Source organism: Pan paniscus, chromosome 22 (genome assembly GCF_029289425.2).
Source record: "Pan paniscus chromosome 22, NHGRI_mPanPan1-v2.0_pri, whole genome shotgun sequence".
Classification (NCBI taxonomy): Eukaryota; Metazoa; Chordata; class Mammalia; order Primates; family Hominidae; genus Pan; species Pan paniscus.
The window spans coordinates 5,356,644-5,500,822 of record NC_073271.2 but is presented as its reverse complement, the minus strand read 5'-3'; positions in this window follow the sequence as shown (position 1 = coordinate 5,500,822).

Sequence of the window (144,179 nt, the reverse complement as noted above, 5' to 3'; positions counted from 1 at the left end):
GTAATTTTTGATATTTTATGTACAGTATATTAAATATAATTTCTGTAGTTTTTGATAGTTTATTTACAGTATATATAACACATATTTGGTGTACTTTTTGATATTTTATGTACAGTATGTAATATATATTAACTGTACATTTTGATAATTTATCTACAGTATATAAAATGTATTTGGTGTACTTTTAGTTAATATTATATGTACAATATATGAAATATATTTACTGTACTTTTTGATATTTTATGTACAGTATATAAGATATAATTGGTGTCCTTTGGATATTTTATGTAAATTATACAATATATATTTGGTGTAGTTTTTGATATTTTACATAGGGTGTGTCATAAATATTTACTGTCTTTTTGATATTTTATTTACAGTATATAATTTACATTTGGTGTAATTTTTGATATTTTATATACAGTATATTAAATATAATTACTGTAGATTTGATAGTTTATTTACAGTATATATAACACAAATTTGGTGTAATATTTTATATTTTATGTACTCTATGTAATATATATTTACTGTACTTTTTGATATTTTATTTACAGTATTGAAAATGTATTTGGTGTACTTATAGTTAATATCATATATACAATATATGAAATATATTTACTGTACATTTTGATATTTTATTTAAAGTATATAATATATATTTCGTGTACTTTTGATATTTTCTGTAAATTATATTATATATATTTGGTGTAGTTTTTGATATTTTACATAGGGTGTGTAATATAGATTTACTGTCCTTTTTCATATTTTATTTAGTGTATATGATATACATTTGGTGTAATGTTTGTTATTTTATATACAGTATATTAAATGTAATTACTGTAGTTTTTGATAGTTTATTTACATTATATATAACACATATTTGGTGTACTTTTTGGTATTTTCTGTACAGTATGTAATATATATTTACTCTAATATTGATATTTTATTTACAGTATATAAAATATATTTGGTGTACTTTTAGTTAATATTATATGTACAATATATGAAATATATTTACTGTACTTTTTGATATTTTATGTACAGTGTATAAGATATATTTTGTGTCCTTTTGATATTTTATGTAAATTATATAATATATATTTGCAGTTTTTGATAATTTACATAGAGGGTAATATATATTCACTGCCCTTTTTGATTTTTTTACAGTATATAATATACATTTGGTGTAATTTTTGATATTTTATGTAAAGTATATTAAATATGATTACTGTAGTTTTTTATAGTTTATTTACAGTATATATAACACATATTTGGTGTACTTTTTGATATTTTATGTACAGTATATAAGGTATATTTGGTGTCCTTTTGATATTTTATGTAAATTATAGAATATATATGGTGTAGATTGTGATAATTTACATATGGTGTGTAATACATATTTACTGTACTTTTTGATATTTTATTTACAGTATATAATATACATTTGGTGTAATTTTTGATATTTTATGTACAGTATATGAAATATAATTACTGTAGATTTTATAGTTTATTTACAGTATATATAACACATATTTGGTGTACTTTTTGATATTTTATGTACAGTATGTAATACATATTTACTGTAATTTTTGATATTTTATTTACACTATATAAAATGTATTTGGTGTACTTTTAGTTAATATTATATGTACAATATATGAAATATATTTACTGTACTTTTTGATATTTCACGTACAGTATATAAGATATATTTGGTGTCCTTTTGATATTTTATGTAAATTATATAAAATATATTTGGTGTAGATTGTGATATTTTACATATGGTGTGTAATATGTATTTACTGTCCTTTTTGATATTTTATTTACAGTAAATAGTATACATTTGGTGTAATTTTTCATATTTTATGTACAGTATACTAAATATACTTACTGTAGTTTTTATAGTTTATTTACAGTATATATAACACATATTTGGTGTACTTTTTGATACTTTATGTACACTATGTAATATATATTTACTGTACTTTCTGATATTTTATTAACAGTATATAAAATATATTTGGTGTACTTTTAGTTAATATTATATGTACAATATATGAAATATATTTACTGTACTTTTTGATATTTTATGTACTGTGTATAAGATTTATTTGGTGTCCTTTTGATATTTTATGTAAATTATATAATACATATTTTTAGTTTTTGATATTTTACATAGAGTGTAATATATATTTACTGTCATTTTTGATATTTTATTTACAGTATATAATATACATTTGGTGTAATTTTTGATATTTTATGTACAGTATATTAAATATAATTACTGTACTTTTTGAAAGTTTTTTTAAACTATATTTAACACATATTTGGTGTACTTTTTGATATTTTATGTACAGTATGTAATATATATTTACTGTAATTTTTGATATTTTATTTACACTATATAAAATGTATTTGGTGTACTTTTCGTTAATATTATGTGTACAATATATGAAATATATTTACTGTACATTTTGATACTTTATGTACAGTATATAAGATATATTTGGTGTCCTTTTGATATTTTATGTAAATTATATAATATATATTTGGTGTAGATTGTGATATTTTACATATGGTGTGCAATATATATTTACTGTAATTTTTGATATTTTATTTACAGTAAATAACATACATTTGGTGTAATTTTTGATATTTTATGTACAGTATATTAAATATAATTACTGTAGTTTTTGATAGTTTATTTACAGTATATATAACACATATTTGGTGTACTTTTTGATAATTTATGTACACTATGTAATATATATTTACTGAAATTTTTGATATTTTATTTACACTATATAAAATGTATTTGGTGTACTTTTAGTTAATATTATATGTACAGTATATGAAATATATTTACTGTACATTTTGATATTTTATGTAGAGTATATAAGATATATTTGGTGTCCTTTTGCTGTTTCATGTAAATTATTTAATATATATTTGGTGTAGTTTGTGATATTTTACATAGGGTGTGTAATATATATTTACTGTACTTTTTGATATTTTATTTACAGTATATTATACCTTTGGTGTAATTTTTTATATTTCATTTAGAGTATATTAAATATAATTATTTTAGTTTTTGATATTTTATATACTGTATATAACATACATTTGGTGTAATTTTCGATATTTGATATACAGTATATTAAATATAATTACTGTAGTTTTTGAAAGTATATTTATATTATATATAACACATATTTGGTGTACTTTTTATATTTTATGTACTGTATGTAATATATATTTACTGTACTTTTTGATAATTTATTTATTGTACATAAAATGTATTTGGTGTACTTTTAGTTAATATTATATGTACAATAGATGAAATGTATTAACTTTACTTTCTGATAGGTTATGTACAGTATATAATATATATTTGTTTTACTTTTGATATTTTATGTAAATTATATAATATATATTTGGTGTAGTTTTTGATATTTTACATAGGGTGCGTAATATATATTTACTGTCCTTTTTCATATTTTATTTACAGTATATAATACACATTTGGTGTAAATTTTGATATTTTATGTTCAGTACACTAAATGTAATTACTGTAGTTTTTGATGGTTTATTTACAGTATATATAACACATCTTTTGTGTACTTTTTGATATTTTATGTACAGTATACAGTATATATTTACTGTACTTTTTGATATTTTATTTACAGTATATAAAATGTATTTGGTGTACTTTTAGTTAATATTATATGTACAATATATGAAATATATTTACTGTACTTTTTGATATCTTATGTACAGTATATAAGATATAATTTTTGTCCTTTTGATATTTTATGTAAATTATATAATATATATTTGTAGTTTTTGATATTTTACATAGAGTGTAATATATATTTACTGTCCTTTTTGATATTTTATTTACAGTATATAATATACATTTGGTGTAATTTTTGATATTTTATGTACAGTATATTAAATACAATTACTGTAGTTTTTTATAGTTTTTTTACACTATATATAACACATATTTGGTGTACTTTTTCATATTTTATACACCGTATGTAATACATATTTACTGTACTTTTTGATATTTGATTTACACTATATAAAATGTATCTGGTGTACTTTTAGTTAATATTATATGTAAAATATATGAAATATATTTACTGTACTTTTTGATATTTCATGTACAGTATATAAGATATATTTGGTGTCCTTTTGATATTTTATGTAAATTATATAATATATATTTGGTGTAGATTGTGATATTTTTCATATGGTGTGTAATATATATGTACTGTATTTTTGATATTTTATTTACAGTAAATAATATACATTTGGTGTACTTTTTGATAATTTATGTACAGTATGTAATATATATTTACTGTACTATTGGATATTTTATTTACAGTATATAAAATGTATTTGGTGTACTTTTAGTTAATATTATATGTACAATATATGAAATATATTTACTGTACTTTTTGATATTTTATGTACTGTATATAAGATATATTTGGTGTCCTTTTGATATTTTATGTAAATTATATAATATATATTTGGTGTAGATTGTGATATTTTACATATGGTGTGTAATATATATTTACTGTACTTTTTGATATTTTATTTACAGTAAATAACATGCATTTGGTGTAATTTTTGATATTTTATGTACAGTATATTAAATATAATTACTGTAGTTTTTGATAGTTTATTTAGAGTATATATAACACATATTTGGTGTACTTTTTGCTGATTTATGTACAGTATGTAAAATATATTTACTGTAATTTTTGATATGTTATTTACAGTATATAAAATGTAATCGGTGTACTTTTAGTTAATATTATATATACAATATATGAAATATATTTACTGTACATTTTGATATTTTATGTACAGTATATAAGGTACATTTGGGGTCCTTTTGATATTTTATGCAAATTATATAATATATATTTGGTGTACTTTGTGATATTTTACACAGGGTGTGTAATATATATTTACTGTACTTTTTGATATTTTATTTACAGTAAATAATATACATTTGGTGTAATTTTTGATATTTTATGTACAGTATATTAAATATAATTACTGTAGTTTTTGATAGTTTATTTACAGTATATATAACACATATTTGGTGTACTTTTTGATATTTTATGTACAGTATGTAATATGTATTTACTGTAATTTTTGATATATTATTTACAGTATATAAAATGTATTTGGTGTACTTTTAGTTAATATTATATGTACAATATATGAAATATATTTACTGTACATTTTGATATTTTATGTACAGTATATAAGGTATATTTGGTGTCCTTTTATTATTTTATGTAAATTATATAATATATATTTGGTGTAGTTTGTGATATTTTACATAGGGTGTGTAATATATATTTACTGTTCTTTTTGGAATTTTATTTACAGTAAACAATATACATTTGGTGTAATTTTTGATATTTTATGCACAGTATACTAAATATAATTACTGTAGTTTTTGATAGTTTATTTACAGTATATATAACACATATTTTGTGTACTTTTTGATATTTTATGTACAGTATGTAATATATATTTACTGTAATTTTTGATATTTTATTTACACTATATAAAATGTATTTGGTGTACTTTTAGTTAATATTATATGTACAATATATGAAATATATTTACTGTATATTTTGATATTTTATGTACAGTATATAAGATATATTTGGTGTCCTTTTGATAATTTATGTAAATTACATAATATATATTTTGTGTAGATTGTGATATTATACATATGGTGTGTAATATATATTTAGTGTAATTTTTGATATTTGATTTACACTATATAAAATGTATTCGGTGTACTTTTAGTTAATATTATATGTACAATATATGAAATATATTTACTGTAATTTTTGATATTTTATGTACTGTATATAAGATATATTTGGTGTACTTTTGATATTTTATGTATATTATATAATATATATATGCAGTTTTCGATATTTTACATAGAGTGTAACACATATTCACTGGCCTTTTTGTTACTTTTTTACAGTATATAATATACATTTGGTGTAATTTTTGATATTTTATGTACACTATATTAAATATAATTACTGTAGTTTTTGATAGTTTATTTACAGTATATATAACACATATTTGGTGTACTTTTTGATATTTTATGTACAGTATGTAATATATATTCACTGTAATTTTTGATATTTTATTTACACTATATAAAATGTATTTGGTGTACTCTTAGTTAATATTATATGTACAATATATGAAATATATTTACTGTACTTTTTGATATTTTATGTACAGTATATAAGATATATTTGGTGTCCTTTTGATATTTTATGTAAATTATAAAATATATATTTGGCGTAGATTGTGATATTTTACATATGGTGTGTAATATATATTTACTGTACTTTTTGAAATTTCATTTACACTATATAAAATGTATTTGGTGTACTTTTAGTTAATATTATATGTACAATATATGAAATATATTTACTGTACTTTTTGATATTTTATGTACTGTATATAAGATATATTTGGTGTCCTTTTGATATTTTATGTAAATTATATAATATATATTTGGTGTAGATTGTGATATTTTACATATGGTGTGTAATATATATTTACTGTACTTTTTGATATTTTATTTACAGTAAATAACATGCATTTGGTGTAATTTTTGATATTTTATGTACAGTATATTAAATATAATTACTGTAGTTTTTGATAGTTTATTTAGAGTATATATAACACATATTTGGTGTACTTTTTGCTGATTTATGTACAGTATGTAAAATATATTTACTGTAATTTTTGATATGTTATTTACAGTATATAAAATGTAATCGGTGTACTTTTAGTTAATATTATATATACAATATATGAAATATATTTACTGTACATTTTGATATTTTATGTACAGTATATAAGGTACATTTGGGGTCCTTTTGATATTTTATGCAAATTATATAATATATATTTGGTGTACTTTGTGATATTTTACACAGGGTGTGTAATATATATTTGCTGTACTTTTTGATATTTTATTTACAGTAAATAATATACATTTGGTGTAATTTTTGATATTTTATGTACAGTATATTAAATATAATTACTGTAGTTTTTGATAGTTTATTTACAGTATATATAACACATATTTGGTGTACTTTTTGATATTTTATGTACAGTATGTAATATGTATTTACTGTAATTTTTGATATATTATTTACAGTATATAAAATGTATTTGGTGTACTTTTAGTTAATATTATATGTACAATATATGAAATATATTTACTGTACATTTTGATATTTTATGTACAGTATATAAGGTATATTTGGTGTCCTTTTATTATTTTATGTAAATTATATAATATATATTTGGTGTAGTTTGTGATATTTTACATAGGGTGTGTAATATATATTTACTGTTCTTTTTGGAATTTTATTTACAGTAAACAATATACATTTGGTGTAATTTTTGATATTTTATGCACAGTATACTAAATATAATTACTGTAGTTTTTGATAGTTTATTTACAGTATATATAACACATATTTTGTGTACTTTTTGATATTTTATGTACAGTATGTAATATATATTTACTGTAATTTTTGATATTTTATTTACACTATATAAAATGTATTTGGTGTACTTTTAGTTAATATTATATGTACAATATATGAAATATATTTACTGTACATTTTGATATTTTATGTACAGTGTATAAGATATATTTGGTGTCCTTTTGATAATTTATGTAAATTACATAATATATATTTTGTGTAGATTGTGATATTATACATATGGTGTGTAATATATATTTAGTGTAATTTTTGATATTTGATTTACACTATATAAAATGTATTCGGTGTACTTTTAGTTAATATTATATGTACAATATATGAAATATATTTACTGTAATTTTTGATATTTTATGTACTGTATATAAGATATATTTGGTGTACTTTTGATATTTTATGTATATTATATAATATATATATGCAGTTTTCGATATTTTACATAGAGTGTAACACATATTCACTGGCCTTTTTGTTACTTTTTTACAGTATATAATATACATTTGGTGTAATTTTTGATATTTTATGTACACTATATTAAATATAATTACTGTAGTTTTTGATAGTTTATTTACAGTATATATAACACATATTTGGTGTACTTTTTGATATTTTATGTACAGTATGTAATATATATTCACTGTAATTTTTGATATTTTATTTACACTATATAAAATGTATTTGGTGTACTCTTAGTTAATATTATATGTACAATATATGAAATATATTTACTGTACTTTTTGATATTTTATGTACAGTATATAAGATATATTTGGTGTCCTTTTGATATTTTATGTAAATTATAAAATATATATTTGGCGTAGATTGTGATATTTTACATATGGTGTGTAATATATATTTACTGTACTTTTTGAAATTTCATTTACACTATATAAAATGTATTTGGTGTACTTTTAGTTAATATTATATGTACAATATATGAAATATATTTACTGTACTTTTTGATATTTTATGTACAGTATATAAGATATATTTGGTGTCCTTTTGATATTTTATGTAAATTATATAATATATATTTGGTGTAGATTGTGATATTTTACATATGGTGTGTAATATATATTTACTGTACTTTTTGATATTTTATTTACAGTAAATAACATGCATTTGGTGTAATTTTTGATATTTTATGTACAGTATATTAAATATAATTACTGTAGTTTTTGATAGTTTATTTAGAGTATATATAACACATATTTGGTGTACTTTTTGCTGATTTATGTACAGTATGTAAAATATATTTACTGTAATTTTTGATATGTTATTTACAGTATATAAAATGTAATCGGTGTACTTTTAGTTAATATTATATATACAATATATGAAATATATTTACTGTACATTTTGATATTTTATGTACAGTATATAAGGTACATTTGGGGTCCTTTTGATATTTTATGCAAATTATATAATATATATTTGGTGTACTTTGTGATATTTTACACAGGGTGTGTAATATATATTTACTGTACTTTTTGATATTTTATTTACAGTAAATAATATACATTTGGTGTAATTTTTGATATTTTATGTACAGTATATTAAATATAATTACTGTAGTTTTTGAGAGTTTATTTACAGTATATATAACACATATTTGGTGTACTCTTTGATATTTTATGTACAGTATGTAATACATATTTACTGTAATTTTTGATATTTTATTTACACTATATAAAATGTATTTGGTGTACTTTTAGTTAATATTATATGTACAATATATGAAATATATTTACTGTACTTTTTGATATTTTACGTACAGTATATAAGATATATTTGGTGTCCTTTTGATATTTTATGTAAATTATATAAAATATATTTGGTGTAGATTGTGATATTTTACATATGGTGTGTAATATGTATTCACGGTCCTTTTTGATATTTTATTTACCGTAAATAGTATACATTTGGTGTAATTTTTCATATTTTATGTACAGTATACTAAATATACTTACTGTAGTTTTCATAGTTTATTTACAGTATATATAACACATATTTGGTGTACTTTTTGATATTTTATGTACAGTATGTAACATGTATTTACTGTACTTTTTGATATTTTATTTATAGTATATAAAATGTATTTGGTGTACTTTCAGTTAATATTATATGTACAATATATGAAACATATTTACTGTGCTTTTTGATATTGTATGTACAGTATATAAGATATATTTTGTGGCCTTTTGATATTTTATGTAAATTGTATAATATATATTTGGTGTAGTTTTTGATATTTTACATAGGGTGTGTAATATATATTTAATGTACTATTTGATATTTTATTTACAGTATATAATATACATTTGGTGTAATTTTTGATATTTTATGAACAGTATATTAAATATAATTACTGCAGATTTGATAGTTTATTTACAGTATATATAACACATATGTGGTGTACTTTTTGATATTTTATTTACAGTATATAATATACATTTACTGTACTTTTTGATATTTTATTTACAGTTTATAAAATGTATTTGGTGTACTTTTAGTTAATATTATATGTACAATATATGAAATATATTTGCTGTACTTTTGATATTTTATGTACAGTATAGAAGATATACTTGGTGTCCTTTTGAGATTTTATGTAAATTATATAATATATATTTGGTGTAGTTTTTGATATTTTACATAGGGTATGTCAGATATATTTACTGTCTTTTTGATATTTTATTTACACTATATATTATACATTTGGTGTAATATTTGATATTTTATGTACAGAATAATAAATATAATTACAGTAGTTTTTGATATTTCATTTACAGTATATATAACATATATTTGGTGTACTTTTTGATATCTTATGTACAGTATATAAGATATAATTTTTGTCCTTTTGATATTTTATGTAAATTATATAATATATATTTGTAGTTTTTGATATTTTACATAGAGTGTAATATATATTTACTGTCCTTTTTGATATTTTATTTACAGTATATAATATACGTTTGGTGTAATTTTTGATATTTTATGTACAGTATATTAAATACAATTACTGTAGTTTTTTATAGTTTTTTTACAGTATATATAACACATATTTGGTGTACTTTTTGATATTTTATACACAGTATGTAATACATATTTACTGTACTTTTTGATGTTTGATTTACACTATATAAAATGTATCTGGTGTACTTTTAGTTAATATTATATGTAAAATATATGAAATATATTTACTGTACCTTTTGATATTTCATGTACAGTATATAAGATATATTTGGTGTCCTTTTGATATTTTATGTAAATTATATAATATATATTTGGTGTAGATTGTGATATTTTTCATATGGTGTGTAATATATATGTACTGTACTTTTTGATATTTTATTTACAGTAAATAATATACATTTGGTGTAATTTTTGAAACTTTATGTACAGTATATTAAATATAATTACTGTAGTTTTTGATAGTTTATTTACAGTTTATATAACACGTATTTGGTGTACTTTTTGATATTTTATGTACAGTATGTAATATAAATTTACTGTAATTTTTGATATTTTATTTACAGTATATAAAATGTATTTGGTGTACTTTTAGTTAAAATTATATGTACAACATATGAAATATATTTACTGTACATTTTGATATTTTATGTACAGTATATAATGTATATTTTGTGTCCTTTTGATATTTTATGTAAATTATATAACATATATATGGTGTAGCTTGTGATAATTTACATAGGGTGTTTAATATGTATTTACTGCACTTTTTGGTATTTTATTTACAGTAAATAATGTACATTTGGTGTAATTTTTGATATTTAATGTACAGTATATTAAATATAATCACTGTAGTTTTTGATAGTTTATTTACAGTATATATAACACATATTTGGTACACTTTTTGATATTTTATGTACAGTACGTAATATATATTTACTGTAATTTTTGATATTTTATTTACACTATATAAAATGTAGTTGGTGTACTTTTAGTTAATATTATATGTACAATATATGAAATATATTTACTGTACTTTTTGATATTTTATGTACAGTATATAAGATATATTTGGTGTCATTTCGACATTTTATGTAAATTATATAATATATATTTGGTATAGATGGTGATATTTTACATATGGTGTGTAATATATATTTACTGTACTTTTTGATATTTTATTTACACTATATAAAATGTATTTGGTGTACTTTTAGTTAATATTATATGTACAATATATGAAATATATTTACTGTATTTTTTGATATTTTATGTACAGCATATAAGATATATTTGGTGTCCCTTTGATATTTTATGTAAATTACATAATATATATTTGTTGTAGATTATGATAGTTTACATATGGTGTGTATTATATATGTACTGTACGTTTTGATATTTTATTTACAGTAAATAATATACATTTGGTGTAATTTTTGATACTTTATGTACAGTATATTAAATATAATCACTGTAGTTTTTGATAGTTTATATACAGTATATATAACACATATTTGGTGTACTTTTTGATATTTTATGTACAGTACGTAATATATATTTACTGTAATTTTTGATATTTTATTTACACTATATAAATTGTATTTGGTGTACTTTTAGTTAGTGTTACATGTACAATATATGAAATATATTTACTGTACATTTTGATATTTTATGTACAGTATATAAGATATATTTGGTGTCATTTAGACATTTTATATAAATTATATAATATATATTTGGTATAGATGGTGATATTTTACATATGGTGTGTAATATATATTTACTGTACTTTTTGATATTTTATTTGCAGGAAATAACATATATTTGGTGTAATTTTTGACATTTTATGTACAGTATATTAAATATAATTACTGTAGTTTTTGATAGTTTATTTAGAGTATATATAACACATATTTGGTGTACTTTTTGATAATTTATGTACAGTATGTAATATATATTTACTGTAATTTTTCATATTTTATTTACATTATATAAAATGTATTCGGTGTACTTTTAGTTAATATTATATTCACAATATATGAAATATATTTACTGTACTTTTTGATATTTGATTTACACTATATAAAATGTATCTGGTGTACTTTATTTAATATTATATGTAAAATATATGAAATATATTTACTGTACTTTTTGATATTTCATGTACAGTATATAAGATATATTTGGTGTCCTTTTGATATTTTATGTAAATTATATAATATATATTTGGTGTAGATTGTGATATTTTTCATATGGTGTGTAATATATATATTTTTGATATTTTATTTACAGTAAATAATATACATTTGGTGTAATTTTTGAAACTTTATGTACAGTATATTAAATATAATTACTGTAGTTTTTGATAGTTTATTTACAGTATATATAACACGTATTTGGTGTACTTTTTGATATTTTCTGTACAGTATGTAATATATATTTACTGTAATTTTTGATATTTTATTTACAGTATATAAAATGTATTTGGTGTACTTTTAGTTAAAATTATATGTACAACATATGAAATATATTTACTGTACATTTTGATATTTTATGTACAGTATATAATGTATATTTTGTGTCCTTTTGATATTTTATGTAAATTATATAACATATATATGGTGTAGCTTGTGATAATTTACATAGGGTGTTTAATATATATTTACTGCACTTTTTGGTATTTTATTTACAGTAAATAATGTACATTTATTTACAGTAAATAATGTACATTTGGTGTAATTTTTGATATTTAATGTACAGTATATTAAATATAATCACTGTAGTTTTTGATAGTTTATTTACAGTATATATAACACATATTTGGTACACTTTTTGATATTTTATGTACAGTACGTAATATATATTTACTGTAATTTTTGATATTTTATTTACACTATATAAAATGTAGTTGGTGTACTTTTAGTTAATATTATATGTACAATATATGAAATATATTTACTGTACTTTTTGATATTTTATGTACAGTATATAAGATATATTTGGTGTCATTTCGACATTTTATGTAAATTATATAATATATATTTGGTATAGATGGTGATATTTTACATATGGTGTGTAATATATATTTACTGTACTTTTTGATATTTTATTTACACTATATAAAATGTATTTGGTGTACTTTTAGTTAATATTATATGTACAATATATGAAATATATTTACTGTACATTTTTATATGTTATGAACAGTATATAAGATATATTTGGTGTCCTTTTGATATTTTATGTAAATTATATAATATATATTTTGTGTAGATTGTGATATTTTACATATGGTGTGTAATATATATTTACTGTACTTTTTGATATTTTATTTACAGTAAATAATATACATTTGGTGTAATTTTTGATATTTTATGTACAGTATATTAAGTATAATTACTGTAGTTTTTGATAGTTTATTTACAGTATATATAACACATATTTGGTGTACTTTTTGATATTTTATGTACAGTATTTGATACATATTTAATGTCCTTTTTGAAATTTTATTTACAATATATAGTATACATTTGGTGTAATTTTTGATATTTTATGTACAGTATATTCAATATAATTACTGTAGTTTTTGATAGTTTATTTACAGTATGTATAACACATATTTGGTGTATTTTTTGATATTTTATGTAGACTATGTAATATATATTTACTGTAGATTTTGATATTTTATTTACAGTATATAAAATGTATTTGGTGTAATTTTAGTTAATATTATATGTACAATATATGAAATATATTTACTGTATATATTGATATTTTATGTACAGTATATAAGATATATTTGGTGTCCGTTTGATATTTTATGTAAATTATATAATATATATTTTTATTTTTTTCATATTTTACATAGAGAGTAATATATATTTACTGTCCTTTTTGACATTTTATTTACAGTATATAATATACATTTGGTGTAATTTTTGATATTTTATGTACAGTATATTAAATATAATTACTGTAGTTTTTGATAGTTTATTTACAGTATATATAACACATATTTGGTGTACTTTTTGATATTTTATGTACACTATGTTATATATATTTACTGTAATTTTTGTTATTTTATTTACACTATATAAAATGTATTTGCTGTACTTTTAGTTAATATTATATGTACAATATATGAAATATATTTACTGTACTTCTTTATATTTTATGAACAGTATATAAGATTTATTTGGTGTCCTTTTGATATTTTATGTAAATTATATAATATATATTTTGTGTAGATTGTGATATTTTACATATGGTGTGTAATATATATTTACTGTACTTTTTGATATTTTATTTACAGTATATAATATACATTTGGTGTAATTTTTGATATTTTATGTGCAGTATATTAAATATAATTACTGTAGATTTTGATAGTTTATTTACAGTATATATAACACATATTTGGTGCACTTTTTGATAATTTATGTACAGTATGTAATATATATTTACTGTAATTTTTGATATTTTATTTACAGTATATAAAATGTATTCGGTGTACTTTTAGTTAATATTATATTCACAATATATGAAATATATTTACTGTACATTTTGATATTTTATGTACATTATATAAGGTATATTTGTTGTCCTTTTGATATTTTATGTAAATTATATAATATATATATGGTGTAGTTTGTGGTATTTTACATAGGGTGTGTAATATATATTTACTGCACTTTTTGGTATTTTATTTACAGTTAATAATGTACATTTGGTGTAATTTTTGATATTTTATGTACAGTATATTAAATATATTCACTGAAGTTTTGATAGTTTATTTACAGTATATATAACACATATTTGGTGTACTTTTTGATATTTTATGTACATTATGTAATATATATTTACTGTAATTTTTGATATTTTATTTACACTATATAAAATGTATTTGGTGTACTTTTAGTTAATATTTTATGTACAATATATGAAATATATTTACTGTATTTTTGATATTTTATGTACATTATATAAGATATATTTTGTGTCCCTTTGATATTTTATGTAAATTATATAATATATATTTGGTGTAGATTGTGGTATTTTACATAGGGTGTGTAATATATATTTACTGCACTTTTTGATATTTTATTTACAGTAAATAATATACATTTGGTGTAATTTTTGATACTTTATGTACAGTATATTACATATAATTACTGTAGTTTTTGATAGTTTATTTACAGTATATATAACACATATTTGGTGTACTTTTTGATATTTTATGTACAGTATGTAATATATATTTACGGTAATTTTTAATATTTTATTTACAGTATATAAAATGTATTTGGTGTACTTTTAGTTAATATTATATGTACAATATATGAAATATATTTACTGTACATTTTAATATTTTATGTACAGCATATAAGGTATATTTGTTGTCCTTTTGATATTTTATGTAAATTATATAATATATATATGGTGTAGTATGTGGTATTTTACATAGGGTGTGTAATATATATTTACTGCACTTTTTGGTATTTTTTTTACAGTAAATAATGTACATTCGGTGTAATTTTTGATATTTTATGTACAGTATATTAAATATAATCACTGTAGTTTTTGATGGTTTATTTACAGTATATATAACACATATTTGGTGTACTTTTTGATATTTTATGTACACTATGTAATATATATTTACTCTAATTTTTGTTATTTTATTTACACTATATAAAATGTATTTGGTGTACTTTTAGTTAATATTATATGTACAATATATGAAATATATTTACTGTACTTTTTTATAAGTTATGAACAGTATATAAGATATATTTGGTGTCCTTTTGATATTTTTTGTAAATTATATAATATATATTTTGTGTAGATTGTGATATTTTACATATGGTGTGTAATATATATTTACTGTACTTTTTGATATTTTATTTACAGTAAATAATATACATTTGGTGTAATTTTTGATATTTTATGTACAGTATATTAAGTATAATTACTGTAGTTTTTGATAGTTTATTTACAGTATATATAACACATATTTGGTGTACTTTTTGATATTTTATGTACAGTATTTGATACATATTTAATGTCCTTTTTGAAATTTTATTTACAATATATAGTATACATTTGGTGTAATTTTTGATATTTTATGTACAGTATATTCAATATAATTACTGTAGTTTTTGATAGTTTATTTACAGTATGTATAACACATATTTGGTGTATTTTTTGATATTTTATGTAGACTATGTAATATATATTTACTGTAGATTTTGATATTTTATTTACAGTATATAAAATGTATTTGGTGTAATTTTAGTTAATATTATATGTACAATATATGAAATATATTTACTGTATATATTGATATTTTATGTACAGTATATAAGATATATTTGGTGTCCTTTTGATATTTTATGTAAATTATATAATATATATTTTTATTTTTTTCATATTTTACATAGAGAGTAATATATATTTACTGTCCTTTTTGACATTTTATTTACAGTATATAATATACATTTGGTGTAATTTTTGATATTTTATGTACAGTATATTAAATATAATTACTGTAGTTTTTGATAGTTTATTTACAGTATATATAACACATATTTGGTGTACTTTTTGATATTTTATGTACACTATGTTATATATATTTACTGTAATTTTTGTTATTTTATTTACACTATATAAAATGTATTTGCTGTACTTTTAGTTAATATTATATGTACAATATATGAAATATATTTACTGTACTTCTTTATATTTTATGAACAGTATATAAGATTTATTTGGTGTCCTTTTGATATTTTATGTAAATTATATAATATATATTTTGTGTAGATTGTGATATTTTACATATGGTGTGTAATATATATTTACTGTACTTTTTGATATTTTATTTACAGTATATAATATACATTTGGTGTAATTTTTGATATTTTATGTGCAGTATATTAAATATAATTACTGTAGATTTTGATAGTTTATTTACAGTATATATAACACATATTTGGTGTACTTTTTGATAATTTATGTACAGTATGTAATATATATTTACTGTAATTTTTGATATTTTATTTACAGTATATAAAATGTATTCGGTGTACTTTTAGTTAATATTATATTCACAATATATGAAATATATTTACTGTACATTTTGATATTTTATGTACAGTATATAAGGTATATTTGTCCTTTTGATATTTTATGTAAATTATATAATATATATATGGTGTAGTTTGTGGTATTTTACATAGGGTGTGTAATATATATTTACTGCACTTTTTGGTATTTTATTTACAGTAAATAATGTACATTTGGTGTAATTTTTGATATTTTATGTTCAGTATATTAAATATATTCACTGAAGTTTTGATAGTTTATTTACAGTATATATAACACATATTTGGTGTACTTTTTGATATTTTATGTACAGTATGTAATGTATATTTACTGTAATTTTTGATATTTTATTTACACTATATAAAATGTATTTGGTGTACTTTTAGTTAATATTTTATGTACAATATATGAAATATATTTACTGTATTTTTGATATTTTATGTACATTATATAAGATATATTTTGTGTCCCTTTGATATTTTATGTAAATTATATAATATATATTTGGTGTAGATTGTGGTATTTTACATAGGGTGTGTAATATATATGTACTGCACTTTTTGATATTTTATTTACAGTAAATAATATACATTTGGTGTAATTTTTGATACTTTATGTACAGTATATTACATATAATTACTTTAGTTTTTGATAGTTTATTTACAGTATATATAACACATATTTGGTGTACTTTTTGATATTTTATGTACAGTATGTAATATATATTTACGGTAATTTTTAATATTTTATTTACAGTATATAAAATGTATTTGGTGTACTTTTAGTTAATATTATATGTACAATATATGAAATATATTTACTGTACATTTTAATATTTTATGTACAGCATATAAGGTATATATGTTGTCCTTTTGATATTTTATGTAAATTATATAATATACATATGGTGTAGTATGTGGTATTTTACATAGGGTGTGTAATATATATTTCCTGCACTTTTTGGTATTTTTTTTACAGTAAATAATGTACATTCGGTGTAATTTTTGATATTTTATGTACAGTATATTAAATATAATCACTGTAGTTTTTGATGGTTTATTTACAGTATATATAACACATATTTGGTGTACTTTTTGATATTTTATGTACAGTACGTAATATATATTTACTGTAATTTTTGATATTTTATTTACAGTATGTAAAATGTATTTGGTGTACTTTTAGTTAATATTATATGTACAATATATGAAATATATTCACTGTACTTTTTGATATTTTATGTACAGTATATAAGATATATTTGGTGTCATTTTGACATTTTATGTAAATTATATAATATATATTTGGTATAGACGGTGATATTTTATATATGGATTTATAATATATATTTACTGTAGTTTTTGATATTTTATTTGCAGTAAATAAGATATATTTGGTGTAATTTTTGATATTTTATATACAGTATATTAAATATAATTACTGTAGTTTTTGATAGATTATTTAGAGTATATATAACACATATTTGGTGTACTTTTTGATAATTTATGTACAGTATGTAATATATATTTACTGTAATTTTTGATATTTTATTTACAGTATATAAAATGTATTCGGTGTACTTTTTGTTAATATTATATGTACAATATATGAAATATAATTACTTTAATTTTTGATATTTTATGTACAGTATATAAGGTATATTTGGTGTCCTTTTGATATTTTATGTAAATTATATAATATATATTTGGTGAAGTTTGTGATATTTTACACAGGGTGTGTAATGTATATTTACTGTAATATTTGATAATTTATTTACAGTAAATAATATACATTTGGTGTAATTTTTGATATTATATTTACTGTATATTAAATATAATTACTGTAGTTTTTGATAGTTTATTTACAGTATATATAACACATATTTGGTGTACTTTTTGATATTTTATGTAAACTATGTAATATATATTTACTGTACTTTTTGATATTTTATTTACAGTATATAAAATGTATTTGGTGTACTTTTAGTTAATATTATATGTACAATACATGAAATATATTTACTGTAGTTTTTGATATTTAATGTACAGTATATAAGGTATATTTGGTGTCCTTTTGATATTTTATGTAAATTATATAATATATATTTTTAGTTTTTGATATTTTACATAGAGTGTAATATATATTTACTGTCCTTTTTGACATTTTATTTACAGTATATAATATACATTTGGTGTAATTTTTATATTATATGTACAGTATATTAAATATAATTACTGTAGATTTGATAGTTTATTTACAGTATATATAACACATATTTGGTGTACTTTTTGATATTTTATGTACACTATGTAATACATATTTACTGTACTTTTTGATATTTTATTTACACTATATAAAATGTATTTGGTGTACTTTTAGTTAATATTATATGTACAATATATGAAATATACTTACTGTAATTTTTGATATTTTATGTACAGTATATAAGATATATTTGGTGTCCTTTTGATATTTTATGTAAATTATATAATATATATTTGGCGTAGATTGTGATATATTATATATGGTGTGTAATATATATTTACTGTATTTTTGATATTTTATTTACACTCCATAAAATGTATTTGGTGTACTTTTAGTTAATATTATATGTACAATATATGAAATATATTTACTGTAATTTTTGATATTTTATGTACAGTATATAAGATATATTTGTTGTCGCTTTGATATTTTATGTAAATTATATAATATATATTTGGTGTAGATTGTGATATTTTACATACGGTGTGTAATATATATGTACTGTAATTTTTGATATATTATTTACAGTAAATAATATACATTTGGTGTAATTTTTGATACTTTATGTACAGTATATTAAATATAATTACTGTAGATTTTGATAGTTTATTCACAGTATATATAACACATATTTGGCGTACATTTTGATATTTTATGTGCTGTATGTAATATATATTTACTGTACTTTTTGATATTTTATTTACAGTACATAAAATGTATTTGTTGTACTTTTAGTTAATATTATATGCACAATATATGAAATATATTTACTGTAATTTTTGATATTTTATGTACAGTATAAAAGATATATTTGGTGTCCTTTAGATATTTTATGTAAATTATATAATATATATTTGGTGTAGTTTTTGATATTATACATAGGGTGTGTAATATATATTTACTGTCGTTTTTGATATTTTATATACTGTATATAACATACATTTGGTGTAATTTTCGATATTTTATATACAGTATATTAAATATAATTACTGTAGTTTTTGATAGTATATTTATATTATATATAACACATATTTGGTGTACTTTTTATATTTTATGTACTGTATGTAATATATATTTACTGTACTTTTTAATAATTTATTTATAGTATATAAAATGTATTTGGTGTACTTTTAGTTAATATTATATGTACAATATATGAAATGTATTAACTTTACTTTCTGATAGGTTATGTACAGTATATAATATATATTTGTTTTACTTTTGTTATTTTATGTAAATTATATAATATATATTTGGTGTAGTTTTTGATATTTTACATAGGGGGCGTAATATATATTTACTGTCCTTTTTCATATTTTATTTACAGTATATAATACACATTTGGTGTAAATTTTGATATTTTATGTTCAGTACACTAAATGTAATTACTGTAGTTTTTGATGGTTTATTTACAGTATATATAACACATCTTTTGTGTACTTTTTGATATTTTATGTACAGTATACAGTATATATTTACTGTACTTTTTGATATTTTATTTACAGTATATAAAATGTATTTGGTGTACTTTTAGTTAATATTATATGTACAATATATGAAATATATTTACTGTACTTTTTGATATCTTATGTACAGTATATAAGATATAATTTTTGTCCTTTTGATATTTTATGTAAATTATATAATATATATTTGTAGTTTTTGATATTTTACATAGAGTGTAATATATATTTACTGTCCTTTTTGATATTTTATTTACAGTATATAATATACATTTGGTGTAATTTTTGATATTTTATGTACAGTATATTAAATACAATTACTGTAGTTTTTTATAGTTTTTTTACAGTATATATAACACATATTTGGTGTACTTTTTCATATTTTATACACAGTATGTAATACATATTTACTGTACTTTTTGATATTTGATTTACACTATATAAAATGTATCTGGTGTACTTTTAGTTAATATTATATGTAAAATATATGAAATATATTTACTGTACTTTTTGATATTTCATGTACAGTATATAAGATATATTTGGTGTCCTTTTGATATTTTATGTAAATTATATAATATATATTTGGTGTAGATTGTGATATTTTTCATATGGTGTGTAATATATATGTACTGTATTTTTGATATTTTATTTACAGTAAATAATATACATTTTGTGTAATTTTTGAAACTTTATGTACAGTATATTAAATATAATTACTGTAGTTTTTGATAGTTTATTTACAGTATATATAACACGTATTTGGTGTACTTTTTGATATTTTATGTACAGTATGTAATATATATTTACTGTAATTTTTGATATTTTATTTACAGTATATAAAATGTATTTGGTTTACTTTTAGTTAAAATTATATGTACAACATATGAAATATATTTACTGTACATTTTGATATTTTATGTACAGTATATAATGTACATTTTGTGTCCTTTTGATATTTTATGTAAATTATATAACATATATATGGTGTAGCTTGTGATAATTTACATAGGGTGTTTAATATATATTTACTGCACTTTTTGGTATTTTATTTACAGTAAATATTGTACATTTGGTGTAATTTTTGATATTTAATGTACAGTATATTAAATATAATCACTGTAGTTTTTGATAGTTTATTTACAGTATATATAACACATATTTGGTACACATTTTGATATTTTATGTACAGTACGTAATATATATTTACTGTAATTTTTGATATTTTATTTACACTATATAAAATGTAGTTGGTGTACTTTTAGTTAATATTATATGTACAATATATGAAACATATTTACTGTAGTTTTTGATATTTAATGTACAGTATATAAGATATATTTGGTGTCCTTTTGATATTTCATGTAAATTATATAATATATATTTGGTGTAGATTGTGATATTTTACATATGGTGTGTAATATATATTTACTGTACTTTTTGATATTTTATTTACAGTAAATAACGTACATTTGGTGTAATTTTTGATATTTTATGTACAGTATATTAAAAATAATTACTGTAGTTTTTGATAGTTTATTTAGAGTATATATAACACATATTTGGTGTACTTTTTGATGTTTTATATACATTATGTAATATATATTTACTGTAATTTTTGATATTTTATTTACAGTATATAAAATGTATTCGGTGTACTTTTAGTTAATATTATATGTACAATATATGAAATATATTTACTGTACATTTTGATATTTTATGTAGAGTATATAAGGTATATTTGGTGTCCTTTTGATATTTTATGTAAATTATATAATATATATGGTGTAGTTTGTGATATTTTACATAGGGTGTGTAATATATATTTACTGTACTTTTTGGTATTTTATTTATGGTAAATAATATACATTTAGTGTAATTTTTGATATTTTATGTACAGTATATTAAATATAATTACTGTAGTTTGTGATAGTTTATTTACAGTATATATAACACATATTTGGTGTACTTTTTGATATTTTATGTACACTATGTAATATATATTTACTCTAATTTTTGTTATTTTATTTACACTATATAAAATGTATTTGGTGTACTTTTAGTTAATATTATATGTACAATATATGAAATATATTTACTGTACTTTTTTATATGTTATGAACAGTATATAAGATATATTTGGTGTCCTTTTGATATTTTATGTAAATTATATAATATATATTTTGTGTAGATTGTGATATTTTACATATGGTGTGTAATATATATTTACTGTACTTTTTGATATTTTATTTACAGTAAATAATATACATTTGGTGTAATTTTTGATATTTTATGTACAGTATATTAAGTATAATTACTGTAGTTTTTGATAGTTTATTTACAGTATATATAACACATATTTGGTGTACTTTTTGATATTTTATGTACAGTATTTGATACATATTTAATGTCCTTTTTGAAATTTTATTTACAATATATAGTATACATTTGGTGTAATTTTTGATATTTTATGTACAGTATATTCAATATAATTACTGTAGTTTTTGATAGTTTATTTACAGTATGTATAACACATATTTGGTGTATTTTTTGATATTTTATGTAGACTATGTAATATATATTTACTGTAGATTTTGATATTTTATTTACAGTATATAAAATGTATTTGGTGTAATTTTAGTTAATATTATATGTACAATATATGAAATATATTTACTGTATATATTGATATTTTATGTACAGTATATAAGATATATTTGGTGTCCTTTTGATATTTTATGTAAATTATATAATATATATTTTTATTTTTTTCATATTTTACATAGAGAGTAATATATATTTACTGTCCTTTTTGACATTTTATTTACAGTATATAATATACATTTGGTGTAATTTTTGATATTTTATGTACAGTATATTAAATATAATTACTGTAGTTTTTGATAGTTTATTTACAGTATATATAACACATATTTGGTGTACTTTTTGATATTTTATGTACACTATGTTATATATATTTACTGTAATTTTTGTTATTTTATTTACACTATATAAAATGTATTTGCTGTACTTTTAGTTAATATTATATGTACAATATATGAAATATATTTACTGTACTTCTTTATATTTTATGAACAGTATATAAGATTTATTTGGTGTCCTTTTGATATTTTATGTAAATTATATAATATATATTTTGTGTAGATTGTGATATTTTACATATGGTGTGTAATATATATTTACTGTACTTTTTGATATTTTATTTACAGTATATAATATACATTTGGTGTAATTTTTGATATTTTATGTGCAGTATATTAAATATAATTACTGTAGATTTTGATAGTTTATTTACAGTATATATAACACATATTTGGTGTACTTTTTGATAATTTATGTACAGTATGTAATATATATTTACTGTAATTTTTGATATTTTATTTACAGTATATAAAATGTATTCGGTGTACTTTTAGTTAATATTATATTCACAATATATGAAATATATTTACTGTACATTTTGATATTTTATGTACAGTATATAAGGTATATTTGTTGTCCTTTTGATATTTTATGTAAATAATATAATATATATATGGTGTAGTTTGTGGTATTTTACATAGGGTGTGTAATATATATTTACTGCACTTTTTGGTATTTTATTTACAGTAAATAATGTACATTTGGTGTAATTTTTGATATTTTATGTACAGTATATTAAATATATTCACTGAAGTTTTGATAGTTTATTTACAGTATATATAACACATATTTGGTGTACTTTTTGATATTTTATGTACAGTATGTAATATATATTTACTGTAATTTTTGATATTTTATTTACACTATATAAAATGTATTTGGTGTACTTTTAGTTAATATTTTATGTACAATATATGAAATATATTTACTGTATTTTTGATATTTTATGTACATTATATAAGATATATTTTGTGTCCCTTTGATATTTTATGTAAATTATATAATATATATTTGGTGTAGATTGTGGTATTTTACATAGGGTGTGTAATATATATTTACTGCACTTTTTGATATTTTATTTACAGTAAATAATATACATTTGGTGTAATTTTTGATACTTTATGTACAGTATATTACATATAATTACTGTAGTTTTTGATAGTTTATTTACAGTATATATAACACATATTTGGTGTACTTTTTGATATTTTATGTACAGTATGTAATATATATTTACGGTAATTTTTAATATTTTATTTACAGTATATAAAATGTATTTGGTGTACTTTTAGTTAATATTATATGTACAATATATGAAATATATTTACTGTACATTTTAATATTTTATGTACAGCATATAAGGTATATTTGTTGTCCTTTTGATATTTTATGTAAATTATATAATATATATATGGTGTAGTATGTGGTATTTTACATAGGGTGTGTAATATATATTTACTGCACTTTTTGGTATTTTTTTTACAGTAAATAATGTACATTCGGTGTAATTTTTGATATTTTATGTACAGTATATTAAATATAATCACTGTAGTTTTTGATGGTTTATTTACAGTATATATAACACATATTTGGTGTACTTTTTGATATTTTATGTACAGTACGTAATATATATTTACTGTAATTTTTGATATTTTATTTACAGTATGTAAAATGTATTTGGTGTACTTTTAGTTAATATTATATGTACAATATATGAAATATATTCACTGTACTTTTTGATATTTTATGTACAGTATATAAGATATATTTGGTGTCATTTTGACATTTTATGTAAATTATATAATATATATTTGGTATAGACGCTGATATTTTACATATGGATTTATAATATATATTTACTGTAGTTTTTGATATTTTATTTGCAGTAAATAAGATATATTTGGTGTAATTTTTGATATTTTATATACAGTATATTAAATATAATTACTGTAGTTTTTGATAGATTATTTAGAGTATATATAACACATATTTGGTGTACTTTTTGATAATTTATGTACAGTATGTAATATATATTTACTGTAATTTTTGATATTTTATTTACAGTATATAAAATGTATTCGGTGTACTTTTTGTTAATATTATATGTACAATATATGAAATATAATTACTTTAATTTTTGATATTTTATGTACAGTATATAAGGTATATTTGGTGTCCTTTTGATATTTTATGTAAATTATATAATATATATTTGGTGAAGTTTGTGATATTTTACACAGGGTGTGTAATGTATATTTACTGTAATATTTGATAATTATTTACAGTAAATAATATACATTTGGTGTAATTTTTGATATTATATTTACTGTATATTAAATATAATTACTGTAGTTTTTGATAGTTTATTTACAGTATATATAACACATATTTGGTGTACTTTTTGATATTTTATGTAAACTATGTAATATATATTTACTGTACTTTTTGATATTTTATTTACAGTATATAAAATGTATTTGGTGTACTTTTAGTTAATATTATATGTACAATACATGAAATATATTTACTGTAGTTTTTGATATTTAATGTACAGTATATAAGGTATATTTGGTGTCCTTTTGATATTTTATGTAAATTATATAATATATATTTTTAGTTTTTGATATTTTACATAGAGTGTAATATATATTTACTGTCCTTTTTGACATTTTATTTACAGTATATAATATACATTTGGTGTAATTTTTATATTATATGTACAGTATATTAAATATAATTACTGTAGTTTTTGATAGTTTATTTACAGTATATATAACACATATTTGGTGTACTTTTTGATATTTTATGTACACTATGTAATACATATTTACTGTACTTTTTGATATTTTATTTACACTATATAAAATGTATTTGGTGTACTTTTAGTTAATATTATATGTACAATATATGAAATATACTTACTGTAATTTTTGATATTTTATGTACAGTATATAAGATATATTTGGTGTCCTTTTGATATTTTATGTAAATTATATAATATATATTTGGCGTAGATTGTGATATATTATATATGGTGTGTAATATATATTTACTGTATTTTTGATATTTTATTTACACTCCATAAAATGTATTTGGTGTACTTTTAGTTAATATTATATGTACAATATATGAAATATATTTACTGTAATTTTTGATATTTTATGTACAGTATATAAGATATATTTGTTGTCGCTTTGATATTTTATGTAAATTATATAATATATATTTGGTGTAGATTGTGATATTTTACATATGGTGTGTAATATATATGTACTGTACTTTTTGATATATTATTTACAGTAAATAATATACATTTGGTGTAATTTTTGATACTTTATGTACAGTATATTAAATATAATTACTGTAGATTTTGATAGTTTATTCACAGTATATATAACACATATTTGGTGTACATTTTGATATTTTATGTGCTGTATGTAATATATATTTACTGTACTTTTTGATATTTTATTTACAGTACATAAAATGTATTTGTTGTACTTTTAGTTAATATTATATGCACAATATATGAAATATATTTACTGTAATTTTTGATATTTTATGTACAGTATAAAAGATATATTTGGTGTCCTTTAGATATTTTATGTAAATTATATAATATATATTTGGTGTAGTTTTTGATATTATACATAGGGTGTGTAATATATATTTACTGTCGTTTTTGATATTTTATATACTGTATATAACATACATTTGGTGTAATTTTCGATATTTTATATACAGTATATTAAATATAATTACTGTAGTTTTTGATAGTATATTTATATTATATATAACACATATTTGGTGTACTTTTTATATTTTATGTACTGTATGTAATATATATTTACTGTACTTTTTAATAATTTATTTATAGTATATAAAATGTATTTGGTGTACTTTTAGTTAATATTATATGTACAATATATGAAATGTATTAACTTTACTTTCTGGTAGGTTATGTACAGTATATAATATATATTTGTTTTACTTTTGATATTTTATGTAAATTATATAATATATATTTGGTGTAGTTTTTGATATTTTACATAGGGGGCGTAATATATATTTACTGTCCTTTTTCATATTTTATTTACAGTATATAATACACATTTGGTGTAAATTTTGATATTTTATGTTCAGTACACTAAATGTAATTACTGTAGTTTTTGATGGTTTATTTACAGTATATATAACACATCTTTTGTGTACTTTTTGATATTTTATGTACAGTATACAGTATATATTTACTGTACTTTTTGATATTTTATTTACAGTATATAAAATTTATTTGGTGTACTTTTAGTTAATATTATATGTACAATATATGAAATATATTTACTGTACTTTTTGATATCTTATGTACAGTATATAAGATATAATTTTTGTCCTTTTGATATTTTATGTAAATTATATAATATATATTTGTAGTTTTTGATATTTTACATAGAGTGTAATATATATTTACTGTCCTTTTTGATATTTTATTTACAGTATATAATATACATTTGGTGTAATTTTTGATATTTTATGTACAGTATATTAAATACAATTACTGTAGTTTTTTATAGTTTTTTACAGTATATATAACACATATTTGGTGTACTTTTTCATATTTTATACACAGTATGTAATACATATTTACTGTACTTTTTGATATTTGATTTACACTATATAAAATGTATCTGGTGTACTTTTAGTTAATATTATATGTAAAATATATGAAATATATTTACTGTAATTTTGATATTTCATGTACAGTATATAAGATATATTTGGTGTCCTTTTGATATTTTATGTAAATTATATAATATATATTTGGTGTAGATTGTGATATTTTTCATATGGTGTGTAATATATATGTACTGTATTTTTGATATTTTATTTACAGTAAATAATATACATTTGGTGTAATTTTTGAAACTTTATGTACAGTATATTAAATATAATTACTGTAGTTTTTGATAGTTTATTTACAGTATATATAACACGTATTTGGTGTACTTTTTGATATTTTATGTACAGTATGTAATATATATTTACTGTAATTTTTGACATTTTATTTACAGTATATAAAATGTATTTGGTTTACTTTTAGTTAAAATTATATGTACAACATATGAAATATATTTACTGTACATTTTGATATTTTATGTACAGTATATAATGTACATTTTGTGTCCTTTTGATATTTTATGTAAATTATATAACATATATATGGTGTAGCTTGTGATAATTTACATAGGGTGTTTAATATATATTTACTGCACTTTTTGGTATTTTATTTACAGTAAATATTGTACATTTGGTGTAATTTTTGATATTTAATGTACAGTATATTAAATATAATCACTGTAGTTTTTGATAGTTTATTTACAGTATATATAACACATATTTGGTACACTTTTTGATATTTTATGTACAGTACGTAATATATATTTACTGTACTTTTTGATATTTTATTTACACTATATAAAATGTAGTTGGTGTACTTTTAGTTAATATTATATGTACAATATATGAAATATATTTACTGTAGTTTTTGATATTTAATGTACAGTATATAAGATATATTTGGTGTCCTTTTGATATTTCATGTAAATTATATAATATATATTTGGTGTAGATTGTGATATTTTACATATGGTGTGTAATATATATTTACTGTACTTTTTGATATTTTATTTACAGTAAATAACGTACATTTGGTGTAATTTTTGATATTTTATGTACAGTATATTAAATATAATTACTGTAGTTTTTGATAGTTTATTTAGAGTATATATAACACATATTTGGTGTACTTTTTGATGTTTTATATACATTATGTAATATATATTTACTGTAATTTTTGATATTTTATTTACAGTATATAAAATGTATTCGGTGTACTTTTAGTTAATATTATATGTACAATATATGAAATATATTTACTGTACATTTTGATATTTTATGTACAGTATATAAGGTATATTTGGTGTCCTTTTGATATTTTATGTAAATTATATAATATATATGGTGTAGTTTGTGATATTTTACATAGGGTGTGTAATATATATTTACTGTACTTTTTGGTATTTTATTTATGGTAAATAATATACATTTAGTGTAATTTTTGATATTTTATGTACAGTATATTAAATATAATTACTGTAGTTTGTGATAGTTTATTTACAGTATATATAACACATATTTGGTGTACTTTTTGATATTTTATGTACACTATGTAATATATATTTACTCTAATTTTTGTTATTTTATTTACACTATATAAAATGTATTTGGTGTACTTTTAGTTAATATTATATGTACAATATATGAAATATATTTACTGTACTTTTTTATATGTTATGAACAGTATATAAGATATATTTGGTGTCCTTTTGATATTTTATGTAAATTATATAATATATATTTTGTGTAGATTGTGATATTTTACATATGGTGTGTAATATATATTTACTGTACTTTTTGATATTTTATTTACAGTAAATAATATACATTTGGTGTAATTTTTGATATTTTATGTACAGTATATTAAGTATAATTACTGTAGTTTTTGATAGTTTATTTACAGTATATATAACACATATTTGGTGTACTTTTTGATATTTTATGTACAGTATTTGATACATATTTAATGTCCTTTTTGAAATTTTATTTACAATATATAGTATACATTTGGTGTAATTTTTGATATTTTATGTACAGTATATTCAATATAATTACTGTAGTTTTTGATAGTTTATTTACAGTATGTATAACACATATTTGGTGTATTTTTTGATATTTTATGTAGACTATGTAATATATATTTACTGTAGATTTTGATATTTTATTTACAGTATATAAAATGTATTTGGTGTAATTTTAGTTAATATTATATGTACAATATATGAAATATATTTACTGTATATATTGATATTTTATGTACAGTATATAAGATATATTTGGTGTCCTTTTGATATTTTATGTAAATTATATAATATATATTTTTATTTTTTTCATATTTTACATAGAGAGTAATATATATTTACTGTCCTTTTTGACATTTTATTTACAGTATATAATATACATTTGGTGTAATTTTTGATATTTTATGTACAGTATATTAAATATAATTACTGTAGTTTTTGATAGTTTATTTACAGTATATATAACACATATTTGGTGTACTTTTTGATATTTTATGTACACTATGTTATATATATTTACTGTAATTTTTGTTATTTTATTTACACTATATAAAATGTATTTGCTGTACTTTTAGTTAATATTATATGTACAATATATGAAATATATTTACTGTACTTCTTTATATTTTATGAACAGTATATAAGATTTATTTGGTGTCCTTTTGATATTTTATGTAAATTATATAATATATATTTTGTGTAGATTGTGATATTTTACATATGGTGTGTAATATATATTTACTGTACTTTTTGATATTTTATTTACAGTATATAATATACATTTGGTGTAATTTTTGATATTTTATGTGCAGTATATTAAATATAATTACTGTAGATTTTGATAGTTTATTTACAGTATATATAACACATATTTGGTGTACTTTTTGATAATTTATGTACAGTATGTAATATATATTTACTGTAATTTTTGATATTTTATTTACAGTATATAAAATGTATTCGGTGTACTTTTAGTTAATATTATATTCACAATATATGAAATATATTTACTGTACATTTTGATATTTTATGTACAGTATATAAGGTATATTTGTTGTCCTTTTGATATTTTATGTAAATTATATAATATATATATGGTGTAGTTTGTGGTATTTTACATAGGGTGTGTAATATATATTTACTGCACTTTTTGGTATTTTATTTACAGTAAATAATGTACATTTGGTGTAATTTTTGATATTTTATGTACAGTATATTAAATATATTCACTGAAGTTTTGATAGTTTATTTACAGTATATATAACACATATTTGGTGTACTTTTTGATATTTTATGTACAGTATGTAATATATATTTACTGTAATTTTTGATATTTTATTTACACTATATAAAATGTATTTGGTGTACTTTTAGTTAATATTTTATGTACAATATATGAAATATATTTACTGTATTTTTGATATTTTATGTACATTATATAAGATATATTTTGTGTCCCTTTGATATTTTATGTAAATTATATAATATATATTTGGTGTAGATTGTGGTATTTTACATAGGGTGTGTAATATATATGTACTGCACTTTTTGATATTTTATTTACAGTAAATAATATACATTTGGTGTAATTTTTGATACTTTATGTACAGTATATTACATATAATTACTGTAGTTTTTGATAGTTTATTTACAGTATATATAACACATATTTGGTGTACTTTTTGATATTTTATGTACAGTATGTAATATATATTTACGGTAATTTTTAATATTTTATTTACAGTATATAAAATGTATTTGGTGTACTTTTAGTTAATATTATATGTACAATATATGAAATATATTTACTGTACATTTTAATATTTTATGTACAGCATATAAGGTATATTTGTTGTCCTTTTGATATTTTATGTAAATTATATAATATATATATGGTGTAGTATGTGGTATTTTACATAGGGTGTGTAATATATATTTACTGCACTTTTTGGTATTTTTTTTACAGTAAATAATGTACATTCGGTGTAATTTTTGATATTTTATGTACAGTATATTAAATATAATCACTGTAGTTTTTGATGGTTTATTTACAGTATATATAACACATATTTGGTGTACTTTTTGATATTTTATGTACAGTACGTAATATATATTTACTGTAATTTTTGATATTTTATTTACAGTATGTAAAATGTATTTGGTGTACTTTTAGTTAATATTATATGTACAATATATGAAATATATTCACTGTACATTTTGATATTTTATGTACAGTATATAAGATATATTTGGTGTCATTTTGACATTTTATGTAAATTATATAATATATATTTGGTATAGACGGTGATATTTTACATATGGATTTATAATATATATTTACTGTAGTTTTTGATATTTTATTTGCAGTAAATAAGATATATTTGGTGTAATTTTTGATATTTTATATACAGTATATTAAATATAATTACTGTAGTTTTTGATAGATTATTTAGAGTATATATAACACATATTTGGTGTACTTTTTGATAATTTATGTACAGTATGTAATATATATTTACTGTAATTTTTGATATTTTATTTACAGTATATAAAATGTATTCGGTGTACTTTTTGTTAATATTATATGTACAATATATGAAATATAATTACTTTAATTTTTGATATTTTATGTACAGTATATAAGGTATATTTGGTGTCCTTTTGATATTTTATGTAAATTATATAATATATATTTGGTGAAGTTTGTGATATTTTACACAGGGTGTGTAATGTATATTTACTGTAATATTTGATAATTTATTTACAGTAAATAATATACATTTGGTGTAATTTTTGATATTATATTTACTGTATATTAAATATAATTACTGTAGTTTTTGATAGTTTATTTACAGTATATATAACACATATTTGGTGTACTTTTTGATATTTTATGTAAACTATGTAATATATATTTACTGTAATTTTGATATTTTATTTACAGTATATAAAATGTATTTGGTGTACTTTTAGTTAATATTATATGTACAATACATGAAATATATTTACTGTAGTTTTTGATATTTAATGTACAGTATATAAGGTATATTTGGTGTCCTTTTGATATTTTATGTAAATTATATAATATATATTTTTAGTTTTTGATATTTTACATAGAGTGTAATATATATTTACTGTCCTTTTTGACATTTCATTTACAGTATATAATATACATTTGGTGTAATTTTTATATTATATGTACAGTATATTAAATATAATTACTGTAGTTTTTGATAGTTTATTTACAGTATATATAACACATATTTGGTGTACTTTTTGATATTTTATGTACACTATGTAATACATATTTACTGTACTTTTTGATATTTTATTTACACTATATAAAATGTATTTGGTGTACTTTTAGTTAATATTATATGTACAATATATGAAATATACTTACTGTAATTTTTGATATTTTATGTACAGTATATAAGATATATTTGTTGTCGCTTTGATATTTTATGTAAATTATATAATATATATTTGGTGTAGATTGTGATATTTTACATATGGTGTGTAATATATATGTACTGTACTTTTTGATATATTATTTACAGTAAATAATATACATTTGGTGTAATTTTTGATACTTTATGTACAGTATATTAAATATAATTACTGTAGATTTTGATAGTTTATTCACAGTATATATAACACATATTTGGTGTACATTTTGATATTTTATGTGCTGTATGTAATATATATTTACTGTACTTTTTGATATTTTATTTACAGTACATAAAATGTATTTGTTGTACTTTTAGTTAATATTATATGCACAATATATGAAATATATTTACTGTAATTTTTGATATTTTATGTACAGTATAAAAGATATATTTGGTGTCCTTTAGATATTTTATGTAAATTATATAATATATATTTGGTGTAGTTTTTGATATTATACATAGGTTGTGTAATATATATTTACTGTCCTTTTTGATATTTTATATACTGTATATAACATACATTTGGTGTAATTTTCGATATTTTATATACAGTATATTAAATATAATTACTGTAGTTTTTGATAGTATATTTATATTATATATAACACATATTTGGTGTACTTTTTATATTTTATGTACTGTATGTAATATATATTTACTGTACTTTTTGATAATTTATTTATAGTATATAAAATGTATTTGGTGTACTTTTAGTTAATATTATATGTACAATATATGAAATGTATTAACTTTACTTTCTGATAGGTTATGTACAGTATATAATATATATTTGTTCTACTTTTGATATTTTATGTAAATTATATAATATATATTTGGTGTAGTTTTTGATATTTTACATAGGGTGCGTAATATATATTTACTGTCCTTTTTCATATTTTATTTACAGTATATAATACACATTTGGTGTAAATTTTGATATTTTATGTTCAGTACACTAAATGTAATTACTGTAGTTTTTGATGGTTTATTTACAGTATATATAACACATCTTTTGTGTACTTTTTGATATTTTATGTACAGTATACAGTATATATTTACTGTACTTTTTGATATTTTATTTACAGTATATAAAATGTATTTGGTGTACTTTTAGTTAATATTATATGTACAATATATGAAATATATTTACTGTACTTTTTGATATCTTATGTACAGTATATAAGATATAATTTTTGTCCTTTTGATATTTTATGTAAATTATATAATATATATTTGTAGTTTTTGATATTTTTCATAGAGTGTAATATATATTTACTGTCCTTTTTGATATTTTATTTACAGTATATAATATACATTTGGTGTAATTTTTGATATTTTATGTACAGTATATTAAATACAATTACTGTAGTTTTTTATAGTTTTTTTACAGTATATATAACACATATTTGGTGTACTTTTTCATATTTTATACACAGTATGTAATACATATTTACTGTACTTTTTGATATTTGATTTACACTATATAAAATGTATCTGGTGTACTTTTAGTTAATATTATATGTAAAATATATGAAATATATTTACTGTACTTTTTGATATTTCATGTACAGTATATAAGATATATTTGGTGTCCTTTTGATATTTTATGTAAATTATATAATATATATTTGGTGTAGACTGTGATATTTTTCATATGGTGTGTAATATATATTTACTGTACTTTTTGATATTTTATTTACAGTAAATAATATACATTTGGTGTAATTTTTGATATTTTATGTACAGTATATTAAGTATAATTACTGTAGTTTTTGATAGTTTATTTACAGTATATATAACACATATTTGGTGTACTTTTTGATATTTTATGTACAGTATTTGATACATATTTAATGTCCTTTTTGAAATTTTATTTACAATATATAGTATACATTTGGTGTAATTTTTGATATTTTATGTACAGTATATTCAATATAATTACTGTAGTTTTTGATAGTTTATTTACAGTATGTATAACACATATTTGGTGTATTTTTTGATATTTTATGTAGACTATGTAATATATATTTACTGTAGATTTTGATATTTTATTTACAGTATATAAAATGTATTTGGTGTAATTTTAGTTAATATTATATGTACAATATATGAAATATATTTACTGTATATATTGATATTTTATGTACAGTATATAAGATATATTTGGTGTCCTTTTGATATTTTATGTAAATTATATAATATATATTTTTATTTTTTTCATATTTTACATAGAGAGTAATATATATTTACTGTCCTTTTTGACATTTTATTTACAGTATATAATATACATTTGGTGTAATTTTTGATATTTTATGTACAGTATATTAAATATAATTACTGTAGTTTTTGATAGTTTATTTACAGTATATATAACACATATTTGGTGTACTTTTTGATATTTTATGTACACTATGTTATATATATTTACTGTAATTTTTGTTATTTTATTTACACTATATAAAATGTATTTGCTGTACTTTTAGTTAATATTATATGTACAATATATGAAATATATTTACTGTACTTCTTTATATTTTATGAACAGTATATAAGATTTATTTGGTGTCCTTTTGATATTTTATGTAAATTATATAATATATATTTTGTGTAGATTGTGATATTTTACATATGGTGTGTAATATATATTTACTGTACTTTTTGATATTTTATTTACAGTATATAATATACATTTGGTGTAATTTTTGATATTTTATGTGCAGTATATTAAATATAATTACTGTAGATTTTGATAGTTTATTTACAGTATATATAACACATATTTGGTGTACTTTTTGATAATTTATGTACAGTATGTAATATATATTTACTGTAATTTTTGATATTTTATTTACAGTATATAAAATGTATTCGGTGTACTTTTAGTTAATATTATATTCACAATATATGAAATATATTTACTGTACATTTTGATATTTTATGTACAGTATATAAGGTATATTTGTTGTCCTTTTGATATTTTATGTAAATTATATAATATATATATGGTGTAGTTTGTGGTATTTTACATAGGGTGTGTAATATATATTTACTGCACTTTTTGGTATTTTATTTACAGTAAATAATGTACATTTGGTGTAATTTTTGATATTTTATGTACAGTATATTAAATATATTCACTGAAGTTTTGATAGTTTATTTACAGTATATATAACACATATTTGGTGTACTTTTTGATATTTTATGTACAGTATGTAATATATATTTACTGTAATTTTTGATATTTTATTTACACTATATAAAATGTATTTGGTGTACTTTTAGTTAATATTTTATGTACAATATATGAAATATATTTACTGTATTTTTGATATTTTATGTACATTATATAAGATATATTTTGTGTCCCTTTGATATTTTATGTAAATTATATAATATATATTTGGTGTAGATTGTGGTATTTTACATAGGGTGTGTAATATATATGTACTGCACTTTTTGATATTTTATTTACAGTAAATAATATACATTTGGTGTAATTTTTGATACTTTATGTACAGTATATTACATATAATTACTGTAGTTTTTGATAGTTTATTTACAGTATATATAACACATATTTGGTGTACTTTTTGATATTTTATGTACAGTATGTAATATATATTTACGGTAATTTTTAATATTTTATTTACAGTATATAAAATGTATTTGGTGTACTTTTAGTTAATATTATATGTACAATATATGAAATATATTTACTGTACATTTTAATATTTTATGTACAGCATATAAGGTATATTTGTTGTCCTTTTGATATTTTATGTAAATTATATAATATATATATGGTGTAGTATGTGGTATTTTACATAGGGTGTGTAATATATATTTACTGCACTTTTTGGTATTTTTTTTACAGTAAATAATGTACATTCGGTGTAATTTTTGATATTTTATGTACAGTATATTAAATATAATCACTGTAGTTTTTGATGGTTTATTTACAGTATATATAACACATATTTGGTGTACTTTTTGATATTTTATGTACAGTACGTAATATATATTTACTGTAATTTTTGATATTTTATTTACAGTATGTAAAATGTATTTGGTGTACTTTTAGTTAATATTATATGTACAATATATGAAATATATTCACTGTACATTTTGATATTTTATGTACAGTATATAAGATATATTTGGTGTCATTTTGACATTTTATGTAAATTATATAATATATATTTGGTATAGACGGTGATATTTTACATATGGATTTATAATATATATTTACTGTAGTTTTTGATATTTTATTTGCAGTAAATAAGATATATTTGGTGTAATTTTTGATATTTTATATACAGTATATTAAATATAATTACTGTAGTTTTTGATAGATTATTTAGAGTATATATAACACATATTTGGTGTACTTTTTGATAATTTATGTACAGTATGTAATATATATTTACTGTAATATTTGATATTTTATTTACAGTATATAAAATGTATTCGGTGTACTTTTTGTTAATATTATATGTACAATATATGAAATATAATTACTTTAATTTTTGATATTTTATGTACAGTATATAAGGTATATTTGGTGTCCTTTTGATATTTTATGTAAATTATATAATATATATTTGGTGAAGTTTGTGATATTTTACACAGGGTGTGTAATGTATATTTACTGTAATATTTGATAATTTATTTACAGTAAATAATATACATTTGGTGTAATTTTTGATATTATATTTACTGTATATTAAATATAATTACTGTAGTTTTTGATAGTTTATTTACAGTATATATAACACATATTTGGTGTACTTTTTGATATTTTATGTAAACTATGTAATATATATTTACTGTAATTTTGATATTTTATTTACAGTATATAAAATGTATTTGGTGTACTTTTAGTTAATATTATATGTACAATACATGAAATATATTTACTGTAGTTTTTGATATTTAATGTACAGTATATAAGGTATATTTGGTGTCCTTTTGATATTTTATGTAAATTATATAATATATATTTTTAGTTTTTGATATTTTACATAGAGTGTAATATATATTTACTGTCCTTTTTGACATTTCATTTACAGTATATAATATACATTTGGTGTAATTTTTATATTATATGTACAGTATATTAAATATAATTACTGTAGTTTTTGATAGTTTATTTACAGTATATATAACACATATTTGGTGTACTTTTTGATATTTTATGTACACTATGTAATACATATTTACTGTACTTTTTGATATTTTATTTACACTATATAAAATGTATTTGGTGTACTTTTAGTTAATATTATATGTACAATATATGAAATATACTTACTGTAATTTTTGATATTTTATGTACAGTATATAAGATATATTTGTTGTCGCTTTGATATTTTATGTAAATTATATAATATATATTTGGTGTAGATTGTGATATTTTACATATGGTGTGTAATATATATGTACTGTACTTTTTGATATATTATTTACAGTAAATAATATACATTTGGTGTAATTTTTGATACTTTATGTACAGTATATTAAATATAATTACTGTAGATTTTGATAGTTTATTCACAGTATATATAACACATATTTGGTGTACATTTTGATATTTTATGTGCTGTATGTAATATATATTTACTGTACTTTTTGATATTTTATTTACAGTACATAAAATGTATTTGTTGTACTTTTAGTTAATATTATATGCACAATATATGAAATATATTTACTGTAATTTTTGATATTTTATGTACAGTATAAAAGATATATTTGGTGTCCTTTAGATATTTTATGTAAATTATATAATATATATTTGGTGTAGTTTTTGATATTATACATAGGTTGTGTAATATATATTTACTGTCCTTTTTGATATTTTATATACTGTATATAACATACATTTGGTGTAATTTTCGATATTTTATATACAGTATATTAAATATAATTACTGTAGTTTTTGATAGTATATTTATATTATATATAACACATATTTGGTGTACTTTTTATATTTTATGTACTGTATGTAATATATATTTACTGTACTTTTTGATAATTTATTTATAGTATATAAAATGTATTTGGTGTACTTTTAGTTAATATTATATGTACAATATATGAAATGTATTAACTTTACTTTCTGATAGGTTATGTACAGTATATAATATATATTTGTTCTACTTTTGATATTTTATGTAAATTATATAATATATATTTGGTGTAGTTTTTGATATTTTACATAGGGTGCGTAATATATATTTACTGTCCTTTTTCATATTTTATTTACAGTATATAATACACATTTGGTGTAAATTTTGATATTTTATGTTCAGTACACTAAATGTAATTACTGTAGTTTTTGATGGTTTATTTACAGTATATATAACACATCTTTTGTGTACTTTTTGATATTTTATGTACAGTATACAGTATATATTTACTGTACTTTTTGATATTTTATTTACAGTATATAAAATGTATTTGGTGTACTTTTAGTTAATATTATATGTACAATATATGAAATATATTTACTGTACTTTTTGATATCTTATGTACAGTATATAAGATATAATTTTTGTCCTTTTGATATTTTATGTAAATTATATAATATATATTTGTAGTTTTTGATATTTTTCATAGAGTGTAATATATATTTACTGTCCTTTTTGATATTTTATTTACAGTATATAATATACATTTGGTGTAATTTTTGATATTTTATGTACAGTATATTAAATACAATTACTGTAGTTTTTTATAGTTTTTTTACAGTATATATAACACATATTTGGTGTACTTTTTCATATTTTATACACAGTATGTAATACATATTTACTGTACTTTTTGATATTTGATTTACACTATATAAAATGTATCTGGTGTACTTTTAGTTAATATTATATGTAAAATATATGAAATATATTTACTGTACTTTTTGATATTTCATGTACAGTATATAAGATATATTTGGTGTCCTTTTGATATTTTATGTAAATTATATAATATATATTTGGTGTAGACTGTGATATTTTTCATATGGTGTGTAATATATATGTACTGTATTTTTGATATTTTATTTACAGTAAATAATATACATTTGGTGTAATTTTTGAAACTTTATGTACAGTATATTAAATATAATTACTGTAGTTTTTGATAGTTTATTTACAGTATATATAACACGTATTTGGTGTACTTTTTGATATTTTATGTACAGTATGTAATATATATTTACTGTAATTTTTGATATTTTATTTACAGTATATAAAATGTATTTGGTGTACTTTTAGTTAAAATTATATGTACAACATATGAAATATATTTACTGTACATTTTGATATTTTATGTACAGTATATAATGTATATTTTGTGTCCTATTGATATTTTATGTAAATTATATAACATATATATGGTGTAGCTTGTGATAATTTACATAGGGTGTTTAATATATATTTACTGCACTTTTTGGTATTTTATTTACAGTAAATATTGTACATTTGGTGTAATTTTTGATATTTAATGTACAGTATATTAAATATAATCACTGTAGTTTTTGATAGTTTATATACAGTATATATAACACATATTTGGTACACTTTTTGATATTTTATGTACAGTACGTAATATATATTTACTGTAATTTTTGATATTTTATTTACACTATATAAAATGTAGTTGGTGTACTTTTAGTTAATATTATATGTACAATATATGAAATATATTTACTGTACTTTTTGATATTTTATGTACAGTATATAAGATATATTTGGTGTCATTTCGACATTTTATGTAAATTATATAATATATATTTGGTATAGATGGTGATATTTTACATATGGTGTGTAATATATATTTACTGTACTTTTTGATATTTTATTTACACTATATAAAATGTATTTGGTGTACTTTTAGTTAATATTATATGTACAATATATGAAATATATTTACTGTATTTTTTGATATTTTATGTACAGCATATAAGATATATTTGGTGTCCCTTTGATATTTTATGTAAATTACATAATATATATTTGTTGTAGATTATGATAGTTTACATATGGTGTGTATTATATATGTACTGTACTTTTTGATATTTTATTTACAGTAAATAATATACATTTGGTGTAATTTTTGATACATTATGTACAGTATATTAAATATAATCACTGTAGTTTTTGATAGTTTATATACAGTATATATAACACATATTTGGTGTACTTTTTGATATTTTATGTACAGTACGTAATATATATTTACTGTAATTTTTGATATTTTATTTACACTATATAAATTGTATTTGGTGTACTTTTAGTTAATGTTACATGTACAATATATGAAATATATTTACTGTACATTTTGATATTTTATGTACAGTATATAAGATATATTTGGTGTCATTTTGACATTTTATATAAATTATATAATATATATTTGGTATAGATGGTGATATTTTACATATGGTGTGTAATATATATTTACTGTACTTTTTGATATTTTATTTGCAGGAAATATATATTTGGTGTAATTTTTGACATTTTATGTACAGTATATTAAATATAATTACTGTAGTTCTTGATAGTTTATTTAGAGTATATATAACACATATTTGGTGTACTTTTTGATAATTTATGTACAGTATGTAATATATATTTGCTGTAATTTTTGATATTTTATTTACAGTATATAAAATGTATTCGGTGTACTTTTAGTTAATATTATATTCACAATATATGAAATATATTTACTGTACATTTTGATATTTTATGTACAGTATATAAGGTATATTTGTTGTCCTTTTGATATTTTATGTAAATTATATAATATATATATGGTGTAGTTTGTGGTATTTTACATAGGGTGTGTAATATATATTTACTGCACTTTTTGGTATTTTATTTACAGTAAATAATGTACATTTGGTGTAATTTTTGATATTTTATGTACAGTATATTAAATATATTCACTGAAGTTTTGATAGTTTATTTACAGTATATATAACACATATTTGGTGTACTTTTTGATATTTTATGTGCAGTATGTAATATATATTTACTGTAATTTTTGATATTTTATTTACACTATATAAAATGTATTTGGTGTACTTTTAGTTAATATTTTATGTACAATATATGAAAGATATTTACTGTATTTTTGATATTTTACGTACATTATATAAGATATATTTTGTGTCCCTTTGATATTTTATGTAAATTATATAATATACATTTGGTGTAGATTGTGGTATTTTACATAGGGTGTGTAATATATATTTACTGCACTTTTTGATATTTTATTTACAGTAAATAATATACATTTGGTGTAATTTTTGATACTTTATGTACAGTATATTACATATAATTACTGTAGTTTTTGATAGTTTATTTACAGTATATATAACACATATTTGGTGTACTTTTTGATATTTTATGTACAGTATGTAATATATATTTACGGTAATTTTTAATATTTTATTTACAGTATATAAAATGTATTTGGTGTACTTTTAGTTAATATTATATGTACAATATATGAAATATATTTACTGTACATTTTAATATTTTATGTACAGCATATAAGGTATATTTGTTGTCCTTTTGATATTTTATGTAAATTATATAATATATATATGGTGTAGTTTGTGGTATTTTACATAGGGTGTGTAATATATATTTACTGCACTTTTTGGTATTTTTTTTACAGTAAATAATGTACATTCGGTGTAATTTTTGATATTTTATGTACAGTATATTAAATATAATCACTGTAGTTTTTGATGGTTTATTTACAGTATATATAACACATATTTGGTGTACTTTTTGATATTTTATGTACAGTACGTAATATATATTTACTGTAATTTTTGATATTTTATTTACACTATGTAAAATGTATTTGGTGTACTTTTAGTTAATATTATATGTACAATATATGAAATATATTCACTGTACTTTTTGATATTTTATGTACAGTATATAAGATATATTTGGTGTCATTTTGACATTTTATGTAAATTATATAATATATATTTGGTATAGACGGTGATATTTTACATATGGATTTATAATATATATTTACTGTAGTTTTTGATATTTTATTTGCAGTAAATAAGATATATTTGGTGTAATTTTTGATATTTTATGTACAGTATATTAAATATAATTACTGTAGTTTTTGATAGATTATTTAGAATATATATAACACATATTTGGTGTACTTTTTGATAATTTATGTACAGTATGTAATATATATTTACTGTAATTTTTGATATTTTATTTACAGTATATAAAATGTATTCGGTGTACTTTTTGTTAATATTATATGTACAATATATGAAATATAATTACTGTAATTTTTGATATTTTATGTACAGTATATAAGGTATATTTGGTGTCCTTTTGATATTTTATGTAAATTATATAATATATATTTGGTGAAGTTTGTGATATTTTACACAGGGGGTGTAATGTATATTTACTGTAATATTTGATAATTTATTTACAGTAAATAATATACATTTGGTGTAATTTTTGATATTATATTTACTGTATATTAAATATAATTACTGTAGTTTTTGATAGTTTATTTACAGTATATATAACACATATTTGGTGTACTTTTTGATATTTTATGTAAACTATGTAATATATATTTACTGTACTTTTTGATATTTTATTTACAGTATATAAAATGTATTTGGTGTACTTTTAGTTAATATTATATGTACAATACATGAAATATATTTACTGTAGTTTTTGATATTTAATGTACAGTATATAAGATATATTTGGTGTCCTTTTGATATTTTATGTAAATTATATAATATATATTTTTAGATTTTGATATTTTACATAGAGTGTAATATATATTTACTGTCCTTTTTGACATTTTATTTACAGTATATAATATACATTTGGTTTAATTTTTATATTATATGTACAGTATATTAAATATAATTACTGTAGTTTTTGATAGTTTATTTACAGTATATATAACACATATTTGGTGTACTTTTTGATATTTTATGTACACTATGTAATACATATTTACTGTACTTTTTGATATTTTATTTACACTATATAAAATGTATTTGGTGTACTTTTAGTTAATATTATATGTACAATATATGAAATATACTTACTGTAATTTTTGATATTTTATGTACAGTATATAAGATATATTTGGTGTCCTTTAGATATTTGATGTAAATTATATAATATATATTTGGCGTAGATTGTGATATATTATATATGGTGTGTAATATATATTTACTGTATTTTTGATATTTTATTTACACTCCATAAAATGTATTTGGTGTACTTTTAGTTAATATTATATGTACAATATATGAAATATATTTACTGTAATTTTTGATATTTTATGTACAGTATATAAGATATATTTGTTGTCGCTTTGATATTTTATGTAAATTATATAATATATATTTGGTGTAGATTGTGATATTTTACATATGGTGTGTAATATATATGTACTGTACTTTTTGATATATTATTTACAGTAAATAATATACATTTGGTGTAATTTTTGATACTTTATGTACAGTATATTAAATATAATTACTGTAGTTTTTGATAGTTTATTCACAGTATATATAACACATATTTGGTGTACTTTTTGATATTTTATGTACAGTATGTAATATATATTTACTGTAATTTTTAATATTTTATTTACAGTATATAAAATGTATTTGGTGTACTTTTTGTTAATATTATATGTACAATATATGAAATATATTTACTGTACATTTTGATATTTTATGTACAGTATATAAGGTATATTTGTTGTCCTTTTTATATTTTATGTAAATTATATAATATATATATGGTGTAGTTTGTGGTATTTTACATAGGGTGTGTAATATATATTTACTGCACTTTTTGGTATTTTTTTTACAGTAAATAATGTACATTCGGTGTAATTTTTGATATTTTATGTACAGTATATTTAATATAATCACTGTAGTTTTTGATGGTTTATTTACAGTATATATAACACATATTTGGTGTACTTTTTGATATTTTATGTACAGTACGTAATATATATTTACTGTAATTTTTGATATTTTATTTACACTATGTAAAATGTATTTGGTGTACTTTTAGTTAATATTATGTGTACAATATATGAAATATATTCACTGTACTTTTTGATATTTTATGTACAGTATATAAGATATATTTGGTGTCATTTTGACATTTTATGTAAATTATATAATATATATTTGGTATAGACGGTGATATTTTACATATGGATTTATAATATATATTTACTGTAGTTTTTGATATTTTATTTGCAGTAAATAAGATATATTTGGTTTAATTTTTGATATTTTATGTACAGTATATTAAACATAATTACTGTAGTTTTTGATAGATTATTTAGAGTATATATAACACATATTTGGTGTACTTTTTGATAATTTATGTACAGTATGTAATATATATTTACTGTAATTTTTGATATTTTATTTACAGTATATAAAATGTATTCGGTGTACTTTTTGTTAATATTATATGTACAATATATGAAATATAATTACTGTAAGTTTTGATATTTTATGTACAGTATATCAGGTATATTTGGTGTCCTTTTGATATTTTATGTAAATTATATAATATATATTTGGTGAAGTTTGTGATATTTTACACAGGGTGTGTAATGTACATTTACTGTAATATTTGATAATTTATTTACAGTAAATAATATACATTCGGTGTAATTTTTGATATTATATTTACTGTATATTAAATATAATTACTGTAGTTTTTGATAGTTTATTTACAGTATATATAACACATATTTGGTGTACTTTTTGATATTTTATGTAAACTATGTAATATATATTTACTGTACTTTTTGATATTTTATTTACAGTATATAAAATGTATTTGGTGTACTTTTAGTTAATATTATATGTACAATACATGAAATATATTTACTGTAGTTTTTGATATTTAATGTACAGTATATAAGATATATTTGGTGTCCTTTTCATATTTTATGTAAATTATATAATATATATTTTTAGTTTTTGATATTTTACATAGAGTGTAATATATATTTACTGTCCTTTTTGACATTTTATTTACAGTATATAATATACATTTGGTGTAATTTTTATATTATATGTACAGTATATTAAATATAATTACTGTAGTTTTTGATAGTTTATTTACAGTATATATAACACATATTTGGTGTACTTTTTGATATTTTATGTACACTATGTAATACATATTTACTGTACTTTTTGATATTTTATTTACACTATATAAAATGTATTTGGTGTACTTTTAGTTAATATTATATGTACAATATATGAAATATACTTAGTGTAATTTTTGATATTTTATGTACAGTATATAAGATATATTTGGTGTCCTTTTGATATTTTATGTAAATTATATAATATATATTTGGCGTAGATTGTGATATATTATATATGGTGTGTAATATATATTTACTGTATTTTTGATATTTTATTTACACTCCATAAAATGTATTTGGTGTACTTTTAGTTAATATTATATGTACAATATATGAAATATATTTACTGTAATTTTTGATATTTTATGTACAGTATATAAGATATATTTGTTGTCGCTTTGATATTTTATGTAAATTATATAATATATATTTGATGTAGATTGTGATATTTTACATATGGTGTGTAATATATATGTACTGTACTTTTTGATATATTATTTACAGTAAATAATATACATTTGGTGTAATTTTTGATACTTTATGTACAGTATATTAAATATAATTACTGTAGTTTTTGATAGTTTATTCACAGTATATATAACACATATTTGGTGTACTTTTTGATATTTTATGTACAGTATGTAATATATATTTACTGTAATTTTTAATATTTTATTTACAGTATATAAAATGTATTTGGTGTACTTTTTGTTAATATTATATGTGCAATATATGAAATATATTTACTGTACATTTTGATATTTTATGTACAGTATATAAGGTATATTTGTTGTCCTTTTTATATTTTATGTAAATTATATAATATATATATGGTGTAGTTTGTGGTATTTTACATAGGGTGTGTAATATATATTTACTGCACTTTTTGGTATTTTATTTACAATAAATAATGTACATTTGGTGTAATTTTTGATATTTTATGTACAGTATATTAAATATAATCACTGTAGTTTTTGATAGTTTATTTACAGTATATATAACACATATTTGTTGTACTTTTTGATATTTTATGTACAGTACGTAATATATATTTACTGTAATTTTTGATATTTTATTTACACTATATAAAATGTATTTGGTGTGCTTTTAGTTAATATTATATGTACAATATATGAAATATATTTACTGTAATTTGATATTTTATGTACAGTATATAAGATATATTTGGTGTCATTTTGACATTTTATGAAAATTATATAATATATATTTGGTATAGATGGTGATATTTTACATATGCTGTGTAATATATATTTACTGTACTTTTTGATATTTTATTTGCAGTAAATAACATATATTTGGTGTAATTTTTGATATTTTATGTACAGCATATTAAATATAATTACTGTAGTTTTTGATAGTTTATTTAGAGTATATATAACACATATTTGGTGTACTTTTTGATAATTTATGTACAGTATGTAATATATATTTACTGTAATTTTTGATATTTTATTTACAGTATATAAAATGTATTCGGTGTACTTTGAGTTAATATTATATGTACAATATATGAAATATATTTACTGTAATTTTTGATATTTTATGAACAGTATATAAGATATATTTGGTGTCCTTTTGATATTTTATGTAAATTATATAATATATATGGTGTAGTTTGTGATATTTTACATAGGGTGTGTAATATATATTTACTGTACTTTTTGGTATTTTATTTACGGTAAATAATATACATTTGGTGTAATTTTTGATATTTTATGTACAGTATATTAAATATAATTACTGTAGTTTTTGATAGTTTATTTACAGTATATATAACACATATTTGGTGTACATTTTGATATTTTATGTACACTATGTTATATATATTTACTGTAATTTTTGTTATTTTATTTACACTATATAAAATGTATTTAGTGTACTTTTAGTTAATATTATATGTACAATATATGAAATATATTTACTGTACTTCTTTATATTTTATGAACAGTATATAAGATTTATTTGGTGTCCTTTTGATATTTTATGTAAATTATATAATATATATTTTGTGTAGATTGTGATATTTTACATATGGTGTGTAATATATATTTACTGTACTTTTTGATATTTTATTTACAGTAAATAATATACATTTGGTGTAATTTTTGATATTTTATGTACAGTATATTAAGTATAATTACTGTAGTTTTTGATAGTTTATTTACAGTATATATAACACATATTTGGTGTACTTTTTGATATTTTATGTACAGTATGTAATATATATTCACTGTAATTTTTGATATTTTATTTACACTATATAAAATTTATTTGGTGTACTTTTAGTTAATATTATATGTACAATATATGAAATATATTTACTGTACTTTTTGATGTTTTATGTACAGTATATAAGATATATTTGGTGTCCTTTTGATATTTCATGTAAATTATATAATATATATTTGGTGTAGATTGTGATATTTTACATATGGTGTGTAATATATATTTACTGTACTTTTTGATATTTTATTTACAGTAAATAATATTCATTTGGTGTAATTTTTGATATTTTATTTACATTATATTAAATATAATTACTGTAGCTTTTGATAGTTTATTTACAGTAGATATAACACATATTTGGTGTACTTTTTGATATTTTAGGTACATTATGTAATATATATTTACTGTACCTTTTGATATTTAATTTACACTATATACAATGTATTTGGTGTACTTTTAGTTAATATTATATATACAATATATGAAATATACTTACTGTACTTTTGACATTTTATGTATAGTATATAAGATATATTTCGTGTCCTTTTGATATTTTATGTAAATTATATAATATATATATGGTGTACATTGTGATATTTTACATATGGTGCGTAATATATATTTACAGTACTTTTTGATATTTTATTTAGAGTATATAATATACATTTGGTGTAATTTTTGGTATTTTATGTACACTATATTAGATATAATTACTGTAGATTTTATTGTTTATTTACAGTATATATAACACGTGTTTGGTGTACTTTTTGATATTTTATATACAGTATATAATACATATTTACTGTTCTTTTTGATATTTTATTTACAGTATATAATATACATTTGGTGTAATTTTTGATATTTTATGTACAGTATATTCGATATAATTACTGTAGTTTTTGATAGTTTATTTACAGTATATATAACACATATTTGGTGTATTTTTTGATATTTTGTGTAGACTATGTAATATATATTTACTGTACTTCTTCATATTTTATTTACAGTATATAAAATGCATTTGGTGTAATTTTAGTTAATATTATATGTACAATATATGCAATATATTTACTGTACATATTGATATTTTATGTACAGTATATAAGATATATTTGGTGTCCTTTTGATATTTTATGTAAATTATATAATATATATTATTAGTTTTTGATATTTTACATAGAGTGTAATATATATTTACTGTCTTTTTGACATTTTATTTACAGTATATAATATACATTTGTTGTAATTTTTGATATTTTATGTACAGTATATTAAATATAATTACTGTAGTTTTTGGTAGTTTATTTACAGTATATATAACACATATTTGGCGTACTTATTGATATTTTATGTACAGTATGTAATATATATTTACTGTACTTTTTGATATTTTATTTACAGTATATAAAATGTATTTGGTGTACGTTTAGTTAATATTATATGTACAATATATGAAATATATTTACTGTTATTTTTGATATTTTATGTACTGTACATAATATATATTTGGTGTACTTTTGATATATTATGTAAATTATATAATATATATTTTCTTTAGTTTTTGATATTTTACATAGGGGGCGTAATATATATTTACTGTCCTTTTTCATATTTTATTTAGAGTATATAATATACATTTGGTGTAATTTTTGATATTTTATGTACAGAATATTAAATGTAATTACTGTAGTTTTGATAGTTTATTTACAGTATATATAACACATATTTGGTGTACTTTTTGATATTTTATGTACAGTATGTAATATATATTTACTGTAATTTTTGATATTTTATTTACCCTATATAAAATGTATTTGGTGTACTTTTTGTTAATATTATATGTACAATATATGAAATATATTTACTGTACTTTTTGGTATTTTATGAACAGTATATAAGATATATTTGGTGTCCTTTTGATATTTTATGTAAATTATATAATATATATTTTGTGTAGATTGTGATATTTTACCTATGGTGTGTAATTTATATTTACTGTACTGTTTGATATTTTATTTACAGTAAATAACATACATTTGGTGTAATTTTTGACATTTTATGTACAGTATATTAAATATATTTACTGTAGTTTTGATAGTTTATTTAGAGTATATATAACACATATTTGGTGTACATTTTGGTAATTTATGTACAGTATGTAATACATATTTACTGAAATTTTTGATCTTTTATTTACACTATATAAAATGTATTTGGTGTACATTTAGTTAATATTATATGTACAATATATGAAATATATTTACTGTACATTTTGATATTTTATGTACAGTATATAAGGTATATTTGGTGTCCTTTTGATATTTTATGTAAATTATATAATATATATATGGTGTAGTTTGTGATATTTTACATAGGGTGAGTAATATATATTTACTGTACTTTTTGATATTTTATTTACAGTAAATAATATACATTTGGTGTAATCTTTGATATTTTATTTACATTATATTAAATATAATTACTGTAGCTTTTGATAGTTTATTTACAGTATATATAACACATATTTGGTGTACTTTTTGATATTTTATGTACAGTATGTAATATATATTTACTGTACTTTTTGATATTTAATTTACAGTATATACAATGTGTTTGGTGTACTTTTAGTTAATATTATATGTACAATATATGAAATATATTTACTGTACTTTTTGATATTTTATGTACAGTATATAAGATATATTTGGTGTCCTTTTGATATTTCATGTAAATTATATAATATATATTTGGTGTAGATTGTGATATTTTACATATGGTGTGTAATATATATTTACTGTACTTTTTGATATTTTATTTACAGTAAATAACGTACATTTGGTGTAATTTTTGATATTTTATGTACAGTATATTAAATATAATTACTGTAGTTTTTGATAGTTTATTTAGAGTATATATAACACATATTTGGTGTACTTTTTGATGTTTTATATACATTATGTAATATATATTTACTGTAATTTTTGATATTTTATTTACAGTATATAAAATGTATTCGGTGTACTTTTAGTTAATATTATATGTACAATATATGAAATATATTTACTGTACATTTTGATATTTTATGTACAGTATATAAGGTATATTTGGTGTCCTTTTGATATTTTATGTAAATTATATAATATATATGGTGTAGTTTGTGATATTTTACATAGGGTGTGTAATATATATTTACTGTACTTTTTGGTATTTTATTTATGGTAAATAATATACATTTAGTGTTATTTTTGATATTTTATGTACAGTATATTAAATATAATTACTGTAGTTTGTGATAGTTTATTTACAGTATATATAACACATATTTGGTGTACTTTTTGAGATTTTATGTACACTATGTAATATATATTTACTCTAATTTTTGTTATTTTATTTACACTATATAAAATGTATTTGGTGTACTTTTAGTTAATATTATATGTACAATATATGAAATATATTTACTGTACTTTTTTATATGTTATGAACAGTATATAAGATATATTTGGTGTCCTTTTGATATTTTATGTAAATTATATAATATATATTTTGTGTAGATTGTGATATTTTACATATGGTGTGTAATATATATTTACTGTACTTTTTGATATTTTATTTACAGTAAATAATATACATTTGGTGTAATTTTTGATATTTTATGTACAGTATATTAAGTATAATTACTGTAGTTTTTGATAGTTTATTTACAGTATATATAACACATATTTGGTGTACTTTTTGATATTTTATGTACAGTATTTGATACATATTTAATGTCCGTTTTGAAATTTTATTTACAATATATAGTATACATTTGGTGTAATTTTTGATATTTTATGTACAGTATATTCAATATAATTACTGTAGTTTTTGATAGTTTATTTACAGTATGTATAACACATATTTGGTGTATTTTTTGATATTTTATGTAGACTATGTAATATATATTTACTGTAGATTTTGATATTTTATTTACAGTATATAAAATGTATTTGGTGTAATGTTAGTTAATATTATATGTACAATATATGAAATATATTTACTGTATATATTGATATTTTATGTACAGTATATAAGATATATTTGGTGTCCTTTTGATATTTTATGTAAATTATATAATATATATTTTTATTTTTTTCATATTTTACATAGAGAGTAATATATATTTAGTGTCCTTTTTGACATTTTATTTACAGTATATAATATACATTTGGTGTAATTTTTGATATTTTATGTACAGTATATTAAATATAATTACTGTAGTTTTTGATAGTTTATTTACAGTATATATAACACATATTTGGTGTACTTTTTGATATTTTATGTACACTATGTTATATATATTTACTGTAATTTTTGTTATTTTATTTACACTATATAAAATGTATTTGCTGTACTTTTAGTTAATATTATATGTACAATATATGAAATATATTTACTGTACTTCTTTATATTTTATGAACAGTATATAAGATTTATTTGGTGTCCTTTTGATATTTTATGTAAATTATATAATGTATATTTTGTGTAGATTGTGGTATTTTACATATGGTGTGTAATATATATTTACTGTACTTTTTGATATTTTATTTACAGTAAATAACATACATTTGGTGTAATTTTTGATATTTTATGTACAGTATATTAAGTATAATTACTGTAGTTTTTGATAGTTTATTTACAGTATATATAACACATATTTGGTGTACTTTTTGATATTTTATGTACAGTATGTAATATATATTCACTGTAATTTTTGATATTTTATTTACACTATATAAAATTTATTTGGTGTACTTTTAGTTAATATTATATGTACAATATATGAAATATATTTACTGTACTTTTTGATGTTTTATGTACAGTATATAAGATATATTTGTGTCCTTTTGATATTTCATGTAAATTATATAATATATATTTGGCGTAGATTGTGATATTTTACATATGGTGTGTAATATATATTTACTGTACTTTTTGATATTTTATTTACACTATATAAAATGTATTTGGTGTACTTTTAGTTAATATTATATGTACAATATATGAAATATATTTACTGTACTTTTTGATATTTTATCTACAGTATATAAGATATATTTGCTGTCCTTTTGATATTTTATGTAAATTATATAATATATATTTGGTGTAGATTGTGATATTTTACATATGGTGTGTAATATATATGTACTGTATTTTTGATATTTTATTTACAGTAAATAATATACATTTGGTGTAATTTTTGATATTTTATGTACACTATATTAAATATAATTACTGAAGTTTTTGATAGTTAATTTACAGTATATATAACACATATTTGGTGCACTTTTTGATATTTTAGGTACAGTATGTAATATATACTTACTGTAATTTTTGATGTTTTATTTACGGTATATAAAATCTATTTGGTGTACTTTTAGTTAATATTATATGTAAAATATATGAAATATATTTAGTGTACAATTTGATATTTTATGTACAGTATATAAGGTATATTTGGTGTCCTTTTGATATTTTATGTAAATCATATAATATATATGGTGTAGTTTGTGATATTTTACACAGGGTGTGTAATATATATTTACTGTAGTTTTTGGTATTTTATTTACGGTAAATAATATACATTTGGTGTAATTTTTGATATTTTATGTACAGTATATTAAATATAATTACTGTAGTTTTTGATAGTTTATTTACAGTATATATAACACATATTTGGTGTACTTTTTGATATTTTATGTACAGTATGTAATATATATTTACTGTAATTTTTGATATTTTATTTACACTATATAAAATGTATTTGGTGTACTTTTAGTTAATATTATATGTACAATATATGAAATATATTTACTGTATATTTTGATATTTTATGAACAGTATATAAGATATATTTGGTGTCCTTTTGATATTTTATGTAAATTATATAATATATATTTTGTGTAGATTGTGATATTTTACATATGGTGTGTAATATATATTTACTGTCCTTTTTGACATTTTATTTACAGTATATAATATACATTTGGTGTAATTTTTGATATTTTATGTACAGTATATTAAATATAATTACTGTAGTTTTTGATAGTTTATTTAGACTATATATAACACATATTTGGTGTACTTTTTGATATTTTATGTACAGTAATATATTTACTGTACTTTTTGATATATTGTTTACAGTATATAAAATGTATTTGGTGTACTTTTAGTTAATATTATATGTACAATATATGAAATATATATACTGTACTTGTTGATATTTTATGTAAAGTATATAAGATATATTTTGTGTAATTTTGATATTTTATGTAAATTATATAATATATATTTGTCGTTTTTGATATTTTACATAGAGTGTAATATATATTTAGTGTCCTATTTGATATTTTATTTACAGTGTATAATATACATTTTGTGTAATTTTTGATATTTTATATACAGTATATTAAATATAATTACTGTAGATTTTATAGTTTATTTACAGTATATATAACACATATTTGGTGTACGTTTTGATATATTATTTACAGTATATAATACATATTAACTGTAATTTTTGATATTTTATTTACACTATATAAAATGTATTTGGTGTAGTTTTAGTTAATATTATATGTACAATATATGAAATATATTTACTGAACTTTTTGATATTTTATGTGCAGTATATAAGATACATTTGGTGTCCTTTTGATATTTTATGTAAATTATATAATATATATTTGGTGTAGATTGTGATATTTTACATATGGTGTGTAATATATATGTACTGTACATTTTGATATTTTATTTACAGTAAATAATATACATTTGGTGTAATTTTTTATATTTTATGTACAGTATATTAAATATAATTACTGTAGTTTTTAATAGTTTATTTACAGTATATATAACACATATTTGGTGTACTTTTTGATATTTTATGTCCAGTATGTAATATATATTTACTGTAATTTTTGATATTTTATTTACACTATATAAAATGTATTTGGTGTACATTTAGTTAATATTATATGTACAATATATGAAATATATTTACTGTACATTTTGATATTTTATGTACAGTATATAAGGTATATTTGGTGTCCTTTTGATATTTTATGTAAATTATATAATATATATATGGTGTAGTTTGTGATATTTTACATAGGGTGAGTAATATATATTTACTGTACTTTTTGATATTTTATTTACAGTAAATAATATACATTTGGTGTAATCTTTGATATTTTATTTACATTATATTAAATATAATTACTGTAGCTTTTGATAGTTTATTTACAGTATATATAACACATATTTGGTGTACTTTTTGATATTTTATGTACAGTATGTAATATATATTTACTGTACTTTTTGATATTTAATTTACAGTATATACAATGTGTTTGGTGTACTTTTAGTTAATATTATATGTACAATATATGAAATATATTTACTGTACTTTTTGATATTTTATGTACAGTATATAAGATATATTTGGTGTCCTTTTGATATTTCATGTAAATTATATAATATATATTTGGTGTAGATTGTGATATTTTACATATGGTGTGTAATATATATTTACTGTACTTTTTGATATTTTATTTACAGTAAATAACGTACATTTGGTGTAATTTTTGATATTTTATGTACAGTATATTAAATATAATTACTGTAGTTTTTGATAGTTTATTTAGAGTATATATAACACATATTTGGTGTACTTTTTGATGTTTTATATACATTATGTAATATATATTTACTGTAATTTTTGATATTTTATTTACAGTATATAAAATGTATTCGGTGTACTTTTAGTTAATATTATATGTACAATATATGAAATATATTTACTGTACATTTTGATATTTTATGTACAGTATATAAGGTATATTTGGTGTCCTTTTGATATTTTATGTAAATTATATAATATATATGGTGTAGTTTGTGATATTTTACATAGGGTGTGTAATATATATTTACTGTACTTTTTGGTATTTTATTTATGGTAAATAATATACATTTAGTGTTATTTTTGATATTTTATGTACAGTATATTAAATATAATTACTGTAGTTTGTGATAGTTTATTTACAGTATATATAACACATATTTGGTGTACTTTTTGAGATTTTATGTACACTATGTAATATATATTTACTCTAATTTTTGTTATTTTATTTACACTATATAAAATGTATTTGGTGTACTTTTAGTTAATATTATATGTACAATATATGAAATATATTTACTGTACTTTTTTATATGTTATGAACAGTATATAAGATATATTTGGTGTCCTTTTGATATTTTATGTAAATTATATAATATATATTTTGTGTAGATTGTGATATTTTACATATGGTGTGTAATATATATTTACTGTACTTTTTGATATTTTATTTACAGTAAATAATATACATTTGGTGTAATTTTTGATATTTTATGTACAGTATATTAAGTATAATTACTGTAGTTTTTGATAGTTTATTTACAGTATATATAACACATATTTGGTGTACTTTTTGATATTTTATGTACAGTATTTGATACATATTTAATGTCCGTTTTGAAATTTTATTTACAATATATAGTATACATTTGGTGTAATTTTTGATATTTTATGTACAGTATATTCAATATAATTACTGTAGTTTTTGATAGTTTATTTACAGTATGTATAACACATATTTGGTGTATTTTTTGATATTTTATGTAGACTATGTAATATATATTTACTGTAGATTTTGATATTTTATTTACAGTATATAAAATGTATTTGGTGTAATGTTAGTTAATATTATATGTACAATATATGAAATATATTTACTGTATATATTGATATTTTATGTACAGTATATAAGATATATTTGGTGTCCTTTTGATATTTTATGTAAATTATATAATATATATTTTTATTTTTTTCATATTTTACATAGAGAGTAATATATATTTAGTGTCCTTTTTGACATTTTATTTACAGTATATAATATACATTTGGTGTAATTTTTGATATTTTATGTACAGTATATTAAATATAATTACTGTAGTTTTTGATAGTTTATTTACAGTATATATAACACATATTTGGTGTACTTTTTGATATTTTATGTACACTATGTTATATATATTTACTGTAATTTTTGTTATTTTATTTACACTATATAAAATGTATTTGCTGTACTTTTAGTTAATATTATATGTACAATATATGAAATATATTTACTGTACTTCTTTATATTTTATGAACAGTATATAAGATTTATTTGGTGTCCTTTTGATATTTTATGTAAATTATATAATGTATATTTTGTGTAGATTGTGGTATTTTACATATGGTGTGTAATATATATTTACTGTACTTTTTGATATTTTATTTACAGTAAATAACATACATTTGGTGTAATTTTTGATATTTTATGTACAGTATATTAAGTATAATTACTGTAGTTTTTGATAGTTTATTTACAGTATATATAACACATATTTGGTGTACTTTTTGATATTTTATGTACAGTATGTAATATATATTCACTGTAATTTTTGATATTTTATTTACACTATATAAAATTTATTTGGTGTACTTTTAGTTAATATTATATGTACAATATATGAAATATATTTACTGTACTTTTTGATGTTTTATGTACAGTATATAAGATATATTTGTGTCCTTTTGATATTTCATGTAAATTATATAATATATATTTGGCGTAGATTGTGATATTTTACATATGGTGTGTAATATATATTTACTGTACTTTTTGATATTTTATTTACACTATATAAAATGTATTTGGTGTACTTTTAGTTAATATTATATGTACAATATATGAAATATATTTACTGTACTTTTTGATATTTTATCTACAGTATATAAGATATATTTGCTGTCCTTTTGATATTTTATGTAAATTATATAATATATATTTGGTGTAGATTGTGATATTTTACATATGGTGTGTAATATATATGTACTGTATTTTTGATATTTTATTTACAGTAAATAATATACATTTGGTGTAATTTTTGATATTTTATGTACACTATATTAAATATAATTACTGAAGTTTTTGATAGTTAATTTACAGTATATATAACACATATTTGGTGCACTTTTTGATATTTTAGGTACAGTATGTAATATATACTTACTGTAATTTTTGATGTTTTATTTACGGTATATAAAATCTATTTGGTGTACTTTTAGTTAATATTATATGTAAAATATATGAAATATATTTAGTGTACAATTTGATATTTTATGTACAGTATATAAGGTATATTTGGTGTCCTTTTGATATTTTATGTAAATCATATAATATATATGGTGTAGTTTGTGATATTTTACACAGGGTGTGTAATATATATTTACTGTAGTTTTTGGTATTTTATTTACGGTAAATAATATACATTTGGTGTAATTTTTGATATTTTATGTACAGTATATTAAATATAATTACTGTAGTTTTTGATAGTTTATTTACAGTATATATAACACATATTTGGTGTACTTTTTGATATTTTATGTACAGTATGTAATATATATTTACTGTAATTTTTGATATTTTATTTACACTATATAAAATGTATTTGGTGTACTTTTAGTTAATATTATATGTACAATATATGAAATATATTTACTGTATATTTTGATATTTTATGAACAGTATATAAGATATATTTGGTGTCCTTTTGATATTTTATGTAAATTATATAATATATATTTTGTGTAGATTGTGATATTTTACATATGGTGTGTAATATATATTTACTGTCCTTTTTGACATTTTATTTACAGTATATAATATACATTTGGTGTAATTTTTGATATTTTATGTACAGTATATTAAATATAATTACTGTAGTTTTTGATAGTTTATTTAGACTATATATAACACATATTTGGTGTACTTTTTGATATTTTATGTACAGTAATATATTTACTGTACTTTTTGATATATTGTTTACAGTATATAAAATGTATTTGGTGTACTTTTAGTTAATATTATATGTACAATATATGAAATATATATACTGTACTTGTTGATATTTTATGTAAAGTATATAAGATATATTTTGTGTAATTTTGATATTTTATGTAAATTATATAATATATATTTGTCGTTTTTGATATTTTACATAGAGTGTAATATATATTTAGTGTCCTATTTGATATTTTATTTACAGTGTATAATATACATTTTGTGTAATTTTTGATATTTTATATACAGTATATTAAATATAATTACTGTAGATTTTATAGTTTATTTACAGTATATATAACACATATTTGGTGTACGTTTTGATATATTATTTACAGTATATAATACATATTAACTGTAATTTTTGATATTTTATTTACACTATATAAAATGTATTTGGTGTAGTTTTAGTTAATATTATATGTACAATATATGAAATATATTTACTGAACTTTTTGATATTTTATGTGCAGTATATAAGATACATTTGGTGTCCTTTTGATATTTTATGTAAATTATATAATATATATTTGGTGTAGATTGTGATATTTTACATATGGTGTGTAATATATATGTACTGTACATTTTGATATTTTATTTACAGTAAATAATATACATTTGGTGTAATTTTTTATATTTTATGTACAGTATATTAAATATAATTACTGTAGTTTTTAATAGTTTATTTACAGTATATATAACACATATTTGGTGTACTTTTTGATATTTTATGTCCAGTATGTAATATATATTTACTGTAATTTTTGATATTTTATTTACACTATATAAAATGTATTTGGTGTACATTTAGTTAATATTATATGTACAATATATGAAATATATTTACTGTACATTTTGATATTTTATGTACAGTATATAAGGTATATTTGGTGTCCTTTTGATATTTTATGTAAATTATATAATATATATATGGTGTAGTTTGTGATATTTTACATAGGGTGAGTAATATATATTTACTGTACTTTTTGATATTTTATTTACAGTAAATAATATACATTTGGTGTAATCTTTGATATTTTATTTACATTATATTAAATATAATTACTGTAGCTTTTGATAGTTTATTTACAGTATATATAACACATATTTGGTGTACTTTTTGATATTTTATGTACAGTATGTAATATATATTTACTGTACTTTTTGATATTTAATTTACAGTATATACAATGTGTTTGGTGTACTTTTAGTTAATATTATATGTACAATATATGAAATATATTTACTGTACTTTTTGATATTTTATGTACAGTATATAAGATATATTTGGTGTCCTTTTGATATTTCATGTAAATTATATAATATATATTTGGTGTAGATTGTGATATTTTACATATGGTGTGTAATATATATTTACTGTACTTTTTGATATTTTATTTACAGTAAATAACATGCATTTGGTGTAATTTTTGATATTTTATGTACAGTATATTAAATATAATTACTGTAGTTTTTGATAGTTTATTTAGAGTATATATAACACATATTTGGTGTACTTTTTGCTGATTTATGTACAGTATGTAAAATATATTTACTGTAATTTTTGATATGTTATTTACAGTATATAAAATGTAATCGGTGTACTTTTAGTTAATATTATATATACAATATATGAAATATATTTACTGTACATTTTGATATTTTATGTACAGTATATAAGGTACATTTGGGGTCCTTTTGATATTTTATGCAAATTATATAATATATATTTGGTGTACTTTGTGATATTTTACACAGGGTGTGTAATATATATTTACTGTACTTTTTGATATTTTATTTACAGTAAATAATATACATTTGGTGTAATTTTTGATATTTTATGTACAGTATATTAAATATAATTACTGTAGTTTTTGATAGTTTATTTACAGTATATATAACACATATTTGGTGTACTTTTTGATATTTTATGTACAGTATGTAATATGTATTTACTGTAATTTTTGATATATTATTTACAGTATATAAAATGTATTTGGTGTACTTTTAGTTAATATTATATGTACAATATATGAAATATATTTACTGTACATTTTGATATTTTATGTACAGTATATAAGGTATATTTGGTGTCCTTTTATTATTTTATGTAAATTATATAATATATATTTGGTGTAGTTTGTGATATTTTACATAGGGTGTGTAATATATATTTACTGTTCTTTTTGGAATTTTATTTACAGTAAACAATATACATTTGGTGTAATTTTTGATATTTTATGCACAGTATACTAAATATAATTACTGTAGTTTTTGATAGTTTATTTACAGTATATATAACACATATTTTGTGTACTTTTTGATATTTTATGTACAGTATGTAATATATATTTACTGTAATTTTTGATATTTTATTTACACTATATAAAATGTATTTGGTGTACTTTTAGTTAATATTATATGTACAATATATGAAATATATTTACTGTACATTTTGATATTTTATGTACAGTATATAAGATATATTTGGTGTCCTTTTGATAATTTATGTAAATTACATAATATATATTTTGTGTAGATTGTGATATTATACATATGGTGTGTAATATATATTTAGTGTAATTTTTGATATTTGATTTACACTATATAAAATGTATTCGGTGTACTTTTAGTTAATATTATATGTACAATATATGAAATATATTTACTGTAATTTTTGATATTTTATGTACCGTATATAAGATATATTTGGTGTACTTTTGATATTTTATGTATATTATATAATATATATATGCAGTTTTCGATATTTTACATAGAGTGTAACACATATTCACTGGCCTTTTTGTTACTTTTTTACAGTATATAATATACATTTGGTGTAATTTTTGATATTTTATGTACACTATATTAAATATAATTACTGTAGTTTTTGATAGTTTATTTACAGTATATATAACACATATTTGGTGTACTTTTTGATATTTTATGTACAGTATGTAATATATATTCACTGTAATTTTTGATATTTTATTTACACTATATAAAATGTATTTGGTGTACTCTTAGTTAATATTATATGTACAATATATGAAATATATTTACTGTACTTTTTGATATTTTATGTACAGTATATAAGATATATTTGGTGTCCTTTTGATATTTTATGTAAATTATAAAATATATATTTGGCGTAGATTGTGATATTTTACATATGGTGTGTAATATATATTTACTGTACTTTTTGAAATTTCATTTACACTATATAAAATGTATTTGGTGTACTTTTAGTTAATATTATATGTACAATATATGAAATATATTTACTGTACTTTTTGATATTTTATGTACAGTATATAAGATATATTTGGTGTCCTTTTGATATTTTATGTAAATTATATAATATATATTTGGTGTAGATTGTGATATTTTACATATGGTGTGTAATATATATTTACTGTACTTTTTGATAGTTTATTTACAGTAAATAACATGCATTTGGTGTAATTTTTGATATTTTATGTACAGTATATTAAATATAATTACTGTAGTTTTTGATAGTTTATTTAGAGTATATATAACACATATTTGGTGTACTTTTTGCTGATTTATGTACAGTATGTAAAATATATTTACTGTAATTTTTGATATGTTATTTACAGTATATAAAATGTAATCGGTGTACTTTTAGTTAATATTATATATACAATATATGAAATATATTTACTGTACATTTTGATATTTTATGTACAGTATATAAGGTACATTTGGGGTCCTTTTGATATTTTATGCAAATTATATAATATATATTTGGTGTACTTTGTGATATTTTACACAGGGTGTGTAATATATATTTACTGTACTTTTTGATATTTTATTTACAGTAAATAATATACATTTGGTGTAATTTTTGATATTTTATGTACAGTATATTAAATATAATTACTGTAGTTTTTGAGAGTTTATTTACAGTATATATAACACATATTTGGTGTACTCTTTGATATTTTATGTACAGTATGTAATATATATTTACTGTAATTTTTGATAATTTATTTACACTATATAAAATGTATTTGGTGTACTTTTAGTTAATATTAGATGTACAATATATGAAATATATTTACTGTACTTTTTGATATTTTATGTACAGTATATAAGATATATTTGGTGTCCTTTTGATATTTTATGTAAATTATATAATATATATGGTGTAGATTGTGATATTTTACATATGGTGTGTAATATATATGTACTGTACTTTTTGATATTTTATTTACAGTATATAATATACATTTGGTGTAATTTTTGATATTTTATGTACAGTATATTAAATATAATTACTGTAGGTTTTATAGTTTATTTACAGTATATATAACACATATTTGGTGTAATTTTTGATATTTTATGTACAGTATTTGATACATATTTACTGTCCTTTTTGAAATTTTATTTACAATATATAGTATACATTTGGTGTAATTTTTGATATTTTATGTACAGTATATTCAATATAATTACTGTAGTTTTTGATAGTTTATTTACAGTATGTATAACACATATTTGGTGTATTTTTTGATATTTTATGTAGACTATGTAATACATATTTACTGTAGTTTTTGATATTTTATTTACAGTATATAAAATGTATTTGGTGTAATTTTAGTTAATATTATATGTACAATATATGAAATATATTTACTGTATATATTGATATTTTATGTACAGTATATAAGATATATTTGGTGTCCTTTTGATATTTTATGTAAATTATATAATATATATTTTTATTTTTTGATATTTTACATAGAGTGTAATATATATTTACTGTCCTTTTTGACATTTTATTTACAGTATATAATATACATTTGGTGTAATTTTTGATATTTTATGTACACTATATTAAATATAATTACTGTAGTTTTTGATAGTTTATTTACAGTATATATAACACATATTTGGTGTACTTTTTGATATTTTATGTACAGTATGTAATATATTTACTGTATTTTTTGATATATTGTTTACAGTATATAAAATGTATTTGGTGTACTTTTAGTTAATATTATATGTACAATATATGAAATATATATACTGTACTTGTTGATATTTTATGTAAAGTATATAAGATATATTTTGTGTAATTTTGATATTTTATGTAAATTATATAATATATATTTGTAGTTTTTGATATTTTACATAGAGTGTAATATATATTTAGTGTCCTATTTGATATTTTATTTACAGTGTATAATATACATTTTGTGTAATTTTTGATATTTTATGTACAGTATATTAAATATAATTACTGTAGATTTTATAGTTTATTTACAGTATATATAACACATATTTGGTGTACGTTTTGATATTTTATTTACAGTATATAATACATATTAACTGTAATTTTTGATATTTTATTTACACTATATAAAATGTATTTGGTATAGTTTTAGTTAATATTATATGTACAATATATGAAATATATTTACTGAACTTTTTGATATTTTATGTGCAGTATATAAGATATATTTGGTGTCCTTTTGATATTTTATGTAAATTATATAATATATATTTGGTGTAGATTGTGATGTTTTACATATGGTGTGTAATATATATGTACTGTACATTTTGATATTTTATTTACAGTAAATAATATACATTTGGTGTAATTTTTGATATTTTATGTACAGTATATTAAATATAATTACTGTAGTTTTTGATAGTTTATTTACAGTATATATAACACATATTTGGTGTACTTTTTGATATTTTGTGTACAGTATGTAATATAAATTTACTGTACTTTTTGATATTTTATTTACAATATATAAAATGCATTTGGTGTACTTTTAGTTAATATTATATGTACAATATATGAAATATATTTACTGTACATTTTGATATTTTATACACAGTATATAGGGTATATTTGGTGTCCTTTTGATATTTTATGTAAATTATATAATATATATTTGGTGTAGATTGTGATATTTTACATATGGAGTGTAATATATACTTACTGTACTTTTTGATATTTTATTTACAGTATATAATATACATTTGGTGTAATTTTTGATATTTTATGTACAGTATATTAAGTATAATTACTGTAGTTTTTATAGTTTATTTACAGTATATATAACACATATTTGGTGTACTTTTTGATATTTTATGTACAGTATTTAATACATATTTACTGTCCTTTTTGAAATTTTATTTACAATATATAATATACATTTGGTGTAATTTTTGATATTTTATGAACAGTATATTCAATATAATTACTGTAGTTTTTGATAGTTTATTTACAGTATATATAACACATATTTGGTGTACTTTTAGTTAATATTATAAGTACAATATATGAAATATATTTACTGTATTTTTGATATTTTATGTACAGTATATAAGATATATTTGGGGTCCTTTTGATATTTTATGTAAATTATATAATATATATTTGGTGTAGATTGTGATATTTTACATATGGTGCGTAATATATATTTACTATATATTTGATATTTTCTTTACACTATAAAAATGTATTTGGTGTACTTTTAGTTAATATTATATGTACAATATATGAAATATATTTACTGTACATTTTGATATTTTATGTACAGTATAAAAGATATATTTGGTGTCCTTTTGATATTTTATGTAAATTATATAATATATATTTGGTGTAGATTGTGATATTTTACATACGGTGTGTAATATATATTTACTGTACTTTCTGATATTTTATTTACAGTAAATAATATACATTTGGTGTAATTCTTGATATTTTATGTACAGTATTTTAAATATAATTACTGTAGTTTTTGATAGTTTATTTACAGTATATATAACACATATTTGGTGTACTTTTTGATACTTTATGTACAGTATGTAATATATATTTACTGTAATTTTTGATATTTTATTTACTGTATATAAAATGTATTTGGTGTACTTTTAGTTAATATTATATGTACAATATATGAAATATATTTACTGTACATTTTGATATTTTATGCAGAGTATATAAGGTATATTTTGTGTCCTTTTGATATTTTATGTGAATTATATAATATATATTTGGTGTAGTTTGTGATATTTTACATAGGGTGTGTAATATATATTTACTGTACTTTTTGGTATTTTATTTACAGTAAATAATATACATTTGGTGTAATTTTTGATATTTTATGTACAGTATATTAATATAATTACTGTATTTTTTGATAGTTTATTTACAGTATATATAACACATATTTGGTGTACATTTTGATATTTTATGTACAGTATGTGATATATATTCACTGTAATTTTTGATATTTTATTTACACTATATAAAATGTATTTGGTGTACTTTTAGTTAATATTATATTTACAATATATGAAATATATTTACTGTACTTTTTGATATTTTATTTACAGTAAATAACATACATTTGGTGTAATTTTTGATATTTTATGTACAGTATATTAAATATAATTACTGTAGTTTTTGATAGTTTATTTAGACTATATATAACACAAATTTGGTGTACTTTTTGATGATTTATGTACTGTATGTAATACATATTTACTGTTCTTTTTGATATTTTATTTACAGTATATAATATACATTTGGTGTAATTTTTTATATTTTATGTACAGCATATTCAATATAATTACTGTAGTTTTTGATAGTTTATTTACAGTATATATAACACATATTTGGTGTATTATTTGATATTTTGTGTAGACTATGTAATATATATTTACTGTACTTCTTCATATTTTATTTACAGTATATAAAATGCATTTTGTGTAATTTTAGTTAATATTATATATACAATATATGAAATATATTTACTGTACATATTGATATTTTATGTAGAGTATATAAGATATATTTGGTGTCCTTTTGATATTTTATGTAATTTATATAACATATATTTTTAGTTTTTGATATTTTACATAGAGTGTAATATATATTTGCTGTCCTTTTTGACATTTTATTTACAGTATATAATATACATTTGGTGTAATTTTTATATTTTATGTACAGTATATTAAATATAATTACTGTAGTTTTTGATAGTTTATTTACAGTATATATAACACATATTTGGTGTACTTTTTGATATTTTATGTACAGTATGTAATATATATTTACTGTACTTTTTGATATTTTATTCACACTATATAAAATGTATTTGGTGTACTTTTAGTTAATATTATATGTACAATATATGAAATATATTTACTGTACTTTTTGATATTTTATGTACAGTATATAAGATATATTTGGTGTCCTTTTGATATTTTATGTAAATTATATAATGTATATTTGGCGTAGATTGTGATATTTTACATATGGTGTGTAATATATATTTACTGTATCTTTGATATTTTATTTACACTATATAAAATGTATTTGGTGTACTTTTAGTTAATATCATATGTACAATACATGAAATATATTTACTGTACTTTTTGACATTATATGTACATTATATAAGATATATTTGGTGTCCCTTTGATATTTTATGTAAATTATATAATATATATTTGGTGTAGATTGTGATATTTTACATATGGTGTGTAATATATATGTACTGTCTTTTTTAATATTTTATTTACAGTAAATAATATACATTTGGTGTAATTTTTGATACTTTATGTACATTATATTAAATATAATTACTGTAGTTTTTGATAGTTTATTTACAGTATATATAACACATATTTGGTGTACTTTTTGATATTTTATGTACAGTATGTAATATATATTTACTGTAATTTTTAATATTTTATTTACAGTATATAAAATGTATTTGGTGTACTTTTAGTTAATATTATATGTACAATATATGAAATATATTTACTGTACTTTTTGATATTTTATGTACAGTATATAAGGTATATTTGTTGTCCTTTTGATATTTTATGTAAATTATATAATATATATTTTTAGTTTTTGATATTTTACATAGAGTGTAATATATATTTACTGTCTTTTTGACATTTTATTTACAGTATATAATATACATTTGGTGTAATTTTTGATATTTTATGTACAGTATGTTAAATATAATTACTGTAGGTTTTGATAGTTTATTTACAGTATGTATAACACATATTTGGTGTACTTTTTGATATGTTATGTAAAGTATCTAATATATATTTACTGTACTTTTTGATATTCTATTTACAGTACATAAAATGTATTTGGTGTACTTTTAGTTAATATTATATGTACAATATATGAAATGTATTTACTGTACTTTTTGATATTTTATGTACTGTATATATTATATATTTGGTGTACTTTTGATATTTTATGTAAATTATATAATATATTTGGTGTAGTTTTTGATATTTTACATAGGGTGTGTCATATAAATTAACTGTACTTCTTGATAATTTATTTACAGTATAATTTACATTTGGTGTAATTTTTGATATTTTATATACAGTATAATAAATATAATTACTGTACTTTTTGATAGTATATTTACAGTATATATAACACATATTTGGTGTAATTATTTATATTTTATGTACTGTATGTAATATATATTTACTGTACTTTTTGATATTTTATTTACAGTATAGAAAATGTATTTGGTGTACTTTTAGTTAATATTATATATACAATATATGAAATATACTTACTGTACATTTTGATATTTTATTTACAGTATATAATATATATTTGGTGTACTTTTGATATGTTATGTAAATTATATAATATATATTTGGTGTAGTTCTTGATATTTTACATAGGGTGCGTAATATAGATTTACTGTCCTTTTTCATATTTTATTTAGAGTATATGATAAACATTTGGTGTAATTTTTATATTTTATATACAGTATATTAAATGTAATTACTGTAGTTTTTGATAGTTTATTTACAGTACATATAACACATATTTGGTGTACTTTTTGATATTTTCTGTACAGTATGTAATATATATTTACTGTAATTTTTGATATTTTATTTACCGTATATAAAATATATTTGGTGTACTTTTAGTTAATATTATATGTACAATATATGATATATATTTACTGAACTTTTTGATATTTTATGTACAGTATATAAGATATATTTGGTGTACTTTTGATATTTTATGTATATTATATAATATATATTTTCAGTTTTTGATATTTTACATAGAGTGTAACATATACTCACTGTACTTTTTGATATTTTTTTACAGTATATAATATACATTTGGTGTAATTTTTGATATTTTATGTACAGTAAATTAAATATAATTACTGTAGTTTTTTATAGTATATTTACAGTATATATAACACATATTTGGTGTACTTTTTGATATTATATGTACGGTATGTAATATATATTTACTGTACTTTTTGATATTTTATTTACAGTACATAAAATATATTTGGTGTACTTTTAGTTAATATTATATATACAATATATAAAATATATTTACTGTACATTTTGATATTTTATGTACAGTATATAAGGTATATTTGGTGTCCTTTTGATATTTTATGTAAATTATATAATATACATTTGGTGTAGATTGTGATATTTTACATAGGGTGTGTAATATATGTTTACTGTACTTTTTGATATTTTATTTACAGTAAATAATATATATTTGGTGTAAATTTTGATATTTTATTTACAGTGTATAATATTCATTTGGTGTAATTTTTGATATTTTATGTACAATATATTAAATATAATTACTGTAGATTTTATCATTTATTTATAGTATATATAACACATATTTGGTGTACGGTTTGCTATTTTATGTACAGTATATAATACATATTTACTGTAATTTTTGATATTTTATTTACACTATATAAAATGTATTTGGTGTACTTTTAGTTAATATTATATGTACAATATATGAAATATATTTACTGTACTTTTTGATATTTTATGTACAGTATATAAGATATATTTGGTGTCATTTTGACATTTTATGTAAATTATATAATATATATTTGGTATAGATGGTGATATTTTACATATGGTGTGTAATATATATTTACTGTACTTTTTGATATTTTATTTGCAGTAAACAACATATATTTGGTGTAATTGTTGATATTTTATGTACTGTATATTAAATATAATTACTGTAGTTTTTGATAGTTTATTTAGAGTATATATAACACATATTTGGTGTACTTCTTGATAATTTATATACAGTATGTAATATATATTTACTGTAATTTTTGATATTTTATTTACAGTATATAAAATGTATTCGGTGTACTTTTAGTTAATATTATATGTACAATATATGAAATATATTTACTGTACTTTTTGATATTTTATGTAGAGTATATAAGGTATAATTGGTGTCCTTTTGATATTTTATGTAAATTAAATAATATATATTCGGTGTAGTTGGTGATATTTTACACAGGGTGTGTAATATATATTTACTGTACTTTTTGATATTTTATTTACAGTAAATTATATACATTTGGTGTAATTTTTGATATTTTATTTACTGTATATTAAATATAATTACTGTAGTTTTTGATAGTATATTTACAGTATATATAACACATATTTGGTGTACTTTTTGATATTTTATGTACACTATGTAATATATATTTACTGTACTTTTTGATATTTTATTTAGAGTGTATAAAATGTATTTGGTGTACTTTTAGTTAATATTATATATACAATATATAAAATATATTTACTGTACTTTTTGATATTTCATTTACAGTATATAAGATATATTTGGTGTCCTTTTGATATTTTATGTAAATTATATAATATATATTTTTAGTTTTTCATATTTTACATAGAGTGTAATATATATTTACTATCTTTTTGACATTTTATTTACAGTATATAATATACATTTGGTGTAATTTTTGATATTTTATGTACAGTATGTTAAATATAATTACTGTAGTTTTTGATAGTTTATTTACAGTATATATAACACATATTTGGTGTACTTTTTGATATTTTATATACAGTATGTAATATACATTTACTGTACTTTTTGATATTTTATTCACAGTATATAAAATGTATTTGGTGTAATTTTATTTAATATTATATGTACAATATATGAAATGTATTTACTGTATTTTGATATTTTATGTACTGTATATATTATATATTTGGTGTACTTTTGATATTTTATGTAAATTATATAATGTATATTTGGTGTAGTTTTTGATATTTTACATAGGGTGTGTCATATAAATTAACTGTACTTTTTGATATTTTATTTACAGTATATAATTTACATTTGGTGTAATTTTTGATATTTTATATACAGTATATTAAATATAATTACTGTACTTTTTGATAGTATATTTACACAATATATAACACATATTTGGTGTAATTATTTATATTTTATGTACTGTATGTAATATATATTTACTGTACTTTTTGATATTTTATTTACAGTATAGAAAATGTATTTGGTGTACTTTTAGTTAATATTATATATACAATATATGAAATATACTTACTGTACATTTTGATATTTTATTTACAGTATATAATATATATTTGGTGTTCTTTTGATGTGTTATGTAAATTATATAATATATATTTGGTGTAGTTTTTGATATTTTACATAGGGTGCGTAATATAGATTTACTGTCCTTTTTCATATTTTATTTAGAGTATATGATAAACATTTGGTGTAATTTTTGATATTTTATATACAGTATATTAAATGTAATTACTGTAGTTTTTGATAGTTTATTTACAGTACATATAACACATATTTGGTGTACTTTTTGATATTTTCTATAAACTATGTAATATATATTTACTGTACTTTTTGATATTTTATTTACTGTATATAAAATATATTTTGTGTACTTTTAGTTAATATTATATGTACAATATATGAAATATATTTACTGAAATTTTTGATATTTTATGTACAGTATATAAGATATATTTGGTGTGCTTTTGATATTTTATGTATATTATATAATATATATTTGCAGTTTTTGATATTTTACATAGAGTGTAACATATACTCACTGTACTTTTTGATATTTTTTTACAGTATATAATATACATTTTGTGTAATTTTTTATTTTTATGTACAGTATATTAAATATAATTACTGTAGTTTTTTATAGTTTATTTACAGTATATATAACACATATTTGGTGTACTTTTTGATATTTTATGTACAGTATGTAATATATATTTACTGTACTTTTTGATATTTTATTTACAGTACATAAAATATATTTGGTGTACTTTTAGTTAATATTATATATACAATATATGAAATATATTTACTGTACATTTTGATATTTTATGTACAGTATATAAGGTATATTTGGTGTGCTTTCGATATTTTATGTAAATTATATAATATACATTTGTTGTAGATTGTGATATTTTACATAGGGTGTGTAATATATGTTTACTGTACTTTTTGATATTTTATTTACAGTAAATAATATATATTGGGTGTACATTTTGATATTTTATTTACAGTGTATAATATTCATTTGGTGTAATTTTTGATATTTTATATACAGTATATTAAATATAGTTACTGTAGATTTTATCGTTTATTTATAGTATATATAACACATATTTGGTGTACGGTTTGATATTTTATGTACAGTATATAATACATATTTACTGTACTTTTTGATATTTTATTTACACTATATAAAATTTATTTGGTGTACTTTTAGTTAATATTATATGTACAATATATGAAATATATTTACTGTACTTTTTGATATTTTATGTACAGTATATAAGATATATTTGTGTCCTTTTGATATTTTATGTACTTTATATAATATATATTTGGCGTAGATTGTGATATTTTACATATGGTGTGTAATATATATTTACTGCACTTTTTGATATTTTATTTACACTATATAAAATGTATTTGGTGTACTTTTAGTTAATATTATATGTACAATATATGAAATATATTTACTGTACTTTTTGATATTTTATGTACAGCATATAAGATATATTTGGTGTCCTTGTGATATTTTATGTAAATTATATAATATATATATGGTGTAGATTGTGATATTTACATATGGTGTGTAATATATATTTACTGTATTTTTTGATATTTTATTTACAGTACATAATGTACATTTGGTGTCATTTTTGATATTTTATGTACAGTATACTAAATATAATTATTGTAGTTTTTGATAGATTATTTACAGTATATATAACACATATTTGCTGTACTTTTTGATAATTTATATACAGTCTGTAATATATATTTACTGTAATATTTGATATTTTATTTACAGCATATAAAATGTAGTTGCTGTACTTTTAGTTAATATTATATGTACAATATATGAAGTATATTTACTGTACTTTTTGATATTTTATGTACAATATATAAGGTATATTTGGTGTCCTTTTGATATTTTATGTAAATTATATAATATATATTTGGTGTAGTTTGTGATATTTTACATAAGGTGTGTAATATATATTTACTGTAATTTTTGATACTTTATTCAGAGTAAATAATATACATGTGGTGTAATTTTTGATATTTTATGTACAGTATATTAAATATAATTACTGTTGTTTTTGATACTTTATTTACAGTATATATAACACATATTTGGTTTACTTTTTGATATTTTATGTACAGTATGTAATATATATTTACTGTCCTTTTTGATATTTTATTTACAGTATATAATATACATTTGGTGTAATTTTTGATATTTTATGTACAGTATATTAAATATAATTTCTGTAGTTTTTGATAGTTTATTTACAGTATATATAACACATATTTGGTGTACTTTTTGATATTTTATGTACAGTATGTAATATATATTAACTGTACATTTTGATAATTTATCTACAGTATATAAAATGTATTTGGTGTACTTTTAGTTAATATTATATGTACAATATATGAAATATATTTACTGTACTTTTTGATATTTTATGTACAGTATATAAGATATAATTGGTGTCCTTTGGATATTTTATGTAAATTATACAATATATATTTGGTGTAGTTTTTGATATTTTACATAGGGTGTGTCATAAATATTTACTGTCTTTTTGATATTTTATTTACAGTATATAATTTACATTTGGTGTAATTTTTGATATTTTATATACAGTATATTAAATATAATTACTGTAGATTTGATAGTTTATTTACAGTATATATAACACAAATTTGGTGTAATATTTTATATTTTATGTACTCTATGTAATATATATTTACTGTACTTTTTGATATTTTATTTACAGTATTGAAAATGTATTTGGTGTACTTATAGTTAATATCATATATACAATATATGAAATATATTTACTGTACATTTTGATATTTTATTTACAGTATATAATATATATTTGGTGTTCTTTTGATGTGTTATGTAAATTATATAATATATATTTGGTGTAGTTTTTGATATTTTACATAGGGTGCGTAATATAGATTTACTGTCCTTTTTCATATTTTATTTAGAGTATATGATAAACATTTGGTGTAATTTTTGATATTTTATATACAGTATATTAAATGTAATTACTGTAGTTTTTGATAGTTTATTTACAGTACATATAACACATATTTGGTGTACTTTTTGATATTTTCTATAAACTATGTAATATATATTTACTGTACTTTTTGATATTTTATTTACTGTATATAAAATATATTTTGTGTACTTTTAGTTAATATTATATGTACAATATATGAAATATATTTACTGAAATTTTTGATATTTTATGTACAGTATATAAGATATATTTGGTGTGCTTTTGATATTTTATGTATATTATATAATATATATTTGCAGTTTTTGATATTTTACATAGAGTGTAACATATACTCACTGTACTTTTTGATATTTTTTTACAGTATATAATATACATTTTGTGTAATTTTTTATTTTTATGTACAGTATATTAAATATAATTACTGTAGTTTTTTATAGTTTATTTACAGTATATATAACACATATTTGGTGTACTTTTTGATATTTTATGTACAGTATGTAATATATATTTACTGTACTTTTTGATATTTTATTTACAGTACATAAAATATATTTGGTGTACTTTTAGTTAATATTATATATACAATATATGAAATATATTTACTGTACATTTTGATATTTTATGTACAGTATATAAGGTATATTTGGTGTGCTTTCGATATTTTATGTAAATTATATAATATACATTTGTTGTAGATTGTGATATTTTACATAGGGTGTGTAATATATGTTTACTGTACTTTTTGATATTTTATTTACAGTAAATAATATATATTGGGTGTACATTTTGATATTTTATTTACAGTGTATAATATTCATTTGGTGTAATTTTTGATATTTTATATACAGTATATTAAATATAGTTACTGTAGATTTTATCGTTTATTTATAGTATATATAACACATATTTGGTGTACGGTTTGATATTTTATGTACAGTATATAATACATATTTACTGTACTTTTTGATATTTTATTTACACTATATAAAATTTATTTGGTGTACTTTTAGTTAATATTATATGTACAATATATGAAATATATTTACTGTACTTTTTGATATTTTATGTACAGTATATAAGATATATTTGTGTCCTTTTGATATTTTATGTACTTTATATAATATATATTTGGCGTAGATTGTGATATTTTACATATGGTGTGTAATATATATTTACTGCACTTTTTGATATTTTATTTACACTATATAAAATGTATTTGGTGTACTTTTAGTTAATATTATATGTACAATATATGAAATATATTTACTGTACTTTTTGATATTTTATGTACAGCATATAAGATATATTTGGTGTCCTTGTGATATTTTATGTAAATTATATAATATATATATGGTGTAGATTGTGATATTTACATATGGTGTGTAATATATATTTACTGTATTTTTTGATATTTTATTTACAGTACATAATATACATTTGGTGTCATTTTTGATATTTTATGTACAGTATACTAAATATAATTATTGTAGTTTTTGATAGATTATTTACAGTATATATAACACATATTTGCTGTACTATTTGATAATTTATATACAGTCTGTAATATATATTTACTGTAATATTTGATATTTTATTTACAGCATATAAAATGTAGTTGCTGTACTTTTAGTTAATATTATATGTACAATATATGAAGTATATTTACTGTACTTTTTGATATTTTATGTACAATATATAAGGTATATTTGGTGTCCTTTTGATATTTTATGTAAATTATATAATATATATTTGGTGTAGTTTGTGATATTTTACATAAGGTGTGTAATATATATTTACTGTAATTTTTGATACTTTATTCAGAGTAAATAATATACATGTGGTGTAATTTTTGATATTTTATGTACAGTATATTAAATATAATTACTGTTGTTTTTGATACTTTATTTACAGTATATATAACACATATTTGGTTTACTTTTTGATATTTTATGTACAGTATGTAATATATATTTACTGTCCTTTTTGATATTTTATTTACAGTATATAATATACATTTGGTGTAATTTTTGATATTTTATGTACAGTATATTAAATATAATTTCTGTAGTTTTTGATAGTTTATTTACAGTATATATAACACATATTTGGTGTACTTTTTGATATTTTATGTACAGTATGTAATATATATTAACTGTACATTTTGATAATTTATCTACAGTATATAAAATGTATTTGGTGTACTTTTAGTTAATATTATATGTACAATATATGAAATATATTTACTGTACTTTTTGATATTTTATGTACAGTATATAAGATATAATTGGTGTCCTTTGGATATTTTATGTAAATTATACAATATATATTTGGTGTAGTTTTTGATATTTTACATAGGGTGTGTCATAAATATTTACTGTCTTTTTGATATTTTATTTACAGTATATAATTTACATTTGGTGTAATTTTTGATATTTTATATACAGTATATTAAATATAATTACTGTAGATTTGATAGTTTATTTACAGTATATATAACACAAATTTGGTGTAATATTTTATATTTTATGTACTCTATGTAATATATATTTACTGTACTTTTTGATATTTTATTTACAGTATTGAAAATGTATTTGGTGTACTTATAGTTAATATCATATATACAATATATGAAATATATTTACTGTACATTTTGATATTTTATTTAAAGTATATAATATATATTTCGTGTACTTTTGATATTTTCTGTAAATTATATTATATATATTTGGTGTAGTTTTTGATATTTTACATAGGGTGTGTAATATAGATTTACTGTCCTTTTTCATATTTTATTTAGTGTATATGATATACATTTGGTGTAATGTTTGTTATTTTATATACAGTATATTAAATGTAATTACTGTAGTTTTTGATAGTTTATTTACATTATATATAACACATATTTGGTGTACTTTTTGGTATTTTCTGTACAGTATGTAATATATATTTACTCTAATATTGATATTTTATTTACAGTATATAAAATATATTTGGTGTACTTTTAGTTAATATTATATGTACAATATATGAAATATATTTACTGTACTTTTTGATATTTTATGTACAGTGTATAAGATATATTTTGTGTCCTTTTGATATTTTATGTAAATTATATAATATATATTTGCAGTTTTTGATAATTTACATAGAGGGTAATATATATTCACTGCCCTTTTTGATTTTTTTTACAGTATATAATATACATTTGGTGTAATTTTTGATATTTTATGTAAAGTATATTAAATATGATTACTGTAGTTTTTTATAGTTTATTTACAGTATATATAACACATATTTGGTGTACTTTTTGATATTTTATGTACAGTATATAAGGTATATTTGGTGTCCTTTTGATATTTTATGTAAATTATAGAATATATATGGTGTAGATTGTTATAATTTACATATGGTGTGTAATACATATTTACTGTACTTTTTGATATTTTATTTACAGTATATAATATACATTTGGTGTAATTTTTGATATTTTATGTACAGTATATGAAATATAATTACTGTAGATTTTATAGTTTATTTACAGTATATATAACACATATTTGGTGTACTTTTTGATATTTTATGTACAGTATGTAATACATATTTACTGTAATTTTTGATATTTTATTTACACTATATAAAATGTATTTGGTGTACTTTTAGTTAATATTATATGTACAATATATGAAATATATTTACTGTACTTTTTGATATTTCACGTACAGTATATAAGATATATTTGGTGTCCTTTTGATATTTTATGTAAATTATATAAAATATATTTGGTGTAGATTGTGATATTTTACATATGGTGTGTAATATGTATTTACTGTCCTTTTTGATATTTTATTTACAGTAAATAGTATACATTTGGTGTAATTTTTCATATTTTATGTACAGTATACTAAATATACTTACTGTAGTTTTTATAGTTTATTTACAGTATATATAACACATATTTGGTGTACTTTTTGATACTTTATGTACACTATGTAATATATATTTACTGTACTTTCTGATATTTTATTAACAGTATATAAAATATATTTGGTGTACTTTTAGTTAATATTATATGTACAATATATGAAATATATTTACTGTACTTTTTGATATTTTATGTACTGTGTATAAGATATATTTGGTGTCCTTTTGATATTTTATGTAAATTATATAATATATATTTTTAGTTTTTGATATTTTACATAGAGTGTAATATATATTTACTGTCCTTTTTGATATTTTATTTACAGTATATAATATACATTTGGTGTAATTTTTGATATTTTATGTACAGTATATTAAATATAATTACTGTACTTTTTGAAAGTTTTTTTAAACTATATTTAACACATATTTGGTGTACTTTTTGATATTTTATGTACAGTATGTAATATATATTTACTGTAATTTTTGATATTTTATTTACACTATATAAAATGTATTTGGTGTACTTTTCGTTAATATTATGTGTACAATATATGAAATATATTTTCTGTACATTTTGATATTTTATGTACAGTATATAAGGTATATTTGGTGTCCTTTTGATATTTTATGTAAATTATATAATATATATTTGGTGTAGTTTGTGATATTTTACATAGGGTGAGTAATATATATTTACTGTACTTTTTGATATTTTATTTACTGTAAATAATATACATTTGGTGTAATCTTTCATATTTTATTTACATTATATTAAATATAATTACTGTAGCTTTTGATAGTTTATTTACAGTATTTATAACACATATTTGTTGTACTTTTTTTATTTTATGTACAGTAAGTAATATATATTTACTGTACTTTTTGATATTTAATTTACAGTATATACAATGTGTTTGGTGTACTTTTAGTTAATATTATATGTACAATATATGAAATATATTTACTGTACTTTTTGATATTTTATGTACAGTGTATAAGATATATTTTGTGTCTTTTTGATATTTTATGTAAATTATATAATATATATTTGCAGTTTTTGATAATTTACATAGAGGGTAATATATATTCACTGCCCTTTTTGATATTTTTTTACAGTATATAATATACCTTTGGTGTAATTTTTGATATTTTATGTAAAGTATATTAAATATAATTATTGTAGTTTTTTATAGTTTATTTACAGTATATATAACACATATTTGGTGTACTTTTTGATATTTTATGTACAGTATATAAGGTATATTTGGTGTCCTTTTGATATTTTATGTAAATTATAGAATATATATGGTGCAGATTGTGATAATTTACATATGGTGTGTAATATATATTTACTGTACTTTTTGATATTTTATTTACAGTGTATAATATACATTAGGTGTAATTTTTGATATTTTATGTACAGTATATTAAATATAATTACTGTAGATTTTATAGTTTATTTACAGTATATATAACACATATTTGGTGTACTTTTTGATATTTTATGTACAGTATGTAATACATATTTACTGTAATTTTTGATATTTTATTTACACTATATAAAATGTATTTGGTGTACTTTTAGTTAATATTATATGTACAATATATGAAATATATTTACTGTACTTTTTGATATTTTACGTACAGTATATAAGATATATTTGGTGTCCTTTTGATACTTTATGTAAATTATATAAAATATATTTGGTGTAGATTGTGATATTTTACATATGGTGTGTAATATGTATTCACGGTCCTTTTTGATATTTTATTTACCGTAAATAGTATACATTTGGTGTAATTTTTCATATTTTATGTACAGTATACTAAATATACTTACTGTAGTTTTCATAGTTTATTTACAGTATATATAACACATATTTGGTGTACTTTTTGATATTTTATGTACAGTATGTAACATGTATTTACTGTACTTTTTGATATTTTATTTATAGTATATAAAATGTATTTGGTGTACTTTCAGTTAATATTATATGTACAATATATGAAACATATTTACTGTGCTTTTTGATATTGTATGTACAGTATATAAGATATATTTTGTGGCCTTTTGATATTTTATGTAAATTGTATAATATATATTTGGTGTAGTTTTTGATATTTTACATAGGGTGTGTAATATATATTTAATGTACTATTTGATATTTTATTTACAGTATATAATATACATTTGGTGTAATTTTTGATATTTTATGAACAGTATATTAAATATAATTACTGCAGATTTGATAGTTTATTTACAGTATATATAACACATATGTGGTGTACTTTTTGATATTTTATTTACAGTATATAATATACATTTACTGTACTTTTTGATATTTTATTTACAGTTTATAAAATGTATTTGGTGTACTTTTAGTTAATATTATATGTACAATATATGAAATATATTTGCTGTACTTTTGATATTTTATGTACAGTATATAAGATATACTTGGTGTCCTTTTGAGATTTTATGTAAATTATATAATATATATTTGGTGTAGTTTTTGATATTTTACATAGGGTATGTCAGATATATTTACTGTCCTTTTTGATATTTTATTTACACTATATATTATACATTTGGTGTAATATTTGATATTTTATGTACAGAATAATAAATATAATTACAGTAGTTTTTGATAGTTTATTTACAGTATATATAACATATATTTGGTGTACTTTTTGATATCTTATGTACAGTATATAAGATATAATTTTTGTCCTTTTGATATTTTATGTAAATTATATAATATATATTTGTAGTTTTTGATATTTTACATAGAGTGTAATATATATTTACTGTCCTTTTTGATATTTTATTTACAGTATATAATATACGTTTGGTGTAATTTTTGATATTTTATGTACAGTATATTAAATACAATTACTGTAGTTTTTTATAGTTTTTTTACAGTATATATAACACATATTTGGTGTACTTTTTGATATTTTATACACAGTATGTAATACATATTTACTGTACTTTTTGATATTTGATTTACACTGTATAAAATGTATCTGGTGTACTTTTAGTTAATATTATATGTAAAATATATGAAATATATTTACTGTACCTTTTGATATTTCATGTACAGTATATAAGATATATTTGGTGTCCTTTTGATATTTTATGTAAATTATATAATATATATTTCGTGTAGATTGTGATATTTTTCATATGGTGTGTAATATATATGTACTGTACTTTTTGATATTTTATTTACAGTAAATAATATACATTTGGTGTAATTTTTGAAACTTTATGTACAGTATATTAAATATAATTACTGTAGTTTTTGATAGTTTATTTACAGTTTATATAACACGTATTTGGTGTACTTTTTGATATTTTATGTACAGTATGTAATATAAATTTACTGTAATTTTTGATATTTTATTTACAGTATATAAAATGTATTTGGTGTACTTTTAGTTAAAATTATGTGTACAACATATGAAATATATTTACTGTACATTTTGATATTTTATGTACAGTATATAATGTATATTTTGTGTCCTTTTGATATTTTATGTAAATTATATAACATATATATGGTGTAGCTTGTGATAATTTACATAGGGTGTTTAATATGTATTTACTGCACTTTTTGGTATTTTATTTACAGTAAATAATGTACATTTGGTGTAATTTTTGATATTTAATGTACAGTATATTAAATATAATCACTGTAGTTTTTGATAGTTTATTTACAGTATATATAACACATATTTGGTACACTTTTTGATATTTTATGTACAGTACGTAATATATATTTACTGTAATTTTTGATATTTTATTTACACTATATAAAATGTAGTTGGTGTACTTTTAGTTAATATTATATGTACAATATATGAAATATATTTACTGTACTTTTTGATATTTTATGTACAGTATATAAGATATATTTGGTGTCATTTCGACATTTTATGTAAATTATATAATATATATTTGGTATAGATGGTGATATTTTACATATGGTGTGTAATATATATTTACTGTACTTTTTGATATTTTATTTACACTATATAAAATGTATTTGGTGTACTTTTAGTTAATATTATATGTACAATATATGAAATATATTTACTGTATTTTTTGATATTTTATGTACAGCATATAAGATATATTTGGTGTCCCTTTGATATTTTATGTAAATTACATAATATATATTTGTTGTAGATTATGATAGTTTACATATGGTGTGTATTATATATGTACTGTACGTTTTGATATTTTATTTACAGTAAATAATATACATTTGGTGTAATTTTTGATACTTTATGTACAGTATATTAAATATAATCACTGTAGTTTTTGATAGTTTATATACAGTATATATAACACATATTTGGTGTACTTTTTGATATTTTATGTACAGTACGTAATATATATTTACTGTAATTTTTGATATTTTATTTACACTATATAAATTGTATTTGGTGTACTTTTAGTTAATGTTACATGTACAATATATGAAATATATTTACTGTACATTTTGATATTTTATGTACAGTATATAAGATATATTTGGTGTCATTTAGACATTTTATATAAATTATATAATATATATTTGGTATAGATGGTGATATTTTACATATGGTGTGTAATATATATTTACTGTACTTTTTGATATTTTATTTGCAGGAAATAACATATATTTGGTGTAATTTTTGACATTTTATGTACAGTATATTAAATATAATTACTGTAGTTTTTGATAGTTTATTTAGAGTATATATAACACATATTTGGTGTACTTTTTGATAATTTATGTACAGTATGTAATATATATTTACTGTAATTTTTCATATTTTATTTACATTATATAAAATGTATTCGGTGTACTTTTAGTTAATATTATATTCACAATATATGAAATATATTTACTGTACTTTTTGATATTTGATTTACACTATATAAAATGTATCTGGTGTACTTTATTTAATATTATATGTAAAATATATGAAATATATTTACTGTACTTTTTGATATTTCATGTACAGTATATAAGATATATTTGGTGTCCTTTTGATATTTTATGTAAATTATATAATATATATTTGGTGTAGATTGTGATATTTTTCATATGGTGTGTAATATATATGTACTGTACTTTTTGATATTTTATTTACAGTAAATAATATACATTTGGTGTAATTTTTGAAACTTTATGTACAGTATATTAAATATAATTACTGTAGTTTTTGATAGTTTATTTACAGTATATATAACACGTATTTGGTGTACTTTTTGATATTTTATGTACAGTATGTAATATATATTTACTGTAATTTTTGATATTTTATTTACAGTATATAAAATGTATTTGGTGTACTTTTAGTTAAAATTATATGTACAACATATGAAATATATTTACTGTACATTTTGATATTTTATGTACAGTATATAATGTATATTTTGTGTCCTTTTGATATTTTATGTAAATTATATAACATATATATGGTGTAGCTTGTGATAATTTACATAGGGTGTTTAATATATATTTACTGCACTTTTTGGTATTTTATTTACAGTAAATAATGTACATTTATTTACAGTAAATAATGTACATTTGGTGTAATTTTTGATATTTAATGTACAGTATATTAAATATAATCACTGTAGTTTTTGATAGTTTATTTACAGTATATATAACACATATTTGGTACACTTTTTGATATTTTATGTACAGTACGTAATATATATTTACTGTAATTTTTGATATTTTATTTACACTATATAAAATGTAGTTGGTGTACTTTTAGTTAATATTATATGTACAATATATGAAATATATTTACTGTACTTTTTGATATTTTATGTACAGTATATAAGATATATTTGGTGTCATTTCGACATTTTATGTAAATTATATAATATATATTTGGTATAGATGGTGATATTTTACATATGGTGTGTAATATATATTTACTGTACTTTTTGATATTTTATTTACACTATATAAAATGTATTTGGTGTACTTTTAGTTAATATTATATGTACAATATATGAAATATATTTACTGTACTTTTTTATATGTTATGAACAGTATATAAGATATATTTGGTGTCCTTTTGATATTTTATGTAAATTATATAATATATATTTTGTGTAGATTGTGATATTTTACATATGGTGTGTAATATATATTTACTGTACTTTTTGATATTTTATTTACAGTAAATAATATACATTTGGTGTAATTTTTGATATTTTATGTACAGTATATTAAGTATAATTACTGTAGTTTTTGATAGTTTATTTACAGTATATATAACACATATTTGGTGTACTTTTTGATATTTTATGTACAGTATTTGATACATATTTAATGTCCTTTTTGAAATTTTATTTACAATATATAGTATACATTTGGTGTAATTTTTGATATTTTATGTACAGTATATTCAATATAATTACTGTAGTTTTTGATAGTTTATTTACAGTATGTATAACACATATTTGGTGTATTTTTTGATATTTTATGTAGACTATGTAATATATATTTACTGTAGATTTTGATATTTTATTTACAGTATATAAAATGTATTTGGTGTAATTTTAGTTAATATTATATGTACAATATATGAAATATATTTACTGTATATATTGATATTTTATGTACAGTATATAAGATATATTTGGTGTCCGTTTGATATTTTATGTAAATTATATAATATATATTTTTATTTTTTTCATATTTTACATAGAGAGTAATATATATTTACTGTCCTTTTTGACATTTTATTTACAGTATATAATATACATTTGGTGTAATTTTTGATATTTTATGTACAGTATATTAAATATAATTACTGTAGTTTTTGATAGTTTATTTACAGTATATATAACACATATTTGGTGTACTTTTTGATATTTTATGTACACTATGTTATATATATTTACTGTAATTTTTGTTATTTTATTTACACTATATAAAATGTATTTGCTGTACTTTTAGTTAATATTATATGTACAATATATGAAATATATTTACTGTACTTCTTTATATTTTATGAACAGTATATAAGATTTATTTGGTGTCCTTTTGATATTTTATGTAAATTATATAATATATATTTTGTGTAGATTGTGATATTTTACATATGGTGTGTAATATATATTTACTGTACTTTTTGATATTTTATTTACAGTATATAATATACATTTGGTGTAATTTTTGATATTTTATGTGCAGTATATTAAATATAATTACTGTAGATTTTGATAGTTTATTTACAGTATATATAACACATATTTGGTGCACTTTTTGATAATTTATGTACAGTATGTAATATATATTTACTGTAATTTTTGATATTTTATTTACAGTATATAAAATGTATTCGGTGTACTTTTAGTTAATATTATATTCACAATATATGAAATATATTTACTGTACATTTTGATATTTTATGTACAGTATATAAGGTATATTTGTTGTCCTTTTGATATTTTATGTAAATTATATAATATATATATGGTGTAGTTTGTGGTATTTTACATAGGGTGTGTAATATATATTTACTGCACTTTTTGGTATTTTATTTACAGTTAATAATGTACATTTGGTGTAATTTTTGATATTTTATGTACAGTATATTAAATATATTCACTGAAGTTTTGATAGTTTATTTACAGTATATATAACACATATTTGGTGTACTTTTTGATATTTTATGTACATTATGTAATATATATTTACTGTAATTTTTGATATTTTATTTACACTATATAAAATGTATTTGGTGTACTTTTAGTTAATATTTTATGTACAATATATGAAATATATTTACTGTATTTTTGATATTTTATGTACATTATATAAGATATATTTTGTGTCCCTTTGATATTTTATGTAAATTATATAATATATATTTGGTGTAGATTGTGGTATTTTACATAGGGTGTGTAATATATATTTACTGCACTTTTTGATATTTTATTTACAGTAAATAATATACATTTGGTGTACTTTTTGATACTTTATGTACAGTATATTACATATAATTACTGTAGTTTTTGATAGTTTATTTACAGTATATATAACACATATTTGGTGTACTTTTTGATATTTTATGTACAGTATGTAATATATATTTACGGTAATTTTTAATATTTTATTTACAGTATATAAAATGTATTTGGTGTACTTTTAGTTAATATTATATGTACAATATATGAAATATATTTACTGTACATTTTAATATTTTATGTACAGCATATAAGGTATATTTGTTGTCCTTTTGATATTTTATGTAAATTATATAATATATATATGGTGTAGTATGTGGTATTTTACATAGGGTGTGTAATATATATTTACTGCACTTTTTGGTATTTTTTTTACAGTAAATAATGTACATTCGGTGTAATTTTTGATATTTTATGTACAGTATATTAAATATAATCACTGTAGTTTTTGATGGTTTATTTACAGTATATATAACACATATTTGGTGTACTTTTTGATATTTTATGTACACTATGTAATATATATTTACTCTAATTTTTGTTATTTTATTTACACTATATAAAATGTATTTGGTGTACTTTTAGTTAATATTATATGTACAATATATGAAATATATTTACTGTACTTTTTTATATGTTATGAACAGTATATAAGATATATTTGGTGTCCTTTTGATATTTTTTGTAAATTATATAATATATATTTTGTGTAGATTGTGATATTTTACATATGGTGTGTAATATATATTTACTGTACTTTTTGATATTTTATTTACAGTAAATAATATACATTTGGTGTAATTTTTGATATTTTATGTACAGTATATTAAGTATAATTACTGTAGTTTTTGATAGTTTATTTACAGTATATGTAACACATATTTGGTGTACTTTTTGATATTTTATGTACAGTATTTGATACATATTTAATGTCCTTTTTGAAATTTTATTTACAATATATAGTATACATTTGGTGTAATTTTTGATATTTTATGTACAGTATATTCAATATAATTACTGTAGTTTTTGATAGTTTATTTACAGTATGTATAACACATATTTGGTGTATTTTTTGATATTTTATGTAGACTATGTAATATATATTTACTGTAGATTTTGATATTTTATTTACAGTATATAAAATGTATTTGGTGTAATTTTAGTTAATATTATATGTACAATATATGAAATATATTTACTGTATATATTGATATTTTATGTACAGTATATAAGATATATTTGGTGTCCTTTTGATATTTTATGTAAATTATATAATATATATTTTTATTTTTTTCATATTTTACATAGAGAGTAATATATATTTACTGTCCTTTTTGACATTTTATTTACAGTATATAATATACATTTGGTGTAATTTTTGATATTTTATGTACAGTATATTAAATATAATTACTGTAGTTTTTGATAGTTTATTTACAGTATATATAACACATATTTGGTGTACTTTTTGATATTTTATGTACACTATGTTATATATATTTACTGTAATTTTTGTTATTTTATTTACACTATATAAAATGTATTTGCTGTACTTTTAGTTAATATTATATGTACAATATATGAAATATATTTACTGTACTTCTTTATATTTTATGAACAGTATATAAGATTTATTTGGTGTCCTATTGATATTTTATGTAAATTATATAATATATATTTTGTGTAGATTGTGATATTTTACATATGGTGTGTAATATATATTTACTGTACTTTTTGATATTTTATTTACAGTATATAATATACATTTGGTGTAATTTTTGATATTTTATGTGCAGTATATTAAATATAATTACTGTAGATTTTGATAGTTTATTTACAGTATATATAACACATATTTGGTGTACTTTTTGATAATTTATGTACAGTATGTAATATATATTTACTGTAATTTTTGATATTTTATTTACAGTATATAAAATGTATTCGGTGTACTTTTAGTTAATATTATATTCACAATATATGAAATATATTTACTGTACATTTTGATATTTTATGTACAGTATATAAGGTATATTTGTCCTTTTGATATTTTATGTAAATTATATAATATATATATGGTGTAGTTTGTGGTATTTTACATAGGGTGTGTAATATATATTTACTGCACTTTTTGGTATTTTATTTACAGTAAATAATGTACATTTGGTGTAATTTTTGATATTTTATGTACAGTATATTAAATATATTCACTGAAGTTTTGATAGTTTATTTACAGTATATATAACACATATTTGGTGTACTTTTTGATATTTTATGTACAGTATGTAATATATATTTACTGTAATTTTTGATATTTTATTTACACTATATAAAATGTATTTGGTGTACTTTTAGTTAATATTTTATGTACAATATATGAAATATATTTACTGTATTTTTGATATTTTATGTACATTATATAAGATATATTTTGTGTCCCTTTGATATTTTATGTAAATTATATAATATATATTTGGTGTAGATTGTGGTATTTTACATAGGGTGTGTAATATATATTTACTGCACTTTTTGATATTTTATTTACAGTAAATAATATACATTTGGTGTAATTTTTGATACTTTATGTACAGTATATTACATATAACTACTGTAGTTTTTGATAGTTTATTTACAGTATATATAACACATATTTGGTGTACTTTTTGATATTTTATGTACAGTATGTAATATATATTTACGGTAATTTTTAATATTTTATTTACAGTATATAAAATGTATTTGGTGTACTTTTAGTTAATATTATATGTACAATATATGAAATATATTTACTGTACATTTTAATATTTTATGTACAGCATATAAGGTATATTTGTTGTCCTTTTGATATTTTATGTAAATTATATAATATATATATGGTGTAGTATGTGGTATTTTACATAGGGTGTGTAATATATATTTCCTGCACTTTTTGGTATTTTTTTTACAGTAAATAATGTACATTCGGTGTAATTTTTGATATTTTATGTACAGTATATTAAATATAATCACTGTAGTTTTTGATGGTTTATTTACAGTATATATAACACATATTTGGTGTACTTTTTGATATTTTATGTACAGTACGTAATATATATTTACTGTAATTTTTGATATTTTATTTACAGTATGTAAAATGTATTTGGTGTACTTTTAGTTAATATTATATGTACAATATATGAAATATATTCACTGTACTTTTTGATATTTTATGTACAGTATATAAGATATATTTGGTGTCATTTTGACATTTTATGTAAATTATATAATATATATTTGGTATAGACGGTGATATTTTATATATGGATTTATAATATATATTTACTGTAGTTTTTGATATTTTATTTGCAGTAAATAAGATATATTTGGTGTAATTTTTGATATTTTATATACAGTATATTAAATATAATTACTGTAGTTTTTGATAGATTATTTAGAGTATATATAACACATATTTGGTGTACTTTTTGATAATTTATGTACAGTATGTAATATATATTTACTGTAATTTTTGATATTTTATTTACAGTATATAAAATGTATTCGGTGTACTTTTTGTTAATATTATATGTACAATATATGAAATATAATTACTTTAATTTTTGATATTTTATGTACAGTATATAAGGTATATTTGGTGTCCTTTTGATATTTTATGTAAATTATATAATATATATTTGGTGAAGTTTGTGATATTTTACACAGGGTGTGTAATGTATATTTACTGTAATATTTGATAATTTATTTACAGTAAATAATATACATTTGGTGTAATTTTTGATATTATATTTACTGTATATTAAATATAATTACTGTAGTTTTTGATAGTTTATTTACAGTATATATAACACATATTTGGTGTACTTTTTGATATTTTATGTAAACTATGTAATATATATTTACTGTACTTTTTGATATTTTATTTACAGTATATAAAATGTATTTGGTGTACTTTTAGTTAATATTATATGTACAATACATGAAATATATTTACTGTAGTTTTTGATATTTAATGTACAGTATATAAGGTATATTTGGTGTCCTTTTGATATTTTATGTAAATTATATAATATATATTTGGCGTAGATTGTGATATATTATATATGGTGTGTAATATATATTTACTGTATTTTTGATATTTTATTTACACTCCATAAAATGTATTTGGTGTACTTTTAGTTAATATTATATGTACAATATATGAAATATATTTACTGTAATTTTTGATATTTTATGTACAGTATATAAGATATATTTGTTGTCGCTTTGATATTTTATGTAAATTATATAATATATATTTGGTGTAGATTGTGATATTTTACATACGGTGTGTAATATATATGTACTGTAATTTTTGATATATTATTTACAGTAAATAATATACATTTGGTGTAATTTTTGATACTTTATGTACAGTATATTAAATATAATTACTGTAGATTTTGATAGTTTATTCACAGTATATATAACACATATTTGGTGTACATTTTGATATTTTATGTGCTGTATGTAATATATATTTACTGTACTTTTTGATATTTTATTTACAGTACATAAAATGTATTTGTTGTACTTTTAGTTAATATTATATGCACAATATATGAAATATATTTACTGTAATTTTTGATATTTTATGTACAGTATAAAAGATATATTTGGTGTCCTTTAGATATTTTATGTAAATTATATAATATATATTTGGTGTAGTTTTTGATATTATACATAGGGTGTGTAATATATATTTACTGTCGTTTTTGATATTTTATATACTGTATATAACATACATTTGGTGTAATTTTCGATATTTTATATACAGTATATTAAATATAATTACTGTAGTTTTTGATAGTATATTTATATTATATATAACACATATTTGGTGTACTTTTTATATTTTATGTACTGTATGTAATATATATTTACTGTACTTTTTGATAATTTATTTATAGTATATAAAATGTATTTGGTGTACTTTTAGTTAATATTATATGTACAATATATGAAATGTATTAACTTTACTTTCTGATAGGTTATGTACAGTATATAATATATATTTGTTTTACTTTTGTTATTTTATGTAAATTATATAATATATATTTGGTGTAGTTTTTGATATTTTACATAGGGGGCGTAATATATATTTACTGTCCTTTTTCATATTTTATTTACAGTATATAATACACATTTGGTGTAAATTTTGATATTTTATGTTCAGTACACTAAATGTAATTACTGTAGTTTTTGATGGTTTATTTACAGTATATATAACACATCTTTTGTGTACTTTTTGATATTTTATGTACAGTATACAGTATATATTTACTGTACTTTTTGATATTTTATTTACAGTATATAAAATGTATTTGGTGTACTTTTAGTTAATATTATATGTACAATATATGAAATATATTTACTGTACTTTTTGATATCTTATGTACAGTATATAAGATATAATTTTTGTCCTTTTGATATTTTATGTAAATTATATAATATATATTTGTAGTTTTTGATATTTTACATAGAGTGTAATATATATTTACTGTCCTTTTTGATATTTTATTTACAGTATATAATATACATTTGGTGTAATTTTTGATATTTTATGTACAGTATATTAAATACAATTACTGTAGTTTTTTATAGTTTTTTTACAGTATATATAACACATATTTGGTGTACTTTTTCATATTTTATACACAGTATGTAATACATATTTACTGTACTTTTTGATATTTGATTTACACTATATAAAATGTATCTGGTGTACTTTTAGTTAATATTATATGTAAAATATATGAAATATATTTACTGTACTTTTTGATATTTCATGTACAGTATATAAGATATATTTGGTGTCCTTTTGATATTTTATGTAAATTATATAATATATATTTGGTGTAGATTGTGATATTTTTCATATGGTGTGTAATATATATGTACTGTATTTTTGATATTTTATTTACAGTAAATAATATACATTTGGTGTAATTTTTGAAACTTTATGTACAGTATATTAAATATAATTACTGTAGTTTTTGATAGTTTATTTACAGTATATATAACACGTATTTGGTGTACTTTTTGATATTTTATGTACAGTATGTAATATATATTTACTGTAATTTTTGATATTTTATTTACAGTATATAAAATGTATTTGGTTTACTTTTAGTTAAAATTATATGTACAACATATGAAATATATTTACTGTACATTTTGATATTTTATGTACAGTATATAATGTACATTTTGTGTCCTTTTGATATTTTATGTAAATTATATAACATATATATGGTGTAGCTTGTGATAATTTACATAGGGTGTTTAATATATATTTACTGCACTTTTTGGTATTTTATTTACAGTAAATATTGTACATTTGGTGTAATTTTTGATATTTAATGTACAGTATATTAAATATAATCACTGTAGTTTTTGATAGTTTATTTACAGTATATATAACACATATTTGGTACACTTTTTGATATTTTATGTACAGTACGTAATATATATTTACTGTAATTTTTGATATTTTATTTACACTATATAAAATGTAGTTGGTGTACTTTTAGTTAATATTATATGTACAATATATGAAATATATTTACTGTAGTTTTTGATATTTAATGTACAGTATATAAGATATATTTGGTGTCCTTTTGATATTTCATGTAAATTATATAATATATATTTGGTGTAGATTGTGATATTTTACATATGGTGTGTAATATATATTTACTGTACTTTTTGATATTTTATTTACAGTAAATAACGTACATTTGGTGTAATTTTTGATATTTTATGTACAGTATATTAAATATAATTACTGTAGTTTTTGATAGTTTATTTAGAGTATATATAACACATATTTGGTGTACTTTTTGATGTTTTATATACATTATGTAATATATATTTACTGTAATTTTTGATATTTTATTTACAGTATATAAAATGTATTCGGTGTACTTTTAGTTAATATTATATGTACAATATATGAAATATATTTACTGTACATTTTGATATTTTATGTACAGTATATAAGGTATATTTGGTGTCCTTTTGATATTTTATGTAAATTATATAATATATATGGTGTAGTTTGTGATATTTTACATAGGGTGTGTAATATATATTTACTGTACTTTTTGGTATTTTATTTATGGTAAATAATATACATTTAGTGTAATTTTTGATATTTTATGTACAGTATATTAAATATAATTACTGTACTTTGTGATAGTTTATTTACAGTATATATAACACATATTTGGTGTACTTTTTGATATTTTATGTACACTATGTAATATATATTTACTCTAATTTTTGTTATTTTATTTACACTATATAAAATGTATTTGGTGTACTTTTAGTTAATATTATATGTACAATATATGAAATATATTTACTGTACTTTTTTATATGTTATGAACAGTATATAAGATATATTTGGTGTCCTTTTGATATTTTATGTAAATTATATAATATATATTTTGTGTAGATTGTGATATTTTACATATGGTGTGTAATATATATTTACTGTACTTTTTGATATTTTATTTACAGTAAATAATATACATTTGGTGTAATTTTTGATGTTTTATGTACAGTATATTAAGTATAATTACTGTAGTTTTTGATAGTTTATTTACAGTATATATAACACATATTTGGTGTACTTTTTGATATTTTATGTACAGTATTTGATACATATTTAATGTCCTTTTTGAAATTTTATTTACAATATATAGTATACATTTGGTGTAATTTTTGATATTTTATGTACAGTATATTCAATATAATTACTGTAGTTTTTGATAGTTTATTTACAGTATGTATAACACATATTTGGTGTATTTTTTGATATTTTATGTAGACTATGTAATATATATTTACTGTAGATTTTGATATTTTATTTACAGTATATAAAATGTATTTGGTGTAATTTTAGTTAATATTATATGTACAATATATGAAATATATTTACTGTATATATTGATATTTTATGTACAGTATATAAGATATATTTGGTGTCCTTTTGATATTTTATGTAAATTATATAATATATATTTTTATTTTTTTCATATTTTACATAGAGAGTAATATATATTTACTGTCCTTTTTGACATTTTATTTACAGTATATAATATACATTTGGTGTAATTTTTGATATTTTATGTACAGTATATTAAATATAATTACTGTAGTTTTTGATAGTTTATTTACAGTATATATAACACATATTTGGTGTACTTTTTGATATTTTATGTACACTATGTTATATATATTTACTGTAATTTTTGTTATTTTATTTACACTATATAAAATATATTTGCTGTACTTTTAGTTAATATTATATGTACAATATATGAAATATATTTACTGTACTTCTTTATATTTTATGAACAGTATATAAGATTTATTTGGTGTCCTTTTGATATTTTATGTAAATTATATAATATATATTTTGTGTAGATTGTGATATTTTACATATGGTGTGTAATATATATTTACTGTACTTTTTGATATTTTATTTACAGTATATAATATACATTTGGTGTAATTTTTGATATTTTATGTGCAGTATATTAAATATAATTACTGTAGATTTTGATAGTTTATTTACAGTATATATAACACATATTTGGTGTACTTTTTGATAATTTATGTACAGTATGTAATATATATTTACTGTAATTTTTGATATTTTATTTACAGTATATAAAATGTATTCGGTGTACTTTTAGTTAATATTATATTCACAATATATGAAATATATTTACTGTACATTTTGATATTTTATGTACAGTATATAAGGTATATTTGTTGTCCTTTTGATATTTTATGTAAATTATATAATATATATGGTGTAGTTTGTGGTATTTTACATAGGGTGTGTAATATATATTTACTGCACTTTTTGGTATTTTATTTACAGTAAATAATGTACATTTGGTGTAATTTTTGATATTTTATGTACAGTATATTAAATATATTCACTGAAGTTTTGATAGTTTATTTACAGTATATATAACACATATTTGGTGTACTTTTTGATATTTTATGTACAGTATGTAATATATATTTACTGTAATTTTTGATATTTTATTTACACTATATAAAATGTATTTGGTGTACTTTTAGTTAATATTTTATGTACAATATATGAAATATATTTACTGTATTTTTGATATTTTATGTACATTATATAAGATATATTTTGTGTCCCTTTGATATTTTATGTAAATTATATAATATATATTTGGTGTAGATTGTGGTATTTTACATAGGGTGTGTAATATATATTTACTGCACTTTTTGATATTTTATTTACAGTAAATAATATACATTTGGTGTAATTTTTGATACTTTATGTACAGTATATTACATATAACTACTGTAGTTTTTGATAGTTTATTTACAGTATATATAACACATATTTGGTGTACTTTTTGATATTTTATGTACAGTATGTAATATATATTTACGGTAATTTTTAATATTTTATTTACAGTATATAAAATGTATTTGGTGTACTTTTAGTTAATATTATATGTACAATATATGAAATATATTCACTGTACTTTTTGATATTTTATGTACAGTATATAAGATATATTTGGTGTCATTTTGACATTTTATGTAAATTATATAATATATATTTGGTATAGACGCTGATATTTTACATATGGATTTATAATATATATTTACTGTAGTTTTTGATATTTTATTTGCAGTAAATAAGATATATTTGGTGTAATTTTTGATATTTTATATACAGTATATTAAATATAATTACTGTAGTTTTTGATAGATTATTTAGAGTATATATAACACATATTTGGTGTACTTTTTGATAATTTATGTACAGTATGTAATATATATTTACTGTAATTTTTGATATTTTATTTACAGTATATAAAATGTATTCGGTGTACTTTTTGTTAATATTATATGTACAATATATGAAATATAATTACTTTAATTTTTGATATTTTATGTACAGTATATAAGGTATATTTGGTGTCCTTTTGATATTTTATGTAAATTATATAATATATATTTGGTGAAGTTTGTGATATTTTACACAGGGTGTGTAATGTATATTTACTGTAATATTTGATAATTTATTTACAGTAAATAATATACATTCGGTGTAATTTTTGATATTATATTTACTCTATATTAAATATAATTACTGTAGTTTTTGATAGTTTATTTACAGTATATATAACACATATTTGGTGTACTTTTTGATATTTTATGTAAACTATGTAATATATATTTACTGTACTTTTTGATATTTTATTTACAGTATATAAAATGTATTTGGTGTACTTTTAGTTAATATTATATGTACAATACATGAAATATATTTACTGTAGTTTTTGATATTTAATGTACAGTATATAAGGTATATTTGGTGTCCTTTTGATATTTTATGTAAATTATATAATATATATTTTTAGTTTTTGATATTTTACATAGAGTGTAATATATATTTACTGTCCTTTTTGACATTTCATTTACAGTATATAATATACATTTGGTGTAATTTTTATATTATATGTACAGTATATTAAATATAATTACTGTAGTTTTTGATAGTTTATTTACAGTATATATAACACATATTTGGTGTACTTTTTGATATTTTATGTACACTATGTAATACATATTTACTGTACTTTTTGATATTTTATTTACACTATATAAAATGTATTTGGTGTACTTTTAGTTAATATTATATGTACAATATATGAAATATACTTACTGTAATTTTTGATATTTTATGTACAGTATATAAGATATATTTGTTGTCGCTTTGATATTTTATGTAAATTATATAATATATATTTGGTGTAGATTGTGATATTTTACATATGGTGTGTAATATATATGTACTGTACTTTTTGATATATTATTTACAGTAAATAATATACATTTGGTGTAATTTTTGATACTTTATGTACAGTATATTAAATATAATTACTGTAGTTTTCGATAGTTTATTCACAGTATATATAACACATATTTGGTGTACATTTTGATATTTTATGTGCTGTATGTAATATATATTTACTGTACTTTTTGATATTTTATTTACAGTACATAAAATGTATTTGTTGTACTTTTAGTTAATATTATATGCACAATATATGAAATATATTTACTGTAATTTTTGATATTTTATGTACAGTATAAAAGATATATTTGGTGTCCTTTAGATATTTTATGTAAATTATATAATATATATTTGGTGTAGTTTTTGATATTATACATAGGGTGTGTAATATATATTTACTGTCCTTTTTGATATTTTATATACTGTATATAACATACATTTGGTGTAATTTTCGATATTTTATATACAGTATATTAAATATAATTACTGTAGTTTTTGATAGTATATTTATATTATATATAACACATATTTGGTGTACTTTTTATATTTTATGTACTGTATGTAATATATATTTACTGTACTTTTTGATAATTTATTTATAGTATATAAAATGTATTTGGTGTACTTTTAGTTAATATTATATGTACAATATATGAAATGTATTAACTTTACTTTCTGATAGGTTATGTACAGTATATAATATATATTTGTTCTACTTTTGATATTTTATGTAAATTATATAATATATATTTGGTGTAGTTTTTGATATTTTACATAGGGTGCGTAATATATATTTACTGTCCTTTTTCATATTTTATTTACAGTATATAATACACATTTGGTGTAAATTTTGATATTTTATGTTCAGTACACTAAATGTAATTACTGTAGTTTTTGATGGTTTATTTACAGTATATATAACACATCTTTTGTGTACTTTTTGATATTTTATGTACAGTATACAGTATATATTTACTGTACTTTTTGATATTTTATTTACAGTATATAAAATGTATTTGGTGTACTTTTAGTTAATATTATATGTACAATATATGAAATATATTTACTGTACTTTTTGATATCTTATGTACAGTATATAAGATATAATTTTTGTCCTTTTGATATTTTATGTAAATTATATAATATATATTTGTAGTTTTTGATATTTTTCATAGAGTGTAATATATATTTACTGTCCTTTTTGATATTTTATTTACAGTATATAATATACATTTGGTGTAATTTTTGATATTTTATGTACAGTATATTAAATACAATTACTGTAGTTTTTTATAGTTTTTTTACAGTATATATAACACATATTTGGTGTACTTTTTCATATTTTATACACAGTATGTAATACATATTTACTGTACTTTTTGATATTTGATTTACACTATATAAAATGTATCTGGTGTACTTTTAGTTAATATTATATGTAAAATATATGAAATATATTTACTGTACTTTTTGATATTTCATGTACAGTATATAAGATATATTTGGTGTCCTTTTGATATTTTATGTAAATTATATAATATATATTTGGTGTAGACTGTGATATTTTTCATATGGTGTGTAATATATATGTACTATATTTTTGATATTTTATTTACAGTAAATAATATACATTTGGTGTAATTTTTGAAACTTTATGTACAGTATATTAAATATAATTACTGTAGTTTTTGATAGTTTATTTACAGTATATATAACACGTATTTGGTGTACTTTTTGATATTTTATGTACAGTATGTAATATATATTTACTGTAATTATTGATATTTTATTTACAGTATATAAAATGTATTTGGTGTACTTTTAGTTAAAATTATATGTACAACATATGAAATATATTTACTGTACATTTTGATATTTTATGTACAGTATATAATGTATATTTTGTGTCCTTTTGATATTTTATGTAAATTATATAACATATATATGGTGTAGCTTGTGATAATTTACATAGGGTGTTTAATATATATTTACTGCACTTTTTGGTATTTTATTTACAGTAAATATTGTACATTTGGTGTAATTTTTGATATTTAATGTACAGTATATTAAATATAATCACTGTAGTTTTTGATAGTTTATATACAGTATATATAACACATATTTGGTACACTTTTTGATATTTTATGTACAGTACGTAATATATATTTACTGTAATTTTTGATATTTTATTTACACTATATAAAATGTAGTAGGTGTACTTTTAGTTAATATTATATGTACAATATATGAAATATATTTACTGTACTTTTTGATATTTTATGTACAGTATATAAGATATATTTGGTGTCATTTCGACATTTTATGTAAATTATATAATATATATTTGGTATAGATGGTGATATTTTACATATGGTGTGTAATATATATTTACTGTACTTTTTGATATTTTATTTACACTATATAAAATGTATTTGGTGTACTTTTAGTTAATATTATATGTACAATATATGAAATATATTTACTGTATTTTTTGATATTTTATGTACAGCATATAAGATATATTTGTTGTCCCTTTGATATTTTATGTAAATTACATAATATATATTTGTTGTAGATTATGATAGTTTACATATGGTGTGTATTATATATGTACTGTACTTTTTGATATTTTATTTACAGTAAATAATATACATTTGGTGTAATTTTTGATACTTTATATACAGTATATTAAATATAATCACTGTAGTTTTTGATAGTTTATATACAGTATATATAACACATATTTGGTGTACTTTTTGATATTTTATGTACAGTACGTAATATATATTTACTGTAATTTTTGATATTTTATTTACACTATATAAATTGTATTTGGTGTACTTTTAGTTAATGTTACATGTACAATATATGAAATATATTTACTGTACATTTTGATATTTTATGTACAGTATATAAGATATATTTGGTGTCATTTTGACATTTTATATAAATTATATAATATATATTTGGTATAGATGGTGATATTTTACATATGGTGTGTAATATATATTTACTGTACTTTTTGATATTTTATTTGCAGGAAATATATATTTGGTGTAATTTTTGACATTTTATGTACAGTATATTAAATATAATTACTGTAGTTTTTGATAGTTTATTTAGAGTATATATAACACATATTTGGTGTACTTTTTGATAATTTATGTACAGTATGTAATATATATTTGCTGTAATTTTTGATATTTTATTTACAGTATATAAAATGTATTCGGTGTACTTTTAGTTAATATTATATTCACAATATATGAAATATATTTACTGTACATTTTGATATTTTATGTACAGTATATAAGGTATATTTGTTGTCCTTTTGATATTTTATGTAAATTATATAATATATATATGGTGTAGTTTGTGGTATTTTACATAGGGTGTGTAATATATATTTACTGCACTTTTTGGTATTTTATTTACAGTAAATAATGTACATTTGGTGTAATTTTTGATATTTTATGTACAGTATATTAAATATATTCACTGAAGTTTTGATAGTTTATTTACAGTATATATAACACATATTTGGTGTACTTTTTGATATTTTATGTACAGTATGTAATATATATTTACTGTAATTTTTGATATTTTATTTACACTATATAAAATGTATTTGGTGTACTTTTAGTTAATATTTTATGTACAATATATGAAAGATATTTACTGTATTTTTGATATTTTATGTACATTATATAAGATATATTTTGTGTCCCTTTGATATTTTATGTAAATTATATAATATACATTTGGTGTAGATTGTGGTATTTTACATAGGGTGTGTAATATATATTTACTGCACTTTTTGATATTTTATTTACAGTAAATAATATACATTTGGTGTAATTTTTGATACTTTATGTACAGTATATTACATATAATTACTGTAGTTTTTGATAGTTTATTTACAGTATATATAACACATATTTGGTGTACTTTTTGATATTTTATGTACAGTATGTAATATATATTTACGGTAATTTTTAATATTTTATTTACAGTATATAAAATGTATTTGGTGTACTTTTAGTTAATATTATATGTACAATATATGAAATATATTTACTGTACATTTTAATATTTTATGTACAGCATATAAGGTATATTTGTTGTCCTTTTGATATTTTATGTAAATTATATAATATATATATGGTGTAGTTTGTGGTATTTTACATAGGGTGTGTAATATATATTTACTGCACTTTTTGGTATTTTTTTACAGTAAATAATGTACATTCGGTGTAATTTTTGATATTTTATGTACAGTATATTAAATATAATCACTGTAGTTTTTGATGGTTTATTTACAGTATATATAACACATATTTGGTGTACTTTTTGATATTTTATGTACAGTACGTAATATATATTTACTGTAATTTTTGATATTTTATTTACACTATGTAAAATGTATTTGGTGTACTTTTAGTTAATATTATATGTACAATATATGAAATATATTCACTGTACTTTTTGATATTTTATGTACAGTATATAAGATATATTTGGTGTCATTTTGACATTTTATGTAAATTATATAATATATATTTGGTATAGACGGTGATATTTTACATATGGATTTATAATATATATTTACTGTAGTTTTTGATATTTTATTTGCAGTAAATAAGATATATTTGGTGTAATTTTTGATATTTTATGTACAGTATATTAAATATAATTACTGTAGTTTTTGATAGATTATTTAGAATATATATAACACATATTTGGTGTACTTTTTGATAATTTATGTACAGTATGTAATATATATTTACTGTAATTTTTGATATTTTATTTACAGTATATAAAATGTATTCGGTGTACTTTTTGTTAATATTATATGTACAATATATGAAATATAATTACTGTAATTTTTGATATTTTATGTACAGTATATAAGGTATATTTGGTGTCCTTTTGATATTTTATGTAAATTATATAATATATATTTGGTGAAGTTTGTGATATTTTACACAGGGTGTGTAATGTATATTTACTGTAATATTTGATAATTTATTTACAGTAAATAATATACATTTGGTGTAATTTTTGATATTATATTTACTGTATATTAAATATAATTACTGTAGTTTTTGATAGTTTATTTACAGTATATATAACACATATTTGGTGTACTTTTTGATATTTTATGTAAACTATGTAATATATATTTACTGTACTTTTTGATATTTTATTTACAGTATATAAAATGTATTTGGTGTACTTTTAGTTAATATTATATGTACAATACATGAAATATATTTACTGTAGTTTTTGATATTTAATGTACAGTATATAAGATATATTTGGTGTCCTTTTGATATTTTATGTAAATTATATAATATATATTTTTAGATTTTGATATTTTACATAGAGTGTAATATATATTTACTGTCCTTTTTGACATTTTATTTACAGTATATAATATACATTTGGTTTAATTTTTATATTATATGTACAGTATATTAAATATAATTACTGTAGTTTTTGATAGTTTATTTACAGTATATATAACACATATTTGGTGTACTTTTTGATATTTTATGTACACTATGTAATACATATTTACTGTACTTTTTGATATTTTATTTACACTATATAAAATGTATTTGGTGTACTTTTAGTTAATATTATATGTACAATATATGAAATATACTTACTGTAATTTTTGATATTTTATGTACAGTATATAAGATATATTTGGTGTCCTTTAGATATTTTATGTAAATTATATAATATATATTTGGCGTAGATTGTGATATATTATATATGGTGTGTAATATATATTTACTGTATTTTTGATATTTTATTTACACTCCATAAAATGTATTTGGTGTACTTTTAGTTAATATTATATGTACAATATATGAAATATATTTACTGTAATTTTTGATATTTTATGTACAGTATATAAGATATATTTGTTGTCGCTTTGATATTTTATGTAAATTATATAATATATATTTGGTGTAGATTGTGATATTTTACATATGGTGTGTAATATATATGTACTGTACTTTTTGATATATTATTTACAGTAAATAATATACATTTGGTGTAATTTTTGATACTTTATGTACAGTATATTAAATATAATTACTGTAGTTTTTGATAGTTTATTCACAGTATATATAACACATATTTGGTGTACTTTTTGATATTTTATGTACAGTATGTAATATATATTTACTGTAATTTTTAATATTTTATTTACAGTATATAAAATGTATTTGGTGTACTTTTTGTTAATATTATATGTACAATATATGAAATATATTTACTGTACATTTTGATATTTTATGTACAGTATATAAGGTATATTTGTTGTCCTTTTTATATTTTATGTAAATTATATAATATATATATGGTGTAGTTTGTGGTATTTTACATAGGGTGTGTAATATATATTTACTGCACTTTTTGGTATTTTTTTTACAGTAAATAATGTACATTCGGTGTAATTTTTGATATTTTATGTACAGTATATTTAATATAATCACTGTAGTTTTTGATGGTTTATTTACAGTATATATAACACATATTTGGTGTACTTTTTGATATTTTATGTACAGTACGTAATATATATTTACTGTAATTTTTGATATTTTATTTACACTATGTAAAATGTATTTGGTGTACTTTTAGTTAATATTATGTGTACAATATATGAAATATATTCACTGTACTTTTTGATATTTTATGTACAGTATATAAGATATATTTGGTGTCATTTTGACATTTTATGTAAATTATATAATATATATTTGGTATAGACGGTGATATTTTACATATGGATTTATAATATATATTTACTGTAGTTTTTGATATTTTATTTGCAGTAAATAAGATATATTTGGTTTAATTTTTGATATTTTATGTACAGTATATTAAACATAATTACTGTAGTTTTTGATAGATTATTTAGAGTATATATAACACATATTTGGTGTACTTTTTGATAATTTATGTACAGTATGTAATATATATTTACTGTAATTTTTGATATTTTATTTACAGTATATAAAATGTATTCGGTGTACTTTTTGTTAATATTATATGTACAATATATGAAATATAATTACTGTAAGTTTTGATATTTTATGTACAGTATATCAGGTATATTTGGTGTCCTTTTGATATTTTATGTAAATTATATAATATATATTTGGTGAAGTTTGTGATATTTTACACAGGGTGTGTAATGTACATTTACTGTAATATTTGATAATTTATTTACAGTAAATAATATACATTCGGTGTAATTTTTGATATTATATTTACTCTATATTAAATATAATTACTGTAGTTTTTGATAGTTTATTTACAGTATATATAACACATATTTGGTGTACTTTTTGATATTTTATGTAAACTATGTAATATATATTTACTGTACTTTTTGATATTTTATTTACAGTATATAAAATGTATTTGGTGTACTTTTAGTTAATATTATATGTACAATACATGAAATATATTTACTGTAGTTTTTGATATTTAATGTACAGTATATAAGATATATTTGGTGTCCTTTTGATATTTTATGTAAATTATATAATATATATTTTTAGTTTTTGATATTTTACATAGAGTGTAATATATATTTACTGTCCTTTTTGACATTTTATTTACAGTATATAATATACATTTGGTGTAATTTTTATATTATATGTACAGTATATTAAATATAATTACTGTAGTTTTTGATAGTTTATTTACAGTATATATAACACATATTTGGTGTACTTTTTGATATTTTATGTACACTATGTAATACATATTTACTGTACTTTTTGATATTTTATTTACACTATATAAAATGTATTTGGTGTACTTTTAGTTAATATTATATGTACAATATATGAAATATACTTAGTGTAATTTTTGATATTTTATGTACAGTATATAAGATATATTTGGTGTCCTTTTGATATTTTATGTAAATTATATAATATATATTTGGCGTAGATTGTGATATATTATATATGGTGTGTAATATATATTTACTGTATTTTTGATATTTTATTTACACTCCATAAAATGTATTTGGTGTACTTTTAGTTAATATTATATGTACAATATATGAAATATATTTACTGTAATTTTTGATATTTTATGTACAGTATATAAGATATATTTGTTGTCGCTTTGATATTTTATGTAAATTATATAATATATATTTGATGTAGATTGTGATATTTTACATATGGTGTGTAATATATATGTACTGTACTTTTTGATATATTATTTACAGTAAATAATATACATTTGGTGTAATTTTTGATACTTTATGTACAGTATATTAAATATAATTACTGTAGTTTTTGATAGTTTATTCACAGTATATATAACACATATTTGGTGTACTTTTTGATATTTTATGTACAGTATGTAATATATATTTACTGTAATTTTTAATATTTTATTTACAGTATATAAAATGTATTTGGTGTACTTTTTGTTAATATTATATGTGCAATATATGAAATATATTTACTGTACATTTTGATATTTTATGTACAGTATATAAGGTATATTTGTTGTCCTTTTTATATTTTATGTAAATTATATAATATATATATGGTGTAGTTTGTGGTATTTTACATAGGGTGTGTAATATATATTTACTGCACTTTTTGGTATTTTATTTACAATAAATAATGTACATTTGGTGTAATTTTTGATATTTTATGTACAGTATATTAAATATAATCACTGTAGTTTTTGATAGTTTATTTACAGTATATATAACACATATTTGTTGTACTTTTTGATATTTTATGTACAGTACGTAATATATATTAACTGTAATTTTTGATATTTTATTTACACTATATAAAATGTATTTGGTGTGCTTTTAGTTAATATTATATGTACAATATATGAAATATATTTACTGTAATTTGATATTTTATGTACAGTATATAAGATATATTTGGTGTCATTTTGACATTTTATGAAAATTATATAATATATATTTGGTATAGATGGTGATATTTTACATATGGTGTGTAATATATATTTACTGTACTTTTTGATATTTTATTTGCAGTAAATAACATATATTTGGTGTAATTTTTGATATTTTATGTACAGCATATTAAATATAATTACTGTAGTTTTTGATAGTTTATTTAGAGTATATATAACACATATTTGGTGTACTTTTTGATAATTTATGTACAGTATGTAATATATATTTACTGTAATTTTTGATATTTTATTTACAGTATATAAAATGTATTCGGTGTACTTTGAGTTAATATTATATGTACAATATATGAAATATATTTACTGTAATTTTTGATATTTTATGAACAGTATATAAGATATATTTGGTGTCCTTTTGATATTTTATGTAAATTATATAATATATATGGTGTAGTTTGTGATATTTTACATAGGGTGTGTAATATATATTTACTGTACTTTTTGGTATTTTATTTACGGTAAATAATATACATTTGGTGTAATTTTTGATATTTTATGTACAGTATATTAAATATAATTACTGTAGTTTTTGATAGTTTATTTACAGTATATATAACACATATTTGGTGTACATTTTGATATTTTATGTACACTATGTTATATATATTTACTGTAATTTTTGTTATTTTATTTACACTATATAAAATGTATTTAGTGTACTTTTAGTTAATATTATATGTACAATATATGAAATATATTTACTGTACTTCTTTATATTTTATGAACAGTATATAAGATTTATTTGGTGTCCTTTTGATATTTTATGTAAATTATATAATATATATTTTGTGTAGATTGTGATATTTTACATATAGTGTGTAATATATATTTACTGTACTTTTTGATATTTTATTTACAGTAAATAATATACATTTGGTGTAATTTTTGATATTTTATGTACAGTATATTAAGTATAATTACTGTAGTTTTTGATAGTTTATTTACAGTATATATAACACATATTTGGTGTACTTTTTGATATTTTATGTACAGTATGTAATATATATTCACTGTAATTTTTGATATTTTATTTACACTATATAAAATTTATTTGGTGTACTTTTAGTTAATATTATATGTACAATATATGAAATATATTTACTGTACTTTTTGATGTTTTATGTACAGTATATAAGATATATTTGGTGTCCTTTTGATATTTCATGTAAATTATATAATATATATTTGGTGTAGATTGTGATATTTTACATATGGTGTGTAATATATATTTACTGTACTTTTTGATATTTTATTTACAGTAAATAATATTCATTTGGTGTAATTTTTGATATTTTATTTACATTATATTAAATATAATTACTGTAGCTTTTGATAGTTTATTTACAGTAGATATAACACATATTTGGTGTACTTTTTGATATTTTAGGTACATTATGTAATATATATTTACTGTACCTTTTGATATTTAATTTACACTATATACAATGTATTTGGTGTACTTTTAGTTAATATTATATATACAATATATGAAATATACTTACTGTACTTTTGACATTTTATGTATAGTATATAAGATATATTTCGTGTCCTTTTGATATTTTATGTAAATTATATAATATATATATGGTGTACATTGTGATATTTTACATATGGTGCGTAATATATATTTACAGTACTTTTTGATATTTTATTTAGAGTATATAATATACATTTGGTGTAATTTTTGGTATTTTATGTACACTATATTAGATATAATTACTGTAGATTTTATTGTTTATTTACAGTATATATAACACGTGTTTGGTGTACTTTTTGATATTTTATATACAGTATATAATACATATTTACTGTTCTTTTTGATATTTTATTTACAGTATATAATATACATTTGGTGTAATTTTTGATATTTTATGTACAGTATATTCGATATAATTACTGTAGTTTTTGATAGTTTATTTACAGTATATATAACACATATTTGGTGTATTTTTTGATATTTTGTGTAGACTATGTAATATATATTTACTGTACTTCTTCATATTTTATTTACAGTATATAAAATGCATTTGGTGTAATTTTAGTTAATATTATATGTACAATATATGCAATATATTTACTGTACATATTGATATTTTATGTACAGTACATAAGATATATTTGGTGTACTTTTGATATTTTATGTAAATTATATAATATATATTATTAGTTTTTGATATTTTACATAGAGTGTAATATATATTTACTGTCTTTTTGACATTTTATTTACAGTATATAATATACATTTGTTGTAATTTTTGATATTTTATGTACAGTATATTAAATATAATTACTGTAGTTTTTGATAGTTTATTTACAGTATATAAAACACATATTTGGCGTACTTATTGATATTTTATGTACAGTATGTAATATATATTTACTGTACTTTTTGATATTTTATTTACAGTATATAAAATGTATTTGGTGTACGTTTAGTTAATATTATATGTACAATATATGAAATATATTTACTGTTATTTTTGATATTTTATGTACTGTACATAATATATATTTGGTGTACTTTTGATATATTATGTAAATTATATAATATATATTTTCTTTAGTTTTTGATATTTTACATAGGGGGCGTAATATATATTTACTGTCCTTTTTCATATTTTATTTAGAGTATATAATATACATTTGGTGTAATTTTTGATATTTTATGTACAGAATATTAAATGTAATTACTGTAGTTTTGATAGTTTATTTACAGTATATATAACACATATTTGGTGTACTTTTTGATATTTTATGTACAGTATGTAATATATATTTACTGTAATTTTTGATATTTTATTTACCCTATATAAAATGTATTTGGTGTACTTTTTGTTAATATTATATGTACAATATATGAAATATATTTACTGTACTTTTTGGTATTTTATGAACAGTATATAAGATATATTTGGTGTCCTTTTGATATTTTATGTAAATTATATAATATATATTTTGTGTAGATTGTGATATTTTACATATGGTGTGTAATATATTTACTGTACTTTTTGATATTTTATTTACAGTAAATAACATACATTTGGTGTAATTTTTGATATTTTATGTACAGTATATTAAATATAATTACTGTAGTTTTTGATAGTTTATTTAGACTATATATAACACATATTTGGTGTAATTTTTGGTAATTTATGTACAGTATGTAATATATATTTACTGAAATTTTTGATCTTTGATTTACACTATATAAAATGTATTTGGTGTACATTTAGTTAATATTATATGTACAATATATGAAATATATTTACTGTACATTTTGATATTTTATGTACAGTATATAAGGTATATTTGGTGTCCTTTTGATATTTTATGTAAATTATATAATATATATGGTGTAGTTTGTGATATTTTACATAGGGTGTGTAATATATATTTACTGTACTTTTTGGTATATTATTTACGGTAAATAATATACATTTAGTGTAATTTTTGATATTTTATATACAGTATATTAAATATAATTACTGTAGTTTTTGATAGTTTATTTACAGTATATATAACACATATTTGGTGTACTTTTTGATATTTTATGTACACTATGTAATATATATTTACTCTAATTTTTGTTATTTTATTTACACTATATAAAATGTATTTGGTGTACTTTTAGTTAATATTATATGTACAATATATGAAATATATTTACTGTACTTTTTTTTATGTTATGAACAGTATATAAGATATATTTGGTGTCCTTTTGATATTTTATGTAAATTATATAATATATATTTTGTGTAGATTGTGATATTTTACATATGGTGTGTAATATATATTTACTGTACTTTTTGATATTTTATTTACAGTAAATAATATACATTTAGTGTAATTTTTGATATTTTATGTACAGTATATTAAGTATAATTACTGTAGTTTTTGATAGTTTATTTACAGTATATATAACACATATTTGGTGTACTTTTTGATATTTTATGTACAGTATTTGATACATATTTACTGTCCTTTTTGAAATTTTATTTACAATATATAGTATACATTTGGTGTAATTTTTGATATTTTATGTACAGTATATTCAATATAATTACTGTAGTTTTTGATAGTTTATTTACAGTATGTATAACACATATTTGGTGTATTTTTTGATATTTTATGTAGACTATGTAATATATATTTACTGTAGATTTTGATATTTTATTTACAGTATATAAAATGTATTTGGTGTAATTTTAGTTAATATTATATGTACAATATATGAAATATATTTACTGTATATATTGATATTTTATGTACAGTATATAAGATATATTTGGTGTCCTTTTGATATTTTATGTAAATCATATAATATATATTTTTATTTTTTTCATATTTTACATAGAGAGTAATATATATTTACTGTCCTTTTTGACATTTTATTTACAGTATATAATATACATTTGGTGTAATTTTTGATATTTTATGTACAGTATATTAAATATAATTACTGTAGTTTTTGATAGTTTATTTAGACTATATATAACACATATTTGGTGTACTTTTTGATATTTTATGTACAGTAATATATTTACTGTACTTTTTGATATATTGTTTACAGTATATAAAATGTATTTGGTGTACTTTTAGTTAATATTATATGTACAATATATGAAATATATATACTGTACTTGTTGATATTTTATGTAAAGTATATAAGATATATTTTGTGTAATTTTGATATTTTATGTAAATTATATAATATATATTTGTAGTTTTTGATATTTTACATAGAGTGTAATATATATTTAGTGTCCTATTTGATATTTTATTTACAGTGTATAATATACATTTTGTGTAATTTTTGATATTTTATATACAGTATATTAAATATAATTACTGTAGATTTTATAGTTTATTTACAGTATATATAACACATATTTGGTGTACGTTTTGATGTATTATTTACAGTATATAATACATATTAACTGTAATTTTTGATATTTTATTTACACTATATAAAATGTATTTGGTGTAGTTTTAGTTAATATTATATGTACAATATATGAAATATATTTACTGAACTTTTTGATATTTTATGTGCAGTATATAAGATACATTTGGTGTCCTTTTGATATTTTATGTAAATTATATAATATATATTTGGTGTAGATTGTGATATTTTACATATGGTGTGTAATATATATGTACTGTACATTTTGATATTTTATTTACAGTAAATAATATACATTTGGTGTAATTTTTTATATTTTATGTACAGTATATTAAATATAATTACTGTAGTTTTTAATAGTTTATTTACAGTATATATAACACATATTTGGTGTACTTTTTGATATTTTATGTCCAGTATGTAATATATATTTACTGTAATTTTTGATATTTTATTTACACTATATAAAATGTATTTGGTGTACATTTAGTTAATATTATATGTACAATATATGAAATATATTTACTGTACATTTTGATATTTTATGTACAGTATATAAGGTATATTTGGTGTCCTTTTGATATTTTATGTAAATTATATAATATATATATGGTGTAGTTTGTGATATTTTACATAGGGTGAGTAATATATATTTACTGTACTTTTTGATATTTTATTTACAGTAAATAATATACATTTGGTGTAATCTTTGATATTTTATTTACATTATATTAAATATAATTACTGTAGCTTTTGATAGTTTATTTACAGTATATATAACACATATTTGGTGTACTTTTTGATATTTTATGTACAGTATGTAATATATATTTACTGTACTTTTTGATATTTAATTTACAGTATATACAATGTGTTTGGTGTACTTTTAGTTAATATTATATGTACAATATATGAAATATATTTACTGTACTTTTTGATATTTTATGTACAGTATATAAGATATATTTGGTGTCCTTTTGATATTTCATGTAAATTATATAATATATATTTGGTGTAGATTGTGATATTTTACATATGGTGTGTAATATATATTTACTGTACTTTTTGATATTTTATTTACAGTAAATAACGTACATTTGGTGTAATTTTTGATATTTTATGTACAGTATATTAAATATAATTACTGTAGTTTTTGATAGTTTATTTAGAGTATATATAACACATATTTGGTGTACTTTTTGATGTTTTATATACATTATGTAATATATATTTACTGTAATTTTTGATATTTTATTTACAGTATATAAAATGTATTCGGTGTACTTTTAGTTAATATTATATGTACAATATATGAAATATATTTACTGTACATTTTGATATTTTATGTACAGTATATAAGGTATATTTGGTGTCCTTTTGATATTTTATGTAAATTATATAATATATATGGTGTAGTTTGTGATATTTTACATAGGGTGTGTAATATATATTTACTGTACTTTTTGGTATTTTATTTATGGTAAATAATATACATTTAGTGTAATTTTTGATATTTTATGTACAGTATATTAAATATAATTACTGTAGTTTGTGATAGTTTATTTACAGTATATATAACACATATTTGGTGTACTTTTTGATATTTTATGTACACTATGTAATATATATTTACTCTAATTTTTGTTATTTTATTTACACTATATAAAATGTATTTGGTGTACTTTTAGTTAATATTATATGTACAATATATGAAATATATTTACTGTACTTTTTTATATGTTATGAACAGTATATAAGATATATTTGGTGTCCTTTTGATATTTTATGTAAATTATATAATATATATTTTGTGTAGATTGTGATATTTTACATATGGTGTGTAATATATATTTACTGTACTTTTTGATATTTTATTTACAGTAAATAATATACATTTGGTGTAATTTTTGATATTTTATGTACAGTATATTAAGTATGATTACTGTAGTTTTTGATAGTTTATTTACAGTATATATAACACATATTTGGTGTACTTTTTGATATTTTATGTACAGTATTTGATACATATTTAATGTCCGTTTTGAAATTTTATTTACAATATATAGTATACATTTGGTGTAATTTTTGATATTTTATGTACAGTATATTCAATATAATTACTGTAGTTTTTGATAGTTTATTTACAGTATGTATAACACATATTTGGTGTATTTTTTGATATTTTATGTAGACTATGTAATATATATTTACTGTAGATTTTGATATTTTATTTACAGTATATAAAATGTATTTGGTGTAATGTTAGTTAATATTATATGTACAATATATGAAATATATTTACTGTATATATTGATATTTTATGTACAGTATATAAGATATATTTGGTGTCCTTTTGATATTTTATGTAAATTATATAATATATATTTTTATTTTTTTCATATTTTACATAGAGAGTAATATATATTTACTGTCCTTTTTGACATTTTATTTACAGTATATAATATACATTTGGTGTAATTTTTGATATTTTATGTACAGTATATTAAATATAATTACTGTAGTTTTTGATAGTTTATTTACAGTATATATAACACATATTTGGTGTACTTTTTGATATTTTATGTACACTATGTTATATATATTTACTGTAATTTTTGTTATTTTATTTACACTATATAAAATGTATTTGCTGTACTTTTAGTTAATATTATATGTACAATATATGAAATATATTTACTGTACTTCTTTATATTTTATGAACAGTATATAAGATTTATTTGGTGTCCTTTTGATATTTTATGTAAATTATATAATATATATTTTGTGTAGATTGTGATATTTTACATATGGTGTGTAATATATATTTACTGTACTTTTTGATATTTTATTTACAGTAAATAACATACATTTGGTGTAATTTTTGATATTTTATGTACAGTATATTAAGTATAATTACTGTAGTTTTTGATAGTTTATTTACAGTATATATAACACATATTTGGTGTACTTTTTGATATTTTATGTACAGTATGTAATATATATTCACTGTAATTTTTGATATTTTATTTACACTATATAAAATTTATTTGGTGTACTTTTAGTTAATATTATATGTACAATATATGAAATATATTTACTGTACTTTTTGATGTTTTATGTACAGTATATAAGATATATTTGTGTCCTTTTGATATTTCATGTAAATTATATAATATATATTTGGCGTAGATTGTGATATTTTACATATGGTGTGTAATATATATTTACTGTACTTTTTGATATTTTATTTACACTATATAAAATGTATTTGGTGTACTTTTAGTTAATATTATATGTACAATATATGAAATATATTTACTGTACTTTTTGATATTTTATCTACAGTATATAAGATATATTTGCTGTCCTTTTGATATTTTATGTAAATTATATAATATATATTTGGTGTAGATTGTGATATTTTACATATGGTGTGTAATATATATGTACTGTATTTTTGATATTTTATTTACAGTAAATAATATACATTTGGTGTAATTTTTGATATTTTATGTACACTATATTAAATATAATTACTGAAGTTTTTGATAGTTAATTTACAGTATATATAACACATATTTGGTGCACTTTTTGATATTTTAGGTACAGTATGTAATATATACTTACTGTAATTTTTGATGTTTTATTTACGGTATATAAAATCTATTTGGTGTACTTTTAGTTAATATTATATGTAAAATATATGAAATATATTTAGTGTACAATTTGATATTTTATGTACAGTATATAAGGTATATTTGGTGTCCTTTTGATATTTTATGTAAATCATATAATATATATGGTGTAGTTTGTGATATTTTACACAGGGTGTGTAATATATATTTACTGTAGTTTTTGGTATTTTATTTACGGTAAATAATATACATTTGGTGTAATTTTTGATATTTTATGTACAGTATATTAAATATAATTACTGTAGTTTTTGATAGTTTATTTACAGTATATATAACACATATTTGGTGTACTTTTTGATATTTTATGTACAGTATGTAATATATATTTACTGTAATTTTTGATATTTTATTTACACTATATAAAATGTATTTGGTGTACTTTTAGTTAATATTATATGTACAATATATGAAATATATTTACTGTATATTTTGATATTTTATGAACAGTATATAAGATATATTTGGTGTCCTTTTGATATTTTATGTAAATTATATAATATATATTTTGTGTAGATTGTGATATTTTACATATGGTGTGTAATATATTTACTGTACTTTTTGATATTTTATTTACAGTAAATAACATACATTTGGTGTAATTTTTGATATTTTATGTACAGTATATTAAATATAATTACTGTAGTTTTTGATAGTTTATTTAGACTATATATAACACATATTTGGTGTAATTTTTGGTAATTTATGTACAGTATGTAATATATATTTACTGAAATTTTTGATCTTTGATTTACACTATATAAAATGTATTTGGTGTACATTTAGTTAATATTATATGTACAATATATGAAATATGTTTACTGTACATTTTGATATTTTATGTACAGTATATAAGGTATATTTGGTGTCCTTTTGATATTTTATGTAAATTATATAATATATATGGTGTAGTTTGTGATATTTTACATAGGGTGTGTAATATATATTTACTGTACTTTTTGGTATATTATTTACGGTAAATAATATACATTTAGTGTAATTTTTGATATTTTATATACAGTATATTAAATATAATTACTGTAGTTTTTGATAGTTTATTTACAGTATATATAACACATATTTGGTGTACTTTTTGATATTTTATGTACACTATGTAATATATATTTACTCTAATTTTTGTTATTTTATTTACACTATATAAAATGTATTTGGTGTACTTTTAGTTAATATTATATGTACAATATATGAAATATATTTACTGTACTTTTTTTTATGTTATGAACAGTATATAAGATATATTTGGTGTCCTTTTGATATTTTATGTAAATTATATAATATATATTTTGTGTAGATTGTGATATTTTACATATGGTGTGTAATATATATTTACTGTACTTTTTGATATTTTATTTACAGTAAATAATATACATTTGGTGTAATTTTTGATATTTTATGTACAGTATATTAAGTATAATTACTGTAGTTTTTGATAGTTTATTTACAGTATATATAACACATATTTGGTGTACTTTTTGATATTTTATGTACAGTATTTGATACATATTTACTGTCCTTTTTGAAATTTTATTTACAATATATAGTATACATTTGGTGTAATTTTTGATATTTTATGTACAGTATATTCAATATAATTACTGTAGTTTTTGATAGTTTATTTACAGTATGTATAACACATATTTGGTGTATTTTTTGATATTTTATGTAGACTATGTAATATATATTTACTGTAGATTTTGATATTTTATTTACAGTATATAAAATGTATTTGGTGTAATTTTAGTTAATATTATATGTACAATATATGAAATATATTTACTGTATATATTGATATTTTATGTACAGTATATAAGATATATTTGGTGTCCTTTTGATATTTTATGTAAATCATATAATATATATTTTTATTTTTTTCATATTTTACATAGAGAGTAATATATATTTACTGTCCTTTTTGACATTTTATTTACAGTATATAATATACATTTGGTGTAATTTTTGATATTTTATGTACAGTATATTAAATATAATTACTGTAGTTTTTGATAGTTTATTTAGACTATATAAAACACATATTTGGTGTACTTTTTGATATTTTATGTACAGTAATATATTTACTGTACTTTTTGATATATTGTTTACAGTATATAAAATGTATTTGGTGTACTTTTAGTTAATATTATATGTACAATATATGAAATATATATACTGTACTTGTTGATATTTTATGTAAAGTATATAAGATATATTTTGTGTAATTTTGATATTTTATGTAAATTATATAATATATATTTGTAGTTTTTGATATTTTACATAGAGTGTAATATATATTTAGTGTCCTATTTGATATTTTATTTACAGTGTATAATATACATTTTGTGTAATTTTTGATATTTTATATACAGTATATTAAATATAATTACTGTAGATTTTATAGTTTATTTACAGTATATATAACACATATTTGGTGTACGTTTTGATATATTATTTACAGTATATAATACATATTAACTGTAATTTTTGATATTTTATTTACACTATATAAAATGTATTTGGTGTAGTTTTAGTTAATATTATATGTACAATATATGAAATATATTTACTGAACTTTTTGATATTTTATGTGCAGTATATAAGATACATTTGGTGTCCTTTTGATATTTTATGTAAATTATATAATATATATTTGGTGTAGATTGTGATATTTTAAATATGGTGTGTAATATATATGTACTGTACATTTTGATATTTTATTTACAGTAAATAATATACATTTGGTGTAATTTTTTATATTTTATGTACAGTATATTAAATATAATTACTGTAGTTTTTAATAGTTTATTTACAGTATATATAACACATGTTTGGTGTACTTTTTGATATTTTATGTCCAGTATGTAATATATATTTACTGTAATTTTTGATATTTTATTTACACTATATAAAATGTATTTGGTGTACTTTTAGTTAATATTATATGTACAATATATGAAATATATTTAATGTACTTTTTGATATTTTATGAACAGTATATAAGATATATTTGGTGTCCTTTTGATATTTTATGTAAATTATATAATATATATTTTGTGTAGATTGTGATATTTTACATATGGTGTGTAATATATATTTACTGTACTTTTTGATATTTTATTTACAGTAAATAACATACATTTGGTGTAATTTTTGATATTTTATGTACAGTATATTAAATATAATTACTGTAGTTTTTGATAGTTTATTTAGACTATATACAACACATATTTGGTGTAATTTTTGGTAATTTATGTACAGTATGTAATATATATTTACTGAAATTTTTGATCTATGATTTACACTATATAAAATGTATTTGGTGTACATTTAGTTAATATTATATGTACAATATATGAAATATATTTTCTGTACATTTTAATATTTTATGTACAGTATATAAGGTATATTTGGTGTCCTTTTGATATTTTATGTAAATTATATAATATATATTTGGTGTAGTTTGTGATATTTTACATAGGGTGAGTAATATATATTTACTGTACTTTTTGATATTTTATTTACTGTAAATAATATACATTTGGTGTAATCTTTGATATTTTATTTACATTATATTAAATATAATTACTGTAGCTTTTGATAGTTTATTTACAGTATATATAACACATATTTGTTGTACTTTTTGATATTTTATGTACAGTAAGTAATGTATATTTACTGTACTTTTTGATATTTAATTTACAGTATATACAATGTGTTTGGTGTACTTTTAGTTAATATTATATGTACAATATATGAAATATATTTACTGTACTTTTTAATATTTTATGTACAGTGTATAAGATATATTTTGTGTCCTTTTGATATTTTATGTAAATTATATAATATATATTTGCAGTTTTTGATAATTTACATAGAGGGTAATATATATTCACTGCCCTTTTTGATATTTTTTTACAGTATATAATATACCTTTGGTGTAATTTTTGATATTTTATGTAAAGTATATTAAATATAATTACTGTAGTTTTTTATAGTTTATTTACAGTATATATAACACATATTTGGTGTACTTTTTGATATTTTATGTACAGTATATAAGGTATATTTGGTGTCCTTTTGATATTTTATGTAAATTATAGAATATATATGGTGCAGATTGTGATAATTTACATATGGTGTGTAATATATATTTACTGTACTTTTTGATATTTTATTTACAGTGTATAATATACATTTGGTGTAATTTTTGATATTTTATGTACAGTATATTAAATATAATTACTGTAGATTTTATAGTTTATTTACAGTATATATAACACATATTTGGTGTACTTTTTGATATTTTATGTACAGTATGTAATACATATTTACTGTAATTTTTGATATTTTATTTACACTATATAAAATGTATTTGGTGTACTTTTAGTTAATATTATATGTACAATATATGAAATATATTTACTGTACTTTTTGATATTTTACGTACAGTATATAAGATATATTTGGTGTCCTTTTGATATTTTATGTAAATTATATAAAATATATTTGGTGTAGATTGTGATATTTTACATATGGTGTGTAATATGTATTCACGGTCCTTTTTGATATTTTATTTACCGTAAATATTATACATTTGGTGTAATTTTTCATATTTTATGTACAGTATACTAAATATACTTACTGTAGTTTTCATAGTTTATTTACAGTATATATAACACATATTTGGTGTACTTTTTGATATTTTATGTACAGTATGTAACATGTATTTACTGTACTTTTTGATATTTTATTTATAGTATATAAAATGTATTTGGTGTACTTTCAGTTAATATTATATGTACAATATATGAAACATATTTACTGTACTTTTTGATATTGTATGTACAGTATATAAGATATATTTTGTGGCCTTTTGATATTTTATGTAAATTGTATAATATATATTTGGTGTAGTTTTTGATATTTTACATAGGGTGTGTAATATATATTTAATGTACTATTTGATATTTTATTTACAGTATATAATATACATTTGGTGTAATTTTTGATAATTTATGAACAGTATATTAAATATAATTACTGCAGATTTGATAGTTTATTTACAGTATATATTACACATATGTGGTGTACTTTTTGATATTTTATTTACAGTATATAATATACATTTACTGTACTTTTTGATATTTTATTTACAGTTTATAAAATGTATTTGGTGTACTTTCAGTTAATATTATATGTACAATATATGAAATATATTTGCTGTACTTTTGATATTTTATGTACAGTATATAAGATATACTTGGTGTCCTTTTGAGATTTTATGTAAATTATATAATATATATTTGGTGTAGTTTTTGATATTTTACATAGGGTATGTCAGATATATTTACTGTCCTTTTTGATATTTTATTTACACTATATATTATACATTTGGTGTAATATTTGATATTTTATGTACAGAATAATAAATATAATTACAGTAGTTTTTGATAGTTTATTTACAGTATATATAACATATATTTGGTGTACTTTTTGATATCTTATGTACAGTATATAAGATATAATTTTTGTCCTTTTGATATTTTATGTAAATTATATAATATATATTTGTAGTTTTTGATATTTTACATAGAGTGTAATATATATTTACTGTCCTTTTTGATATTTTATTTACAGTATATAATATACATTTGGTGTAATTTTTGATATTTTATGTACAGTATATTAATACAATTACTGTAGTTTTTTATAGTTTTTTTACAGTATATATAACACATATTTGGTGTACTTTTTGATATTTTATACACAGTATGTAATACATATTTACTGTACTTTTTGATATTTGATTTACACTATATAAAATGTATTTGGTGTACTTTTAGTTAATATTATATGTAAAATATATGAAATATATTTTCTGTACATTTTGATATTTCATATACAGTATATAAGATATATTTGTTGTCCTTTTGATATTTTATGTAAATTATATAATATATATTTGGTGTAGATTGTGATATTTTACATATGGTGTGTAATATATATTTACTGTACTTTTTGATATTTTATTTACAGTAAATAATATACATTTGGTGTAATTTTTGATATTTTATGTACAGTATATTAAATATAATTACTGTAGTTTTTGATAGTTTATTTACAGTATATAAAACACATATTTGGTGTACTTTTTGATATTTTATGTGCAGTATGTAATATATATTTACTGTAATTTTTGATATTTTATTTACAGTATAAAAAATGTATTTGGTGTACACTTAGTTAATATTATATATACAATATATGAAATATATTTACTGTACATTTTGATATTTTATGTACAGTATATAAGGTATATTTGGTGTCCTTTTGTTATTTTATGTAAATTATATAATATATATTTTGTGTAGTTTGTGATATTTTACATAGGGTGTGTAATATATATTTACTGTACTTTTTGATATTTTATTTACAGTAAATAATATACATTTGGTGTAATTTTTGATATTTTATTTACATTATATTAAATATAATTACTGTAGCTTTTGATAGTTTATTTACAGTAGATATAACACATATTTGGTGTACTTTTTGATATTTTATGTACATTATGTAATATATATTTACTGTACCTTTTGATATTTAATTTACACTATATACAATGTATTTGGTGTACTTTTAGTTAATATTATATGTACAATATATGAAATATACCTACTGTACTTTTGAAATTTTATGTATAGTATATAAGATATATTTCGTGTCCTTTTGATATTTTATGTAAATTATATAATATATACATGGTGTACATTGTGATATTTTACATATGGTGTGTAATATATATTTACAGTACTTTTTTATATTTTATTTAGAGTATATAATATACATTTGGTGTAATTTTTGGTATTTTATGTACACTATATTAGATATAATTACTGTAGATTTTATTGTTTATTTACAGTATATATAACACGTGTTTGGTGTACTTTTTGATATTTTATATACAGTATATAATACATATTTACTGTTCTTTTTGATATTTTATTTACAGTATATAATATACATTTGGTGTAATTTTTGATATTTTATGTACAGTATATTCGATATAATTACTGTAGTTTTTGATAGTTTATTTACAGTATATATAACACATATTTGGTGTATTTTTTGATATTTTGTGTAGACTATGTAATATATATTTACTGTACTTCTTCATATTTTATTTACAGTATATAAAATGCATTTTGTGTAATTTTAGTTAATATTATATGTACAATATATGCAATATATTTACTGTACATATTGATATTTTATGTACAGTATATAAGATATATTTGGTTTCCTTTTGATATTTTATGTAAATTATATAATATATATTATTAGTTTTTGATATTTTACATAGAGTGTAATATATATTTACTGTCCTTTTTGACATTTTATTTACAGTATATAATATACATTTGTTGTAATTTTTGATATTTTATGTACAGTATATTAAATATAATTACTGTAGTTTTTGATAGTTTATTTACAGTATATATAACACATATTTGGCATACTTGTTGATATTTTATGTACAGTATGTAATATATATTTACTGTACTTTTTGATATTTTATTTACAGTATATAAAATGTATTTGGTGTACTTTTAGTTAATATTATATGTACAATATATGAAATATATTTACTGTAATTTTTGATATTTTATGTACTGTACATAATATATATTTGGTGTACTTTTGATATTTTATGTAAATTATATAATATATATTTTGTTTAGTTTTTGATATTTTACATAGGGGGCGTAATATATATTTACTGTCCTTTTTCATATTTTATTTAGAGTATATAATATACATTTGGTGTAATTTTTGATATTTTATGTACAGAATATTAAATGTAATTACTGTAGTTTTTGATAGTTTATTTACACTATATATAACACATATTTGGTGTACGTTGTGATATTTTATGTACAGTATGTAATATATATTTACTGTACTTTTTGATATATTATTTACAGTATATAAAATGTATTTGGTGTATTTTTAGTTAATATTTTATATACAATATATGAAATATATATACTGTACTTGCAGATATTTTATGTAAATTGTATAAGATATATTTGTGTAATTTTGATATTTTATGTAAATTATATAATATATATTTGTAGTTTTCGATATTTTACATAGAGTGTAATATATATTTAGTGTCCTATTTGATATTTTATTTACAGTGTATAATATACATTTCGTGTAATTTTTGATATTTTATGTACAGTATATTAAGTATAATTACTGTAGATTTTATAGTTTATTTACAGTATATATAAAACATATTTGTGTACGTTTTGATATTTAATGTACAGTATATAATACATATTTACCGTACTTTTTGATATTTTATTTACACTATATAAAATGTATTTGGTGTACTTTTAGTTAATATTATATGTACAATATATGAAATATATTTACTGTAATTTTTGATATTTTATGTACAGTATATAAGATATATTTGGTGTCCTTTTGATATTTTATGTAAATTACATAATATATATTTTGTGTAGATTGTGATATTTTACATACAGTGTATAATATATATGTACTGTACTTTTTGATATTTTATTTACAGTAAATAATATACATTTGGTGTAATTTTTGACATTTTATGTACACTACATTTAATATAATTACTGTAGTTTTTGATAGTTTATTTACAGTATATATAACACATATTTGGTGTACTTTTTGATATTTTATGTACATTATGTAATATGTATTCACTGAAATTTTTGATATATTATTCACACTATATAAAATTTATTTGCTGTAATTTTAGTTAATATTATATGTACAATATATGACATATATTTACTGTAATTTTTGATATTTGATGTACACTATATAAGATATATTTGGTGTCCTTTTGATATTTTATGTAAATTATATAATATATATTTGGCGTAGATTGTGATATTTTACATATGGTGTGTAGTATATATTTACTGAATTTTTGATATTTTATTAACACTATATAAAATGTATTTGGTGTACTTTTAGTTAATATTATATGTACAATATATGAAATATATTTACTGTACATTTTGATATTTTATGTACAGTATATCAGATATATTTGGTGTCCTTTTGATATTTTATGTAAATTATATAATATATATTTGGTGTAGATTGTGATATTTTTCATATGGTGTGTAATATATATGTACTGTACTTTTTGATATTTTATTTACAGTAAATAATATACATTTGGTGTAATTTTTGAAACTTTATGTACAGTATATTAAATATAATTACTGTAGTTTTTGATAGTTTATTTACAGTATATATAACACGTATTTGGTGTACTTTTTGATATTTTATGTACAGTATGTAATATACATTTACTGTAATTTTTGATATTTTATTTACAGTATATAAAATGTATTTGGTGTACTTTTAGTTAAAATTATATGTACAAGATATGAAATATATTTACTGTACATTTTGATATTTTATGTACAGTATATAATGTATATTTTGTGTCCTTTTGATATTTTATGTAAATTATATAACATATATATGGTGTGGCTTGTGATAATTTACATAGGGTGTTTAATATATATTTACTGCACTTTTTGGTATTTTATTTACAGTAAATAATGTACATTTGGTGTAATTTTTGATATTTAATGTACAGTATATTAAATATAATCACTGTAGTTTTTGATAGTTTATTTACAGTATATATAACACATATTTGGTACACTTTTTGATATTTTATGTACAGTACGTAATATATATTTAGTGTAATTTTTGATATTTTATTTACACTATATAAAATGTAGTTGGTGTACTTTTAGTTAATATTATATGTACAATATATGAAATATATTTACTGTACTTTTTGATATTTTATGTACAGTATATAAGATATATTTGGTGTCATTTCGACATTTTATGTAAATTATATAATATATATTTGGTATAGATGGTGATATTTTACATATGGTGTGTAATATATATTTACTGTACTTTTTGATATTTTATTTACACTATATAAAATGTATTTGGTGTACTTTTAGTTAATATTATATGTACAATATATGAAATATATTTACTGTATTTTTTGATATTTTATGTACAGCATATAAGATATATTTGGTGTCCCTTTGATATTTTATGTAAATTACATAATATATATTTGTTGTAGATTATGATAGTTTACATATGGTGTGTATTATATATGTACTGTACTTTTTGATATTTTATTTACAGTAAATAATATACATTTGGTGTAATTTTTGATACTTTATGTACAGTATATTAAATATAATCACTGTAGTTTTTGATAGTTTATATACAGTATATATAACACGTATTTGGTGTACTTTTTGATATTTTATGTACAGTACGTAATATATATTTACTGTAATTTTTGATATTTTATTTACACTATATAAATTGTATTTGGTGTACTTTTAGTTAATGTTACATGTACAATATATGAAATATATTTACTGTACATTTTGATATTTTATGTACAGTATATAAGATATATTTGGTGTCATTTTGACATTTTATATAAATTATATAATATATATTTGGTATAGATGGTGATATTTTACATATGGTGTGTAATATATATTTACTGTACTTTTTGATATTTTATTTGCAGGAAATAACATATATTTTGTGTAATTTTTGACATTTTATGTACAGTATATTAAATATAATTACTGTAGTTTTTGATAGTTTATTTAGAGTATATATAACACATATTTGGTGTACTTTTTGATAATTTATGTACAGTATGTAATATATATTTACTGTAATTTTTGATATTTTATTTACAGTATATAAAATGTATTCGGTGTACTTTTAGTTAATATTATATTCACAATATATGAAATATATTTACTGTACATTTTGATATTTTATGTACAGTATATAAGATATATTTGTTGTCCTTTTGATATTTTATGTAAATTATATAATATATATGGTGTAGTTTGTGGTATTTTACATAGGGTGTGTAATATATATTTACTGCACTTTTTGGTATTTTATTTACAGTAAATAATGTACATTTGGTGTAATTTTTGATATTTTATGTACAGTATATTAAATATATTCACTGAAGTTTTGATAGTTTATTTACAGTATATATAACACATATTTGGTGTACTTTTTGATATTTTATGTACAGTATGTAATATATATTTACTGTAATTTTTGATATTTTATTTACACTATATAAAATGTATTTGGTGTACTTTTAGTTAATATTTTATGTACAATATATGAAATATATTTACTGTATTTTTGATATTTTATGTACATTATATAAGATATATTTTGTGTCCCTTTGATATTTTTTGTAAATTATATAATATATATTTGGTGTAGATTGTGGTATTTTACATAGGGTGTGTAATATATATTTACTGCATTTTTTGATATTTTATTTACAGTAAATAATATACATTTGGTGTAATTTTTGATACTTTATGTACAGTATATTACATATAATTACTGTAGTTTTTGATAGTTTATTTACAGTATATATAACACATATTTGGTGTACTTTTTGATATTTTATGTACAGTATGTAATATATATTTACGGTAATTTTTAATATTTTATTTACAGTATATAAAATGTATTTGGTGTACTTTTAGTTAATATTATATGTACAATATATGAAATACATTTACTGTACATTTTGATATTTTATGTACAGCATATAAGGTATATTTGTTGTCCTTTTGATATTTTATGTAAATTATATAATATATATATGGTGTAGTTTGTGGTATTTTACATAGGGTGTGTAATATATATTTACTGCACTTTTTGGTATTTTTTTTACAGTAAATAATGTACATTCGGTGTAATTTTTGATATTTTATGTACAGTATATTAAATATAATCACTGTAGTTTTTGATGGTTTATTTACAGTATATATAACACATATTTGGTGTACTTTTTGATATTTTATGTACAGTACGTAATATATATTTACTGTAATTTTTGATATTTTATTTACACTATGTAAAATGTATTTGGTGTACTTTTAGTTAATATTATATGTACAATATATGAAATATATTCACTGTACTTTTTGATATTTTATGTACAGTATATAAGATATATTTGGTGTCATTTTGACATTTTATGTAAATTATATAATATATATTTGGTATAGACGGTGATATTTTACATATGGATTTATAATATATATTTACTGTAGTTTTTGATATTTTATTTGCAGTAAATAAGATATTTTTGGTGTAATTTTTGATATTTTATGTACAGTATATTAAATATAATTACTGTAGTTTTTGATAGATTATTTAGAGTATATATAACACATATTTGGTGTACTTTTTGATAATTTATGTACAGTATGTAATATATGTTTACTGTAATTTTTGATATTTTATTTACAGTATATAAAATGTATTCGGTGTACTTTTTGTTAATATTATATGTACAATATATGAAATATAATTACTGTAATTTTTGATATTTTATGTATAGTATATAAGGTATATTTCGTGTCCTTTTGATATTTTATGTAAATTAAATAATATATATTTGGTGAAGTTTGTGATATTTTACACAGGGTGTGTAATGTATATTTACTGTAATATTTGATAATTTATTTACAGTAAATAATATACATTTGGTGTAATTTTTGATATTATATTTACTGTATATTAAATATAATTACTGTAGTTTTTGATAGTTTATTTATAGTATATATAACACATATTTGGTGTACTTTTTATATTTTATGTAAACTATGTAATATATATTTACTGTACTTTTTGATATTTTATTTACAGTATATAAAATGTATTTGGTGTACTTTTAGTTAATATTATATGTACAAAACATGAAATATATTTACTGTAGATTTTGATATTTCATGTACAGTATATAAGATATATTTGGTGTCCTTTTGATATTTTATGTAAATTATATAATATATATTTTTAGTTTTTGATATTTTACATAGAGTGTAATATATATTTACTGTCCTTTTTGACATTTTATTTACAGTATATAATATACATTTGGTGTAATTTTTATATTATATGTACAGTGTATTAAATATAATTACTGTAGTTTTTGATAGTTTATTTACAGTATATATAACACATATTTGGTGTACTTTTTGATATTTTATGTACACTATGTAATACATATTTACTGTACTTTTTGATATTTTATTTACACTATATAAAATGTATTTGGTGTACTTTTAGTTAATATTATATTTACAATATATGAAATAGATTTACTGTACTTTTTGATATTTTATGTACAGTATATAAGATATATTTGGTGTCATTTTGACATTTTATGAAAATTATATAATATATATTTGGTATAGATGGTGATATTTTACATATGGTGTGTAATATATATTTACTGTACTTTTTGATATTTTATTTGCAGTAAATAACATATATTTGGTGTAATTTTTGATATTTTATGTACAGTATATTAAATATAATTACTGTAGTTTTTGATAGTTTATTTAGAGTATATATAACACATATTTGGTGTACTTTTTGATAATTTATGTACAGTATGTAATATATATTTACTGTAATTTTTGATATTTTATTTACAGTATATAAAATGTATTCGGTGTACTTTTAGTTAATATTATATGTACAATATATGAAATATATTTACTGTAATTTTTGATATTTTATGTACAGTATATAAGGTATATTTGGTGTCCTTTTGATATTTTATGTAAATTATATAATATATTTGGTGAAGTTTGTGATATTTTACACAGGGTGTGTAATATATATTTACTGTACTTTTTGATATATTATTTACAGTAAATAATATACATTTGGTGTAATTTTTGATATTATATTTACTGTATATTAAATATAATTACTGTAGTTTTTGATAGTTTATTTACAGTATATATAACACATATTTGGTGTACTTTTTGATATTTTATGTACACTATGTAATATATATTTACTGTACTTTTTGATATTTAAATTTACAGTATATAAAATGTATTTGGTGTACTTTTAGTTAATATTATATGTACAATATATGAAATATGTTTACTGTATTTTTGATATTTCATGTACAGTAGATAAGATATATTTGGTGTCCTTTTGATATTTTATGTAAATTATATAATGTATATTTTTAGTTTTTGATATTTTACATAGAGTGTAATACATATTTACTGTCCTTTTTGACATTTTATTTACAGTATATAATATACATTTGGTGTAATTATTATATATTATGTACAGTATATTAAATATAATTACTGTAGATTTTGATACTTTATTTACAGTATATATAACACATATTTGGTTTACTTTTTGATATTTTATGTACAGTATGTAATATATATTTACTGTACTTTTTGATATTTTATTTACATTATATAATATACATATGGTGTAATTTTTGATATTTTATGTACAGTATATTAAATATAATTTCTGTAGTTTTTGATAGTTTATTTACAGTATATATAACACATATTTGGTGTACTTTTTGATATTTTATGTACAGTATGTAATATATATTTACTGTACTTTTGATATTTAATTTACAGTATATACAACGTGTTTGGTGTACTTTTAGTTAATATTATATGTACAATATATGAAATATATTTAGTGTACATTTTGATACTTTATGTACAGTATATAAGATATATTTGGTGTCCTGCTGATATTTTATGTAAATTATATAATATATATTTGGTGTAGATTCTGATTTTTACATATGGTGTGTAATATATATGCAGTGTACTTTTTGATATTTTATTTACAGTAAATAGTATACATTTGGTGTAATTTTTGATATTTTATATACAGTATATTAAGTATAATTACTGTAGTTTTTGATAGTTTATTTACAGTATATATAACACATATTTGGTGTACTTTTTGATATTTTATGTACAGTATGTAATATATATTCACTGTAATTTTTGATATTTTATTTACACTATATAAAATTTATTTGGTGTACTTTTAGTTAATATTATATGTACAATATATGAAATATATTTACTGTACTTTTTGATGTTTTATGTACAGTATATAAGATATATTTGTGTCCTTTTGATATTTTATGTAAATGATATAATATATATTTGGCGTAGATTGTGATTTTTTACATATGGTGTGTAATATATATTTACTGTACTTTTTGATATTTTATTTACACTATATAAAATGTATTTGGTGTACTTTTAGTTAATATTATATGTACAATATATGAAATATATTTACTGTACTTTTTGATATTTTATGTACAGTATATAAGATATATTTGGTGTCCTTTTGATATTTTATGTAAATTATATCATATATATTTGGTGTAGATTGTGATATTTTACATACGGTGTGTAATATATATGTACTGTATTTTTGATATTTTATTTACAGTAAATAATATACATTTGGTGTAATTTTTGATATTTTATGTACACTATATTAAATATAATTACTGAAGTTTTTCATAGTTAATTTACAGTATATATAACACATATTTCGTGCACTTTTTTATATTTTAGGTACAGTATGTAATATATATTTACTGTAATTTTTGATGTTTTATTTACGGTATATAAAATCTATTTGGTGTACTTTTAGTTAATATTATATGTAAAATATATGAAATATATTTACTGTACAATTTGATATTTTATGTACAGTATATAAGGTATATTTGGTGTCCTTTTGATATTTTATGTAAATTATATAATATATATGGTGTAGTTTGTGGTATTTTACACAGGGTGTGTAATAAATATTTACTGTACTTTTTGGTATTTTATTTACGGCAAATAATATACATTTGGTGTAATATTTGATATTTTATGTACAGTATATTAAATATAATTACTGTAGTTTTTGATAGTTTATTTACAGTATATATAACACATATTTGGTGTACTTTTTGATATTTTATGTACAGTATGTAATATATATTTACTGTAATTTTTGATATTTTATTTACACTATATAAAATGTATTTGGTGTACTTTTAGTTAATATTATATGTACAATATATGAAATATATTTACTGTACTTTTTCATATTTTATGAACAGTATATAAGATATATTTGGTGTCCTTTTGATATTTTATGTAAATTATATAATATATATTTTGTGTAGATTGTGATATTTTACATATGGTGTGTAATATATATTTACTGTACTTTTTGATATTTTATTTACAGTAAATAACATACATTTGGTGTAATTTTTGATATTTTATGTACAGTATATTAAATATAATTACTGTAGTTTTTGATAGTTTATTTAGACTATATATAACACATATTTCATGTAATTTTTGGTAATTTATGTACAGTATGTAATATATATTTACTGAAATTTTTGATCTTTTATTTACACTATATAAAATGTATTTGGTGTACATTTAGTTAATATTATATGTACAATATATGAAATATATTTACTGTACATTTTGATATTTTATGTACAGTATATAAGGTATATTTGGTGTCCTTTTGATATTTTATGTAAATTATATAATATATATTTGGTGTAGTTTGTGATATTTTACATAGGGTGTGTAATATATATTTACTGTACTTTTTGATATTTTATTTACAGTAAATAATATACATTTGGTGTAATCTTTGATATTTTATTTACATTATATTAAATATAATTACTGTAGCTTTTGATAGTTTATTTACAGTATATATAACACATATTTGTTGTACTTTTTGATATTTTATGTACAGTATGTAATATATATTTACTGTACTTTTTGATATTTAATTTACAGTATATACAATGTGTTTGGTGTACTTTTAGTTAATATTATATGTTCAATATATGAAATATATTTATTGTACATTTTGATATTTTATGTACAGTATATAAGATATATTTGGTGTCCTTTTGATATTTCATGTAAATTATATAATATATATTTGGTGTAGATTGTGATATTTTACATATGGTGTGTAATATATATTTACTGTACTTTTTGATATTTTATTTACAGTAAATAACGTACATTTGGTGTAATTTTTGATATTTTATGTACAGTATATTAAATATAATTACTGTAGTTTTTGATAGTTTATTTAGAGTATATATAATACATATTTGGTGTACTTTTTGATGTTTTATATACAGTATGTAATATATATTTACTGTAATTTTTGATATTTTATTTACAGTATATAAAATGTATTCGGTGTACTTTTAGTTAATATATGTACAATATATGAAATATATTTACTGTACATTTTGATATTTTATGTACAGTATATAAGGTATATTTGGTGTCCTTTTGATATTTTATGTAAATTATATAATATATATGGTGTAGTTTGTGATATTTTACATAGGGTGTGTAATATATATTTACTGTACTTTTTGGTATTTTATTTACGGTAAATAATATACATTTGGTGTAATTTTTGATATTTTATGTACAGTATATTAAATATAATTACTGTAGTTTTTGATAGTTTATTTACAGTATATATAACACATATTTGGTGTACTTTTTGATATTTTATGTACACTATGTTATATATATTTACTGTAATTTTTGTTATTTTATTTACACTATATAAAATGTATTTGCTGTACTTTTAGTTAATATTATATGTACAATATATGAAATATATTTACTGTACTTCTTTATATTTTATGAACAGTATATAAGATATATTTGGTGTCCTTTTGATATTTTATGTAAATTATATAATATATATTATTAGTTTTTGATATTTTACATAGAGTGTAATATATATTTACTGTCCTTTTTGACATTTTATTTACAGTATATAATATACATTGGTTGTAATTTTTGATATTTTATGTAGAGTATATTAAATATAATTACTGTAGTTTTTGATAGTTTATTTACAGTATATATAACATATATTTGGCGTACTTATTGATATTTTATGTACAGTATGTAATATATATTTACTGTACTTTTTGATATTTTATTTACAGTATATAAAATGTATTTGGTGTACTTTTAGTTAATATTATATGTACAATATATGAAATATGTTTACTGTAATTTTTGATATTTTATGCACTGTACATAATATATATTTGGTGTACTTTTGATATTTTATGTAAATTATATAATTTATATTTTGTTTAGTTTTTGATATTTTACATAGGGGGCGTAATATATATTTACTGTCCTTTTTCATATTTTATTTAGAGTATATAATATACATTTGGTGTAATTTTTGATATTTTATGTACAGAATATTAAATGTAATTACTGTAGTTTTTGATAGTTTATTTACAGTATATATAACATATATTTGGTGTACGTTGTGATATTTTATGTACAGTATGTAATAGATATTTACTGTACTTTTTGATATATTATTTACAGTATATAAAATGTATTTGGTGTACTTTTAGTTAATATTTTATGTACAATATATGAAATATATATACTGTACTTGCAGATATTTTATGTAAATTGTATAAGATATATTTGTGTAATTTTGATATTTTATGTAAATTATATAATATATATTTGTAGTTTTTGATATTTTACATAGAGTGTAATATATATTTAGTGTCTTATTTGATATTTTATTTACAGTGTATAATATACATTTCGTGTAATTTTTGATATTTTATGTACAGTATATTAAGTATAATTACTGTAGATTTTATAGTTTATTTACAGTATATATAAAACATATTTGTGTACGTTTTGATATTTTATGTACAGTATATAATACATATTTACCGTACTTTTTGATATTTTATTTACACTATATAAAATGTATTTGGTGTACTTTTAGTTAATATTATATGTACAGTATAGGAAATATATTTACTGTAATTTTTGATATTTTATGTACAGTATATAAGATATATTTGGTGTCCTTTTGATATTTTATGTAAATTATATAATATATATTTTGTGTAGATTGTGATATTTTACATACGGTGTATAATATATATGTACTGTACTTTTTGATATTTTATTTACAGTAAATATACATTTGGTGTAATTTTTGACATTTTATGTACACTACATTTAATATAATTACTGTAGTTTTTGATAGTTTATTTACAGTATATATAACACATATTTGGTGTACTTTTTGATATTTTATGTACATTATGTAATATGTATTCACTGAAATTTTTGATATATTATTCACACTATATAAAATTTATTTGCTGTAATTTTAGTTAATATTATATGTACAATATATGACATATATTTACTGTAATTTTTGATATTTGATGTACACTATATAAGATATATTTGGTATCCTTTTGATATTTTATGTAAATTATATAATATATATTAGGCGTAGATTGTGATATTTTACATATGGTGTGTAGTATATATTTACTGAATTTTTGATATTTTATTAACACTATATAAAATGTATTTGGTGTACTTTTAGTTAATATTATATGTACAATATATGAAATATATTTACTGTACATTTTGATATTTTATGTACAGTATATAAGATATATTTGGTGTCCTTTTGATATTTTATGTAAATAATATAATATATATTTTTATTTTTTTCATATTTTACATAGAGAGTAATATATATTTACTGTCCTTTTTGACATTTTATTTACAGTATATAATATACATTTGGTGTAATTTTTGATATTTTATGTACAGTATATTAAATATAATTACTGTAGTTTTTGATAGTTTATTTACAGTATATATAACACATATTTGGTGTACTTTTTGATATTTTATGTACAGTATGTAATATATTTACTGTACTTTTTGATATATTGTTTACAGTATATAAAATGTATTTGGTGTACTTTTAGTTAATATTATATGTACAATATATGAAATATATATACTGTACTTGTTGATATTTTATGTAAAGTATATAAGATATATTTTGTGTAATTTTGATATTTTATGTAAATTATATAATATATATTTGTAGTTTTTGCTATTTTACATAGAGTGTAATATATATTTAGTGTCCTATTTGATACTTTATTTACAGTGTATAATATACATTTTGTGTAATTTTTGATATTTTATGTACAGTATATTAAGTATAATTACTGTAGATTTTATAGTTTATTTACAGTATATATAACACATATTTGGTGTACGTTTTGATATATTATTTACAGTATATAATACATATTAACTGTAATTTTTGATATTTTATTTACACTATATAAAATGTATTTGGTGTAGTTTTAGTTAATATTATATGTACAATATATGAAATATATTTACTGAACTTTTTGATATTTTATGTGCAGTATATAAGATACATTTGGTGTCCTTTTGATATTTTATGTAAATTATATAATATATATTTGGTGTAGATTGTGATATTTTACATATGGTGTGTAATATATATGTACTGTACTTTTTGATATTTTATTTACAGTAAATAATATACATTTGGTGTAATTTTTGATATTTTATGTACAGTATATTAAATATAATTACTGTAGCTTTTGATAATTTATTTACAGTGTATATAACACATATTTGGTGTACTTTTTGATATTTTATGTACAGTATGTAATATATATTTACTGTAATTTTTGATATTTTATTTACACTATATAAAATGTATTTGGTGTACTTTTAGTTAATATTATATGTACAATATATGAAATATATTTACTGTACTTTTTGATATTTTATGAACAGTATATAAGATATATTTGGTGTCCTTTTGATATTTTATGTAAATTATATAATAGATATTTTGTGTAGATTGTGATATCTTACATATGGTGTGTAATATATATTTACTGTACTTTTTGATATTTTATTTACAGTAAATAACATACATTTGGTGTAATTTTTGATATTTTATGTACAGTATATTAAATATAATTACTGTAGTTTTTGATAGTTTATTTAGACTATATATAACACATATTTGGTGTACTTTTTGGTAATTTATGTACAGTATGTAATATATATTTACTGTAATTTTTGACATTTTATTTACAGTATATAAAATGTATTTGGTGTACTTTTAGTTAAAATTATATGTACAACATATGAAATATATTTACTGTACATTTTGATATTTTATGTACAGTATATAATGTATATTTTGTGTCCTTTTGATATTTTACGTAAATTATATAACATATATATGGTGTAGCTTGTGATAATTTACATAGGGTGTTTAATATATATTTACTGCACTTTTTGGTATTTTATTTATAGTAAATAATGTACATTTGGTGTAATTTTTGATATTTAATGTACAGTATATTAAATATAATCACTGTAGTTTTTGATAGTTTATTTACAGTATATATAACACATATTTGGTACACTTTTTGATATTTTATGTACAGTACGTAATATATATTTACTGTAATTTTTGATATTTTATTTACACTATATAAAATGTAGTTGGTGTACTTTTAGTTAATGTTATATGTACAATATATGAAATATATTTACTGTACTTTTTGATATTTTATGTACAGTATATAAGATATATTTGGTGTCATTTCGACATTTTATGTAAATTATATAATATATATTTGGTATAGATGGTGATATTTTACATATGGTGTGTAATATATATTTACTGTACTTTTTGATATCTTATTTACACTATATAAAATGTATTTGGTGTACTTTTAGTTAATATTATATGTACAATATAAGAAATATATTTACTGTATTTTTTGATATTTTATGTACAGCATATAAGATATATTTGGTGTCCCTTTGATATTTTATGTAAATTACATAATATGTATTTGTTGTAGATTATGATAGTTTACATATGGTGTGTATTATATATGTACTGTAATTTTTGATATTTTATTTACAGTAAATAATATACATTTGGTGTAATTTTTGCTACTTTATGTACAGTATATTAAATATAATCACTGTAGTTTTTGATAGTTTATTTAGAGTATATATAACACATATTTGGTGTACTTTTTGATAATTTATGTACAGTATGTAATATATATTTACTGTAATTTTTGATATTTTATTTACAGTATATGAAATGTATTCGGTGTACTTTTAGTTAATATTATATGTACAATATATGAAATATATTTACTGTAATTTTTGATATTTTATGTACAGTATATAAGGTATATTTGGTGTCCTTTTGATATTTTATGTAAATTATATAATATATATTTGGTGAAGTTTGTGATATTTTACACAGGGTGTGTAATATATATTTACTGTACTTTTTGATATATTATTTACAGTAAATAATATACATTTGGTGTAATTTTTGATATTATATTTACTGTATATTAAATATAATTACTGTAGTTTTTGATAGTTTATTTACAGTGTATATAACACATATTTGGTGTACTTTTTGATATTTTATGTACACTATGTAATATATATTTACTGTACTTTTTGATATTTAAATTTACAGTATATAAAATGTATTTGGTGTACTTTTAGTTAATATTATATGTACAATATATGAAATATGTTTACTGTATTTTTGATATTTCATGTACAGTAGATAAGATATATTTGGTGTCCTTTTGATATTTTATGTAAATTATATAATGTATATTTTTAGTTTTTGATATTTTACATAGAGTGTAATATATATTTACTGTCCTTTTTGACATTTTATTTACAGTATATAATATACATTTGGTGTAATTATTATATATTATGTACAGTATATTAAATATAATTACTGTAGTTTTTGATACTTTATTTACAGTATATATAACACATATTTGGTTTACTTTTTGATATTTTATGTACAGTATGTAATATATATTTACTGTACTTTTTGATATTTTATTTACAGTATATAATATACACTTGGTGTAATTTTTGATATTTTATGTACAGTATATTAAATATAATTTCTGTAGTTTTTGATAGTTTATTTACAGTATATATAACACATATTTGGTGTACTTTTTGATATTTTATGTACAGTATGTAATATATATTTACTGTACTTTTGATATTTAATTTACAGTATATACAACGTGTTTGGTGTACTTTTAGTTAATATTATATGTACAATATATGAAATATATTTACTGTACATATTGATACTTTATGTACAGTATATAAGATATATTTGGTGTCCTGCTGATATTTTATGTAAATTATATAATATATATTTGGTGTAGATTCTGATATTTTACATATGGTGTGTAATATATATGCACTGTACTTTTTGATATTTTATTTACAGTAAATAGTATACATTTGGTGTAATTTTTGATATTTTATATACAGTATATTAAGTATAATTACTGTAGTTTTTGATAGTTTATTTACAGTATATATAACACATATTTGGTGTACTTTTTGATATTTTATGTACAGTATGTAATATATATTCACTGTAATTTTTGATATTTTATTTACACTATATAAAATTTATTTGGTGTACTTTTAGTTAATATTATATGTACAATATATGAAATATATTTACTGTACTTTTTGATGTTTTATGTACAGTATATAAGATATATTTGTGTCCTTTTGATATTTTATGTAAATGATATAATATATATTTGGCGTAGATTGTGATATTTTACGTATGGTGTGTAATATATATTTACTGTACTTTTTGATATTTTATTTACACTATATAAAATGTATTTGGTGTACTTTTAGTTAATATTATATGTACATTATATGAAATATATTTGCTGTACTTTTTGATATTATATGTACAGTATATAAGATATATTTGGTGTCCTTTTGATATTTTATGTAAATTATATCATATATATTTGGTGCAGATTGTGATATTTTACATACGGTGTGTAATATATATGTACTGTATTTTTGATATTTTATTTACAGTAAATAATATACATTTGGTGTAATTTTTGATATTTTATGTACACTATATTAAATATAATTACTGAAGCTTTTGATAGTTAATTTACAGTATATATAACACATATTTCGTGCACTTTTTGATATTTTAGGTACAATATGTAATATATATTTACTGTAATTTTTGTGTTTTATTTACGGTATATAAAATCTATTTGGTGTACTTTTAGTTAATATTATATGTAAAATATATGAAATATATTTACTGTACAATTTGATATTTTATGTACAGTATATAAGGTATATTTGGTGTCCTTTTGATATTTTATGTAAATTATATAATATATATGGTGTAGTTTGTGATATTTTACACAGGGTGTGTAATATATATTTACTGTAATTTTTGGTATTTTATTTACGGCAAATAATATACATTTGTTGTAATTTTTGATATTTTATTTACTTTATATTAAATATAATTACTGTAGCTTTTGATAGTTTATTTACAGTATATATAATACATATTTGGTGTACTTTTTGATATTTTATGTACAGTATGTAACATGTATTTACTGTACTTTTTGATATTTTATTTACACTATATAAAATGTATTTGGTGTACTTTCAGTTAATATTATATGTACAATATATGAAACATATTTACTGTACTTTTTGATATTGTATGTACAGTATATAAGATATATTTTGTGGCCTTTTGATATTTTATGTAAATTGTATAATATATATTTGGTGTAGTTTTTGATATTTTACATAGGGTGTGTAATATATATTTAATGTACTATTTGATATTTTATTTACAGTATATAATATACATTTGGTGTAATTTTTGATATTTTATGTACAGTATATTAAATATAATTACTGCAGATTTGATAGTTTATTTACAGTATATATAACACATATGTGGTGTACTTTTTGATATTTTATTTACAGTATGTAATATACATTTACTGTACTTTTTGATATTTTATTTACAGTTTATAAAATGTATTTGGTGTACTTTTAGTTAATATTATATGTACAATATATGAAATATATTTGCTGTACTTTTGATATTTTATGTACAGTATATAAGATATACTTGGTGTCCTTTTGAGATTTTATGTAAATTATATAATATATAATTGGTGTAGTTTTTGATATTTTACATAGGGTGTGTCATATATATTTACTGTCCTTTTTGATATTTTATTTACAGTATATAATATACATTTGGTGTAATTTTTTATATTTTATGTACAGTATAATAAATATATTTATTGTAGTTTTTGATAGTTTATTTACAGTATATATAACACATATTTGGTGTACTTTTTCATATTTTATGTACAGTATGTAATATATATTAGTGTAATTTTTGATATTTTATTTACAGTATATAAAATGTATTTGGTGTTCTTTTAGTTAATATTGTATGCACAATATAAGAAATATATTTACTGTACTTTTTGATATTTTATGTACATTATATAAGATATATTTGGTGTCCTTTTTATATTTTATGTAAATTATATAATATATATTTGGTGTAGTTTTTGATATTTTACATAGGGTATGTCAGATATATTTACTGTCCTTTTTGATATTTTATTTACACTATATATTATACATTTGGTGTAATATTTGATATTTTATGTGCAGAATAATAAATATAATTACAGTAATTTTTGATAGTTTATTTACAGTATATATAACATATATTTGGTGTACTTTTTGATATTTTATGTACAGTATGTAATATATACTGTACTTTTTGATATTTTATTTACAGTATATAAAATGTATTTGGTGTACTTATAGTTAATATTATATATACAATATATGAAATATATTTACTGTACTTTTTGATATTTTATGTCGAGTATATAATATATACTTGGTGTCCTTGTGATATTTTATGTAAATTTTATAATATATATTTGGTGTAATTTTTGATATTTTACATAGCGTGCGTAAGATATATTTACTGTCTTTTTCATATTTTATTTAGAGTATATAATATACATTTGGTGTAATTTTGATATTTTATGTACAGTATATTAAATGTAATTACTGTAGGTTTTGATAGTTTATTTACAGTATATATAACACATATTTACTGTACTTTTTGATATTTTATGTACACTATGTAATATATATTTACTGTACTTTCTGATATTTTATTAACAGTATATAAAATATATTTGGTGTACTTTTAGTTAATATTATATGTACAATATATGAAATATATTTACTGTACTTTTTGATATTTTATGTACTGTGTATAAGATATATTTGGTGTCTTTTTGATATTTTATGTAAATTATATAATATAGATTTTTAGTATTTGATATTTTACATAGAGTGTAATATATATTTACTGTCCTTTTTGATATTTTATTTACAGTATATAATATACATTTGGTGTAATTTTTGATATTTTATGTACAGTATATTAAATATAATTACTGTAGTTTTTGATAGTTTATTTAAACTATATTTAACACATATTTGGTGTACTTTTTGATATTTTATGTACAGTATGTAATATATATTTACTGTAATTTTTGATACTTTATTTACACTATATAAAATGTATTTGGTGTACTTTTCGTTAACATTATGTGTACAATATATGAAATATATTTACTGTACATTTTGATACTTTATGTACAGTATATAAGATATATTTGGTGTCCTTTTGATATTTTATGTAAATTATATAATATATATTTGGTGTAGATTGTGATATTTTACATATGGTGTGCAATATATATTTACTGTAATTTTTGATATTTTATTTACAGTAAATAACATACATTTGGTGTAGTTTTTGATATTTTATATACAGTATATTAAATATAATTGCTGTAGTTTTTGACAGTTTATTTACAGTGTTTATAACACATATTTGGTGTACTTTTTTATATTTTATGTACTGTATGTAATATATATTTACTGTACCTTTTGATACTTTATTTACAGTATATAAAATGTATTTGGTGTACTTTTAGTTAATATTATATGTACAAAATATGAAATATATTTACTGTACTTTTTGATATTTTATGTACAGTATATAATATATATTTGGTGTACTTTTGATATTTTTTGTAAATTTTATAATATATATTTGGTGTAGTTTTTGATATTTTACATAGGGTGCCTAATATATATTTACTGTCCTTTTGCATATGTTATTTAGAGTATATAATATACATTTGGTGTAATTTTTGATATTTTATGTACAGTATATTAAATATAATTAGTGTAGGTTTTGATAGTTTATTTACAGTATATATGACACATATTTGGTGTACTTTTTGATATTTTATGTACAGAATGTAATATATATTTCCTGTACTTTCTGATATTTTATTTACAGTATATAAAATGTATTTGGTGTACTTTTAGTTAATATTATATGTACAATATATGAAATATATTTACTGTACTTTTTGATATTTTATGTACAGTATATGAGATATATTTGGCGTTCTTTTGATATTTTATGTAAATTATATAATATATGTTTTTTATTTTTGATATATTAAATAGAGGGTAATATATATTTACTGTCCTTTTTGATATTTTATTTAC